General features: G+C 41.3%; 1 protein-coding gene across 1 annotated transcript; it reads right to left on the bottom strand.

Annotated features, from left to right (window-relative positions):
• Positions 1 to 39,525: 39,525 nt before the first annotated feature.
• PID1 (phosphotyrosine interaction domain containing 1) lies at positions 39,526 to 131,808 on the bottom strand. The gene is made up of 3 exons (XM_082224661.1): positions 131,421 to 131,808; positions 99,646 to 99,792; positions 39,526 to 41,533 (listed from the first exon to the last, which is right to left on the bottom strand). Exons 1-3 carry the CDS (start codon positions 131,448 to 131,450, stop codon positions 41,057 to 41,059), a joined length of 654 nt encoding a protein of 217 aa, XP_082080787.1. The 5' UTR covers positions 131,451 to 131,808; the 3' UTR covers positions 39,526 to 41,056.
• Positions 131,809 to 144,179: the final 12,371 nt, after the last annotated feature.

The raw sequence follows: 144,179 nt of genomic DNA, 5'->3' as shown, positions 1-144,179 counted from the left end.
AACAAAAACAAACCCCTGTGTTGCTACACTGGTTAGTGAGCTCTATTATACTTACCTGTATGGATATTCTAAAAAATCATTGCTGATGAAGATTCATCTTCGAAACAAATGATCCAGTCCAGATATACTGTTCTGCTTGTTTGCTGATTTCTATTGAATTTGTTACATTGCAGCACTACAATACTTCTTGGACATTGAAAGGCATCCTGTCTGCATCATGGTGTTCCTCGCCAGTAACTCATTACATTGACTACTCTTTGGTTATGGACTGACATATATATTATTTGGACATTATTTGGAAATTGTAAATTTTGGGTGACATTCTGCTACCAATAATAATACATTTATTACAGTCATTAGCCATGTGTTGCCACTGTATTTGAGCAGAAATCCAATGTAGTAATAGCACTGCCCCAACACAATGAATTGATAAGCTCATGGCAGCAAGCTACAACATTCCATGGACATCAATGTCATTGTTTTCCCAACTTGGCATAGGCTTGGTAGATGTTATGTACTGAGTTGAATAGGATCCAAACTGCAGCAGTCTGATTGGTCCTAGAACAATAGGATTCAGAATGCAGCAGTCTGATTGGTCCTAGAACAATGCAGCAGTATGATTGGTTGGCAGGAACCACCCAATCCTGCTCCAGATAGAAGTGAATCCACAACCTGATTGGCTTACAGTAGAATTCCGGAATTAGCCAATCATGTGCAGCCCATTGTGTAAATAGTGTATATAAAGCAGATACTGTGAGGGGACTTTCATTCATTCCTCCTCACCACTATGAGCTGAATAAAGAGCATGAAATCACTTTGCGACTCTGAGTGTATTTCAGTAAAAATAAAAAAATTCCTTCCAGTAGCACCTTAAAGACCAACTAAGTTAGTTCTTGGTATGAGCTTTCGTGTGCATGCACACTTCTTCAGATACACTCTATATTTTAGTAGATATGCTAACAAAAGGACTCATTCCATTCACAAATGGGACTGAGATCCAGCAGAGGATCCCTCCTGCAGAAATGGGTGGAAATTCCCCCTTCCCCCTGCAGTCCCCATGCTGCTGTGGATCGGGGGCTGTAAGGTGCTGCAAGAGAGAAGGGGAAATTGGTGAAAGTCATCTGCTCCTCTTTCTAATTGTGGAAGTGAAATTGTGAGTGAAACTCCATTCAGGAGAAGCCTAGTTAGGATCCAAGACACTTCATCTTCCCAAAGACCTTGAAGAACAAATTACTAAGGGCGTCTCTGGGCCATTAGGCTGAATTGTGTGTGTATCTGCTGTGGAAAACAACAGCTACATCTCCAGTTCCCCTGACCACACCCTTCATAATGTCTACTGCTACTTGTCCACTGACACCAGCCCATTGTGAGTTTCACCACTATCTGCTAGCTGCAAGCAATAAATATGGAGCAATGCCTGAGAAAACCTAGACAGCATCTTAAAAAGCAGAGACATCACCTTGCCAACAAAGGTCCGTATAGTTAAACCATGGTTGTCCCAGTAGTGATGTATGGAAGTGAGAGCTGGACCATAAAGAAGGCTGATCACCGAAGAATTTGATGCTTTTGAATTATGGTGCTGGAGGAGACTCTTGAGAGTCCCATGGACTGCAAGAAGATCAAACCTATCTATTCTTAAGGAAATCAGCCCTGAGTGCTCATTGGAAGGGCAGATTGTGAAGCTGAGGCTCCAATACTTTGGCCACCACATGAGAAGAGAAGACTCCCTGGAAAAGACCCTGATGTTGGGAAAGATGGAGGGCACAAGGAGAAGGGGACCAACAGAGGATGAGATGGTTGGACAGTGTTCTCGAAGCTACGAACATGAGTTTGACCAAACTGCGGGAGGCAGTGGAAGACAGGAATGCCTGGCGTGCTCTGGTCCATGGGGTCACGAAGAGTCGGACATGACTAAATGACTAAACAACAACAACAAATGCCTGAGAATACATGGTACGTCCTGAGATGAGAACAGAGGCAGGTTGTAACACGTGGTTGCCATTTTCAATGGCAGCCACAGTGCATATCATAACAACCAGCCACTGTTCTGGTTTTCTCAAGCGCTCAGCACTTCATGAAAATAGGATGCTCGTAAAAGAAACATCCTTCAATATTTAATATTTTCAGCATCTGCATTTTAGACACTCTCCAGTTTCAGGATTCGTTTACAAAAGGTTATTCTTGGTTGCACAGCTTCATTCCTTTATTCTTTTCTTTTGTAGTGTTGAACAGAAGAACTGAACTTTTTTTTTGTAGATTAGGAAGGAGCACATTCAGACTGCACTCTTACCCAATCCAAGTTTCTTCTTCTTCTTCTTTCACAAAGAGAGATATTCATGCCTCTGAAACTGCAGATCTAAAATATGCCATTTTATTCTCTCGACTCAGTATGGTGCTTCCTGTCACCAGGGATCTCCTGCTTTGAAAATAAAGATGAAACAGACACCTGCAAACTCCTCTGCAAATGCTTAGCTCTCACTGGCAGGACTTTTAAACACACCCATGGAAAAACTGAGACAGACAAAAGAATATTATTCAGCAGCAAGAATGAGCAGAGACAAATTCCAGACCATGAGATTTTGTTCCAAATGTAAGAAGGAACGAGAGAGAGAGAACGTATCACAGCTTTTCATTTTGAAATGGCTTGTTTTTCTTCCTCCAGTTTCCTTAGCTTGTTTGTCCTTATTAAATATTTTCTTGGTGATGGTCAGGGTGTTGTGTAATGCAGTTTGGCTTGAGAAGGAGATTGTGGCTAGACTGTAAAACTCCCATCTCAGACTGACTAATGGCCATGGTCTCCAATGAATCAAGTCATGGCGTTCCAAGCCACACAGTGGCACATTCACTCTAGTAGAGAATTAAATATTATCCCGACCGCTATAAATCTGTAAAGATTGCAAGTGAACGATCCCAAACATTAACATGTGCGTGAGTAAAGTCAGTTTGTGAATCATTCAAAAATGTTTTTAAGGACTTGTTTGTTCTGCTTTCTTGCCAACTCAATCCTAAAGTTTTAGGGCAAGTAGAAATGAGTTTTAAATCTTATAAATTATCCAATTAATCCCATTAAAACATCTGATCCATAATAGACAAGATATTCCAACAAATTTCTGCTAACAGCTACCAGGAGCCACATTCTTCCATCTATGAATACCCATGCCACAGTTCATCAAAAATGCTCACAATATTTGATAGAACGTCTCTCCTGGCTTGAACCTGCTGAGGCCTTAAGATCAACATTTGGAGCCCTCCTCCAATTGCCACATATGAGAGACGTTCAGAAAGTGGCAACAAAGGAGAGGCCTTTTCAGTTGTGGCCCCTCCATACTGGAATGCTCTTCCCAGTGCCTGAGGTTGACATTAGTATTTTTTTGGTACAGGTTACCATTTTCCTCTGCTCCAAGTCATTTTCTGGTAAGCAATGTTGTGCTAATTATTCATTATCAGTTTCGGGTGACCTTTGATTATCGAATTTATATTGTGCTAGCTTTTTATTATTTCCTTTTTTTATGGGTCAGGGTGTATTTTTTATACTAGATTGATAAATTGGTGCTGTTTTATGTGGGGGTGTTAAAAAAATGTGTGTGTTTCTCTTGACTTTTTAAAAAACAGATAGGCCTCTGAAAAATCATCACCATAAAAAGATAAAGAGAAAAATGAAATTTTACAGCTATGTGTCTTTACTATCTTGATTTGGAATACAAAAGCACTTCCTATTTTCATACTTAGCTTTTCCTTGGGTTTTGTGTTAATGGGAATACATCCCCCAAAAAAACCAAAAAAGATAACAAATGAGGACACAGATTTGGAATTGGAGGTGCCATTTTAGAAATGGTTACTGTGATTTTAATAAAAATACAATGTGTCTCACAGTAGTGGGCAAGACTGTGATCAGGTGACCTGTGTGCCTGCTCAGTCTGCTATCCTGGTCTCCCCTCTTATGACTGTATCATTAAACCGGACTCCAACCAGGCTTCCCTTTAAGTAGATAAAAAGGGGCCCTCCAATGAAAAAGGGTCTGAGCTTATTGTAGACCTGCTTATGACAGTCCTCGCGCCCACCACATTGGAGACCTCCAAGCAAGTGCAGAGAGATCTGGACATAATCTGCTCCAGAATTTTGGTGGAGAGGGGAAACAGAAAGCATGTTAGTGGTTCCACTCATTCCTAATTAAGTCAAGACGTTGCCACAAGAGGCTATTGGATTGCCAAGTGGAACTCCCTAGCAGTTAGAATTTTTCAGAGCAATCCTTCCCACAGTTTTCTTGTAAAAAAAATAGTCACATGTGGATAGTTGTTTGTTTACCGGCCTATGAAAGCAATTCAGCAAATTGAACATGCCGTGCACCAGTCTGGGTCATGCAAATTGATGCATCTTGGGGTGGGAGAGAGGCTAAAACTCCACTGATGCCAGCCGCATTAAAGCACAAATTCCCTGAAATTTTCTCATACGGATCAGAGTACATAAAAATAAAGTATATGAACAATATAATTAGGAGCATGGTGGCGGGGCGAGGGGGAGAGAGAGAGAATGTGATGGTACTAACAGCTGTGCTAACATATGGTATCATTTAGAAAATGGAATCCCCAAACAAAAATGTTACAAATCTTCCAATATGTTTCCATTTGTATTTGACCAAACCATGGATAACTGTTATTACTCTAGCTGGTTAGTCTGTTATGGACATGATAAAGTAACCGATGAAAGCAATAAAGAGGTTATTTACTGAGTGAGAACTGATTCCGTTTAGAATGGGGGGGGGTGGAGGATGTGTTGCAATTATTTTCAATCAAGTGTGATCTGATGTGCATATTTTATATTTAAATTACATGAGGGGGAAGAGTGTGGGTGCTCTGATTGTAAGAACTGTTAGATAGTGCAGCAGACTACTTTGGAAGGGGGTGGACACTCCTTCGCTGGATGTTTTTGAACAGAGATTGGATGGCCATATTTCGGGACACCTCAAAACTTGTTGAGGATCTTGCCTAAGATCCAGAACAAAGCACTGCCTTGTACTGGAAATCCAGGCCCATACAGAGGGGGCGCCATATGGGCCACTTGGCCCTGGCCTCCAATTCCACAGGGGGCCTTGGTCAGCATATTCACAATCGCAGGGGATGCACTGGGGCGAACGCGGAGGCGCAAAGGCGGCGGTGGTGGTGGGTAGATTCCTTGGGGCCATGGCTGGCAGCACTACAGTGGCCTCCAATGAGAGAAGTTTCAATATATTAAAACGAATTAAGTCTTTCTTTCGATCAACAATGGCTCAAGAACGCCTAAATGGTTTAGCAATGATAAACATAAACCACGATAAGGCGAAGTTGCTTGATTTCCCCCGCGTAATTCAAGAATTTGCAGAAAAGAAAGCTAGGAAAGCATTTTTAAATGTAAATACTTAAAATAATCCTTTTCCCTATGTACTTTTTAAAAGCACTGTTGTATATCTATATTTTCCATTTTGTCTTTATATGCAGATACGGTTCAAGCCTTGAAATAAAATTGTCAGCATAACTTTTGTGAGAATTATTTATATACTTACTTATTTATAAGACTTCAGTTATATCTAGGGTAAAAAAGGGGGGGCACATTATCTACCTGGCCTGGGCCTCTGATGGCTCTGCAAGGCCCTGTGGAAATCCCCCCGGACATCAGTTCCGCCTTCAAAATCCTGGTAATATCTGGGAAAATATAAACATATGGCAACCCTATTCTTTAGCTGTGATTTCTGCATTGCAAGGGGTTGGACAAGATAACCCTTGGGGTTCCTTCCAACTCTACAATCATATGATTCTATTATTCTTGCCCCTCCACCATCCACCCATCACTGCTCCCACAGCCCTCCACATGTAAGAATGTAAGAAGACTGACTCAATCAGACACTCACAGTGGCCAGTCAGGGGCTCAAGGGAGACTACGAGTAGAATCTGAGCACAACAGCACTCTCTCCATTTGTGAGTCAACATTGCTTCCAATGGTGGAAGTCTTCTTCTTCTTTGGCCATCACTCGTAGCCAAGTAAGATTGTCTTCCATAAACACGGTTTTAACAATGAGTCTGTAAGTGACTGTGGAGGCCAATTCTGGATCCACACATCCTTCCACAGTGGGGACATTGGTTTCCAGGTGGGAGTTGATCATGGTGTGGATTTGCCAAGCGTGCCTTCCTCTTAGCATGTTTCTCCCTTTCGTCCTGAGTATGAGTGTCTTCAAAGCCCATGACACGTTTGGTAAAGCCCATGACACGTTTGGTTTGGCTCTCCAACTGGAGCGCTCGCAGGTAAGTGGAAGTAGAATGTCAGGGAACTGACATCGGAGACCAGCAGAGAGAGAAGTCGCCCTGATAGTGCAGGAGAGGGAACCAGCAAGGAGAGAGAGAGGGTTTCCGAGGGGGAAGGGAATCAAGGTGACACCAAGAAGGAAGGAGGGGATGAGAGCACTTTGGAGGGAAGGCTCAGGGACTCTTCCAGTGAGATCAGTGGGGAGAGTGCCAGACCACCACTGGGCACGCCTACTCTGCGCAGAAGGCTTCCGCGCAGAGAGGCTAGGCGGAGACTGGCTGTCAAGGAATTCTTATGTTGGAAAAAATTTAGGAAACACCCACTAACGGATTCTACCAGCGACTGAAGCAGACGCACAGGAGTGCGCTTCAGTTAGGGAAAGGTTTAAACAACAAGCAGTTTATGGAAGTCGGTGACTTACACACAAGCAACTACAATTCCCATTACATAGAACTTCTTCAGCAGGGAGCCTCATCTCCTTGTGGAGGCTATCCGTGCAATTTAGAACCTAGGTGACACACACACACATGCACACACACACACATGCACACAGATTCTTTAAAATGAACTTGATGTGGACATCCCTTCAAGCAGAGACCTTCTGCCATATCTGGCGATAAATACAAAAAAGGCTACAGGAAAGACAAGTTGGTAAAACAATAGGAACTAAATGAAGGTAAATGACATTATTATAATTCTTTCTTAAATTTGTATACCGCCCTCCATCCGAAGACCACAGGATGGTTCACAGCATAAAAGTGCAAGAAATGTTATCCAGTTCTTCAAAGCAGGCAAGGGTTTCTGGCTCCAGTCTTGCTCAGGCAACATACTGACAGATTAAATAGAGTTTAAAAAAGCAAGACGTATGTGGTTTCAATATAGAGACTATCCCTTTTCTGGCATTCAATCCTCTATTAGAATCACGTGCAGGAAAGAGTGGCTCATAGTACACTGTAAATACATTCACCCTCCAAGCTTTCCTCCTCCAATTCATGGACACATGAACAAATTTTTAGTTTTCACAGTTTCTCATTTTCCTAATCTTGCAATCAGTTCAAAGCACTTCCCCAGCCTAGTGTCCTCTGTATTTTTTGGACAGAACTTCCATCATTCCTGACTGTGACCCATGCTGATGGGGGATGATGGGAACCGTAGTCCAGAATATTAGTGCCTTTCTCTATCTCTGTCTGTCTCTCTCACACACATTCACACACATCTTAGCTTCAGCCTAATTAAAAATTTCCAGTTTAAAAAAACAAACAACATATAGTGCAAAACTTTTTAATGTGTTTCCATTTAACCTAGCTAGAATGTCAAGTGTTCAAACCTTTCAGAAACTCAGGTCCCACATAATAAGAAGATGTCACCCACAACCAAACTCCAACTGAGTTTTAAAGCTTCCATTTAACTGGAGTCAAATAATATCACTGCAAATAGTAGACCACATAACTGAATTCTCAATGACGTTTAGCCATATGATCTTCATCTTGGTACCCCACAATGAGAATTTAAACATCTTTGGTAAATCTGCCCTTCCTTTCTTCTTTAGATATGATTTAAATGAGTCTATAAATGAACATTGAAACAATTATTTTCATATTAGAGTCATGATTCATACTGGACAGAACCCAAAAGAAAGAATGAGGGAAGGCGTTCAACCACCGACGTTTTCATCAAAAACGTGAATAAACCAACATTTGTGCTCAAAATGGATTATCATGTCCCCCCAAAAAGTTCTTGTGTTTACTCAGCTGCAGTAATTACTGGAAGCCAGCCACGATGCTAAGAAAAATGTGGTGGATATCTATTCCCCCCGCCCCATTTTAATCAGAACCTCTGCTTTACATCTCCTATAAGAGACAGGACCCCCACGAATATAAGACTTTAATGTATATTACAGCCTATTACCACCAGGATGGTTCAATGCAAGGAACAAATTCATTTCTGTCTTATTCACATGCGTAGGGCTCTAATGATGTGGGAAGTGTCACTTCCTGCAGCTGTTAGTTTGTCCCCAGAGTTCTTCAGTCTGTGTGGCTGAATGTTCTTTAACAAATGAGACATGACCCATGATGAAGGCTAGTCTGCCAGTGATGAAGTGAATATATTGGCTGTCCTTATGCATATTTTTCAGATTCTCTCTTATTCTACTTTATATTCTTTCATCTTCAACACCTGTGTAGGGAAGTGGTCTAAACCATCTTTATCTGGCTGCAATCCTATACAAACAGGGGCTGCCTATTCCATTCCACAAGGCTTTGTTGCTGGTCTCTCTCCATCCCTGGGTGTTGGGGAGACCAGCAGCAACACCGCGCACCAGAATGTCTCCTTTTTACTGAGATTCTGCAAGCCTTTGCTGCTGGTCTCTCTCGGCAAGAGCAGGGGTGCTCCAGCAGTGGCAGAAGTGCTGGGGTGGCAGGTCGCCCATGGGGATGTTGCCTCTTGCACTTCCACCACCTGAGGCAGCTGCTTCACCTCACCTCATGAGTGGGCCGGCTCTCTATACAAACTTACCTGGGATAAAGTCTCATTGGACTCAATGCAACTTGCTTCTGAACAGAAATACTTTCCAAGAGGAATGGAGAAGCTGTGGTCCTCCAGCTGTCAGACTGCAACTCCCATCAGCCTATCTAGCATGGCAAGTGGTCGAGGATGATAGGCATTGTAGTCCAGCAGCATCTGGAGGGTGGATTGATTACTACAAGTACTCTGAACATTTCACATTTAGCTGATTTATTTCCTGCTTAGATATTCGGTATAAAGGAGTTTAAAAAAAGTGAAGGAACCTGCTACAGAAGTAGACTGTGGTGCTGAATCATAAGAAGAAAATTATCATTCAATAAAATATTCATAGCGTAAGTTGAATAGAAAATCCCAGCCACCTGTTCCAAGCCTCCTCTGTGGAAAGTGGGAGATCCAGCAAAGTCTCTCCTTTTGTAACTTCTGTACAGTGTTTCTGAAGGATTGCACTAATGCTTCAATTCAGAATGGCTACTAAAGAGTTAAGGTGCAGTCTAAGGTAGCAGCCATATTTTTAAGGCTGCAATAGGCAGAATTTTTGCTCCTTCTTTTCTTTTTTTTTTAAGAGTTAAAGGTGATAGGGCCTTTGCTGCTCATGCCAGTACAAGCATTCGGGGTTCTTTTTTCTTTCTTTCTGTCTTACCTTCATCTTTGGACTAAGAGTTTGAAGTTCTTCTCGTGCCTCAGAAACCTGCAAAATCCATCTGACCCGAATTTTAATGAAAGAAATGATTGTGTACATCATGGGCAATGAGAGTACCACATTAAATTGCCTTAAAATCTACTGTCTCTAGCCAGAGACTAAGAAATTAGAACCTGATGCTCTCTAAACACAGTCTGCTTTTTGACACCCTAGAATGAAAAATGTAACTTGCCACAACAAAGTCTTTTCAGCAGACCTCTTTGGACCATTCCGCTACTCATTGACAGTTGTGTTATGGTCATGATCCTTTATGGGATCATAAAATCATAGAACTGGAAGGGACTCAGAGGATCAAATGGTCCAAACCCCTGCAATGCAGGAACATGCAGCTGTCCCATACAGGGATCAAACCTGCAGCCTTGGTGTTACCAGTTCCATGCTCTAACCAACTGAGCTGTCCAGGCTAACAGTGATGGCCACAATATTCCAGGTGCAATCCATGGCATCTCCAGGTACGGCTAAGGGAGCTGTCTGCCTGAAACCCTGGAGAACCACTGCAAGCCATGGTAGACAATACTGAGAAGGACCAAGGATCTGACATGGTATGAGATCCTATGTTCATATGTTCCTGCCCTTTGGTGAGAGAACTTAATTTGGGATAGTCTGGTCATCTCTATGAGCTCTAGTGGGCCAGATCATAAGAAGAACTCCACTGGATCAGGTCAAAGATCCATGTAGTCCAATGTCCTTTTCTCCATAGTGGCTGACCAGATGCCTAAAGAAAGCCTACAGGTATTATGAGGCATACCACCTCTGACCATAGTCTCTCTGATGTCCTCTTGAACAGTACGCCCACAGAGTTGGGCATGGTACACCATGTCACTTAAGTGATGTCACAGGTGAGTGAAGTTGGCAGGTGAATGGGAAGGGGAAGTTTGCTCATGATGCTCACCTCATGTGGGCAAGCAATTGGAGACAATCTTGCCTGATAGGCAATTTGGAAAAAAGCATTCCTGGAAACATCCAAAGTCTTCTTTGCTACTCTACAGTGACTTCTCTTAAAACGTTTACATTTCCCCCTTCTAAAGTTCATTCCTAATTTCCCTAGAGTGGCTGGAGGCTTTACAACATAACTGTAAGCTAGTCTGAAGCCTATGTTGGGTCCAGAAAATTATTTCTATGTTACATGTATATACATAGCAGTGATTTAGAGTCCCTTATTGGGAAGAAGCTTAAATCTTAAATCTTTTGGATTTATGAAGGAATGCTTTATAGGATACTTAAAATGACTTGTGGTTTACATTTACTATGCATAAAAATTAATAGACTTCTTTAACAGCTTCTTTGCGTGCTTATTCTAACCACAATTCTTATTCTTTTGTGGGAAAATTGGAAATATTTATCTGGAGCTATCTTAATTTAAGGGGAAAAACCTGTTTGCACTAATTGAGGAACTGGTGGCAATAGAATCATGATTCCATTAAGATTCCTATTGAGTTTGTCATATTTGTGGTATTGTCTCATGTTGGCTTGGATTATTTCACTTCCTCTCATCAAATACCATACTCTCTCTTTTTCTTGTTTGGAGTACTGAATGCTGTTCAATTCAAAGTCAATCCATCTCTTTCCAACATTCATGCATAAGTGCTATACCTTGTGTAGCCAAAACGGCACCACTCATGCACAAGTGGCAGGTATTAGCAGGCTTGGAGTACCCCAAGGTTTTAGGAGTCCAAAAAAAATATTTAGGAAAGCGCCCTAAGACAGGGGGATCCCCACAATAAAAACAAAAAAACTAGGCTCTAGAACAGATATGGCCAAACTTGGCCCTCCAGCTGATTTGGGGCAAAAACGCCCATCATCCCTAGCTAACAGGACCAGTGGTCAGGGATGATGGGAACTGTAGTCCCCAAACAGCTGGAGGGACACGTTTGGCCATGCCAGCTCTAGAGTGATGACATAAATCTGCAGAAAACGGAAGGTAGTTGAGAAATGAATGGAATGATCATGTCCACAGAAAGGAAGATGGCAGGATCCTCAAGGACATGCTCAATGGGGAGCTGGCAAGATGTGCACAAACATGACACGAAGGCTGGCAATATTAACCCCGCTGTGTGGAAATCCCTTGCAGACGACCACAGTGCCTGCAGACAGTCAGGTTACGTATCCACAGGAGTGACTAGAGGAGAAATGACTGCTGGGAGGAGTGCAGAGAGAAGAAATGCCACTTATGTCAGCACAACCAGACACCTTCATCTGCCCCAGCAGTAATAAAACACGTCTCTCCCATATCAGACTCTGCAGTAAAGGCAGGTGCTATAACTCTCAGACAGTTTGACTTCACCCCTGAAGGTGCATTCCTCCACCGTCTCCTGAGACAGACATGCCAGCCAATGAACAGAATGGAGTATTCTGGAACAGGGACAGACTGGCTGGCTAGAACAGGGAACAGAAGCACTCCACACTACAGTGATTTAATTGGGGCAGCTGTGAGTTGTACTTTACAGAGGGCTGTCCTCTTTTTAAGTCTGCTCCATTTTAAGTAGGGGTTTGGTTGTCAGTGGAGTTGAAGGAGAAGGAGGGTGGTCAGAAGAGAGAATGTCCCTTGTGTGGCATTTTTCCTTTTTTAAGATTGCAAGCCTTTAAGCAGGGACTTTCTTGTTTCAATTGACCGTATAGAAGGACTATAAGCAGAATATCCTGCCCAAATATAGGTAAATTGGTCTAGGGCTTTTTTTTTCTTCTTTTTTGCTGGGCATCTTTAATTTAATTTTTTTTTTTTTTTGAAAATGCCCAGTTTAGGACATAATTGAATGAAATTTGCAAGCAGAATTGCCCCCTTTTAGAGCATGAATCCTGCCAAATTTTAGAAGGAAGGTTGTTGTGGCTTTCCTACAAATGTGGCCATTATAGCTTTGGGATGAGATGCCCTGGGTAAGAACCTTGCCAAACTGCAGACAACTAGGTTTCGGAGCTTTTGTGCTAGGCATCCTTAACATTGCTTTTGGGATGCTAAAATCCTTTCCTCTTATTACAATATAGACCTGTTGCAGATTGGTGGCCCTATTATAGAGTGTACATGGTGTGTAGCACACTAGGACCCACAGTCTTTCGGGGGCCACCAAATCCAGACATCTTAAATTATCATATGATTGCTGGTGGAGTCTATTCCCCTTCTGGCTGCACATTTGTGAATAAGGCAGATATTACAAAGACAGCATCAATATCTCATCCAAAGGAAACTTTCCTTCACCATTCTGCCACAAGATCTGTCCCTGGAAGTTATCACTGCTCAAGGAAGTGGAGAGTGAGTAACAATATTTATTTGGTTTTCATGTCTTAATCATTGCCAGAGAGTTTTACCCAGAACTATAATGATATATTTGAATAAGTAAAAGTAAATGTGCATGCTCATATACAAAACAAAAACAAATATGTAGACCTTACTGATCAGTTAGCCAGACAGTTTTAAGACAAAAAGCCGAGAAGTCACAGTTCCTGCATCTTGAGACTGATTGTCTACTGCCTAGATAACATTCTTATCAGGAAAAAACACTCCTATCTATCTGTGCTGGCTGCCTTATTTATTACTTTCCTAGCAAACAATTTTCTGTTCTTAAAGAAAATATAGAACGTGCAGAAGGATGCTTTTACTGAAATAATTAGTCATTTCAAATTCAAGCTCACACTCTGATCCAGCTGCATGTGGGAGCATGCACTTGAAAAGGTAAAGGACCCCTGGACGGTTATGTCCAGTCAAATGTGATTATGGGGTTGTGGCGCTCATCTCCCTTTTCAGGCTGAGGGTGCCAGCGTCTGTCCACAGACAGCTTTCTGGGTCATGTGGCCAGCAGGACTAAACTGCTTCTGGCACAAAAAACACCATGACAGAAGCCAGAGTGCACGGAAACACTATTTACCTTCTCACCACAGCAGTACCTATTGATCTACTTGCACTGGCGTGCTTTCAAACTGCTCGGTTGGCAGAAGCTGGGACAGAGCAGTGGGAGCTCACCCCGTCGCAGGGATTTGAACCGCTGACCTTCCAATTGGCAACCCAAGAGGCTCAGTGGTTTAGACCACAGCACCACCCGTGTCCTCATGCACTTGTGCACAGACACATCAAGCAGGTGGCCAAGTGGAAGTGGTCATCCTTTTATCAAGTTTCCTTATACAATACTGGGACGAATGAATCCAGGTTCAACTGCTAGTCCACTCCAGTCCAGTTTCAAATGCAATTTCTCAAACAGCATGAGGTCAGTTGTCTGAAAAAGTAACGATAAATTTTCCTGGGTTGGCATCAGCCTTTTGTATGAATCAAAGTCATGCCTTCGGAGCCAGTGTTTGGTTTCAGCTTCTCTAAGTATCAGTACTTAGTTTTGCAAAATGTATGTTCTACTTGCTACTAGTATCAATTCCATGCTTTTGAGGGGGCGGGGAACCTTTAAGCAGTAAAAATCCTGGCAGCCTAAAGGGCATTTTGTATACATATCTTGGACAGCCACCAAGAGTTATTAGTTATTAAGCGAGCGAGCAAAGGGGGCCAACTTTAAAGCACATTTCTCCACCATATGATATCCATTAAACCTGAATCCTCAAGACTGCAGAGAGCTGACATTACCTCATGCATGTGCTGAACTGAATGCCGTTTCCTGCTTTGATGTGAGTGGTGCCAAATAGCTTGCACATTCCAGCCGGCATCCTTGCAGGAGCTTTTTCTTACGGATACCAGTGATTTATTGTTTGGAAGTAAATAAAATGATTTCCAAGTAACAAATCTGTGACTGGTGGACATTCCGAGTCCATATCTATAGCAGCAACAAATTACACACGGCACCAAGATTAATCTGAATGTATGTTGTTTTTCTTAGCCCAACATTCTCTTCCCTACCCCCACTCCCCTTCGATGGGGAAGGGAAATAGGCCAAATGAATTCCTGGGGGGTTGAAACCAGTGGTTTCTCAAGTGTTTGTCAGGAATTGTATATTTTATTTGAGGATATGAAAGGGGGGAGTTTTTGCATGACTGTGAGCGAGCCTTGGCTGCTGGGTTTTGAAGAGCTGGCGCACTTTCTATACACATTCTGGAAATGAAATTCAAGGAAACTGCCTTGAGTCTTAGCTTGCCCTCTTAGTGCAGGGGGTTGCTAACTTCTGGGGAGCCTGCGGGTACATTTGTGAACTGGACAAACTCTCACGGGCAGCATATACACATCTCAAACCTAATGGGGAGAGAGACCCTGCAGGTGACAGAGAAGGCCTCTCTGGCTGCCCACAGACACCGCAATGGGAACCCTTATCTTACTGCTATTTGCAAAGTCCAGGCTTGATCATTCTTGTACCAGTCAATTCTTGGGCTTTCCTTATTGGAGAGGCATGAAGGTGTCAGAGATGGGCTATAAGCAGACAACTGGAATAAGCCTGGAGCTGGGAACCAGGAGCCATGGGACCAGCTGGTAGCCTAGACCAAAAGTCATATTAGGAGGGAAGGTTGATGAACAAGCCAAAGAAAAGCAAAGACCAAAGGAACATGCCTGAGCTTAGCAAGGTTCAATTGGAAAAGAAAGCCCTACCTAGGGATCAAGAGACACCTGAGGAAATATCCCTATAGCCAGAAACCACATTATCTTGAAGAAGCCAGTAGCTACAGAAGAATGCTCTGGGGAATTAAATAGCCAGGAGGTGGCACTCAGAGGTTAGGGTCTCTGGCCAATGACTACCTAGATAGGTCCTGATATAACAATACTCCTGCATTTTGCTGAGACAACTTGGAGATTTGGCCTCACCTGCAGGGCCACTGTCCATGGTCCTTGTTCTCCCTGCAGGGTGCTGACTTTGTGTCACCTCACTTTGCCTTGCTGTCTTGCCTGCTGCGGAAGGACTTGCTGCCTTCCTCTTGTTTAGGCCATCAACCTCCTTGGTGATGGTCATCCCTGTAGATCACAACAAAATGTGATAGGAGAGATGTGTTTAGAGATGTGTACACGGGTGGCGCTGTGGGTTAAACCACAGAGCCTAGGACTTGCTGATCAGAAGGTCGGCGGTTCGAATCCCTACAACGGGGTGAGCTCCCGTTGCTCGGTCCCTGCTCCTGCCAACCTAGCAGTTCGAAAGCACGTCAAAGTCCAAGTAGATAAATAGGCGGGAAGTTAAATGGCGTTTCTGTGTGCTGCTCTGGTTCACCAGAAGCAGCTTAGTCATGCTGGCCGCATGACCTGGAAGCTGTACGCCGGCTCCCTTGGCCAATAAAGCGAGATGAGCACCGCAACCCCAGAGTCGGCCACGACTGGACCTAATGGTCAGGGGTCCCTTTACCTTTTTACACTGACCTAAAATACATGTTTGAATATGTATGTAAGATTAAGCATGTTTTTTTAATTAACAAAAGAATATTAATGGAGAAATGGAACATAAAAGACTTATAAATGAACACATGCAAGAACACATCCATCCCTACCACAAAAACACAGTGGCTTGTCCCGATGTACTCAGGATAGCACCTATGTTTAGTGAGAAACATACCCCAAGCTCAGGGATAGTGAACATGGTAGACTCCAGCTATTGTTGGACTCCAACTCCCAACAGCCCCTGCCAGCATGGCCAATGGTCATGGGAGTTTTAGTACAGAAACATCCAGAGGGCACAGGTTCCTCATCCTTTCCCTAGTTCAAAAAGCCAGACCTCTCCTTCTTTGTACTATTTTGAAATCACGGGGCTTAGTTCTACTCCATTGAGACCAATACCAGAATCTGGATGCAGCAGCAGTGTAGAGAGCAAATAATGTATTCCATAGCAATCTTTTATTATTAAAGTTTATCCCCAGATTGTTTCTGGCAATTTGATACATTTTAAATCTGCAATTGCTACTTAAGAACGAGGTATTAAGCCGAGAATTTATTTTTATTTTATTTTTTTACAAGAAGCAATAGCGCAACACATTTATCCCCTATGCATCACAGCTATTTGAATTCTTAAAAAGGCCAAATGTGATTTTCTTTCTGTGTGTTTTTTTTTTAAAAAAAGGAAGAATAAGTGCCAAACCGAGTAGAAAATAATATACTCCAGATTAAGTGTTTGCCTGCCAGTGATAGAACAGAAGACTGCTATTCATTATAGTGGATGACTTTTAAAAATACCTTGACACCTTGGACAAAGAAATGGTCTAGTTGGAGAGAGTCCCAGAGTCCAGCCAGGAGACTCCATGAAACTACCCTTGATCTCAAAGCCAGACTCACTTGTGTAGAACAGCAGAGTGTGGATTTGTGCAATGCACGAGGCAAGGTTACCTTAAAATGGTAATAGTTCTGGTTAAAAAGTGTTCAATTCAGGCAGGCATCCTACCCGTTTAGTGAAGATCAGGAAAAGGAAAAGGTAAGAGGGCTGGACCCTTTTAATTAGGGGGGAAAGGCATGCAAGGGGGTGGGGAATGTGAGTGAGATTTCTAAAAAATATGTATGATGTGGTGGAATCAGAGCTGAAAGATGCCATATTATCCAGACCCTGCTTAGTGCAGAATCCACAATGCAGGACACTCACATTATCCATTTAAACCACCACCCATTTATACTACTTGAACAGTCATGGCTTCCTTCAAAGAATTCTAGGAACTGCAGCTTACCACCCACCCACCCCAAACAGCTATAATTCCCAGCACCTTTAACAAACTATGGCTCCTAGGATCTTTGAAGGAAGCCATGACTGTTCAAGTGGTATAAAAGTGTTTTAAATGGATAGTGTGGGTGTCACCTACCACCAGTGCCAGATTTACATACAAGCTAAACAAGCTATAGCTTAGGGACCCACTCTTTTGGGGTCCCCCAAAAAATTTAAAGGGGAAAAAACTGGATTTACATTTCCAAAATATAAGATAAAAAACAAATACAATAAAACCTACATACAGCAACAGTGTTTCGTGTTGTGTAGTCTCCTAAGATGTAAGTAATGGGCCCCACCTGCTAGCCTGCTCCCTAAAATATCACTGGTTTGCTCATTTCTATATATAGGGTGCCTACATTCTGTATGTGCAAATGGCTTTAGGTCCATAAATTACCATATAGCATATATTCAACACAAAAAACAGAGATTTGTTGTTGACGAAGGACACCTGGACATATAAAGAGCCCCATTACCTTCAGTAGCTTAGGGCCTCATCAGACCTAAATCCGGCCCTGCCTACTACAACCCTGACCAATCACCATCCACCTTCTGTGAATGACAGCCCATCACCTTCTGCAGCAGTGGGTAGTGATAAGATTTCCTCCCTCTTTCATAACTTTAGAAGCAGAGGTCATCTAATGAAGCTTACTGGTGGGAGAATCAGGAGAAAAGGAAGCACTGTCATGACCTCACAGTGCTGTGGTGATAGTGCTTGGATTGACAGGCTCTGGTGGATGAAGAAAAAACAGGCAGACGGTGGAAATGAACTGGAGAAGGTGGGGAATCTCCTCTGTCCATCTGGACTTTGGAAGGGGGAGCAAAGATGCTCTTGCCTCTGACCTTCCTACAGAGCCCCCAGTGGAGGCTGGGGAGGGCTGAGGGTGAACCAGAGATGGCAGCGAATGTAGAGGAGCCTGAAGAGAAAGGTGCGATCTCGTTGGCCAGAATCAGAAACCACCTTTGCAGACAGGAGAAAGCCTACCCACACTGACAGAGCAGGCACTTGCAACCCTGATATTCCCACAAGGAAAGTGAGTACATCGTGCCTCATCTTTAGACGCTTGGCAGAAGAAGGAGGAAACTTGTTGGGACATCTTGGGTGCTTCTGTTGAGTTCTGAATTTCTTGCCCTGCGTTTGAACTCCTGAATTGTTACTCCTGTGTCTGCTGCTGAGTCTGTACCGTTAGTTGTCTAAATAAAGAAAACCATTGAAATGATTTCATATGTAAAAATGATGTAAATAATTTCGTATCTGCAGAGTAGGTGCACTCCCCAATTCCCTGAAATGCTTTTGGGGAGCATAATATTTCCTTGTTATTATTCCTTGTTATTATTGTGTTTTCATGCTTCAAGGAATGCCATAGAACCTCGTTCTGCTGTGTTTTACATGAAGGCAAGATTAACGGCTCATTTCCCTGAAACGTTCAAAACCGAACATTTCGCGTTAGGTTTGATATTTTGCTAGAATTATAAAACAATTTGCTTTGGGTATGGAATTATGAAATGGAATTATAAATTATAAAACTAGCAATGTACTGTCTTGTGTGGTAATGGGGAAATCCATGTCAAGGGATTTGTGAGAAGGTGGCAGTCAAAGAGAAGAGCACCGCTCCTCAAATCTGTGGCTAACTGATAAAACTATTTCAGGGGCTGCTGCCTCCAGGCCTCTCAAGCCAATCACCTAGTGAGTTTATTGCTAGTACATTGTTTATGATAATGGCAGCAGTTCAGTGCCTTGGGACTAATGCTTAATGACATAGCTTTTTATTCCATAAATGTGGAAGGCTGTCTCAGGAAGGTAAGGATTCTTTGTGGCAACATAAGGACAAATCTGTAATGGTTGCTTTAGTTGAGATTCCTGCATTTGGGTACCTTCAGAGTTTACAATTCTACGCTTCTTTGAAATCCACAGGACTGAAGTGACTCAGGACTCTCAAATATTTAATAAAGATTGCTGCAAATATCCAAGGAAGAATGCATTGGTCTCTTGTGTGATATCTCTGCACACAGAGTATGCAAAATTTACCCCTATAAATCCACATTTTAGTGGTAATTATAATATGGCAGTTACATGTACCAAGACAATTAATTAAAATTGACACCACAGAAGTAGATGGTGTAGTTATGATGATCATATCAGTTAAGTTTGGGAAGTATTTTGAACGTTTTAAATTGCCATTTAAATAATAATCTATCCAGTGGTACATTTTGAAGTGAAGGAGCTAGGCATGGGATGCCCCAAATGCCAACTTTTTTGCCATTTTTGCAATGGCATCCAATTGTCCTGGGAATAAGCGCCAGGGAGAAGTGCTTATTTCTTACTCTACAGGTTGAACTGGTAAAGCCCATTAACAAAAGATCTTCATCTAGCATAAATGTGACCTTTATCTTTTAACTAAAAACGCAAACAATGTTGCAAAGAAGTGTCACCATTTAAGTTGCCAGCATGAAACAGAAGCCACATCAAACACACACACAAAAGTACCTAGCCTCTGCCTACTGATTTTCCTCATTCTTTCTCTGACTTCTTCTACACTAATCTGTCACAAACAAACTTGAAATACCCATGATCATCTCCTACACTTGCCAAAACAAGGAAGACCCCAGCATGCCAACACCATTGTTGGAGCTCTGAAAGAAAGTTCTGGAACGCCCCCCCCCCCACTAACACTCTTATATTCACTTGGTTTTACTTAGGTTTTTAGATACCATTGTATCTGGGCACCATTAGACACTTATACAGTGAACTCATTTTAATTTCATGGAGACAATTCAGTTAAAAGTGCATTCCTCATTGTATTAATAGGCTATGATGAGGTAGGATTTCAAAGGCGCCAGTTACTGGCTGTGGCAAATAACTGCAAGGGTCTCCTGAGGGGTTGCCAAGTGCTTCAGATACATGGGGTCTCATGTTTCCTTGATGTCTTCATGGTGAATAGAGAGAAAACAGCTCCACCAATTAACTTCCATCCTGATGCGTCGGTTCAATAGTTTAACTTCGCTACTTCATGACCACCTAGGATAAGAAAGACGTGTTATAGGGAAAAGGCTGTTTTCAGCTTTTCAGTGGCAATTAACAGTTCCAAGATATCAGACTGTACAGAAAGAACACTATTAAATCCACAAATCTCTTTGGGAGATTTCAGTTGTTTTATTAGGGATAATTTTCCATGCCCTTGAAGTCCTGAACAGTATTCAAGGTACTAATAAAATTCCTGGATTTACAGGCATTGGGAGACCACAAAAACACAGAGCCAATAAAATTCTTAGAACTCTCTAAAACGTGTCTGATGTATGTTTCCTCTGATGTGGAGAAGTCGCGGTATATAAATAGTTCACTGGGTCCCCTTTAACATGTAGTATTGCTGCTTTGTGCAAGGCACATCTCTCTCATTCATAAATATTTGAGCCCTTTTTGAACTCATGAAATTGCAGCCTCCCACATGGCTGTAAACATATATATACAGTAAGCCTGCAACTAACATTAAATAACTAACATTTAACTTGTGTGCATTCAGCTTTATGCGCTTGGCAAAAAGATCATTTAAAAAGAAATCGAAAAGGGGGCATCCTGGCAGATGTCCAGGAAAAAAGACTTTACCCACAGATATGCCCAATGTATTTTGACTATGCATGATTTTGGTTTTAGTCGCAATCCACAGAATGTAACCTCTGTGTATGTTGTATGTCTGCTGTAATTAAAGATCTAGACTGTAGTTGCCTAAGAATTATCATTGATGCTAATGACCTCAGGTTTTACCAGGTATTAATACAGGAACACACACAAACACACACACAGGCCCTAAACAATTCTGGACCAGGTTACCGGAAAAACCATATTACCCTCCTTGGTAAGAGCATTAAGATCAACAAATAGAACCCAGTTAGTTTTGCCCTGAACTTGAACTTTTCAATTCTAAATGGTTTTTTTTCTGCTTTAATTGCTAAGCTTTTTAATGGGTTTGTTTCATTGTAATTTAATGTCTTGATGGATTGTTTTATCGTGTATTTTAATTATGTGTGGATATTTCACAATTGATTTTATACTTGCAAGCCATTTAGAAGCCGTTTAGGCATGTAAGCAGCTAATTGTGTATGTAGCTATATTTTAATTCTATCTCTAATGTGCATTTTCTTGTTGGTATTCGTTTCTCCATTTGTATTAGTTTAAAGATGGCGGTGCTGTGGAATTGCAAGCCAGGTGTGGGGAACCTGTGGTCCTCCAGCTGCAGTCCCCATCACCCTTGAGCATTGGTCATGATGCCTGAGGCTGATGCGAACTGCAGTCCAACAACATCTGGGTGGCCATAGGTTGCCGGTCCCTGCTGTAGACTAAAGTAAAAATGCATGGAGGGGTCACAACTATGCCCCAGGAAGGAATCTGGCTTTGTTTTGATCAGCACATTACTAATAGCAACTTTGAGTTAGATTTCCATAGAATGCAATGGGAGGTCATTCATGAAAGCTGACCATAGTTATGGTATATGCAAACTGGTTAATGGCTTCCAAGCATACCAGGATTTTTAAGTCACCGTTAAACAGTTGCTTCCTTTACTGGCTTGTTTGAAAGCCATTGACCATGGTTTCCTGATTCACCATGGTTTCCTGATTCACATGTAACAGGAAACCACGGTTAACCATGTAATGTGGCATATTAAGTGAAGAATTGATCATTTAAATGTGGGCAGAATGTCCAGTGGCTAAGTATCCTCAGTGTTCCCAGAAATAATTGCAGTACAGTGGTACCTCAGGTTACATACGCATCAGGTTACATATGCTTCAGGTTACAGATTCCGCTAACCCAGAAATAATGCTTCAGGTTAAGAACTTTGCTTCAGGATGAGAACAGAAATCGTGCTCTGGCGGCGCGGCAGCAGCAGGAGGCCCCATTTGCTAAAGTGGTGCTTCAGGTTAAAAACAGTTTCAGGTTAAGAACAGACCTCCGGAACAAATTAAGTACTTAACCCAAGGTACCACTGTACTGACTTACTCAGTTGGGACAGAGCATGTGGTTAAAGAGGTGCCAAACTAGGTGTGTCATTTAATTTTTGCATATAATGCACTGTTTTAAATGCAAACAACATCAGCTGTAGTCGTGTGGTAATTATCAAGAACACAGGAGATTAGGACTGGGAATGTAACCCTTCCCTCTGTAGCTGCAATCCTCCAGAAAAATCCCTTCTTATGTGAGGTCTCAAAACTAGTCTGCTGGCCATGGGCAAATTGACTCTTTCCCCTGCACCACAGCCCTGCTGACAACCCGCCCCCCCCCCAATACTATTAGCCCCCCAGGAGTGGCAGCAATTGGTGCAAATTTAAACTTTATCCTGGGACTCCTACCACCTTCTGCCAGTGGATTTTCGGTGGACTACATCAAGGGCGACTGGCAGGATTTTTAAAAGCCTCTGACTGCAACGGCACCAGTCTCATTCACTCCCCTCTTTTAATGGCTACTGTTAGAACACACCCACCCACACGTGTTAAACTCCTTCACACATCTAATGTCACCTCTGCTTTGGCTCTGAATGGCAAACATTCATTTATAGAAGAAGAAGAAGAGTTTGGATTTGATATCCCGCTTTATCACTACCCGAAGGAGTCTCAAAGCGGCTAACATTCTCCTTTCCCTTCCTCCCCTACAACAAACACTCTGTGGGGTGAGTGAGGCTGAGAGACTTCAAAGAAGTGTGACTAGCCTAAGGTCACCCAGCAGCTGCATGCAGAGGAGCGGAGACTCAAACCCGGTTCCCCAGATTACGAGACTACCGCTCTTAACCACTACACCACACTGGCACACTTATACAAGCGAGAGTAAAGAGGTGGAGGCCAGCCGAATAGATACAACTGCCTGAGGCATCCCATTAAATGCCATTCACCATTTCCTCCTCCTTCTCCCACTCTGTTGGGTTTACTGTCTCTGTAGCAGTGGCAACTATAAATTCCTGCCCCAAAAATGCCTCACTCTGAAGAAGGACCCTCAGAGGCCTTCCTGAGACCCAGCAATTGGACCAATCAGGCAGAAATGGCCTTGTTGTAGTCCATAGGAGCACTCTTCTGCAACAGCAAATGCTTTCTGATGTTTAAACTGTATTTGCCACTCTGAGTAATCAGTCTCATTCTGAGTAAGGACGCTGTGATACACTGGGGGTGCCAATCCACTGTCTGAGACTAGTGTCTCAGTTGCCTAATTGGAGGGCCAGCTTTTGTGGAGACTCAGGGACAACAGCAAGAGATGGGTGCAGGACCAAACTAGCCCTGAAAAACCACACTAATTCAGAATCAGGCCTGCATCTTTATGGATAGCCCTACTCTTTGATCTGCTTAGGGTCTCATGACCTGTTATAATAAACAGCCTCAGCCCAGTATACCTGAAGGAGTGTCTCCACCCCCATCATTCAGCCCAGACACTGAGGTCCAGTGCCAAGGGCCTTCTGGCGGTTCCCTCACTGTGAGAAGTGAGGTTACAGGGAACCAGGCAGAGGGTCTTCTCGGTAGTGGCGCCTGCCCTGTGGAACGCCCTCCCATAAGACGTCAAGGAAATAAACAACTGTCTGACTTTAAGAAAACATCTGAAGGGAGGTTTTTAATGTTTGATCGTGTTTTTAATATTCTATTGGGAGTCGCCCAGAGTGGGCAGGGTATAAATAAATTATTATTATTATTATTATTATTATTATTATTATTATTATTCGATTAGCAATCACATTGTGGGTTTTAAATTTTTTAATAATACCATGACAGAAGAGCAAAGATTTAAAACTCCCCCCTACATGTTGTGGTGCCAACGGCAATCACTCCCCACCCATGCCTCATATTTAGCTTTCAGAAACCTGTCATCATTTCTAAACACACATCTGGTTTGACCCTTAAATCTATCCATTTGGTTTGTTGGCCACACTAAATTGTGATGGAATGTCAAAAGGCATTGTGAACTCCATTATTACATATAGGCATGCGTCTAGATTTTGTAAAGGTTTTGAATGGAGCTTAAATAGCAAAGGAGTTTATTTTAAATTCTCTGTACAGCAGTAAATTTCACCTCCATTTGCACAGTGGAATGCAGCACGTCCATTGTGTTCCACATAAAGAGGCCAATTCCTTGGTCATTACATGAAGGAAGCAGTAACTTAATTGTGATTCTTTAGAACAGAACCTCCTATGTGTGACAGTATAAGGTTAATAAAAGAGCTTTCCCTTCACCCTCGTATCCCTTTTGCCTCCTAAAAATCTTCTAAGTGAAATAAAAATTAAAGCGAGCACACAAAGGGATAAAAGAAAGAAAGAACACTCAAGAACTCTCATTTGCAAAGATTTAAATGCACAGCCACAGAGCTGAGCTCTCTGCTTGAACTTTCAGTGCAGCCATAAATAAAACTGTGTTTCAGTGCAAGTTGCCGGCCACAGACAAATGGCTTTGGAGTTTTGTCAAGTGCAAAGAAAACTCACTCAGGCTGCAGTGTACAAGGCCCAATGCTTTTTCAATGATGGGGTGGATGCCAGAAGTGGACGTTCAACATCTGTCCCATTTTGTTACATAATCAGAAAGCTATGCAGACTAGAAATGCAGGCAGATAAAATAGGACGACAAGCTCTCCACAATACCACTGGGCTGGATTAGTTGGACTAAACCAATTTATATCGTCAACACAATTTGGATTTGTGCTGGAGATTCCAAAGATGGCATTTACAAGGAGAGAACTCTGAGTTTGGATTGCGGCTGGCAAAGTTGCCTTGGGTAGCCAGAATGCCCAACTCTAGTATGTTATTATCTGTACCAGCTGCCAGTTAATGTCCCATTCTTTCTCCCAGGGCTCCTTAGTGTTCAATGGCTGTCTCTTGTGTTGCTCCACATCAAATATTTCATTGTGCTGATTATCCATAAGTCTTGGGCCCAGAATTTCTTACTGGATGGCCGAGATGGGTGGGGACACCAACAAGGGCTTTTCTAATGACACTGCAGCTTCAGATAGTTAGTCAAATCCTGACAAAGACCAGTAATGCAAAGTTTTTAGTGTTGGTGCAACACACACACACACAAACACACAAACACACACACAAACAATTTCTGGGATGCCAAGATCCAGTTTTGGGGCAAGTACTCTTTGGTGAGAGAAATCTAGCAGAGATTTTAGGTCACTAAAATATGCAGCAATGTAAAGCTTGCAAATATAGGCTGTTAGACCTTGAAAATCCTCCCTTCCAAGTGAGTTCCAAAGATTCCCACTTCCCCTAGCATAGAAAAAGATCACAGGTTTGGTAAGTTAAAAAAATGGTTTACTTGCAAACTCTTCAAAGGCCTGGTTCATGTGCTTTTCCATACGTCAGTCGTAAAAGTTGCACAAGCAGTAAAACTTGGCTTAGTTACAAAGTGGTAAAAGTTCCTAAATTGTTGGTATAGGAACACAAGAATGGCTTGTGAAAGCCATGTGGCTAAGCTCAAACTTCTTCACACGCAGAGCTTTTCAGGTAAACATGGGGTGTACAATAGGCTTGATTATGTATTCCCCCATCAACATAAGGGGAAATGCTGTAGCTAAGCCTGGCAGGACAGCATAAAGGTAAAGGTAAAGGTACCCCTGCCCGTACGGGCCAGTCTTGACAGACTCCAGGGTTGTGCGCCCATCTCACTCAAGAGGCCGGGGGCCAGCGCTGTCCGGAGACACTTCCGGGTCACGTGGCCAGCGTGACATCGCTGCTCTGGCGAGCCAGAGCCGCACACGGAAACACCGTTTACCTTCCCGCTAGTAAGCGGTCCCTATTTATCTACTTGCACCCGGGGGTGCTTTCGAACTGCTAGGTTGGCAGGCACTGGGACTGAACAACGGGAGCACACCCCGCCGGGGGGATTCGAACCGCCGACCTTCTGATCGGCAAGCCCTAAGCGCTGAGGCTTTTACCCACAGCACCACCCGCGTCCCAGGCAGGACAGCATACTCTGCATTAATTAGACTTAAGAATATTTGTTATGTGAAGCTGGTTTCCCACATTTAAAAGGAAAGCAACAAGATGCTCATTTCAGCAAGCTTTTGACTGTATAGAAATTAATATATTAGTGAAAATAACATACAAAAATACAGTACATTATATTAGGAAGACTGCTTTGCAGAAAGTGTATATTAGGCATTATTGCATATTTGTTGTTGTTTAGTCGTTTAGTCGTGTCCGACTCTTCGTGACCCCATGGACCAGAGCACGCCAGGCACTCCTGTCTTCCACTGCCTCCGGCAGTTTGGTCAAACTCATGCTGGTAGCTTTGAGAACACTGTCCAGCCATCTCGTCCTTTGTCGTCCCCTTCTCCTTGTGCCCTCCATCTTTCCCACCATCAGGGTCTTTTCCAGGGAGTCTTCTCTTCTCATGAGGTGGCCAAAGTATTGAAGTCTCAGCTTCACGATCTGTCCTTCCAGTGAGCACTCAGGGCTGATTTCCTTAAGAATGGATATTATAAATGTGTGTATCTTAGGAGGAATTCACACTAAAATGCCGATAGATTTTCATAGACCTTTTTTTTAAAAAAAAAAAAAAAGCAGACTGGTGTGGCAATGTGAAGAAGTGGACTTAATGATTGGGGAAATCTTGGTATTTGTGGAACAAAAGGTCTGGAATCAGAGGTGCCAGGTTAGTCATATTTGATTTCCTCTGGCATAAAATTTTCTAACACCCAGTATGTTTGAACATCGCTTTGTCTACTAGATTGGCATAAATTGCCTATTTTGCTTAATTAACTTCATTGCACTTTCCAAACTTATTTTTCGTTCTTGCTAAGATGCATGCAGCTCTATTCAGAGAATTCAAATGATCTTGTACTGATTTAAAAAATAGAATTCCAACAATGCTGCTCAAGAAGGAAATAGATATTACATTTTAAAAGGTTACTCTTGGCATATATAGCAACTGAAAATTAAAACGGCCCTAGAAAGAGGCTGTCAGGTTCCCATGCCCCAAACTCACAACAGCAGCTCTTATTCAAGAGCGAAGAAGATACTTTTATTCAGGCTAATAGGGGTACTGGTTCAGCATACCTTCCATATTCCAAGGTATGTGAGCAATCATAGAATCATAAAAATATCGAGTTGGAAGGGACCCTGGGGACATCTAGTCCCTGTGATGCAGGGATCTCAACTAAAGCATCCATGACAGATGGCCATCCAACATCTGCTTAGAAACTTCCAAGGAAGGAGAGTCCACAACCTCCTGAGGGAGTCTGTTCCACTGTCGTACAACTCTTACTGTCAGAAAGTTCTTCCTGATGTTTAGTTGGAATCTCCTTTCTTGCAGCTTGAAGCCATTGGTACAGGTCTTACCCTCTGGAGCAGGAGAAAGCAAGCTTGCTCCATCCTCCATGTGACAGCCCTTTAGATATTTTAAGATGGCTATCATATCTCCTCACAGTCTCCTCTTTCCCAGGATAAACATACCCAACTCCCTCAACCATTCCTCATAAGGCTTGGTTTCCAGATCCTTGGTTGCCCTCCTCTGCACACATTCCAGCTTGTCAATATCCTTCTTAAATTGGGGCATCCAGAACTGGAAGCAGATAATCATAATCACAATGTTACTATTTATACCCTACCCATCTGTAGTTGAACAGATTCCTATTATCTAAATATACTCAGGTAAACTAAGAAAGAGAAACACTTTATTGTCGAGCATGACACCACTTTGGAAGCACCTTCTTGTCTCCATTCAACATTTTTGTTTGAAATGATGGTTAACAAACCTCTCCGGTGAGACCCAGATTTCAAATAGAAGTGTTCACAATGGTGACGCATTTGCACAAGTATCTAAGCATGGTCGCACAACAACTTACTGTTGTTGAACATTTCTGCTTCAAATTAATGAGGAAGGAACATCAAGATACCCCAGAGTAAGGATGTTACACATAAATAAGTTATTCTCCTCCCATTTGTACAGCTGTTAATAAAATCAAGGCTAACCCGTCAAGCTTCACACTGAATCTCCTTTCCTTTGTACCCAAGGTTTTAAGTGTGCCTCATTCATATTCAATAGCTGTCATTCTCAGTATATTAATTGAGCTTTACTGTGCTACAGTTCTCAGGTTTCACTAGTTCATACTTTTGAGATGGTTTTGCATCTTTGATGATTATAAAAATAGACAGCAGTTAATCAGTTCAGCTTTTTAAAAGGAAAACTTTGATGTTTTCCCCAGATTCTTATTATTCTCCTGGGTTTGTTTGTTTGAAGTGCCATAGAAGCTAGAATCTATTAAATGCATGATCACTCTGGCAACTACACTAATGGAAGCATTTAAAGGACCCAGTGCACATCCACCCAAATTTTAAAGGTGAATCAGCTATTTAAAAAGTAAACCTGGTATCAAAGGCTACAGGTAAATAACAAACGATGGACCAGAAATATAAGCCACAACTTTAATGAAACAAATGAAGTAACGCTGACATGCAGAAGTCATGATACAGAAGTCATGAGAACATAAGAAGTGTCATGCTGAAAAGACAAAATAGGCATCTTCTCCAGCAACTTGCGTTCCACAATCGCCAATGAGATAATTCTGGGAATTTCACAAAAAAGGGGCACAAGTTCAATTTGTTTGTTTTATGACATTTGTGTGCTGCACCCTGTTCTCTGGGTGGTTTGCAGGACATAAGAGTAAAAACTAACTAAATGCAAAATAAAATATAGTTATTTCAAAACTGCTGGCTTTATTTATATTTTGATAATTTTATGTTAATTCGTTTTTAATGTTTGCTATATTTTAATGAATATGTTGTTGTTATTTAGCTTTTCACACACACATCCCAAGGGAATGTACAAAATGCAGGAAAAACAGCAAAAAAAACCCAGCTAAACACAACACAAAAAACAGAAGCCAAAAATATTTAAAAATAATACAAAGTACACCCAAGGCAGAGACCTATTCATCTTGTTGGGTGTACTTTGTATTGTTTTTTAATTTTTTGGCTTCTCTTTTTTGTGTTGTGTTTAGCTGTTTTTTGGCTGTTTTTACTGCATTTTGTACATTGCCTATGGGATGTGTGTGTGGAAATCAGAAGAAGAAGAAGAAGAAGAAGAATAAGAAGAAGAAGAAGAAGAAGAAGAAGAAGGCGGCAGAGACCTATTCATCTTGTTGTGATAGCTTGTCAGAACAAAAATGTCTTCAGTTGTGTCTGGAAAGTGTAGATAGTGGATGCCTGCTGTAACTCAACAAGACTGCTGTTTCACAGAACAGGAATGGTCATACTAGATTGTACTGTGCTCCAAGTTACTTTGGAGTGGGCTTCACGAATCTAAATTTGAATGTAAAGTGCTTAGCTGTTGTCAATCAAGTGGTATATCAATTTTCTAATGTAAAGAAAAATAAATAAATGATGGGGAAGGGTCACGTAGACCTGCCCCTGAGCTGATCAATAGATGCCTCTTTACATCTATGCAAATTGCTCAGGGAGTTTACAATTCTTCAGTTATTTCTGTATCACAGAGGAGTATGATAATGTCTGTCACCAGAGGCAATGTGTTCAAAGAAAATCCTAGGGGTGTGATCATAAACAGAATAGGACTTAGGAGACACTTAATAATAGCAAGCAGAGTAGAACCATCAAACAACCCCCCACCCCACCCCTTTTCCATCCAGTGCTAAATTAATGTTTAAAAGATGTAGTATTAAGGGGGAAATGCCCAAAAGGTCAAATGTTGAAATACATACAAATATTGATAGATCTGGTATCTGGAGAATATGGGAAGATTATTAGGGAATGTGGCATGCAATTATATTCAGAGAGTGTCCTTCAGTCCAATCTATAGGTGTAGTCAGTGAATTTATAGTATTTCTTTCAGTAAACGTGTTAAAGCAGTGGGGTTCATGTGATTCAAAATTACTGACTAATCCATTATATCTGATCAACACAAAACTTGCTAGCATACTTCAGTAACATACCATTTTGTCAAAGCAAAGTCAGCACACAAAGCTGCTCATCTTAAACCTGCTCATCTTCGTTTGGATAAGTCAGCATTAAGATATCAGAATATCCCAGAATGGGAAAAAGAGAACTAGGGGTAGGGGTGAGATAGGAAAAAGGATTATAAATAGTTACAATGCCAGAAAACTGTATCAGAAAATGACATTATAGATGCTTTGGGAATATTGCATCGTCGAGTGAGCTACACAATTGGTTAACTATGAAAACAAAGACACATGCAGATGTACACATAACATTATTAATAAAACTACCCACAAACTAATGTGGAAAGGTAGAGAATTAAACTTAAGATTGGAAGAAGAAGAAACTGAGCGAAACTGAAATCGACAAATTTGCCTATCTCTGATTAGGATACAACCCATGCAACTCATAGAATGGGGATGCTTCAGGGAACTCAGAAATATAAAGAACACTCTCTGAAATCCATGAATGGAGCATGTGGCTCACAATCAAATATACTGTAGTCTTCTCAACAAGGACAACAGGCCTACCATGAATTCATACGAAGGCAGGAACAAACCCAGCTGATTCCAAAATATCGGATCTAATGGATTGCCAAGCAAAAGCACTCAAGGAGGGTGCAAAGCAGGCCCAGTTAAGGGCATGGCATATGGGAAATTGTGTGGTAGTGGGGAGAGTCCTGCAGGCCAGATAGAGTGACTTGGACCCCTGCAATAGAAAGGATACAGAAATAATGTTCGTATTGTGCACATGCCTCTCTACATACCACTTATTTAGGTAGCTATGATTTCATCTGCCGTTGATTTCTTCTGTCCAGTATAATGCTGCGATATTGGTGAGACTATCTGAGAAAGATGAAAATAAAGAAAACATTTAAAAGGAGGAAATGAAAAGATAAAAGGGAGCTTGTGTGTGTTTGTGTTTTGTTTCCATTGCGCCCCTTATTCCATGGGCCTCCTGCAGGCAAGTCAACAAATGCAGAGCAGCTGGTCAACAGGAAACCATACCATCTATGTGATGCATCATTCTGAGGAAAGAAAACAAGGAAGAGAAGGCGGGAGGGTTCAGTTTGAGACCAGAACTCTGTGGTGAGCTCAGTGTGTTGTCTGCGAGAAGCCTGTTTCACTGTGAAAAGGTTTAGCTCAGGGATGGCTGACCTGTAGCCCTCCTTATGTAGTTGAATTACAGCTCCCATCATCCCTGACTATTTATTGACCATGCTGGCTGGGGCTGATGTTGGATTCCAACAACATCTAGAGGGCCACAGAGGTTAGTCACTCTCCTCTTAACAGAACTCAAGGCAGTTTAAAATTTAGGGATGGGGGGGATCACTACAATAAAACACAAGATCATTGTTGAAAGACAGCAGATAAAACCTTAAAACAAGACAGCAATTTTCTCAGATTAAAATCTGTTTAAATGCCTGGCTCAACAAAAATGTTTTTGTGTCATATCTAAAGGTTAGTTTTGTGGGTGCCATGCAAAGCTCTTTGAGAATGGCATTCAGCAAGTGGGGTTTCCCTGCTGAGAGAGCCCTCTCACATGTAGATGAAATCCAAGTCATTGGGGGCTAGCAAGGGGACTTAATGGAGTAGGGAAGCCACCACTACTTCTGAAGGTCCACCACTCATGTTGGCAAGGGTGGAAAGCAGAGGGGCAAGGAAATTCTGTATTTTTGCTACATCAGTTCTGAGTTAGCACAGCAAAGGATCACGCTGAGCCCATTGTCAGTAGTGAGACAGATCCAGAGGATACTTGGCTGGCTTTGCTGTGCCCACATCCAGTTTTTGACTTGACACTGAGACAAACCAGCTTTAGTTTTTGCTCCCCAGCAGATTAGATGAATGCAGTCATGATGTCATTATGCAAACATATGAGAAAGCCTGTTCAAAGAAAGCTTCAGCAAACCATGTCCTGTGCTAGGCCTGGGGTTTCTTCTTAGGGTATTGTCCAAGAAAATGGTCTGAAGGCATATGAGACCACCATGTTGCTGCAGCTAAGCAGGTCTGGGTCTGGCCGGTACCTGGATGGTTGACAAGTATGATGCCTTGGATTCCATGATCAATCTATCAATCTATCATTTTTATTTGTACGCTGCCTTTCCAAAGTTAAAACCATGCTCAAGGCAGCTTATAACATATAAATGAAAATACATATCTACAAACATAGCAAAGGTAGTCATAAACAATAAACAAACCATCCAAAAGTACACAACCAAACTGAACAATTTCCATGTAAATCATAAGCTACAAAAAAACAGCAACAACCGTGTCCTCTCTGCTGCCCAAACAAAACCCCCTAAATCATACCCCAGCCCTAGATTCTGTTCAGCAGCCTCAGCTTTTGTAGCTGGAGTCCGTCAGGGCCCTGCCCTCCCAGGCCAGGTGGAAAAGGCCTGCAAGGTCTTCCAGGACTCACGGCCAAGCAGATGAAAGAAAGATGGGGGAAATTTAAGACAATAAATTCTTGTTAATGGTCATGGACTGTCTCTGGCTATCACTCCCTCCTCCCTCTAAGAGCAGACTCATGTGTTGATGACGAGAGCTAAAAACAGGACCCCTGAGAAACAGGAGTGAGTTGTCAGCATGGGCAGAAGAATCCAAAATGTTTGCAGAAGTACAAAAGAAAAAACCTAATTGAGCAACTCCTTAGATAACACAGCCCAAAGAGAACTGAACATGCTCACAAGCCAAGGGATAATGAGTTTCATAAACAGATAATCAGAAAACTGGATGAGGAGGTGGAATGGAGTATTTTGGAGAAAGGTAGTCCCTGAACAGGAGCACTGCTGTTGAAAGAGGCAATGCAACAATTTGTTCCAGGTCCATTTATACTACCTTACTAGGAAACCTGAATTACTCTAATTGAGGATAGTCAACTATGTGCCCTCCTGATGTGTTTGGACCACAGCTCCCATTATCCTTGACCAATGGCTATGCTGGTTGGGGCTTATGAGATTTGAACTCCATGAGCATCTGCAAGGTGCCATTTTGGCTGCTCCTCCTCTAGATGGTGATGGATAAATCATCCCAACTGTTGGTTTCAGAATATATTCTAGCAGTTTTCTAATCTCAGAGAGGCACACAGAAGCCACTATAAATGCAAAGAATCTAGCTAAGCATTTTCATTTCAAAAATTGAAGAGCGTGTTTTGGTAATTTACTTACCTAGACAACTTTATAAAGCAAACTTTCTCAAATGAAGTGTGGGAAAGAAAGCCTTTTGGGCTGGGTTCTTGCAGGGTAGAGTGGGGTGGGAGAAAAGAATAAACTGATAAGGAAAATTAGAAGTGATTAATTGTAACCAGTGCATCAAAGGGAAAAAATATCTTCTAATTAACTTAGTAAAAAGACTGACCTTTATGAAAACAAGATGAGTTACGGCAGTGTGGAAAATTTCGTTTGTAAATTATTTTTATATCTGCATAGCTTCTCAGCTCTAGGGGTATGCTCTTATCTGAATGCCCAGGGTCCTGAAGTCATAAATCTGCTACATGAAACAACAGGCAGACACTTGAGAAGCTTCTTAAATTTATGCAGAAAATGAAAGACAATTATGACCCAGTCTTGATCTTTATGCAAATACAAGGCCATATCCTAGATTGATCAAAGAAGAAACGTTGGAACTTCGAAAGGAGGGGGGAAGGAACAGGGACACATCTGATATAGTGGATGTGCTATTTTGTAAATTGAAAAAGGAAGTAGTTTAAACAGGCAAACTACTTTCCTTCTCCTTTTAAGGTAAAAACTTGCTCTTTCCCCCATCTTGCATGGCTGTATGCATGCTCTGCCTTACTGAAATATTGACCCAGTTCACACATAATGCTAAACCAAACCATACCAAAGTAACAGGGAAAATTTTGGAGAGAAGACTTTTTTGCTCCCCCTCCGGTTCTGTGCTCCTTCTGAGATAAGCCATGATTTGGCTTAGAGTTACAATTGAACCCATGCCCATGGTTTGTCTCCCCAAAACAAACTGCAGGCAGTAAGCCATAGAACAAACTATGGCTACAGCTTTTGGCTTGTCTAGAGTGAGAAAAACCACAAGCCTGGGTTCGGACATAACAAAAAAACCAAACATCCATGCAGCACCAGCAAGACAGGAGGACGGCAAAGATCTTCCCTCTGGGACCTCACGTGTTTGGTCATTTGCACTATATCATAGTGTGAAGTGAGTTGTTGTGGGCACATACCCCTTAAGAATAGTTAGGAATTGGGCCGGCCAACTGTTTGGGAGGAAGAAGGGAACAGAACTCACATCCTTCCTCTCGTATCTGTTGTTGGCCACAGGGACTTCAGCTCCGTTAAAGGTTATGCATGTGTACCTGATGTTGTTGGAGTCAGCTAGGGACTCACGCATGGGGCATTTACGTTTGCCTGCAAATCCATTATTAAGCTAGGCATATCTATCCTGAAATCTGCCTTTCACATAATTTGAAGTTTGGAGTGAGGTGGACGACTCATAATGGCAAACTAGTGTTCTTCTACCCTTCCAAAGTCAAATCAAAGTCCCAACTCCACTGGTTTCACTTCCAACTCATAGTGGGCTCACAGCTCTCCTAGTTGGTGCCTGACACATATTTATTCCTCCATGAAAAAACAGCCAGAAAAGTCTGGCTAATAATGATAGACATCTTCAAGGCTGAAATGCATTGTCTGCTGGCCCAGTTCACTGAAGCACAAAGGGAAACTACAATTCTCGTACTGCAAAGCAGCAGTGAATGCTCAAGAGTATCCAGGCATTAGTACCCAGGCATTCAGGATGAAATGTAGAAAGCATCTGTGGCCACATCTTGCTTTTCCTGCTATGGGTTAAACCTTCAGATGGATCAATCAGTTGATTGAATTTGTATCCCATCCTCCATCTCAAAGGATCCCATTGGGAAAAGTTGGCAGTGAGGACAACATTCCAAGCTTCCTTGGAAAATTCTTGGTTAAAAATCAACAACAGCCACCACCACTTGATGGTTTCCAAGAGCTTTCTGAGAAAGTTAGGGAAAGCCAAGCTCATTAAGAGGTGAGCCAGGAGAGGGAACCCGTCACAAATCTGCACACATTTTGCAACCCAGAAAGTACCTCAGCATATTTAACTTCAAAGTCCAATTGTTTCCATGCTAAGGACAACGTCTTAAGGAAAAAATGTGGTGGCCATGCCAGCATATTGTCATCCTAAAGCTCAGGAGAATGTGATAAATGGAGGTTGGTCTCTCTCTGATGAAAAAAATCAATTTATTCACTGGCACAGGATTTGGTTCAGGTACTTGCTGTGAAGTATAATTTGTGATTCATTATGGTGGTGGGTTGTTTTTTTTTACAGGAAAGTAAATGACCCAGAAAAGATGTATAATCCAGAAGGCAGAAAAACAGAAGTGGTGCTCGAGCAACTACAATGGTATTCTTTCAGTATCTCAATGGCTTGATAATATTTTGCCCACTAGAATTAAATCTGTAGGGTCCTTGAAAAGGCACACAGTCCTTATTAATTGCAATCTCTTTTGATATCAGAAAGTGCAGCACTGGAAGTACCTGTGGTCAAAACACAGCCTTGTTTCATGCTGATCAAAGGGTTTCCCCTCTTAAACCCTGCCTTGCCCTTTTATGGAACCACTTGATAGCTTAGCAAGGAAATGTTGAAGCAGCTTCCATGGGATAACTTCTGGGGGGTTTTAGTGATAAATATTTACAAAGGAAGCTAGTATAAAATTGAGTGCAATTCATTTTATTTGCCTGCAAGATTGCTATACAGTTACACGTTGCTGCCCTAATCCAGTTATTTGCAGTGGCCTCAGAAGGGCCTCTTCTTCCTTTTTACTTAGGTGGAAACTCTATACAGACATCTTGCACCTGGAACTATCCCACCACTGAATTGCAAATAAGTAAGCTCCATTTTCACCTTAAAAGTACACAGGGCCCCGGAAAGCAGATTTACTGCAAACTGGATTGCTGGTTTCTTTATGATACTCCATTTAAGGAATGAGAACACAAACCAAACCCCAAAAACTTGGAGGCAATTCGAATGTTTTCAGCCCTGGGTGGATACCTTTATATTCTTCCCAGACTTTCAAAAGGCCTCAATCGGTTTTTTATTTTTATTTTTTGGTGGAATGCTACTTATATATTTTTGCTATTTTTCTATTCCGTGATTTTTGTGTCTGCAGGTACTCACTAGGTTCTCCCCCTATTGCACACTGACACTCACAGCACTCTTTTTAAAAAAGTGCAGGTAATAGTGACCATTATATTTACAAACTGCACTGGAAGCTGATGTTGAAGAGCAGTATACGGTAGATCTTTCCTAAGAAATACAATATACCAACAAATGAGGAACAAGCAGATTCCATATGAATATGCCTATAACAAGTTTTCTTTTTTCTTTTTTTACACACAGACTCATTTAATCCACGGGTAGGGCTCAGGCAAATCCCAACAAGGCCTGTGAGCATCTTTTGTAGCCATGAGACAGGCAGGGGTCAGGATACACAAACATGTGCAACACAAACACAAACATGTGCAACATAGAGCTATTTAAAGCCCAGGCAGCCCCCTCTCGTGTCTCTTTGGATTATCAGGGACTGCCGACCCCACCCTCGTTCACCCTGTACTCGATGTCAGAGGACGTTAAGGGCCCAATGGGGCAGTGTCTTTAAACAGATGAATTAATCACATTTGGCAGGAAGGTGTAGGAAACAGGTGCACCCTGAGGCAGATTCTGATGGGTTTCCCCAGAGACCAACTGCTAGGAGCTGTGCGGCCCTTCGCCTGCATATGGAACATATTTGAGGCTAATCTGCCTCACCTGCCTGGAGTTGTAGGGCCCTGGTTGGGGTCAGAATTAGCTCTCCATGAACCCTAATAGTCCGGGTAAAGGGATCATTGTCCCTTGCTTGGGGACACAATTTGGCATCATATAGTTTAGTTGTCCACACTGTTTATCATCAACGTAGCTGTTTAAATAAAATGTGGCCCATGTTCTACTGTGTGTCTTGCCTCTTATTTCCTGGTTCCTGGTTCCTGTCACAAGAGCTTTACTCCATGTAAATTTACACCATGTGGATTTTTCATAAACATTTCCTTCTATCAGCAGTGACAGATTGTAGATGAAGCAACTTCAATCTAATTTGTGTCACTGTTTGTTTTTTCTTGTGAGCATGCATTGCTTTAGATGGCAATAGATGTATCTCATACTAGGAATGAGTCTGTCAGTGGTGTTTATTTTCTCCATTCTTGTTCACCTTCAATATTAAATGGTACCATCTCTGAATAGCGAGATGAGGACTTGTTTGAATTCAGAGGACTGTCACAGCAGTCTTAAGTTGACAGGAATTCAAGAGGTGGCCACTTAACCTTATTTGAATGGAGTGAGAAACTGGATCTCAAGACTAACAATCAAATTCATTAAAAGGAATTGTACAGTTTATGGATATAGCTTTGTGAGGAAGTAGGTTGACTTGCAGCTCAAGCGGCCTTGGTGTGAGACCAAGTATGTATTCTGAGTTAAAATAAGAAAACAATTTTCTCTGTGTTGATAATTTCAGAGTTCCCCCCTGCACTCCATACTAATGAGCTAGAGACGAAGGATGAAAAGCAGTCCAACTGGAAACAGGACTGACATAGTTTGTAGTTTGTAGTTTGTAGTTTGCTGTGAACTTTCTGAAATATTAGTTGTTTTCACATTTCAGATTATACATGGTGCCTTTTAGTGAACAAAGATAATGAGGTCTTAATTTGTCAAAAGCTGATCCACATTTAATTGCTGATGTTAGTTTTAGGGGTGTTTCTGAGTTTTACCATCACAGCTACTTAAGGGCACTGGCTTTGCACATATAAAGGCCTCAAGTTCAATGTGTGACATTTTGGGTAGTGGACTAGGAAAGGCCCCAATTTGGAAAATTGCTACCAGTCAGACTACTGATCGAATGGGATGGGATTCTAAATATATCATCGGAAACAATGTCAGGCTTAAAAAGAATTAAAAGGCATAGGAAAGCCTTGGTTTTCATCTGGACTGTAGAATATGAGGAAGGTTTAACCCCTTCCTCCCAGCCACTATCCAACAGGTAGATCGCGATCCACTGGTAGATCGCGGGACCCTTCCTACCACCCAAATGTTGACTTCCCCAAAAAAGCTCAACAACTTTGGTAGATCACTGCCAGTTTTTTTTATAGTGGGAGTAGATCTCAGTCTCTTGAAAGTTGGACATACCTGATCTAGATCATAGCTAAGGAGGGAAAGGTTAACCCCCTACATGCTGTCATCCTAGTGAAAAATAACCCATGCTCCTACGTTTACAATTATGATTATTAAACTCATTTTAGCTTCTAAAGACACATTTCTAATGACACAGTTGGCTCCAAGTATAACTGTGCTACAAGTACAAATGGTCTCTCATGCCAGAGAAATTTATTTTGGAAACGAATAATTCAAAAGTTATATTCACTAGAAACTCCATCCTCCCTTCCCCCCAAAAAAGAAAGAAAAAGAAATATTGAACACCAAGAAGAAATGACAGTTATCTTCATTATCCCCTTTCCAGAGAAATCTGGGTGGCTAGATTCCACTGCTGGAGTCAAGGGGGCTGAGAGGCTGAGCTAGCCAGACCTTTGTTCTGCTTTAGCAAGCCATTAAAAATATATACTCAAGTTCTGAAGCACAATCCATAGAGAATTAAAGCGGGGGGAGCAGTATTGGTCAGAAACGAGAGGCATTTTTCTTCAAGAAATATATCGTTACTATTCAACAAAGTGGATTTTTTAAATAAAAAGAACCATTATGAATCCAACTTCTTTCTAGGCCAAGAAAACACACATCCATTTTAGCAATGTGATTCATGCAAAAAGACCTTCACAAGCAGCTTAAGCAATTGGCACTCCGACAATTATGTACACAAATGTGGGCACTATGGCAAAGGGTGAATTTGCAAAGCTGGTTTCTCAGAAAGCTTCTTGGGGACTGGTTGGCTACATTGCCATTAAACCATAGCTTAAAATTGAACTATGGTTTAACGTGACATGTAAAGTACCTCTGTGTTTGAGCACGCATCTTCAGATACCTTGCCCTCCTAGTCAGCAGCAGACCGTTTGAGAAGGATGGTGGTAGGAAAGATAGGCTGCTGTCCTTCCACAGAAATGAGGTGGAGAAAAAGGAGCAAGGGAACTCTTAGAGTTCTGCAAATCAGAAAGAGCATCTCACTACCACCAGTTCCGACAAACTTTACAGCTCTGGCTCTGAATGCCAAATTAGGGACTTGGGAAGGAGGGTCCACACATACCAAAATAAAAGTATATGCTCATTTTAAAATGCAATAATTTGAGATTTAATGTTCAGTGGAAAATGATAAAATAACTATTGCAATTAATTAGAGGGTAAGATGGTTATTTTAGTCATATTAAGCTTCCATTCATATGCTGCAGCAGAACTTTGAATTAGTTAAATTACCGTTGTAAAATGGCATATTAAAAGTGAGACATGGTATTTGAAATAAAACAGGAATGTACACATAAAATCAAAGAGCCTGATATTATTTATCTTTGATTCAAACCTTTTTTTTTATTAAAGTATGAATGCCTTTACATTGCAGAATAGTTTACATACATTGGAAAGCAATAAGCATATTATTTTCAAGAGGTGCAAGTCCTCCTCAGTATGTTCCCATGATCAATCTACATGCTGTGACACTGATCGCACACGCAGACACGCAGACACACACTCACACAAACATACAAAGTATACATATTCACACACAATGGAACAGACCGCTAGAGCTATCTGCTTTGATTAGCTTTCTTTTAAGGCTTCTGTAAGGTGCCCTCGTGCCCCTAACATTACCACGATTTATGAACAAGACTATATGTATAAAGGAGCAGCATTATCTGCAACCTATTAATCAGCACTTGGCCTTTAAACATTATTTTTTTTTAAAAAAAAGAAACAAATAAACAACTTTCTCAAGTTATGAACCCTTTCATCTGTGACCAGAAAAGGGTTCTGGAAATATTAGTATGAGGTTTTGAATCACAACATATAATCTGCTTCCAAACCTGATCCCTTTCCACTGTAAGACACCCTGTGATCAAACTGGACATAGGAAATGATACCCAAGGAAGTGGGGGCAATATGGACATAGCTGCTGGCAAGACTGCTGTGTATAAGGTTCTCATACCATGCCAGAACTGAGGGAAAGCATGTGAGGCAGCTTAACTATTAACTATCCAGGATCTTTAATTTGAAGCTATTTATATACTGCTTAATTACCAAAGTTTATCATTAATTACCAAATTACAATCTCTCACAATCTTCAGCAGTGGTTCGATTGTCCCAGGCACTCAAAAACAGTTCACAATCAGGTCCCCCAGCTCCCCAGCCTGCCTTCTGGTATCCCTGCAAGTTTGTATTTAAAAACTATAGGGCTAAAGTGGAAAATGAGTGGCTGCAGGTACATTAAAAAGGTAAAATAAAATAAAATATAGCATATGATTATAGTGTGTAAATATAAGCATCTTTGAATATTCAAACTGTGAAATGTGAGTTTATGTAGATTTTCAGGCTGTTAATCTAAAAGACTGCAGGTAGCTACTTCAATCTGGAGACGGTCAACAGGATTAGGCCACCAAATTGTATTTTCTTCTCTAGAAATGGTTCCCATTTGCAACTGTATTAAGACTCTAGCAACAAATCCTAGAGGATTCTATCATGAGAATTGTTCACTTGTTTCAACAAGCAAACTGAAATAATTTATTATCTTTATGAGACGAGCCTGAACTGTGAGGGCCAAAATGGGGCTGGAAGCTGTGGTTGAAGGTAAAATGGAAACACAAGTAAAAATGTTTTGTCACATTTTTAAACAGCAGCAGCAGATTTCAATGTGGTGCAGTTACTATAAAGATGCATATATTTTAGGGAATTTACTGAATTGCTTCTTTATTTTGAAAAGCTGATCAGTCACATGTTGGGTGCCCCATCACTCCCACATTGAACTGTTGCTTATTCATCTATATGCTTCTATTCCCAGGGCCATTTTCTGCTTTTGCTTAACCAGTAATGAGTTCAAGTCAGCCGTCGTCAGATTCCAATTCTTGAGACATTTCTTCAGATGAGCTATTCCTGTGGATCCGTCCATCGCTCTTCATGCTATGGAAAGTCTTCTTAAAGGCCTCCATCATGGCATGAGCCAACTTCTTGGCCTCTAACTTGCTCTCGCACTCTACGGCATGGCAGTCCATTTGGTAGGACAAATCATCATTGATCTCCCGATAAACCCAAGCAAAAATGTTTGGGCTGACATTGTGGTCGGCAGTGCAGTAAGCAATACGTGCAACTTGAAAGGTATCCATGTGGACAGTGGCCTCTCCTTTGCGGTCCAGATGATGAAGCCAAACTTGGAAGGGGCGGATTTCCAGAAGGGCATTAGCTGAGAAGATGTCCTCTCTGGCAAGCGTGTGCTTCTTCCACAACTCAATGACTGGTTTCTCCGTGCAACCTGACAAAAACTGCATCCCTGTTGTGGAAACTTTACCCAAATATGTAACCTAAGAAAAGGAAAAGAAGGGAAAAGAAAGTTTGTCAGCGGAAGTCTTTGGAATTTCAATTTCAACATGTTGTGATCTTTACACAGAACACCATTAGCATCACTTGAAAACTGTAGACCTATCTCAGCTCAAGCAATTTTTAGCTTGGGATTTTCAAAGTCTAGGTGACGTTGAATTAGAACTACTGAATTCACAGTACATCCAAATATTGAATCGCCTGACACTTCTATTAAAAAGCTGAAGATTCAGCTACTGAGTACACCCATATTAGTTTTGCAATGATAAAAATGTGCCTATTTTGTCTTCCAATTAGACTTATGTACGTATCACACAAGAATACAAATATCTTAAGCAGCATTTTCAAGTCTGAACTTATGTCTGCCTATCTTCCAATGATTGCTTCTAAATGTAGAAGTACAACAGAAGATAAGCACTCTCTTTCTACCAGCTCTCAAATTTTATTCCTGTAATAGTGCTAAAATAATACATTCCAAGTGAACTGGTGTAACACAGTGAGTTAATTATACAATGTTGTGTATGTTTAATCAGAAGCAAGGCTCAATGAGTTCAAGAGGGCTTGCACTTACTTGGGAAGTGTTTTAGGACTGCAGCCTAAGACATGCTTAGTTAGGCATTATGCTTGAACAGGGAATCCTAATCAAAGTATGAGGCACTGAGTGGGAAGGTTTGAAGATAGTCAAACACACATAGAGACCCCCTTCAAAGCTTCTCACTCAACGTGGGAAGGTCAGAGCAAGCAGAAATGGCATACACAGCTCTATGTTTCCTATTCATGCTGGTATTCTGTGTTCAGAGGTAATGCCTAAACAAGCTACAAAGAGCTGCAAATCTGAACGCTCATGGTTCGGTTCTTGTTTCTACCACCAGGCAGAAACCCATTAGGCGGGTCTCTGGCAAACTGCTCTCTTTCAGTCTCAACAATACAGTGGTACCTCGGGTTACATAGGCTTCAGGTTACATACGCTTCAGGTTACAAACTCCGCTAACCCAGAAATAGTGCTTCAGGTTAAGAACTTTGCTTCAGGATGAGAACAGAAATCATGCTCCGGCGGCGTGGCAGCTGCAGGAGGCCCCATTAGCTAAAGTGGTGCTTCAGGTTAAGTACAGTTTCAGGTTAAGAACAGACCTCCGGAATGAATTAAGTACTTAACCCGAGGTACCACTGTATGGGGATAATACTCATCCACTTCACAGAGTTGTTATAAAAACCACAGAATGATGTTAAAAGTGCTCTACAGATGCTAATAATTATTATTATGTACATTGTGTTGTCTTTTTCAACATCTCAAATTAAAATATGATCCGTAAAAATAACCAGATGGGCAGGGTAGAAATAAATTATTCTCACTACTACTACTACTACTACTACTACTACTACTACTACAACGGCCCAGTTCACAACTCTAAAATATATAGTTTGGATCTAGTTAGTTACAAAGTCGACCTAAGCAATTGCCTTAGAGTACCAGAATCTTAGGGGAAGCAGTGAAGTAGCAGTAGATGCTGCATATGACAGAGTTCACTGGGAGTTTTGAAAGCAAAGTGGAAAGGAAATAGAGCCATAGCTAGTGCTGGAGGAGAGAGGGTCAAAAAGGGTGAAAGAGAATGGTATAGATAGAACAGGATCTGGGCACAGAGATACATGCATGGCCAAGAGTTCTGCTTCATCTCTGAAAGAGGTTTGTGCTGGTGGGAAGCGGTTGGCATCATTTACCTATCCAGTCTTGGCCAAATTTTGAAATCGTGTTCTTTAACAATGAGTTACAAATAACATTTTTGTGCAAAGTGAGGGTGACAAAAAGCTATTTAAGTCTAACATTGTGCCTCCAAATACGATTTGCCAGGCCATATAGCTTTGAACCAAACATGACACTATAATTGTGCAAGTACAGTTAATGTGTTTTTTTGGGTTAAGTAAACAGCAGCCTTTGTGATGCTGGAGTAGTTTTAGGATCATTAGGGGAGAGGAGGGGGATTTTTCTGTCCCTGAAAAAATCCCCTGAAATGCAAACAACATTTTTGGAGAAGCTATTTTTGTCAGACCACAGCAGAAGCAGAAAGAGGCTACTATATTAAACATGTGCTCATTAATTGCATTCATGTAATTAGAATAATGTTTTGTTTGGTCCATAGATGTACTGCTACTCTTTTTTTATGAGGTCTACTCTTTCCACATCCCAAGCAACTAACTGCTGTAAGAGTTCACTATAAATTTTCCTTTTCTATTTTTTGGCTTTAAAAAGTTCCTCATTATAAAAATAGCTTTGAACAGCAATGTGTTTACATTGTGCAAAATCATTAAATACTAATGTAACATACAAGGACTCATGAAAACAACTCTCAGAGTTTCTGCGGGAGTTGTTTGTGTCACACTCAGAGACCCAAATAATTAAGAATAAGCTTACAAAATATTATTGGAAATTCATCCTGGTTCATTCCCTCTCTGCCAAAATGCAAGGAAATCACAAAATGAAAAGCCTTAAAAAGTCTTCTGTAACATCACACCTATAAGCATCTTACATTTGGGGCAACACAGGGAATTGCAACAGCTAAAATTGTTGACAAGGCTCTAGATCTTTAGTTCCTATCGCTACTCTAATCAATTAAGCTTCCATAGCCTTATGGTGTTACTAAGAGTTCAAGCGGTCCCCTTCCTGTCCCCTCTGAACAGTCTCACAGATGCTGAAGTTGTTGTAGGTTTTCGAATCTATAGTTTAGAAAATAAGATAAATCTATAAACTGCCATGTTTGTAACCTTCAGCTTATTCTCTGCAGGGCCAATCCAATACATTTCATTCTTGCACGAGTTACCCAAAAGAAGTTTGATACTACAAACAGCAGTGTGCATTGGAAGCCTTCTCTGAAGTCCATGACAATTGTTGACCATGGAGGACTCAGCCCTCAGAGGCAAGGCCAGATTAAGGTGGTGGGGCTCGCTGGTCCAATCGCCAAAATAAGGCAGCTTCTCCCCAAAAGGAGCACATGAAATACAGTACCACAGAATTAGTCTTGAGGTATCTTAACAGACTAAAATATTTATTAAGGCATAAGGTTTTGTGGGCTACAAAAAAAATTACTTTTGAGACTGAAGAGTTTAAAAATTCTGAAACATAAACAAGAAACATTTTGGCTATCTTATGCAGCATACGGCTCTTACACTGAACATAAAGGTAAAGGTAAAGGGACCCCTGACCATTAGGTCCAGTCATGGCCGACTCTGGGGTTGCAGCGCTCATCTCGCTTTATTGGCTGAGGGAGCCGGCGTACAGCTTCTGGGTCATCCGGCCAGCATGACTAAGCCGCTTCTGGCAAACCAGAGCTGCGCACGGAAACGCCGTTTACCTTCCCACCGGAGCGGTACCTATTTATCTACTTGCACTTGGCGTGCTTTCGAACTGCTAGGTGGGCAGGAACAGGGACCGAGCAATGGGAGCTCACCCCGTCACGGGGATTCAAACCACCAACCTTCTGATTGGCAAGTCCTAGGCTCTGTGGTTTAACCCACAGCACCACCTACGTCCCATACACTGAACATAGTGGGACTTAATTCTGAGTAAGCATACAAGGGGTGGCACGACACAGATTGAGTACATAAGAAATTACAAGTTGCAAATGTTTGCATGTTACCACAGATTTTTCTCATTTCTGTAACATCAGAAATATGGATCTTCCAGTGAAATTGAAATGGAGCAGTAGGTTCAAAAGTGAAATAATTTCTTCACACAGCACATCATGTGGTGCTGGCCACTGGCTTGCACACCCTTTTAAATGTGTTTAAGCAAAGCAGGGTTTGAGACCCAAAGCCCTTTCCTGTTGTAGCCTCCACATTTAGAGGGAGACTGTCTCTGAACCTGGAGGTTCTATATACAGTTCTGGCTATATACTTGTATATTCCATATACAGTCATGCCTTGGAAGTCGAACGGAATCCGTTCTGGAAGTCCATTCGACTTGCAAAACATTCAGAAACCAAGGTGTGGTTCCTGCAGCCAATCAGAAGCCGCGTCGGATGTTCAGGTTCCAAAGAGCATTCACAAACCGGAACACACACTCCCGGGTTTGTAGTGTTTGGGAGCCAAAATGTCCGATTCACAAGGCGTTCGGGATCCAAGGTACGACTGTACGAGCTTTCCATCTCCAGATTTGGATGACGTCTACCTTTGATTATACTGAAGGAAGAGAGAAGAACAACAGAACAGGGGTTTTGGACTCATACCCTGTGTATAAGCTTCTTGATGCATCTGGTGACATTGTGGAAAGCAGGATAATGGACTAGATGACCTTTGGATTGATCCAGTCTGGTTACTCTTATATTCAAAGGAACTCCCCCATCACCACTATTTAAAATAAAATATTTGTTTTTATTTATGGTTTGCCAGTTTTTTACTAACCCAACCTCATTGCTTCAAGAACCCAAGCAAACTCCACTGTCCTGAAGTAGCAATATTTTTATTTTGTATACTATACAACAGACAGAAAAATAAAGCTTTTTACCCCACTTGTCATTGTTATTTTGTACACAAACACAAGCCTTAATATGTGAAGTCTATCCCCGTTCAGATTGTACTTAGTCAAATGAGAGGCACATTACCTCTGTAAAGGGAAGTCCAGGACTGTTTGCAAGAAGGCATTCAAACAGATCCATGCTGCTCTCTGACTGCATGCACCTGTTCCCAAGAGCAGGTGTTGGTCTATGTTTACCTGCAACTGGAAGCCATTTTGAATCCATGTGGACAGAACCTTCCAAAATTTCACTGATTTCTATGTTTTATTTTGTTTTCCAAGCAGTGCCAAGTATGAGGCTGCTAGCATTTTATAAACCACCATTGCTGATTTCTGTAATGCTTTGTTCTTACAACTCATGAATTTCATATAGCGAGGGAATACTTTTTTAAAAGCACAAAACACATAAAATATCCATGTGTTATACATATATTCTATCAACACACCATAAAATAATATTGAGAGCTGCGTTTTAGCAAGATTAATTCTTCAAAACCAGTAAAAACGACAGAAACCTGCACAATTTAATAGTCACCAGGTAGAAGAATCATCCGAAGTGTATGATATCCATTTCCCCAACACCCACAGGTGTTTGGTTCAGTACGACAAGCAATTGCACAAGGCAATCCATTTGCGGGTAAGCTATACATATATATATATAAAATCAGAGCCCTTGCAATACACTTTGCTGCCAGAGAAGAAGGAAAATAAGTTGTTTCCCTTCTCCATCCCACATACAATAACCACTCAGTCTGGTAGCTGAATCTGCTTTTGCTTTGGGTAACCAGATAGCACCCTCATCCACACTCAAATGCAGCATATGAGCTGGGGAGCATAGGGCAGATTGCATGGCACAAACAGCTCTGCTTTCCAACACCTTGCCATCAGTGACTTCCCGCTCCTCCTGACCCCTGCTCCCTCCAACAAATGCTGCAATGCAGACATGATGGCTGTGTGTGTCACATGAGCCAAGCAAGACAGGGCATGCCAGCTGGAGTGGGTGGCCTGTGCTGGATGCATCTGCCTGCCCACTCAGCCAAGATTTCTCCTCTGCAACAGTGCTGATTGCGATGCATTGGGAGAAAACTCGCTGAGCCAGCTAGCACAAGCCAGCAACAAGCCATTAGTGTTGATGCTGGGGCAGCAGCTCAAGAGAATGGGAATATCTAGATGATCCCATTGCTGCCCTCCCCAGCGATCTCTCTGCATAATGGTACTGTTGGAACCACAAGTCATAATTCAACGGAGTAGGATAGTCAGTGGAGGGTGGCAATGGTGGACTGCTTTGTTTTGTATCACACTTCTCAGAAAGAGATCCAGTATAAAGTCCTAGTCATCAGCCTTGGTGTATAACCAATGTCAATTTCATGTGGGCGAACAGCCAAACCTCTCACTGACTTCTTTGAGACTCTGAGAGATTATTTGTCTGTTATACCATCTCTTAGTAGGTTTAGTAAATGATAGGAAACTGACGGGGCACACCTAAAGAGCATTTTATTAAATTTCAGTAATAAAGAGCTTTTTATTATCTCACTAGTCTCCGCATATAAAAATATTGCTTTATTATATCCTGTAGTAGTTTGAGATCTCCATATAGTTTTTCAAAGGGTGTGTAAAAAGAAGGCATCCCACGCAACTTTCCTGGCATACTAAAGTTGTCTATATTCTTTCTGCCCTTTCTCCTGTCAAATGGGATTTTCTATCCAAGTCTTTTCCCTACTGGCAAGCTTCTACAATGATCTCAAACACAGCTGCACTTTCAACTATTAATAGTTATTAGGTGCATGTGAATATGCTAACCTTTAGGGAAAAAGCAAAATCTATGTCAAGGAAGATTTCATTCTCATGTAAACCTTGTAACAGAGTATGAATATTTGACTCAAGGTGCAATCTGCAAAAAGACTGCAGTATCTAGAGCTTTTGTTGCTGTTCTTTTCCAGCAGGACTGGTGAAAAGGCTATTTGGCTTACAGAGACTTAGGGTAGAATTTCAACCTAAATGAAATTAATGAGAATTTGCTATTAATTTAAACAATAACATGATTTATGCATCAAAATCAACCTGTTTGCAATACGTTTGACAAACAGAGGATGACCGTAACTCACACTACAATACCTATGTAGCATCTCAGTGGCCTCCTTTTTGCATTACACATGTGAAAAGGCAAAGGGTGTGGAAAGGGACTGTGAAGCTGCACCCTTGGCCCTGCCACCACTCATACACAGGTCAGAACTTGGGGGGCAGAGGGGGCTCATAGGCAAAGGCCTACAATTTTGAGGGTGCCTACCCCAAGTCCCACTGGGAGAGGCGAAGGGGGATCCTTTGGTAAAGATTATTACTCATGCATGGCTCTCCACCCTCGCTGCCCCACCCCACCATCTGAGAAAGAGGGAAAGACTTTGAGCAGACTGCATGACTGAGTTCCAGGCTGTGGGAAGCCTACATCTCTAGGCCTTCCTGCTTTTGTCATCCATGCTAATATGTGGACAACAGAGGCAGAGGCAGTCACACACCATTGGGGATGAAGGCAGAGGTATAGCCCAGAAGATGCATTCTATGTGCTTTGCATGTCCATGCGAGTAATATGTGAAGAGTTTGTGGCTTCGTGTGGTTTCGCTTCCACACTGCTGAGCTCTCAGCAGAACATAACTAAGAGATGCTAGAAGACAGACCTGTCTGTGAATCATGCCTCTTTATTCTAATCTTTGACAGAGAGTCTCTTGTATGTCCCCAAAATGCCACAGATACCTTTTCAGAAGCTGTGACTAGGCTTTAGGCACACCTAATAATAATAATAATAATAATAATAATAATAATAATAATAATAATAATAATAATTTATTTAAACCCCACCCATCTGGCTGGGTTTCCCCAGCCACTCTGGGCAGCTTCCAACAGAATATTAAAATACAATAAATATTAAAAGCTTCCCTAAACAGGGCTGCCTTCAGATGCCTTCTAAAAGTCTTCTAAAAGTCCTAAGAGAAGCCTGCCTTGCTGACCACTCTATTGGCCTCTAACCACAATATAAGACTTTCCTTTTTGAGCAGGATTTTGGTGAAATGGTTTCAAGTTCTTGGAAGCTGTCTTAAGTGTTTTCTCTGCTGCTTTTCGACTATTGCTTTAAACTCTGCTTTTCTGTAGTTTTTAATTCCCACGATACCCAGTGAGTCTTTCCTACAGTTCTGATTAAAATTTTAAATAATCTGGCCCATAGACCCTCCTGTTCTGTATGCGGCTGCCACAGATTCCCCCTGTTTGTGCCAGTGGTTTCCACCTATTATTTGCAACACCTGCATAACTTTTTCCATGAAATCATCAGTTTAAAAAACCCCCAAACAAAACTCCCAAAGGCAATCACTACATATAGGCTCGATCTAGACACATCAAAGAAGCGTTTAAAGTGTTGTAAATTTAAACAGGGAAAATAGTTAGAGAAAGACAGGACTCCATGTCACCATCTGGTGGCACAATGTTGTATCGCAATACAACACATATAAATCGCTTTTTCTTTACCAGTGTAGCTGAGTCCATAGAAAGAGGCGCTGAACCACTAGTCTCTTATGAGTAACAGAGACTTAATGCACACACTAAGGGTCAAACTGGATGCAACAGCAGGAGATCCAGTATTTTCATTTCCCCAGGCTTTATAATAAAAAATAGCAATTAGAATATTTTAATAGGGGGCATATCTGATCAGGATCACAGTGTTGGGGTAAAAAGCTAGCCCTTTGTTCTCCAGGGCAGTTTCCCTATGAAAAGCACTTTCCCAAAGCTGATATTTGCCAGTGGAGGAAGATGTTCCTGCTGTAGGGAAAATAATAATAATAATAATAATAATAATAATAATAATAATAATAATACCCCCACCCTCCCCGGTCAGAGCCGGGCTCAGGGTGGCTAATACCAGTAAAATTACAATAAAAACATAATAGGGAAAATACAGGTTAAAATGCAATTTAAAATGCAGCCTCATTTTTTAAAAAAATAGCAGATTGGGGAACAATTTCCACTGTGGAAATAGCAGGGAGTGGAAGGTTTAACCCCTTCCTGATTAAATTCATCTCCCAGCAGCTGTTCAAGTCTTAAAAACAGAAGGATATCTGATATAGCTCTTCCATGTCACCTTGAGAGACTTAAATGAATCACAATGCACAAGGGACTCTGGATTGAAACAAATGCATTTTTAGTTCAACTGAACAGTTTCATAATCTATACTTCTTTTTAGTACCCCTGCTTGCTACTTGACTTTCATTTTGTCTATGTTATTTAGGCAAAACAGTTTTAGGTTATTTTCAGTAGCTTCTAGTTTTTAACAATGTCAGAAGTGTGAATTCCTTAGCCTACTGCAAGATTAATGACTGGTTGACTTTTTTTTTTACATTACCCAGTTCAATGTGGCTCGCCCTATAATCATTTGGGGGCAGAATTAAAATGTGGAACAAAAATATATAATTTATTTAGCCAAACATTTGTTTATTCTACTCCTCTAAACATTGGTTGCCTTTGCAGACTAATTAGCTAAGCTGTCATTAGAGGAAATAATGCTCACTTTCGACCAAGACGAGATTCAGAAATAGCAATCACCAAGAGAAGGGCTTATTACATTACACTAGAGTAGCTGGGGAATGACGTAGCTCAGTGGTGGAGCACAGGCTTTGCATTAAAATGATCACAGCTTCAAATCTAGGCATTTTCAGGTAAGGCTGGGAAAGACCTTGGAGAGTAGTTAATACTGAGCTAGATAGATCAATAGTCTGACTTGGTATAGGGTAAATTTGTATGCTTCAGTGAGTCTGGAACAAATAGCTCCCTGGCAGGGCATCTGCTGTGCCTGCAGACGGTCTCAGCATCTTCAGGTAGAGCTGGAAAAAAACACTCCTGTCTAAAACCCTGGAGAGCTGCTACCAGCCTGTACACACAACAATGAGCTAGATGGACCTATTGTCTGATTCAGTATAAGACAGCTTCCTATGTGCTTTCATAGTCACACTTACACTGGAACTTAATCTGTACTACGCCATTATTTTGTATGATTGCACAAGGCCAAATTACTAATACAGAGCTTCTGAATGCAAGGTTTTGGTGAAGAGTGGGCCGATGGGGAACTGAGGGGTCACTGTGCAGTGCATCAGAGATCTCAGACAGAGAGGAACCTCAGGAAAGGCTTTCCAGCAATATTAGAGTTCTGCGAGACCACAGAAAGGCAAGAGGATACTTGGCATGGAATGGGGGAGATGATCCCTTAGCACTCCCTCTGCATGCCAGAGGCCTCCAGACAAGTAATAGGTGCAATCTATGTTGCACATGAGGGACGCAGGTGGTGCTGTGGGTTAAACCACAAAGCCTAGGACTTGCCGATCAGAAGGTCAGTGGTTCGAATCCCCGCAACCCATTGCTCCCATTGCTCGGTCCCTGCTCCTGCCAACCTAGCAGTTCAAAAGCACGTCAAAGTTCAAGTAGATAAATAGGTACTGCTCCGGCGGGAAGGTAAACGGCGTTTCCATGTGCTGCTCTGGTTCGCCAGAAGTGGCTTAGTCATGCTGGCCACATGACCCGGAAGCTGTACGCCGGCTCCCTTGGCCAATAAAGCGAGATGAGCGCCGCAACCCCAGAGTCGGTCACGACTGGACCTAATGGTCAGGGGTCCCTTTACCTTTACCTATGTTGCACATACCTGCCCCATAAATTTCCAGAATAAAAGTGCAACTTCAAGGAAAGTAGTGGTACCTGTGGCCAGTACAGATTCTGGTAGGAGCATAAGTTGCCTCATTTGTACATCATGATACATGCTTTCGTTCTGTGTTCCCAAAAGCATACATACAAGTGCACTAAAACTTCTCTCTGAAAATCTAATGAACTTCACATTTAAAACAGAAATGTGTAAAAATATGTTCGAAATTAGGAGGGGGGGACAATGACAACAAAGTAACACAGCCTGCTTTTAACAGTACCAATGACATCACATAATGCATCGGAAGTGGGTTACCAAGGAGATATGGTTCAGTCTAGCAAGCAATTCTGAACACCTTCTTCATGGTTCAATGAGAGTTGACAGCATTCAGTTTTTGGAGTGCTTTTTTAAGAAAGAAAGAAAGAAAGAAAGAAAGAAAGAAAGAAAGAAAGAAAGAAAGAAAGAAAATGACATGAATTGGGGAAATGGCCTAATTTAAATTATTTTTCTATATGTCTAGAAGCTGAAATCTTATTCAAGTCAAAGGTTTTAGCTGATCCTTGATATTTTAACATGGTAAAATGCTACCAATTCATGTACTATTTAATTTCATGTTGCTGCTTTGAGGCCATTCTGTTGTAATTGGGTATTTTACTATTTGTTGTAGAGAGGACAAAACCAGACATACACAATGCTAGACACACTTGGTTTTTTAAAGACATGAATGGGCAGAAGGTAGAATATGTACCACAGCTGGACTATGAGCCACTGTCTGCTGAGTTACTTAGTGAAAATAGGAGGCTGCCTTATAAAGAAGCTCAATATTGTCTCCAATTCTACACCAACTAGCAGTGGCTCATCAAAGGACGTTCCCAGCACTACTTGAAGATGCTGGACCCTGGACCTGAGACTCGCTGCATGCAAAGCACTGACTTTTAGCCCTTCCTTTAGTGCCTGCTGGCTGTGGAATTCTTGCAAAGTGTTTCAAGAATACAAGTATCATTTTGGATCAAAACTCCTTGCAGAATCAGGATCACTTACTACACATTGGAAGAAGAAATAGAAAATATAGTACTAGAGCATGTGCTGGCAGCTCAGCTCCAGAGGTTTCTGGAGGAGACTGATTATCTAGATCCATTTCAATTTGGTTCTAGGCCTGGTTATGGGACAGAGATAGCTTTGGTCACCTTGGTGGATGACTTAACGCCAAGAACTGGACAGGTGGGAGTGTGTTCCTGCTGGTTCTGCTGGGTTCTGGTGGCTTTCAATACCATTGCCTATGGTATCCTTCCAGGCCACCTTGCTGGGACAGGACTTGGAGGCACTGTTTTACAGTGGTTTCATTCTTTCCTGGAGAAGCAAATTCAGAAGATGGTGCTGGGGACGACGACTCCTGTTCAATGCCTTGGTCACTGGCTTGCAGAGTCCCTTAGGGTTTACAAACCTGATATTTGGGGGAGGCCCTTCTCCTCCCTTGGAGGTTTTTCAGCAGAGGTTGAATGGCCATCTGTCATGGATGCTTTAGTTGAGATTCCTGCATTGCAAGGCGTTGGGCTAGATTACCCTCAAGGTCTCTACATTCTATTATTCTCTCTAGAAGCTGCTAGAGCAATGGCACTAATGGAAGCAATATGCTGTGGTGCAGTAACAAGTGTAGTTAAAACAACACAGCAATTAAAACATGAGACATGGATAAAGAGGTCAGGGGAATACCTGTTCAAACAGGTGTGTCTTCAAGAGCTAACAGAATGCCCACACAGCAGGGAATGCATCACATTCAGTGCCATCACTGAAAAAGCCCACCTCCATGTCAGCAGCCTTATCTCACGGGAAGGAGGACAGCATACAAATTGAATAGGGAGGCAAACCAAGAAATAAACATATTCACTCATAGTTTGGGCCCAGCTCTTTGTCATAGGTACTGTGTCACAGTCCTTAGAAGAAAATTTAAATGAATGCAACTTTAATTTCAGGTTCAACATGGAGATGTAAGTTGACAAAAAACACTTAAAGGGGTTAAGGAGATTAAACTTCTTTCCCTTTCTGACAGCCAAATTAATTCCTACTGCTTTCATTGTGGCTTGGTCATTATTACTAATTTTGCTTGGACTGGGGTCACAAGGTTAGCTCCCACACATTTGATTCTGGCACCTAGAAGTTGAAACTCAGGCTTCCGGGTTTAATTTATTGCTTTAATCTGTATATGTGAATGCTTACATTTGTCTTTTCAGTTGCTTAGAGTGCCTTGCCAAATGGGTAAACTATAAATTGTTGAAACAAATCAAATTTGGTTCCCAGCTGACACAAAGCTTAATTAAGTACACGTAGCTTATTTGCTCACATGCAGCCCTTGTTATTTCCCCTTCCTATCTCCTCCACTGCTGAAGCGTAGGTTGTAAGCTCCTCATGGCAGGGACCCATCTTTTTGATTTTCTTACTCCGTGAATCACTAATTGCATTGCCAGTATTAAAGGGTTTGGCTGCTTTAACACAATATAGTACAAGAAACCCACGGTGCTCCTGTTCCCTCTCCACTCGCAGCTTTGCACTGGGCATTCAGTTCTACACTCAACTGTTATGCTGGACTGGACAATTGTAATTGAAGAACAGCAATAATAGGTTTTCATAGAATCATAGAATCATAGAATCATAGAGTTGGAAGAGACCACAAGGGCCATCGAGTCCAACCCCCTGCCAAGCAGGAAACACCATCAGAGCACTCCTGACATATGGTTGTCAAGCCTCTGCTTAAAGACCTCCAAAGTAGGAGACTCCACCACACTCCTTGGCAGCAAATTCCACTGTCGAACAGCTCTTACTGTCAGGAAGTTCTTCCTAATGTTTAGGTGGAATCTTCTTTCTTGTAGTTTGGATCCATTGCTCCGTGTCCGCTTCTCCGGAGCAGCAGAAAACAACCTTTCTCCCTCCTCTATCTGACATCCTTTTATATATTTGAACATGGCTATCATATCACCCCTTAACCTCCTCTTCTCCAGGCTAAACATGCCCAGCTCCCTTAGCCGTTCCTCACAAGGCATCGTTTCCAGGCCTTTGACCATTTTGGTTGCCCTCCTCTGGACACGTTCCAGTTTGTCAGTGTCCTTCTTGAATTGTGGTGCCCAGAACTGGACACAGTACTCCAGGTGTGGTCTGACCAGAGCAGAATACAGTGGCACTATTACTTCCCTTGATCTAGATGCTATACTCCTATTGATGCAGCCCAGAATTGCATTGGCTTTTTTAGCTGCCGCGTCACACTGTTGGCTCATGTCAAGTTTGTGGTCAACCAAGACTCCTAGATCCTTTTCACATGTACTGCTCTCAAGCCAGGTGTCACCCATCTTGTATTTGTGCCTCTCATTTTTTTTGCCCAAGTGCAATACTTTACATTTCTCCCTGTTAAAATTCATCTTGTTTATTTTTGCCCAGTTCTCTAATCTGTCAAGGTCGTTTTGAAGTGTGATCCTGTCCTCTGGGGTGTTAGCCACCCCTCCCAGTTTGGTGTCATCTGCAAATTTGGTCAGGATGCCCTTGAGTCCATCATCCAAGTCGTTGATAAAGATGTTGAATAAGACCGGGCCCAAGACAGAACCCTGTGGCAGCCCACTAGTCACTCTTCTCCAGGATGAAGAGGAACCATTGATGAGCACCCTTTGGGTTCGGTCAGTCAGCCAGTTACAAATCCACTGAGTGGTAGCATAGTCAAGACCGCATTTTACCAGCTTCTTTACAAGAATATCATGGGGCACCTTGTCAAATGCCTTGCTGAAATCAAGGTAGGCTACATCCACTGCGTTCCCTTCATCTACCAGGCTTGTAATTCTGTCAAAAAACGAGATCAGGTTAGTCTGACATGACTTATTTTTCAGAAATCCATGCTGACTATTGGTGATCACAGCATTCCTTTCTAGGTGCTCACAGACTGTTTGCTTAATGATCTGCTCCAGAATCTTCCCTGCTATTGATGTCAGACTGACTGGGCGGTAATTATTTGGGTCCTCTCTTTTCCCCTTTTTGAAAATAGGGACAACATTTGCCCTCCTCCAGTCTGCCGGGACTTCGCCTGTTCTCCAGGAATTCTCAAAGATGACTGCCAGTGGTTCTGAGATCACATCTGCCAGTTCTTTTAATACTCTTGGATGCAGTTCATCTGGCCCTGGAGACTTGAATACATCTAAACTAGCCAAATATTCTTGTACTATCTCCTTAGTTATTCTGGGCTGTGTTTCCTTTGCTGAATCATTTGCTCCAAATTCTTCAGGTCGGGCATTGTTTTCTTTATCGGAGAAGACTGAGGCAAAGAAGGCATTGAGGAGTTCAGCCCTTTCTGTGTCCCCTGTTTGCATTTCACCATCTTCTCCTCTGAGTGACCCCATTGTTTCTTTGTTCTTCCTTTTGCTACGAACATACCCATAAAAGCCTTTTTTGTTACTTTTAACCTCTCTAGCAAGCCTGAGTTCATTCTGTGCTTTAGCTTTTCTGACTTTGTGTCTACACGTGCTGGCTATTTGTTTGAATTCCTCTTTGGTGGTTTCCCCCCTTTTCCATTTTTTGTACACATCCTTTTTTAATCTTAATTCAGTTAAAAGTTCTTTAGATAGCCACCCTGGCTTCTTTAGGCACCTTCCATGTTTCCGTCTCATTGGTATTGCCTGACGTTGTGCTTTTAGTATCTCCCTCTTAACAAACTCCCAGCCATCATGAGCTCCCTTTCCTTTTAGTATTGTTGTCCATGGGATCTCACCCAGCACTTCCCTAAGTTTTATGAAGTCGGCTTTCTTAAAGTCAAGAAATTGAGTCCTAGTATGCTTGGCTGCTCCTTTCCGCTGTATAGTAAACTTCAGAAGAGCATGATCACTCGCGCCTAATGATCCTTCCACTTCTACCCCACTAACCAGGTCATCAACATTGGTTAGGACCAGATCTAAAATGGCTGTTCCTCTTGTTGCTTCTCCCACTTTCTGGACAATGAAGTTGTCTGCAAGGCCAGTGAGGAATCTGTTTGACCTTATGCTCTTGGCTGAGTTTGACGTCCAACAAATATCCGGGTAATTGAAGTCCCCCATTACTACTATCTCCCTTCCTTTTGCATGCTTGGCCATCTGTTCCAGGAAGGCATCATCTATGTCCTCCGTTTGGCTTGGGGATCTATAGTAAACTCCCACAATGAGGTCTCTCTTATTCTTCTCTCCCTTAATTTTGACCCAAATGCTCTCACTTTGGCTTTGAGGATCTAAATCTTGGATCTCTTCACAGGTATACACATCCCTGACATATAACGCCACTCCTCCTCCTTTCTTGTCTGGTCTGTTTCTCTGAAATAGATTGTATCCCCCCATTATTACATTCCAATCGTGGGACTTATCCCACCAGGTTTCAGTGATGCCTATTATGTCATATTTAGTTTGCTGTACCAAGAGCTCAAGCTCATCTTGTTTATTTCCCATGCTTTGCGCATTAGTGTACAGACATTGAAGTCCATTAATCATTCCCCCGTGTCTCTTATTTAAGGATTTTTTCCTCCCACCACTAGGTCCGCGTGCTGTTTGCTCCATTTGGTCTATGACATTTGGATGATCATCTTCATTAATTGATAGACTCCTACCTTCAGGAGCACTGTCTCCCTCCCCCACATTAGTCAGTTTAAAGCCCTCCTGATGAGGTTTCTGAGATTTTTGGCAAAAACATTTCTCCCAACCGTTGTGAGGTGCAGCCCATCACTTGCCAAAAGTCCATCTTCAAGAAACTGCAGTCCGTGATCTAAGAATCCAAACCGTTCCTGTTTACACCATTTGCGAAGCCAGCTGTTCACTTCCACTATTTTCCCCTCTCTCCCTGGGCCACGTCGTTCAACTGGGAGGACAGATGAGATGACAATTTGTGCATTTAGTTGCTTCAATTTCCTGCCGAGAGTCTCGTAGTCTCTTTTGATCTTCTGGAGGCTATTGCTTGCAGTGTCATTGGTTCCCACATGAACCAAGAGGAAGGGGTATTTGTCAGTGGGTTTTATGATTCCTTGCAGTCGTTCAGTTACATCTTGGATCTTAGCCCCGGGGAGACAGCACTCTTCCCGAGACATCTTGTCTCTTAGCAGAGACATCTTTTAGCAGAATCTATGTGAACACAAACCTATAATAGCTACATCATAAACTTTTTAAAAAATGGATCTATTGACAAAGTGTTTGAACTAGAAATTATGTGCAGAGGGAGTCTTCAGCTGGTGTGCTGTGTCTGGAGCTAAGATGGAGCGCATCAGTGGCACCACTTCTGCTTTGTTAAAGGAAAGAGGGAGGGAGGGAGGCAGAGGCAGAGGGATGCTCAAAACTGATCTTTAGTTCCTGATTGCTGTTTTTAAATTTTCATAGGTTCAATCTACCTTGCTTTGGGCAAGTCAGTTGGAGACTTTGGGAACTTTTACTAAACTGTATGCAGTCAAAGACTTACACATTTCTTTGTCCATTGTGGAATGTATCTGCACTGTAACTGCAATGCAGCTGCAGCTTTTAGCCAGCCTGTGCCTACTTTTATTGCTGGGCTGAACTGGTTTTGTTCATGTCAATATGTTCTGATCTGCCTGGACTGGCTTGATCAAACAGTTGCAACCACAGAATTTCAAGTGGTTGCAACAAATTCTAATTCCAGAACTCCGTCACTGCTGGGTTTTGGTTGTCTGTAGTTACCCAGCTGGCTCACCCCATACAACCTTCCCATACCTCTAGGACATGTTGGTTTATAAATGAAGACTTTGAAAGTGGACTTCGAGGTAACTTCATTTTTCTTGACTTGTAGTGATTAACATTCAGTGTGACACTATTCTGCACATCAAGCAAGCACTTATGAAGCGTTCAATGAAATCATAAGAATAGCTGGTATATGTGCATCGCTTGAACATGTGCATCTCTCTACACAGTGAGAATAAGAGCTGCTTATTTATTGGGTAGCAAAGTCCCTTGCTTCCCACAGGCAGTAATTATTTATTGTCAATTCAGCTTTTTTTCATAACTGTGCAACACATTCAAACTTGATTTTAGTTCCTGTTGCAAGTTCTTGAAATTACTGTAGTTTTAATCTACTGCTTTCTTTAACCATATCATATTTTATAGTCTTGCAGTAATTGCATATGGATGAAAGTCTATCCACTTTGCATATAAAGTACTATAGCAAAGAAAGAAAGTGAGCCATATTGCCTGAAATTCCAGATCCAGTGTATTAATAATCATCTGCAGTAGTGTCACAAGGTCTGAAGACAGTAAAACAGTAAAACCAAGCACTTTGGAAAGTTTTATGCTGTGTAAGGCAAGCCCACTGGTCTCTGGTTTCTTTGAAACTATATTGAAGCCCAGCACCTAAGCAATTTTTCTAAGGCAGCTGGTGAGATCTCCAGCATAGGACATTAATTGTATCAGCTCAAGTCTTTTCCTCCCTCATTTATCTGAATCATGAGCTTAACACAATTCCAGTGAGATTTTTTAAACAAAATATTTATTTTATTCTCAGATTTGGATGAGAAAGAGGTGGAGGCACTGCCACTCGAAAAGACACAAGAAAACAAACTCAAAAGAGGAAACAACTCCTATCTTATAAACAGAGGAAGGCAAAGTGATTACTTTACTCAAGGAGTTATCTGGATATGCACTTCCGCAGCCTAGGCAAAGGGATTTTGGAGACTGCTGGTGAAATAAGTAGCATACTCATCATGCAAGTTCTGCATCATCTTTTTAAAAACGGGACACAACTACTGCAGATCAACACTTATATGTGCACATTGGTAATGAGATTTGTTGCACAAATGCAGATGTGTTTTAAGTAATGGCAAGCGATTCTCCAACAATGAATCAGGTGCCTAGATTATTTTTCTTAGTCCCATCACATCCTCTCCCCAGCTTGTTATTCCACTTATTTTTCAAATTATACTACCAAACACAATTAAGCGTTCAAACACCCCCTCTGTATCCAGAATACACGTTACTACTTTGCACTGATATACAGCAAGGAAGCTCAGCCCCTCTCTTCATTTTGCTCTTGTCAAATGGCACCAGCACATAATTTGCCATGTCAGCCAGGCTCCTGATGTGTGAAGACTGTAGATATTGTGGCTGTCAGTGATGAAGTCTGAAGTGATTTATTTCTGAGGCATTAAGAGGGTGGCGCGGGAGACAAAGGCACTTTATAAAAATGACACCTCAGTAATACAAAGGTATTCTCCTTTTGTCTCTGTTGCCAAATTTGTCTAGCTTTGAGTCAAAACAAAGGGCTGCTACTCTCACAGCACATAAATGACTCAACTTGTGACACCCACAGCATCCTCTTGGTACTTTGCATGCTGAACGATGTCAGGAAGGATCAACAAATTTGTGAAACATTTTCAGTCCATAGACTTTTGGGAAACAACACTAATGACAAGAAAATAATGCTGAGAAAGAGAACACATACAAACCAAGAAGTATAATCAGCTCATTTCCCCTTACGTTAATGTGAACAAAGATACCAGAAATAATCACACATTAAAACTTCAGTAGGTAGATTTCTAAAATGCAGAACTGTGTGTGATCTTTATAATAAGAAAGGAAATAATCATCTAAATTTCATTCCGCACCTTCCTGATTTCATTCCTTTAAACTTTCACCTGAAGGTACAAAGCATCCTGATTCACATGTTAAATTAAAATACTATATTCCCCAATATTTTTGTTGGGACTTCATGTGCTCAAAAGAATGGAGATATTTGGGGAAAGAACTTGATCATCGAGTTGACATTGAGTTTATCTTAGAACCAGCAATATTGCACCACACAGGCAAGCTGTACATTAGAAACCCAGCTTCAGTTTGTAATATATTGAGGGGGTGGGGGCAATTTACATACAGTGTGCCAGACCCAGGAAATCCTGCTGGAATCCTTTGATGATAGAGAAGAGAAGCAACATACCCCTCCTGCTGCCTTCCCATCTCTTTTCAAACCCTCCCACAGTCCCAACAGCTTCCATCATGATGGTTGCCGCCTCATCACAAAACAGCAGGTTCCATATTTGAAGCAATAGGAAAGCTTAATTTAATACTAGGAACCTGGCCTGTGAAAGCAGCATATGTTCTGAACTACAGAAGATTTTAGGAACGTTACAGGACAGGGTAGAGAAGCCTGGGCAGCAGGTTGTACCTTTGTGCAAAACCATCTTTCTACAGGGAACAGAAAATGCTATTTATGAGCAACGACCTGCAATACGTGATCTCAGAATACGGTTCAGCCGAGGCCTCATCTTTGGCCTTCTAACTTCACTCCCAGGACCTTTGGTGGTTGGTGCCCCTGGGGACTTGTAGGGCAGAAGGCAGGGAGACCCGTGCCAACTAATTCTAGTTGTATCCCCATCCTCCTCCATGCTGTGTTCTACAAAAGCAACACTGAGACTTTCTGATTTCACCCTAATGGACCAGCCTCATTGCCCCAAACACCTCTCACGCAAATATTTTACAAAGTAAAGGGCGGTCAGTCATAGTTAAAACACAGGATAAATGGAGCAAATGGAGCTGCTTATTATTTTTAAGTAACATAACTCAGGAAAGAAGAAATGAATTCATTATCTTATGGGTTTAACAAAATCTGAACCATCTGGAAAAACAGCTAACTGTCCCAGTTCCTGTGTTTTGCTACTAATAGTGCATTTAGTCCAATTCAGTTGTTCACACCAATTAAGAGAGAAATTATGAGAGTTTCCTGTGTTAAGGTTTGAAACAAAATGAACTACAAAAGAACACCAAGCTCACCCCTAAAATAGAAGGGCTGACCAGGAAAATATATTCATCTTTAATCTGTTCCAGAGATAACAATACCTAGCACAGCTGTACGTCTATGGAACCGGGTCATCTGTTATAGTAACATTCCCACAGCATAAGTCAGGACTCTGCCATTCAGATTTAATCATCATCCTCTCTAACCCCACAGCATGTTCTGAACACTCTTTTCATACTCAAATAAACTAATCTCTGTGGTATTGTGGAGGTCACTAGCTTTACAAGAGACTGAAAACTCATTTTCATGTTTTGTCTGATCCCAATTTCAACTGCAGGGCAGTTCACCGGTCGATTCTGCATCTGATCAACACTACATGCATCAAGAGTTATGGAAGCAAACATATTAGAGATTTTGGACATAGAGGAAAATTAATAACATACATCACATGTGCATATATTAAAGATTTCACACAACCAGATTCATTAAGTTGATACTTGGCTTACGAGGGGGTGGGGATGGTGATCTTTATTTCTTGGATTTTAGTCAAAAACAAACCAACTGAAGTTTAGAGCTGGATTGTGCTGGCCAATCAAAGAAATTTGAGGGCATCTGTACCTTTGATACATGAGAAAGACAAGGTGCAAGGATTCACATTACATGTTACAAACACAGAATGATTTCTTTTAAGGTTTCCCATGCCTGACCATTAGATAAACATTATAATGATCAGCTTTGTTTATTACTATGATAATAGCTTCCAGCACATTATGACCATTTTATAGAAGATCTATGATGGCAGGGAAAATAAAAGAAAGCTCAAAACCTTCTGCATTGATTTAGAACTAAAGTGAAATGCAGCTCTGCAAATTATGAGTGCACACATTAATTTAAGCATCTCCCTTATTATACCTATTTGCTCCATATAATGATTACTTCTGTTGCAACTGGGCACAAAGCCCTAATTTAAAAAGAGACAATCTATTTATATAGAACAATCTATATAGAACAATCAAACTTATTCTAGGTACTTTAATGCAGAGTTTACATTAAAAACCCCACAAAACAACAAATACACTTTTTTTGGCCCACATCAGTAAGAATAGATTGGATTTAGCTAGCCCTAATAATCTGCACAGCATTTTCCTGCATAAATATTCTGGGCATAATGCCTTGGCATTTCAAATGAACTTCTGTAGGAGATGTTCCCATTAGATGGTGCCTTATGTTTTCATTTTGCTGTTCCAAAGTGTAAAGGCCAAGAAACTGGACAGTAATTACATGACAAACAACACTCATTTGAAATTCATTATTGCAAACAGCTTAGGCAGATCACTCTAGAATGATTAGTCATTAACAGAATCTTTATAGCTGTAAAACTATTCAGTATTAACCTTCATACATTAAGGGAGAAACAAACACTTGCAGCAACTTCTATATAAGAAATACAGTGGTGCCCCGCAAAACGAATGCGCCGCAAGACGAAAAACTCGCTGGATGAAAGGGTTTTTCGGTTTTGCATTGCTTTGCTAGACGAATTTCCCTATGGGCTTGCTTCGCAAGACAAAAACGTCTTGCGCTTTTTTCTTAAAGCCGCTTGAAGAGGCGCAGTTGCGACGGACCGTGCTTCGCAAGACGAAAAACATCACAAGACGAAAAGACTCGCGGAACGAATTATTTTCGTCTTGCGAGGCACCACTGTAGACTAAAAATGGGCTGCTCCTATCAGTGGCCTCTGCCACTAATGCCATAATGGTATCAGTGATGTCATGCTGTGATGTCATAACAGCACAGTGAAAGGATGGTATAGGAACACTGGCAATTTCTATGAACAGTAAAAATGTCCTGCTTTGAACATTAAAAGGAACTGAACTCAACTGTGTGTAAAAAAACAACATTCAGTTGTACAGATATTACCGTATTTTTCGCTCTATAACACGCAGATTTTTTCTCCTAAAAAGGAAGGGGAAATGTCTGTGCGTGTTATGCAGCGAATGTATGGTCGCTGGAGCCGAAAAATAAGGCAAAAATCAAACCGCGCTTCAGGGAGAAGGGAGCTCCGTGAGACAGGAAGTTACTGCTTTCCTGCATTCTGCCTCAGGGTCTTACTGCCCGCCCTCTCTGTTTCCTTGCTGTGTTTGCTCAAACGGAACAAAGAGCAGGGGAAGCCCCTCCCCTCCAGGCAAGTAGAGAGGAAAGCAGAGCGTCGCTCTATCCTGTCCCTGCTCCGGAGGAACAATGTTTGTGAAGGGAAGAGAGATTACAGGTTCGGCTTAAAATTCTGATTTGACTTCCTGCTTTTTGTTTTTGGAGACACACAGCATTCAAATATGCTTTCTTCCATTTAAAAGGATGAAATCCTTAAACAGTGGCTGGCTTGTGTGGGTGGGGGGGGGGAACTTTTGCCTTCCTTTCCTCACGTTATAGCCCTCTCCTGCATTCTTAGCCTTCTGTGTTTTTCCTTCCCTCCCCACTTAAAATGTGGTTACAAAGCATGGATCCACATGGATCCTCAGGATCTTTGCATTGGGTCACCCCAAATTCACCATCAGAGCACACAGCATGTCCATGGCTACAGCCTGCCCCCCCAAAATCACACACCCATTGTTGCCTGGGGCTGCAATGGTGCAAAAACGTGGTTACAAAGCATGGATCCACATGGATCCTCAGGATCTTTGCATTGGGTCAGCCAAAATTCACCATCAGAGCACACAGCATGTCCATGGCTACAGCCTGCCCCCCCCCAAAAAAAAAAATCACGCACCCACTGTTGCCTGGGGCTGCAATGGTGCAAAAACGTGGTTACAAAGCATGGATCCACATGGATCCTCAGGATCTTTGCATTGGGTCACCCCAAATTCACCATCAGAGCACACAGCATGTCCATGGCTACAGCCTGCCCCACCAAAATCACACACCCATTGTTGCCTGGGGCTGCAATGGTGCAAAAACGTGGTTACAAAGCATGGATCCACAGGGATTCTCAGGATTTTTGCATTGGGTCACCCCAAATTCACCATCAGATCACATGTCTGTGGCCACAGCATGAAGCACAAAAATGATACGTCCACTGTTTCATTCAGAATATTTTTTCCCTTGTTTTCCTCCTCTAAAAACGATGTGCGTGTTATGGTCAGGTGCGTGTTATAGAGCGAAAAATACGGTAAATGTTTCAAATTGCAGGCCACTGGATTTGGCTCTTTTCAATACTAAGATATGTTTGGAACAAAGGTTTTGGAAAAGACAGGAATTCAATCTACTGAAGCATAACTCTCTGCATTTATTTTAGTCTGCTGTCATGTGGACTGTTAATAAACTCTCTGGCAAATGATTAGGAAATGGTAGTTTTAGCTTCTTTGATATTCCACATGTTCTGCAGAAGAACATAATAGTTTTGATTCAGATCCTTGCCACAAAAGACAACGCAATGTCTTTTTCACTTCACCATGATTCCTGGAGAATTACATCGCATAATGTACTGGCTATAGCAGCCAAGTTTACACATTCAAACTAATTAAATCAAAGCTTCAAAATGCTTAAATCAGGTTTGGCGGAGCTGCACTTTTTATCCAATACAGGGCAGTGGAAGAAAAGAAATAGCAAAACCAACTGTTTAGTCACAATGGCTAGAAAATTAGAGTCAACAAGGCACCATGAAATCAGCCAATTACTTCAAAGAGTAGCCAGTTTGGCTACTAAAGGTGTAACTTATTGACTCAATTGGTTCTTTAGGTCACTAACAACAAAAGGCTGACATTGCCCATATGGAATTTATATTTTCATGCATGATTAGAAATGGCTTCCTCCTCATCTTTAAAATAATATGCCTTCTCTGTTATCACAACCACAGAAGAGCGATCAAATCAAGTCTCTTTGATAACGCAGGATTTCTTCTCCATTATTAGCAGAAGGTAATAGTCACTATTGAATATTTCAGTTATGTTAGCAATTAATTGTCCATTCCAGTCATTAAGTACATTTATAGCTAGTTAAATATACTTATTGTTTTTGGTAGATGATTTGACCATGTGGTTCTCATCAGGTTCCAATTCAATGAAAGAAAATCTATTTAGAAAGAAACCTGCACAGTAATGGTACTTAGAATTTATATAGAATCAAGAATTCAAAGCATTTTACATATATTATATTCATCTCAGTAAACCTTTCAATAGCAGTACAAAATGTACAAACATTATAGAGCTGAAAGTATTTGGTTCACTTTAAGAGAAATTAGCAAAATTTGAAAATCATGCTTAGGCAAAACCTACAGGAATGAATTAAATGCATGATTTATTTTTAAAAGGGGAAATGTTTGACTGATAAATAGCAATCAAACTTTTAACTAAGCAAACTTTAAACAAGTTTTTAGATGTGCAAACTTACATAGCTGAATGGCATTATTAACGGCATAAGTAAGATGACCTAAATTATATGAAAAATATAAGAAACTCAAGAAGCTGGCTGCAATTCTGTGAAACATCCAACATATTGCCAGCTCAGGTTACATCTGAAATATGTCATATTCTATGCTTCACTTAACTGGGTCATTTCTAAAAGGAGATCTGTACTGGGCCACCAGTGGCTTCTAGGCAGAAAGCAAAGGAAACAATTACCACTTTAACCTCTGGCACAAAAGACAGACAGTAACAATCTAAGTCAGTTGATTCAATCGTGATGTATGTTTTTTGCAGCAGCCCCACAACTTTTAATGGAGGGGTCTTTTTTGGAACCCAGTTCCTTCCATCTTTTGCTGCAGCTGCAGAATTTCTGTGGTTCCAGAAAAGCTAAAGGAAAACTTACTAAAACAGGAAGCTCAGGACACTACATGCATTTTAAAGTTAGAAAACAGAAATCGTAAAATATTGCCCACAACCATGATTCGAGGATTCTACATACAAAGAAAACTACTCTGAGGTGTGTCCAATGGCGGCTTTGCCTAAGTGGAAAGTGCTCCTAGTCTCACAAGTTGGAGAACCTGGTTTTTGCTGCTTTTCCCTACCATCTTCAGCCCCACCATATCTCCCCCCCCCAAAAAAAAAAAAAACTGTTGCCAATGGCTGGGAGACCCCTGGAACAGAATGGGATTTGGAGCAGAGGAGTGCAGCAAACAGCAGCAACAGCAACACAGGTGCTATAGCAAAAAAGAAAAAGGGTGTCTCAACCTCTGTGATCAGAAGCACTTTTTGCTAGGCAAAGCCACAATCTGTCCAACATTATGGGCTGAAAAACCAAAGAACATGGATAGCTTTTTCTTTCATATAATATATAGAGTAGAGGTTGTAATGCCATATGGCAAAGAATAAGCTGAGCCAAGATAAATAACTTTTGCTTGTCATTAACAAAGTTGAAGCTCAGCTGTAACAGCTGCATCATAACGTATCTCTAAAAGGGGGTGTCAAAATCTTGTTCAGTTGGCTTCTGAAGCATTCCGGCATGATAAAAGCCTAGTTAAGAACACTGTTGATCATAAAAAGGCTCTCTTTCTTCAGATGAGTCAGGCAGCGTTTTTGACCTTTATGGTGAGTTATCTTTCAAGGACTGTGGAAGGAGAATACTTTTGTATCCAACAGATGAGTTATCGGGCTATAGATCTCAAAATATATACAGCTTTAAAAACAGCCAGAGCATTTCATAGTATAGTACTGAATCTCACATGCTTAGTATAAGTAAGGAATATGTAGCTGCTGTAGGCCAGGCATAAATACCATTTCCACAGCTGGAATAAAGCAAAGGGGATTTCATTTTGAAAGATGCTTCATGTGATATGAGCCAGGTTCAAGTTTAAGGCTTGCCCAATATTTAAAATCTTTTCACTCACATATGCTCAAAATCTGCCTCTGATGAAGATTTGTATACTATCCATCGCTACATATGTTAACTATTTTGAATCTGTTAAGTGAAGGTCTTGCAGTTCTACAATTACCAGCTATGTCCCCCCACCTTGATTTAACATGCTCTCTGCCTAAAAAGAACAGAGAGATTTGTGGAACCTTTGTGGACTACATAAAATATCCACAAAATGTTAACCTGAGGGATAGATAGATGATAGATATTATACCTACAAATTATAGCACTGAACCTCTTGATGTCTTGTGGTTCAGCTGTTTCATGTCACAGTCTCCCTTTGTAGGATGGCCTGTTTATCACAATTTGTTTGTTTGTTTTAATATTGCCATATTTGTGTTATTTGTTTGCACAGATACAAGCCTATTTGTCACAAATAGAATGCAGAAGAGCCTGGTTGGCAGATAATGGCATACATCACACTGGAAAATGGGCAGGTGAATAACTTGAAGTTTTGGATTACCGTACATTATTCAGTTCTGTAGTATTGCCCATCACTTTACTTGTTTCTCTGCTATGTGATCTGTTGTTGTGGAACTCTTTGGGGGGGGGGTGAGAGAGAGAGGTATCTTTAAGCAACTACAGGCCTGTCATTCAAGGAATGTGAAAGGGAAATGTCAATGCCCAGGATGGGCTACAAATGGCTGATACACACACATACCTGCAGCTCAGGATAACCCTTCATGCATCTGGTAACATCGACTGTAGTCCACAAAAGCTTGTCCATAACAAATGTGTTAGCCTTTAAGGTACCAGAAGACTGCTGCCTTTGCTACAAGAAACTGCTATCCCTTTTGAAACGTCAGATCATGCACCATATGGCTTTGCTCTAATACACCTACCAAAAGATGCTTCCTAGCAGAAGTTTAACTCTCAGCTCTTTCAGTTATTACAAAATCATTATCCTGAAATAGCACTGAAGATTGTCTTTCAAGTCCATAATGGCCACATTAGAGCCCTGCTGGATCAAACTAAAAGTTCGCCTAGCCCAGCATCCTGTTTTCCACTGTGGCCAATGGGAAGCCAACAAGGAGGACAGGAAGGATGCTCCCGTGGTTCCTTTCATTTCCTGTGTATTACATGTTCACTTTCATCTGTCCATTGCCCTGTTCACTACAGAGGAGAAGGCGTAGATTTTGATTTTCAAAAAAAAAAGCAAAAAAAAGTGTGTCCTCCTGGTGAAAGACTGGGTCATTTTCAAATTCTGACTTCACTAGGAGGTGTTTCCCATGTACATCACCTACCCAACAGATAAGTGAAACAGGGTCTGAAGCTTCTTTGATTTCTCTCTGTCTTGCTCCACTGCTATTTCTCTCTCTTCTCCTTGTCATAATTTGGCCTGGTGACAAGGGAACAGGGCTTTGGAGAAGCAGGGGGCCCTTGGCAGGGTCCTGATGATGAGCTCTCTCTCCCCTGCCAACCAGAGTGGGGGAGGGGAGCCCAGCTGTGGTGGTCCAAACAGCAGTTGTCATTGCTGCTGTGGTAGTGGCAGCCACTGCCCTCCACCATGCTTCTGTGCATGCTTCATCAGTGGATGGATGGTGGTCCTTCTGAATGGGAGCTAAGGTCAGTTCCCATCCAAAGCGGGTGCAATGCTCAGGCTCATAGATTTATCACCCTACCTGCTTGACAGAGCTACGAAATAATAAATTTCATAAATCTAGGGGCTAGGGCATTACATTTTTTGTAACAAAACAGCAGATGTCCACAATGTTTATATTGGGCTTGCTTAATATTTAATGGGAACTGCTATGAGAAATTTGGCGAGGAACGAGCATACATACAAATATAAGACATCAAGGCTGTTGAACTTAATTGCCTCTACCTCCTTTATCCAGAAATTGATTTTATATGAACAGTGCTTTATGACCTCTAGACTCCAAAGAGAAGCCATTTCTTAGCTGTGCCCTATGAATACAGGTTTTGCACACACAAGTATTTTGTTGTGGAACTTTTCAGTTTAACTCGTAATGCAAAGACATCAAAGCCATCCATCAACTGGGCAAAAAAGGGCAAAATAACATTTGATTGATGGCATTAGCTGTCAACAACAATTATACTATGAGCTAAAATAAATTTTGTAATGAAAAAGCTGTTGTAAATAATTTGATCCATAGAGTCTAATGGATGATACATGGCAGCATTGCATTACTGTTTAATCATTTGTGGGCCAAAATGAAGCGTGGTGTAAATCTTGATTAGAACTATTCAACAGAACAGAGTGTATGCCTTCCATCTAAATCCTGGCTTCTGTCAAACTAAACTTTGGGGGAAAGGGAACAGATTTATATATGGGTCGAACTTATGTGTGTTACATTCCCTACATGGAGTGATTCTACAGCAACAGATGTGGAAGGAATGCATGCACTGATGGAAATGTGCATTTTCCTAATTGCACGGGAACTAAAAAAGGATGAACTACAGCTGATAGTACCCCTACAAAATCCTAATTAATGTGATCATACTGGCATGGAAATAATAATGAAACAATATGGAATTCACTTATCTCTTTAGCACTTCACATCTAAATAACAATACTGGACATAAAATTTGGGGACTTCTATTTTATGTTCCATTTCTCCTTGTGCCCTCCATCTTTCCCAACATCAGGGTCTTTTCCAGGGAGTCTTCTCTTCTCATGAGGTGGCCAAAATATTGGAGCCTCAGCTTCACAATCTGTCCTTCCAGTGAGCACTCAGGGCTGATTCCTTCAGAATGGATAGGTTTGATCTTCTTGCAGTCCATGGGACTCTCAAGAGTCTCCTCCAGCACCATAATACAAAAGCATTGATTCTTCGGCGATCCGCTTTCTTTATGGTCCAGTAGTTTAAATGTTGTGTTTATAAAGAATGCATTTTAAAGGTGCTAACCGAGTAAAAGATTGTGGTAAGAAGTGAAGGCAACATGATTTAAGTGATATGTTTATTTCTGCTTGCTTAGCTTTGACTTTTTTTAGTTGCCACTTAGTCCAGTTCTCATCCTTCAGACTCTCTGCATCTTCATCCCATCCCTTCCATTGCTCACCTTACCTCTAGCTACTGTTTCATTTCCTCAGTTTCCCTCCCCTGGGCACTCAACCCTCAAACCTTCCTTTGCCTCTTCCTTCTTCCTGTTTCCCAAATCAGCCCAAGCTTCACTTCCCTTTAGGCTTTTTGACCCATTTATTTCACATTTCCCTTGTTTCTGTTTGGGTTCTGCTTCAGGAAACTGCTCAAGAATTTAAGGGCAGAGGACTGGGTTCCTAACTGTCAGAAATAATTTGTGCCCATATCAAAGGAGATGGTAGACTTTTATGATAGAGTCTAGATAGCGATTTTATGGTAGAGTCTAGATAGCGATGGCCCTGTTCCAAAGTTCAGACTGTAGTTTGAGCTACCTTTGCAAGCCAGTGATATACATTTTTTCCAAATCAGTATGACAGAATTTGCTAATATAGAAAGCAAGAGAGACTCATCTACATGGGAGGATGACAATGTGCTCAAAGAACTGCACATGACTTCAGCTTTTCAGCCAAGCTTTTAAGTGCAGAAACCTACCACAGCTCCATGTATAATAAGAAACGTTTACTTTAACGAATGATTACAAACAGAAGGCTCTTAAACAACTCTCTGTCCAACGGGGACCTTTAAATATTTACATTGTGCTGGTGGACACGTAACAAGACTTTATGCTCCAACCAAGCTCAGTATAGTGCCCACACAGAATATGCTGCTTTATTTTTCTGTCATCTCCTGGTCAAACATTAGATTAAAGATTGACGCAGGCAAGCTTCCACCTACAGCAGTCTTGCCACTCATCTACAACTAATTCCATCTGTATTTCCCCCCACAATCCATATGGCAGCTATTTTAAATGTGACTAGTGACTACAAGTTAAATCTTCAATGTGACTATGACTGCTGCACTAAAAAAGGAGTGAGTTTGTCTTTCATTATTAACTATACCTGCAAGTATTATTAGTTGGGGTTTTGAAGAGGAATGGAAATTACTGCATTTGCAGGGATTACTGGTTTGGAAGAGACTGGTAGCCTTCGTTTACTTCATAGGACTTAGATCTTAAATCAAACACTACAGGAAACTTTGGGGCATCAATGGAACCATTTCCAAGAAGGTCTTTCAGTAGTTCATTAGCCGTCAGAAACTGCATGGTTAAGTAAAGTTGGCCACCTCTTCTGTTTCAGAGATATAACTAGAATCAATGGGCTCGATCCAGCCAAATTAAATTGAGCACAAACCAAGATGTTTGCTGTTACTTGAAGTAAATTTTACTTAGAAGATGCAGAACCCTCCTTTATCAAGAATTTTTTTTTTTTTTTTTTGAGATTTTAAAGTACCGTACTTCAACTTTGCCTAATCAAGAAGCGATCCTAAATTTGTGCTGGTTGCTTTTCACTTCTTGGAATTTATAAACTTTTTGTGTCTGTTTTGTTAACACAGCACAGACCTAAGGTCTTGGCAGGACAGAATTATGTTTCACATCTAAGAAGCATAAATAAGAAGGAATAAGAGCCATATGTATGCTCATCAGTAAGAGCAACATGATTGCACAGTGCAGCAAATGAAGATTCCTGTGGATTTCCCAGCACTAATGGCTCAGAATGGGGGGGGGGAGGACTACAAAAAACATGCAATTTCCAAAGCATGTTCTGTCAATCAGTGCAAATGTGAAACCTAATTCCTGTGTGTCAATAAAACTGATGAAATGGAAATTCTGTGATCTCCTTCCTGCATGGTGCAGGGATTTGGAAGTTAGCGTAAATACAAGTTCATGAGACAAATGCTGCTGTATGAAAGTCCAGCATTCTGTTTCCCACAATGGGCAGTCAGATGCCAATGGAAATCCCACAAAGCTGCTGCTTGTCCTCACCCTAGGGCCCAGATGACACTGATTATTACATTTAATGAATCTATATTTGCTTCATATATATTGGTTTATTATTTTTTTTAAGAAAATGTGGCAGGAATATAGCTGTAAATTTCTGCTTCTGCATCTTTTTTATTAAGACTAATTAATTTGGGGGTTTTTTCATTTTTTTCATGTTGTGTTTTTTTTTTTGCTAGCCAGTTATAGACTATAACTTAAACCTTGCCTTGAATTATGTTTCTATATTAATAAAACTAAAATTAAATGTGAATGGGTCAAGTCTGCTATATTAGATTTTTTAATATAATTGGTTTTAACTATAGCCAGCTTCTGAATACCAGCTGAAGAGGAGAGGGCTGTTGCATTAGGATTCTGCTTGCAGGCTTTGCATAGGCACTTGGTTGGTGCATGTTAGACTCATGCAGATCTCTGGGAAGTGTTTTAAATACTTCTAACAATTTATCCTTGTGATTTTCAGATTACTTCATAACCTAGTAAATATCCTTCACATGGAACATGATTTATATATTGACAAAAATTTCATATTAAAAAGAAAACTGTCTGAATTAGAATACCTTGAAGGTGGGGAGGAAATACACCACTTCCTACTGTGTGTCTTATAAAGATTTTATTTATTCATCACTCTTCCTCCAAGGTGATGTACAAAAAGAATACCTAGTTTATGTCATCAATAAAGTTATGGGTAGCCCTTATCCTTTTCCCCAGAAATCCTGCCTTTTAATATAAATTTTATATAGCTTGATATAAAATTTGAATTTTATGTGAATTTTACATTATTGGGGGGAGTTTGTTTCAATGATAGTTTGTGACCTACACAACGTCACCATCGCATTGTTCTTGATCTGATGAAGCAGGTTTTATGACACACACAACCCAAGCTACAGGGTAGGTGTTGTAATTCAAAATGTTTGGGGGTTGTGCCCCTGTACATAGTGACTCAGTAAATGTATTCCCTTCAATGTACAGGCTAGTGTTTGCTCCTATTTGTCAAAGCATCCATCATCCCATGGAATGGTGATGGTGGGTCATCAACATCCCTTATTCCTATTGGTTAGGAAAGTGGTGGGCCACCTCTAAAGGAGTAGATACACTGGAGAAATTTCAAACACTAACCTGTATATTGAAGGGACTACTGTACAGAGGGACTCATCACCAAGTTGGAGGCAAACATTCTCAACTTTGGTTTCTGATGCTGGTTTGCAGAGTAAACAGAACTACTCTTTGCCTCAAACTACAATCAGATTCAGGGAATCAACACACATAAGGGAACAGGGGGTTGGTATCTCAGGAGCCCCATAGCCTCCTGCTTTTTTTCAATTGCCAAATCATGGTTTGAAATTACACTAGAATCACCCTTGTGAATAGCACAGTTTCCCAAAACAGTTGTCCTTCTTATTTTCAGAATAATTCATAGCATTCCAAGGGTTGTTCAGCTTGATTTAATTACCCGGAACCAATGCAAGACCATTTTATTTGGGCTAGCCGTTGTTGTGGTTAAATTGGCATGGAATTACTTGGGAGTAGGTTTTCATATTTTACCTTTGTTTTCAAAACATGCCACTTGTTTTGAACATGAATAACATAGGTTGTAGTATTTTTATAAATCAACATTATATATGCACAATACTTTACATAAAAGGGGACACTTTGTGAAAGAGAACGAGAGCATCCGGACTTATACCATGTGAATCAGAGACACCCCACCCTCTCTAACTAGAATAGCTGCACACTTTCACTTTGTGAAAGAAACAAGCATGCATTTCATTGAAATGGAAACAGTTTCAGAACCTTGACTGCAAGTGCATTTTAAGTCCCCTTCAGGACAGCTTCTATTTTGAAATGCAAGATGTGTTGCTCTCCATCAAAAACCCATTTGGCTGAATGGTTATGAATAAATAAATACATAAGTATCATATGGACAAAGAAAGAATATATGAAACACTCCATAAAGCTACAGAACTCCCACCTCTGCTCTACTTGAATGAACCACAAACATGTCTTCAAAACAGGCCCCAAAGCAGTAAAAGCAAATACATTGGGGGAGAAATTCTCTTCTGGAAGAAATAACAGTAACCACGCATGGGAACTCTCTGCAAGATTTCTACAACTTACCCAAACAACTAGGCTGTAATGAAACACCCATAAAGCATGATTATCCATATTAGATTACCCATAATCATACTTGGGTAACTAATCTCTCTTGATTCCAAATCCGTGCTTTCCCTCAATTTCTTCCCTTATATTTGGAACTGCTTCCTCTTATCTAGCTCCAATCTCAAAATGGACTTCTCATCTCTTTACTGGGTAATCACAAATGTTTGCACTTTCTGCTAATTCAGATTTTGTTCTTTCACTTCACCTTTCTCCTGTCTGAATCAACCAGACAATAAAGCCCAAAGTGGTTGTGTGTCTCTTTGGTATTGTGAACAGCATGTAGCACACTGTTTTGCAATAGGCATGTTTTAATTTTTACTCATCACTATAATACTCAAAGGCTGCACAAAATTGCATTTAACACAGCTTGGAATTGGATCACATTTTCAAAACAAAGCAGCAACCCAGTGCTAGTATAATAACATTTAGAAACCACAATTTCTTTTGACAGTGTTCGGGGGGCAGGGGCCAGGGGACAACATGAATCTGAAAAAGACCTAGAATAGGTATATCTGTATCAGTGAAACTGGACGCCTTCATCTGCCCCAGCTGCAATAAAACATGTCTCTCCCATTTTGGTCTCTACAGCTACAGCAGATACTGTTACTCTTCAACAGTTTGAATTTATTCCCGATGGCATACTCTTGCATTGTCCCTTGAGATGGATGGATGCCAACAAGAATAGGTAATATCTATTTTATTGACAAAAACAAAAGTAGAGAATTCAGAGCTAATCTTGGTCATATTGCAACATTATTCAGAGAGCTGTTACTGGGAAAGATACACACCTTAGCATAAGAAATCTTTAAAGATTCATTTCCTTTTTTACTCTATCATACCCACACCTACTCGGGAGCTGTTGATTTCAACTGATCTTAACTCTACATGAATTCACTTTGACTTGCATTCTAAATCAAGGAAAGGAAAGAGAGCCCTGTGCAAGAATTACAAATATCAGGAAAAGGCTGCTTCACACATCTAAGATGTTTTAAATATACATGAAATCAAACATGCATCATACAGGTATACTGATCAGACAGCCAATTGGTTGCAGCCTCCAGTTAAGTGTATACTCACTGGCAAACACAAGTTTGCGTCTACACAATGTGCAAGGTGCTAAGACAGTGCTCCAAAGGGTGACTTCCCGTAGCTCACTGTAAGCTCACTTTCTCAGAAGAAGATGTTGCAAGATGAACCTCTGAGCCTTCTCAAGTGGGCAGGTTCTAATTCCATATTCCATGTGTGTAACAATATGAATATCAATGCCTGTCACACACACAAACAACAACCCCCTAAAAACAGAAAAGTATTTTCTTTTTATCATATTTTAGACTAGAAAAGCATCAAAACAGGAACAAACACAAACGCAACACTGTGCAAAAGCTTATCTAAACTATAAAAAAACAACCCTCAGTATTTTGGATAAAAGAACTAAAAGAAAGATTAACTGAATAATGCCAGACTCTGTCATAAAAATATGGAGCATGCTGAGAAGCTGTGTAATAAAGATTTTAATACCCACAGAGCAGAGTTCCAGCAGTGTAAGAGTTCAGCAGGTCTTGGATAATAACATTCTACTGTTTTGTTCTTTGGGGGGGAAATCATAACAAGAAAAGAAACACGTGTGAAAAATGATCTATGGGACACTACTAATGCAAACTACTGAGTAGCTAGCCATTGGTTAGTGTTAACATTTTCAACAATGTTTTCAGTGACAAAGTTCCCCACTGCCCTCTGTTAGGCAGTGTGCCGGTCATGAAAAGCTCGTACAATAATTATAGTAGAAGTCTCCATTCATTGCTTCCCATCATTAATCACCTTGTTACTTGCAAAACCTTTTGCCATCTTTTGATCATTCACGTAAACACTGAGGTTTTTAAAATCTATTTTCTTTTCCTTCTCTGGTTTTTTACATATAAACCGCATGCATGGGAGGTTCAAAATATTGCTTTTCTTGGCCGGTTTTCCTGCTGTGCTGCTAGAATGTCATACATTTCTAATAGTGTTTCTCCCCACCCCCCTTCTCTTCCCCCTACCCAACTCATTTTACCTTCTCGCTGCCTTTGCACTTCGTTGCATTCTGGTTATTGGGGGGTAGGTTAGAGGAGAGGAGACAACTTTGCCGTGTGCTGCCTGTACTGGAGCACACTGCATAATGATAGGGAATATTCCCATCCATTATATGACAATTTATGCTACCTGATGCTCTGGAACTCTTTGGAATATAAATACATCATAGACATGATCAGCAAACCCTGACATTCTTTCAGTTTGATCAAGCCCATGTGACAGCCTTGAAACAAGATGCTTTTATTTTAAGAAAAGCATCAGTGTGTGAATAATCAGAGTTAACATGGTATTTATATTTGGCTTGGCTCCCTTTTCAATGTTCTATCTTTTAACTCTCCAGCCTAAAATGTTTCACAGTGCTTTAGCAACTGTAAGGAAAACAATTGATCAAAGATGCACACATGTTTTGTGTGCTATACAGTGCACCTCTTCTTTTTTCAACTCACTGTCATATTGGCCACACAGAGATTTTAAATATGCCCACCAAATTCACTGTGCTCACTTCTCAGGAGAACAGCCAGCATCCAATTCAAATTCTCTTACAAAACACTGCAGCTAAGGGCCAAATTAAGATGAGATGCTATTTGTGAAATAAGCAAATAGAAATTAGCAAATCATCAGGACTGTTGAATTGGCTCTACCAATGTGTTACCGAGCCAGGTTCAAAGTTCTTTACTAATTCAAAACATTCATGAGCAAGCCAGGCATTTCAACCAGGCTCCTTTTCACTGCCACTTACAATGAGGAGGCCCAATCCAGAGGCCACTGGCAGCATGAAATCTGCCCAGTGCCACCCCAGTCATTTCCATCTTAATGGAGCACCCACTTATGCTCAGTACTGTATATACAGTGCAAAATTAAAATAACAAAAAATGGACATTCAGCAATGAGTCAGGTCTGATATCTCCCAAACCAGGCTGTCTAGTAGTTTTCCAAATTAATTTGGAGCCCTAACCTGAAGAAAATTATTGCCCTTTTAGTTTTAAGGTTTGGTGTATATTATTTCAAGGCAGCTCTACGAGCTTTTCCTATGATGAGATATTCACTTGAACATTGCACAACAGTCATATGATACAGTGAATGTTTTATGAGACAGACATGACAGATTAAAATTAAAAACAGGTTCCCTGTCTGGACTCAGAAGAATAATGACAGGGGAAGAGACACACACAGAGAGACTGGGGATTAGGGATAAAAACAGGCTGAGACAAAGAGTTACAGCATCCTCTCCAGAATAAAAGCAGCTTTTACCAATAAGGATCTCCAACATTTGTGGATGCAGTTGAATGCACATTGGTATTGGCATGTGTATGCCTTGTGCTATTTTTCTTTATTACTGCAGTACAAATAGTCAGTTTTCTTTATTAGTCTAAATGCTATTCTTTTACCTCATTGTATTTAAATATTTCCTAAAATTCTGGCTATCGTACAAAAACAGACTAATAGATCAACACACACCTAATCAACTGGTCCTCTTTATCTATAGCATATTTTTATTTAACAACAATTTTCTTTGAACTTCTGCTTATCAAGTAGTGTCAGAAAAATGGCCTGAAGTAATATTAAAAGGGTTACTGGCTCCCAGCTAAGCACTTCAATGTAGACCATTTTCAAATCCCCCCCCCCCACATCACCTATATTCTGACCTCATATTCTGTTTCTTAATTAGGACTGGAATAACCTGAAACGACAACATCCACAAATTGTTCCCATTTGCCTATTTGACTCTCCCCTCCTTTGGTGGTCATCACTGTATACTGTGGCAGTCATTTACATAGCTTGACTATGAGCTGTATGAAGGAACATTTCTTTCATGCACTGGTGGAGGAAGAGGGGGGCGGGGAGAGCACACTGCCCCTGGCACCATGATCCCGGTAGGGTGCCATCGCGGTCCCTCCCTCACTGTGCACCACACCCCCACAGGCGCATCACGCCCCCAGGACATGCGTCACACCCCTGCGGGCAGCATGCCACGCCCCCAGGACTCTGCTTTCATGTGTCCTGAAACTTCCAGCATTCATTTTCAATGGAGTCCCATGACTGCTAGTGCTATGAGAGAGGAAGCACAATCTTGTCTGAAATCGGCACTAACGGTGACTTCCTGCAAGTCACCTAACATTCATACTTGCACCCTAATAAGCTGACTTGCTGCCTTCACATGTGGTTCTCTATTCTTAAGATCAGAGAGATCTGTAGTCCAACTTGCACATTGGTGCCCTGCCTACCCCGCCACCTCCGCCAGTGGCAGAGAAGTGCCACTGCCAACAGTGCTGATTTTGGGCATGATCAAGATCATTTTGGGTGAGATCTCACCCCAAATCAGCTCAGTCTTGTCAGCACTAATAGTGGTGGTGCTTCACCAACAGCAGCAGTTGCAGCAGAGAATGTGGCGGTGTCAGAGCAGGCAGTGTCAGTGGAAGCTGCAGGGGCAGGTATGTTGGTGGTGGGAACAGGGGCAGTGGCAGGGCAGGGCAGGGTAGGGCAGCACTTCGTTTCACCTCAAGCAGTGAAAAGTGCCATGTCACTCCTGAGAAAGACAACACAAAAAGCATATTCATTTTGTGCATGCTCTCACCAAGCATAATAAAAAAGAAACACAAGAAAGTTGGGGTTTTGTTTTGTTTTTTGTTATTGTATTCTTTCCCACTCCATTTTTTGAACCCATTAGACACCTCAGGTGAAGATATGTAGTTGGCTGGCACTCTCTATATATTTGGAATCCATATTACAGTGGTGCCCCGCAAGACGAATGCCTCGCAAGACGGAAAACCCGCTAGACGAAGAGACTCGCAGAACGGATTAATTTCGTCTTGCGAGGCACCACTGTATTCTAGCACTAAAACACAAATGTAGACTTCATTCAGCATTGGGTAAACAGAAAAGAGATGCAATCTTTTTTCAGTAGTCTCAAACCACACTTAAATAAAGCCATCTCACTTATGAAAGATATCACACTTGATGTTTTGCATCATATATGCACAAACTGAGAAATCCTTCGGCTGTCTTTCCATGTGTATGAACAACTAATTTAATTAAAAAATCAATTTACAAAAGAAACCAGCCCAATCTAGAGAACAACAGTGAGAGTGCCCTTGTTTCCTGCTTGTGAGCGTTCCATAAGCATCTCTTTCAGCACTGTGGCAAAAACAGGAAGTTGGACCAGATGGACTTTTGTGTTTTAATGTACTATCCTACCAGGAACTTGTAATGCAATCACAACATATTTCACTTTTCAGATTCTGGAGATTAGTTGTAAGATTTAAACTAATTCCAAATAATCCCTATCTTAAAATTAAACCCAAAAGAAGTAATATAGAGAGGCTGTAGTGTTTCATTTTAGAAGTTGTCATGGTAAAAGTTGAAAGATTTAAGGCCAGTCAAGAACATGTAGCCCTCAGTAGACAAGCAAATTCTTTAGCATTAGACTGAACCATGCAGGCATAGATTTTTCCTCAGTGTAGCCTAAGAGGCAGAAATGAAGTGAAACACCTGATGTAAAAAAATATTTGTACATGAACACTTGTACTGCAATAAAATAATTAAGTATTTTAATGTATCAAATGGGGTTTTTTTTGGGGGGGTAACATGGGTACTCTTCCAGAACCTTTATGAATTATTTCAATTTCTACTGCCTATTTCATAGAGCTGTAACCATAAATATTAGATATATACCTCCAAACATCAGGTCCAGGTCAATGTTCATAAACATCAACATGTTCCTTTGAAAAATAAGAACAAAAGAATTATGAAGTATTGCTAAAAGGCATACATTGACTGCAAGTACTTTTGACCTTTAGGTTTAGCAGAGATCTGAATAGCAGTGACTTGACCCAGCTTCAGTATAAGCAAATATGTTTAGATTGCACAGTTAAAAACTAGTTCCACAACTGCAAGCAAATGCTTTTCCTAAAGCCATTTAGCTGCAGAGGTTCAAATCCTGCCCTGCTTAGGATACTAAGGAACGTAAGGCTCCAGTGAGTTGCTCAACACTTGGAATAGTTCCCTTTGCTTGTGTTTGTCATTAGGAGCTGGAAACAGTCTCATTTCCATCTGCTTAACAGATGCACAGATCAGCATCTTGCAAGACAACATTTCATACCAAAACATTTTCAAAATAGCAGGCATCTAAGTCAGTAAAAGTTTGGGAAGGCTACAAGTTGGAAGAAAAATATATCAGACTGTGCAGGGGGAAAAGCTTGAAGAAAACTGGATAACATATGGGGCTTCTTTTTCAACTGCATTCTTTCAAATATCCCTGCTTCACATCAATCATTATCCAGGCATTATCCGGGCAATTGAAATGCTTGCAGGCTGTTATGCTGATACATTCTACAACCTCAGAGAATATGCAGCCATATGACCTGCCATATTCTTACACATGTTTTAATTATTTGAACATAGAAAAGAAAACTAAACTTCTGCACTTTGCATTTTGATGTAACTATAAGCCAGCCTCTGCCAATCTGGTTTCTTCCAGATGTTTTGGACTACTACTCCAATAAGCCCCAGCCAGTGTAGCTGGGAGGAGATCAAAATCTTTCATTTCCAATTTCAGTTCACCACAGTTTAGTGTTGCACCCAAACTTAAACAGTGGGTTTTTTAAACTATGGTTAGATGGCTTGTTGGTTGAAACAAATCAAGTTGTCTATAGCATGAAGCTGGTTTGTTCCAACTAACCTTACTTAACACAAACCACAGTTTGCTTAGGTTCAGACATAATGCTAAGCTGTAGTTAGTCTGAAACAGAAACGAAAACATTCAGAACTCTCCTCCCAATCATGCTGGGGATGGGTGAAGCGAAGCAACCTGAATCTTTCCTAGATATGTTTCCATAATGATATACCATTGACTCTTTCTTCCCAAGACAAAACTGCTTAACTCTAACATGGCTTGTGTAGACATAACAGTCAGTCTCTTAACAATGATTGATTTTTTTAAAAAAAGAAAATATTTAAAAGATGACAACTGGGCTACATAATAGCATGTTCATATTAATTCAGCCCTCCACCTTCAAATTTCAGTTAAGCGCTACATTGGTATCACAGTTAAGTGATGTTAAGGGCAATCGGAGTTCCTTCTTAGCCCAGGATTTGAAATGATCCCATTTCCCAGTCCCAGCCTCTTAATCACTGTTAAGGAATGACATTATGCCTGCAGCAGTCCATCATCTCACTGAGAATGAACATTATGCTTGAATACTTTGTAGTAATCTCACTGCAGAGCTGAAAAGATTCTTTCCTGTCTTTTCACCTTTTAAGTACATCACGAAACGCTTTGAGCCTCATAGGTTCAAGCCCAGCTTGTTGTACACCACACAATTCAATATATCGAAGGTTGTCCGTCTTGCCCTCCTGGCTTGACTGACGGCTGATTGTTTTCAAGCAATTTAAAGAGCAAGAGCAGATCACAGAATGGTCTTACTATGTTATGTTCATTTTATAGAACACTTGCATAAAATTCCTCTCATTGATTTGTAACCTTTCAGAAATACCAAATTGGCATGAGTGTGGTATGTAGCGGTCATGTGTGTGGTATGTAGTGGCCACATGGATAACTTTTCACTGCCAACACATGACATCATGAGAGGCATGCAGAGAAGACTCAAATTCCCAGTCTATTTTGAAATACAAAACTGCAGGCTTTGCTTGCAAATGGCAACAGGGAGGATACAAACTTGATTTGGTTATTACTACCCAAAAGCACAGAATTTTGAAGGGAATTGAAAAACAGAACTTTGAAAACTATCCTCTTTAATGTATATGTAGAGCAATAGGAAATATGTGTTCCAATAGGTAGACTGAACTTGCAGAGAGGAACAGACAGCTGCCGTCCAGCTGCTATAGATAGTCGTTCAGGGTGCCTCAAGTACATATTTCTCAAAAATGTTTTCCAAAATATTTCAAGAAGAAAAGGCTGGGAGTACTGAAACTAAACAAAGGTTTCACATCTACCTTATAGCAAAACTGGCCAGAGTTCTTTTTCCCGCAGTAAATTATAGGTTCTCTTTTTACATAAAAACACAGATATAACAAAGTTATTCTGATCCCCTCAGGACAGTCTCCCTGCCCAAGTCTGCATTTTTGGAAAATATTCTGGAAAACAGTTTTTCTGAAACCATTCCTAAGTTCTGACAATGCTGGCAGTGGGAAAATGTTCAGTTTAACCCCCTCCCCCAAGCTACTCCATTTCTCACCCTATAGATAACATAAAATTGCTAGTCCCTAGGAAAATACTCTTCGTCCATGGGGTCACGAAGAGTCGGACACAACTAAACTAAACAACAACAACAACAACAGGAAAATACTGTCAGAAACTCGCAAAATGTTCCAGTAGTCTAATTTATGGTGTTTGTAGGGTTATCTATCAGGTATGTGAGCACTGTTAGAGAAGACAATCAACACTATTCTTATGCTGCATGGGGTGATTGGGAGTAGAATCATTGTAATCAGCTCCCCATCCCCACCCCCCAAAAAGCTGCTGATTTAATCAAAATTCTATACAATGGGGAAGTCAGCTGTTACACCAAATCAAGTGGTAAATGCATGGAACAACAAGTGGTGTTGTGGTTTTACATTTCCTATTTCTCATTCATGGTCTTCATGCTATCACAATGGGTTGAGCTCTGAGTGAAATCTGACAAACTTGTTTCAGCAAGAATGGAAAGAGGAACTGCAAAACTTCAGCCCATGCCACCAAATTACAAAGCAGATTGCAATCCCAAGCCACTATCAGCCAGCACTTGTTCCCCATTTAAGTAGGATGAAAAAAGGAGAGTCAGAGAACTAGTTTAACTAGCCTAAGCATATTCTGAAGGAAGTCTGCTGCTGTGTACAGATGGAGGGACCTAGAGCAAATCCTCAGCATTGATGGTACTTCCTAATGTTTTACAGCAATCCCCTTAGCCAGTGGCAAGCACATTCTCCTTATTATCTGACTCCTGCTACTTCCCTGCTTTGTACCAACAGAATTCCTCCCTTGCCCATGGTTCAGTTTCATTTTTGTAGAAACAACATGTTAGTGCACAGAATTAAGGCCTTGTTTCCATGTTCTATTGCTTGCCTCTTTAGAATTTTGAAACAAGTGCTGAAGTTGATATTTGAACTCATGTCTCTAAACATCAATCTACAGCCAGGCATAAGAAGCCAGCATTGTTTTAAACTGTTTTTAATATTGTGTTTTAATGTTGTGACCCACCATGGAACCTTGTGACGCGTAGGTAATAAACAAGCAAATAATACCTGTTTTCTTCATATACCTAGAAGCAAATGCATTGTCTATTTCTAGCAAGTCTCCAGTCTGCACTGGAAACGAAAAGCATTATTACTTTGCCAAAAATTGCTCAAAGACACTAGCATTCAAATTCTAAGATTGGCCCCTCTATGACATCAAAGTAGCCAAGCCCTCTAGATGTTGACTACAATTCCCATCAGCCTCAGCAATCATGGCAAATGGTCAGGGATGATGGAAGTTGTAGTCCAACAATATATTGAGGGCACTATGATGGCTACCCCAAGCTAAGCCAATTCCTACTAAGATAACTCTGAACCCCCTGCACAAAAAACCTCCAGAATATCAAAAGAAGTGGTGTAATTAAAAAACATGGATTTCAAAAAGGAAATAATACAAAAAATAAGACAATCAGAACATGATGATCATGCAAGATGTATTTCTTGTTGTTGTGAAAGGTATTATAGCAGTTTACTATTATACTTTATTTCAGAATTCTCACATTGCAGGGGGGAATAGGATACACATTTTCCTCTAATCGTCGTTATCTAAAAATGCTAGCATTAATGTGTTGAAAGCTTCATGGTTTGTGGAAGTTGGCACAAAGTGTCACAGCATAATTCTCTATTCATTTTTATTAATGTTAAGTCTGGGTTTAACAACTCTCTAAAAATTCAACGCTTCATAAAAAATGACAGACATAAGAAAATGGCACACAGTTTCACTCTATTTCTGCTCAGCAAAGGAACTGATAATATTGTCAAAATACTATTGTCAGGGAACTGACATCAGAGCGAGAGGCGAAGGGGAGGCTCCCAGATGATGCTGGCAAAGGACCCAGCAGCAGGGGGAGAAACAGCTCAGTAGAGGAGGAAGCCAATCAGCGCAACACCAGGGATAAAGGGGGGCAGACGGGGGAATTGGAGAGAGGGCTCCAGGACTCTTCACTGGACATCAGTGAGGAGAGCCCAGGTCCTTCGCTACCCACGCCTTCCCTGCGCAGAAGACTCCCGCGCAGTGAGAGGAGGAGGAGACTGGGTGTCAAACAACTTTTATGTTGGAAGAGGTTCAAGAAACGCCCACTGACGGATTCTGCCAGCGACTGAGGCAGCCACGATGAGAAGGGGCTGTGCAGTCGGAAAGGTTTAACAAGGCAAATTAACCGAGAAAGGCACCAGTTTACGCACGAGTAACTCATACCTATTACAACTATGATTCCCAGAGAGTGAGAACATGGAGTTTCCCTCAAGGCAAGAGTTTTGAGAAGTTCCTAGTTCTGATTTTGTACCAATCCCACCACCAAATATAGGAAACAATGACAATACTGGTAGTATTGTATTTTCAGGTAGACATATACATCCTTTGATGCACACCAGTCACAGAATATACAAGCAATGGCAAAACAATGCACAGGAAATGAAGCCTTCAAAGGGGTAGCTACCGAGAAGTTGTCAGGAACTGATTTTGCTGCATTGACTCACTTCTGGGCATTTCCTAGATGATGACTGGTAATTGTGCCAAACTGTGTTAAATTATGTATACACTGATGTCTGCCTGGGACAGAATTGAAGTCATCTTTCCTATTTAGGACTTCAAACAGTCCTAGAAGCACAGCTTGGGGATGAAGAGAGAGAGAAAGAAAGAAAGGGCAGGTTCTGTGGTCTTCGATTCTCTGTCAAGCTGAATTATGCTATAAAACTTACTGCATGGTTTATTTAATATTTTTAGTGATATATGGTAAGCAAAAGATTTGCTCTCATCAGCTGCATTCTAGCACTTCCAAGTAATTGAGAGCAAGTGCTTAATTAAATGAAATTCCTTAAGATTTATGCTTTGTGGTCTGAATGCTGAACTAATTTTATGGTGATGAAGTTCCACTGATATCAAAGTCAGCAATATATAAAATACCAATAGCATTGTATGTGTTACATAATTATATGATATATTATACCTTAACCTAGAACATAACTTCTATGTTGGCTCAACCATGAGCAAGCTGTTACAATGGTTTCTTAGGCAAGTGGTTTCTTATACAAGAAGAGATCCAGGATATACAATGCTAGCACTAGGCATATCCTGGAAAAAAACTGCATTAATCTCACCAGCAATTATCACTGCTGAAAATCCCATGATACATCCACAAGGCTTACATACAAGGAGATGAACTAGATGACCCTTAGGGTCCCTTGCAATTCTACAATTCTATGATTCTAATTACTGTTCTACTTGCCAAATGGTATTTCTATGTTGACCGTTAATCACTGAATAAGTACCTGCAAAGTATTTTACAGATATTTTAGAAGACATTAGAAACAATAGACATGACATCATCTAAGATGTTAGCAGACAGACACAAGCAAATAGCTGGGTATCTTCCTCTGTGATCTCAAGCAAGATATATAGTTTACTACACCATAACATATTCACAGAATAATAATGGTACTCTGTCGCTAGCTAGTCACATCTGAAAATGCCTTTCTCTTTTGTTTGATCCTTGTGTTCTTCTTAAAAAACTGAAACTCATTATTCATCACTTCAATACGTTGGGCAAAATCTAGATTTAAATAAAAACTGGATGGCTTCTTATCTGAGAAGGCAGGTATACAGTTATTCAATGAAAATGTTTCAACAACATAGACATCAGACAACAGATGTGTCACTAACACTGAGTTTATACATTATTGAATTCTTTAACATCCAAACAAGAGCCAGTCTATGCCTTTTCAGTTCCAAATACAGACCCTGGCTAAGGAATGCTTTCCTGGCCTTGACAGCATGCTTACTGATCATACCCCAAACCTAAGAACTATAGTAATTATCAAATGCTACTGAGATGGCATGCTCCATTAATCTCAAGAACAGTGCAACATTTAGGGATACCCATTACCATAAATTAAAAAAACTCTGCGGGTGAATAAATGAGAACTAGATAATTAAGCAAGCTTGTTATCACATTTATTACCCCAGTTAGTTTAGCCTACTAGCAGTTCCACAATCAATGAAGGAATATATCTCAAACAGGAAACACAGAAACACAGGTCACAAGGTCAGACTATACATCTATCTAGCACTGTACAGTATTCTGTACTATGAATGGCAGTTCTCCTGGGTTTGCAGCACAGTGAAGTATTCCATATTAGCTGCACCCTAATCCTTGAAGCTGCTAATGCAAGAGACTGAACCTGGGCCCTTAAAAAAAACAAAAAACCCCAAAACACTTAATTACTGAAGTAATGAGTTATGTCTCTCCCCAAACACTTATAATAATACTATTAACTGAATCTAGGGCCACTAAAAACCCCTGGGTGTGTACTAGCCCTTAGGTCAACAAAATCCCAAACCTTTCTCTTTTGAGGTTTCCCATAGTTTTGGAATCTTGTGGGTAAGAAAAGACTTAGAAGGAACAAAGCTGTTACAGGAAGAGAACCAATAAACCCTGCTGTGTAAACCCAGTACAGTGGGATTGCAACTTATGTAAGGGTTATGTTCCAGAGGATAGTGTATAAAGCCAAAATTGTTTTAACTTTGGAATTGCCCCCATGTGACCATCCCTACCTTTCCAAAGCCATTGTGCCAAGCAGGCCTTGGCCTCTGCCCCAACACACATGGTGGAGAGCTTTTAAGCTTTTTGTCTTGCTTACTGGGCTCTGGAAGGCTCTCACAAGATCTCATGGGATCCTCCCAGAGTTAGAGCCTGGTAAGCAAGATTGAGACCTTAAAAGTGCTTTCCCCCCCAGGAAAGAGCTTTTAAGCTCTGCACCTTGCATGCGTTTAACTTCTGTGATATCAGCTGGTCAGCTGCCAAGCACATAAAGCTGCAATCATGCAAGTTAAATGTGTGCGCGTTGCAAGGCGACTGTATTTATACACAACCCTTTGTCCACATATTTACTGCTCCCATAAACAGGCCCAAGTGCTGCTGAAGGCAAGAGAGCTACATCAATTCATATGACATTTATGTGCTTTAACAGATGATTCACCTTTCTCGTTTTTCAAGAATTAGAATTTCATTAATGCCACTTGAATTATCTCACAATCACGGGGCAAATATGATATGCTCATCACTGCACATTTTGGCCAAAATTCAAAAACAGGCAGTGCAGGACCATGGGAAATTGGAAACTCACCAAAACTATCCCCACCAAGCACAGCCTCACCCTGCCATTGTGTAGCAGCTCACTTGTGGACATGTCATTCCAGAAAAGCAAAGGGAAGCTTTTCTAGGAGGGAAAGTCTTAGCAAGTTAGATTCAGTTCTCAGGCCCTACGTCCTCGGCCCAAACTGTCAAAACTGCTGTAACTCATCAAAAATAGCACAGTCCCATCCCATCAAGAGGTAGCTCCAGTTATGTGAAAAGCATGTGAACACATTCACCTTCACTCTACAATTATCCTGGTATGCTGAGAAATGAGAAAAAGAAGGGCTGTCAGTCTGTTGGGGATTACCACCTCGTGTAAGGTAAGAACTTGAAAGCTGACTTGGTTGACACACCAGAAGACATGGAACCTAAAAATCCAGGGAGCCCAGGAGCAAAGTAGCTTAATGGGTGAGAACAGAGTTGACAGTAAGCAGCAGTCTCCCACCCACAGGCCCCCTTGGCTCGCAAGGCCATTTTCCCCAATCCATGCCCACCTGTACCATCCCTGATGACATATGTGATATCAGGTGATTGGCAGGTAAAGACGTAGTTGCAAAGGAACAATCAGGAGCTTAAAGTGCAAGACTTGCTGCCAGGACCCTACAGCTAATTGGTGCTGCCGGAAAGCCCCACTGAGATCAGCTGAACTAACTCCCTAGTACACTCAATGAGACTCATTCTGTTGGTGCTTAGAGTGAGCCCTTTGAAGACCTGCTGTTAACACCAATCAGTTCATCAGCACTAGAGTGAGACCTTTTGAGATTGCCCCATCCACCAGTCATGGTTTGCCCAACATCTGGCCTGATGCTTGGATCCAGTGCCTCGCCCATGAGATATAGGAACTTAATCCATGGGCAATTAAAAGAGACTGAGACTAGAGGAAAAGACCCTGGCATTGAGGGCTAAGAACCTAAGGGGTTCAGGATTGCCATTCAAGACTCTGGAACTTTCTTGGTCATTATGAGTTGCATATAAGGAAGAAATCTGCAAGGAACAGTGTAATTTGGAAAAGCTAAGCAGACAGTGGGGTGGTATAATATGCTGAATTTTACATATTGATTTGAACTCGCCAGCTACAGACTTCCTTTCACAATATTAAGAGCTATAAAAATAAGGAATTATTGGAGGCGTAACTTTATTACCCCTTTTAATTAATGTTAGTTGATCTAAGAGTCCCAGGGCTAAACAACAGGGTAAGAACTCTGCTGAGTAGTGAGATGTTTGCCCCCAAATCAACTTATTGAAAATCCCCCAAACTCTCCACGTAGTCTATCTTAATACTGTAGGTGTAATGGCTGCACAGCCCCCGCTCCCCTTCTCCAAGAAGAAATAAAAACAACTTTAGGTGGAGGTTCCCAGTGGAGGCCCATCAGGCCTCTCCAGAGGAAATGATGTTCCAGGATCACTGCTGCTCTTATGAATAATTTCCTGTCACAGAATAAGCTCACTGGGCCTCTCTCCTCTCTGCTGGAGCCTTCCATCAGTCGCCACTCCTCCCAATAGATAAGGCTGTTTTTTTCCTAGGGAAAGCAATAGACTGTGGTATACGGAAGGTTGGATGTGAACAGAATTAAGACACTATGCCCACCTTGAGTCTGTGTACTTCAGTCCAAACAGCGTTGATCCCATAACTGAGTGGCCCCGCACTGAATGTTTGCCCCCATCCTTAATGGAAACTTCTTCTTTTTTAACGTTGGAATTCAAAGATGCATATAAACTTGCAATGCTTATCTACAGCAGGGATTTCCCTCCCTTTTCTCCCTTCATGTCGCCCCCCCCCCCCGGACTGGTTTGAGTGGGGATTAGGAGAACCTGCAGAATAGTACATGGGGGAAGGAAGGGAGATCATTCTGTCTAACAAGCTAATATGCTTGTGCAGATGGAACATTTGTAATTGTGTGATGTTGAATTCCACTCTATGGAACTAATTTCAGCTGCTCCCATTTCAGGAGTTTCAATTCTAGTACGAGGTACTAGCAACTGTAATCAGTTGCTGATTACTCATTCTCAGACTTGCGTTGGTCCAAAATCATTCCCATTCTCATCTGTAAAATCAAGAGTATCAATGCACCTTATATAATATATAACACCATTTTTGGGGGGGTGGGAGCATTTCATTCAGTTGTAACAGAAAGAATAATACATATACACTATTTTATTTTATTTTATTTCACAAGGGGTTCTTAATATGTTAGATGTGATTCAAGAGTTAGAAATAAAGAGCTCTTCCATCTACTGTAGCCAATTCAAGTCAAAGATGCAGTGTCTGCACTAATTATCACAAAGAGCCAACTGGCTGTTGGATAGACAAGTAACCATAGCAACCCAGCCTAGATATCACTCATACAAATTACACCAGAGACGTTTCTAGTGGATCCATCCTGAAGCCAAAGTGGCCACATAAAGGTGAGGACATTTTTCAAGGACGTTTCATAGCAAGCCGATTGGCAATGACAGCAGAATCTGCTCACAGTAACCACCACAATAAATTTCAATTTTGCTTTATCATAGTGTCATGAGGTATCCAGTGAACCCTGTTTATTGTATCTATAGAACTGATTATCTCTAGTAATAGAACTGCCCAGTATGTGCTGCACACAAAGAGATGGAAAAAACTGAGAAATTTTATATCATGCGCTGTGTGAATAGTTGCACAAAAGTCTTTAAAGCTGTGAATCCCTAACAGTCCATGTAAACAAGGGAAACATTGTTTTCGTTTACCAAGTGGCTGGCATAAAAGTGATTTCAACTGTTCAGATTAGAAAAGTTGTGTGTGTCTATATGTGTATGTATGCACAAGTTGCTGTTTTAATCCCTGCATTTTAAACAGAATATTCAAAACATTATATGATAGTAATTTATTTGGGTATTTGTATACTACAATTTCAGCCCCCTCAATGTGATTCAGTTTTATTAAACTGTCCTGGGTTTACACTGAAAATCATATTAATGTGCAAGACATTAAATACCTCTGTCGTGAAGAAGTTGGTCTGTATAGATACATTTTTATGCTCAAATACATTCCTTCTAAGTATAGAACAGACAATCAGCGGAAGTGGTCAACATAATTGTTGGACCACAGTTCCTATCATCTTTGATCAATTCAGCTATGCTGGATTGAATCTAATAACAGCTGGAGGACACCATGTTAGCTACCCTTAATCTATGGTGTCTAATATCCTTCCATCACATACCACTTGGTATAATCAAATTTTGCAGGATGTAACACACCACACTCAGTAAGGTTAATGATGCAGAACTCAAATATGGGGTCTGTCAATCGGGGTCTGACCTATCATTATGTAAAGTGATGCAACCACCAAAAGCAGCCAATTCTGGATGGTGGCAGCAGTCCTCCGGCTGTTCCTCCTGGCCATGCCCTTCTGCTGGAGGGCACAACTGTATGTGTCATGCACTCCAATAAAATAGCTTGCTGCCCTCAGGTGCAGTAAAGAACACTATTCTGTTGGCTATACTGAAATAAATTTCAGCAGCCAGTCCATTCATCTTCTCTACATGGACCATCTCGTCCTCTACTTCAGGTAGCTAAATGTCATGGGCTCTCAGAGAATGAGATCAGGTTCAGATCCCCACATACAAATGAGACCCTGCAAATGAAAGTGGAGCAAGTAGAAATGTTGTGTGCAATGTTGGACCTAAATGTACAATGCCAAGCTCAGTTCTTAGCAGATATTTTTCTTCTTGTAGTGATTATATTGCAATACGTTTAAGATCTGGGTTACCAAATCCCTTCACACAAATATACCAGAACTCTACACTAGGTAGCACCCAGTTGTTGAAACAGTAATGTTGGATTACAAGAGAAACAGAATCTCTCTGGATTTTAGAGGACACTGTAAGGATAAAGTGGCTCTAAATTCCCTTTACTATGATGCTGACAACATACCAGGAACATCAATATACCTGAATATCAGCCACAACAATGTCACCTGGCTACTAAATTGCTTAATACCCTTGGGCCACTCACTATTTCACATTTGCAAAGGAACTTTGGAAGTTCCTTTCTTCCTAACTTCAACTGCTGCTCCCATGAAGTAAAATGCTCTTGTATTCAAACCATCTAGCCATTTGCACTTACAGTGATCAAAAACATTTTACCAATAAATATTTAGTTCAAAAGTTATAGATTTGGTTTTCCTTCTGTAGCTGTTGGAATGACAGTCTGTTGCACATGGAGAACAACAGCACTGAATTATCAGCAACTGCAGACTAAAGGGCTAACCTGCTGTAAAGATGCATCTATAATGGTACATATTGATGTATGGTGTATATGCAGCCTGATACGCACCCTGTGGTCTCCTTACTATGAATTCAGCTGGCTCAGTTAAACTTTTCCAACATTGTAGTTCAGTACTGAAAAGCTGAGATTTCTTCCCTGAAGACTAATTATCTTATCGTGGTGTCCTAATCCAATAATGTTCTCCTCTTTTCATTCTTATTGTATGTATCTATTTTTACATCCATTCACAGAACAAGCTTCTTTTGGTTTCACGGATCATCCTAAGCATGAAATAAGTAAATTGGCATATGACACAGCTGTCTCCAAGATTTGGAGATGGTAAACTAGCTATTCTGTTGAGTGAGACATGGATGCTTGTTGACTTGGCAGCTGCTCTCCATTCAATGATTCATTTTCATTTCAGGACAATCACATATGTATTGTTCATTCCAATTTTTGGAGACTATTATCTTTTCTAAAGCTATGTAGACACAGATATACCGGTCACCTGTCTCTCTGACATGACTGAAAATGTCTTCCCATTTCTCAACACCATTGATGCCAGCTTGACATATGATTACAGTGCACATCATTTGAAGTGTAGGTGGGATACATAACAGTATTCACCCCTATACTCATGCCATCATGGTACACATCACTGGGTGTTCCACAGCCAAACTCTGACCTAATTTCTCCACTTAGTTGGATCCAGGGAGTTTCTGCCTCTAACCTTTCACTTGCCTTTTTCATTCCTTTTGCTGTTCTTCAGGTGACCAAACATCATTGTGTTGAGGACTGCTGATGTAGTCCCAGGGTAGCTGACCTGGTGCCCTTCATATATTAGACTACAATTCCCATCAGCCCCAGCCAGTGAGGCTAACTGACGTGGATGATGGGAGTATTAATCCAGAAATATCTGGAGGGCAGCATGTTGACTACATCTGAAGTGATCAGGTACCTCTTCTTACCAGGACTTTGCAGTCACTATCTGTGCAAAGGTCTTTTGGTTAATGAAGTAATCACTGGCGAACAGTGAGTATCCACATTCCGCTTGCCTTCTTTGTAAGCACTTAATACCATTCGTGTTCTTAATCTGCTTGGATATGCTACTGTATAAAAGCTTTTTCTGTATTATAAACTGTTGGAATTTTGCAATAGCTCATCTTCTGAAATCCATACCTCCCTTCACATCCTAGTCAAAGAAATATTATTCATGGCAAAGCTAAGGCAATGTTTGGAACAAGTCTATTATGCAGGCTGAAATTGTGCAGCTATGCCAAAGGCACATTCTGTTGGGTATCTCCCTGTGATGAGCCTATCTTTAAAACAGTTTGGGGATTTCAAGGTGTCTGCAAATTTCTCTTTTAGCACACACAAACATCGAAAGAGAAAGCCAAGCAATGCAATTTGGGAATTTGGGATTTTAGACCTGCTTACGTTTAGCAAAATTGCTGCATCATCTTCCTTTAAACCACTCCATTTGAGAATTTAGGCCTTGTTTGTTTAGGAATCTGCATTTACCCTTTTTGAAAAGGGAAGTGGTTGTGGTCAGCTTACTGCCATACCACTTACCAACTTGGCAAAGAACCTTGAAAGAATTTGCTAACTGCTTTCCATATTTTATGAAATGCAGTTGTACTGGCGAGAATGGGTTGCTACCGCACAATAGTCACAAAAGGAAGTGGCTTTAGCAATGCATGCATCAGCTAACCAACTGTGGCTGAAACAGACAAGGTCATCTATGAATGTCAAATGATTGCGTTGGCAGTTTTACCATGTGAGGATGTGTAATTAAAGGAGAAGTCTTGAGATGGTAAGAACTTGAGATGTTGAGTAAACACGCAAACACAGTAATGTATTAATGCAACTGCCTGGTCCAAGTGAATGTGGATATAGTTCACAACAAGACTGTACTTGATTCTAGGAAGTCAAGCTCCATATAAAGTGGAGTGTTCCATGTGCAGTGATTAATTCATTTTATTTATAATGTGGGCTTGATTTTCTTAAAAGCTATGACACACTTAAGGTAAATCCTAAGCAATGTAGATATGTAAGTGCAGCTAAAGGTACACTCCAGGTTCAGAGTTAACTTCTTCTGTAGGCACTGAATATGTCCAATTTTTTATTAACTCATGCTTTTTGCTGGTGGAGGTGACCTAGCAATTAAAGTAATGGTTGGGTGGGGTTTTTTTTCCTCCAAGGGTAATATTGTAATTCCTGCTACAGAAATAATATTCCACATCCAAAACTTCAATTGTAATAATAGTAAAATAAGGTGCTTCCCAAAATTAGTCAATATGACATGTCGAGCTGAGAGGAAATAAAAACTTGAAGTTTGCAATCTTCCAATTTAAGAAGACACACCACCATACAATTGCAAATACCATTTTGCAAAACTATATGCTAGCGTGATTGTCACCTGAACCATGCAAGCACCATTCATCATAAGCTTAAGACAGAAGGGTCAGTCCAAGTTAAATGAAGATGTCAGGTAGTGTGGTGGAAACAAGACAAACAACACTTGCTTTTCAAAAAGGACGACTAAACATCTGACTGAAATAAGAACTGACTCTGATCACTGACTGTACTGAAGTGGTTTCACGTTGAAGAATTTAAGAAAAGTATTAAACTTGCGACACAACCCCACAAGTTACAGGCAACCTTTTTAACCTCTGTCATTTTGCATTTGAGTAATGAGTGGTTTGAAAATAACAATTCACAAGAATCATTCCTACAAGTTCCTGACTTCAGAGAGGGAAGGGGGAGAAAGCAAGATATCTTGATGTGTGTTTGAACTGTGGAGAAATGGCAAAGTACTTACTTGTCTTATTTGCAATGCACCCTTCACTAAGGAGCTTATGGCAGCATACTTGGGGCTGTTTTCACCCTCTCAACCACTGTTGAAGTAGGTTAGCTTGAAAGACTATAACCTGTATAAGCCTGCCCAATGAACTCTTAGTGGCAGATCAGCGATTTCAAGACAAACATTCACTATAGTAGTGTCTTTAACCGTGGGTTTCCAGATATTGTTGGACAACAACTCCCATAATCCCCAACCACTGGCTAAGCTGACTGAGGATGATAGGAGTAGTAACGCAATAACATCTGGGAATTCAAGCTTGAAGAAGGCTACTCTGAAGCAAAGGAAATTAAATGTAGTGCCGTCAATATGTTTTCTAGATTCTAGATCCCATCAGGCCCAGCCAGCATGATGAATGATCAAGGAAAATGAAGGGTAACACATTGACTTTCCCTGCTCTACAGAATGTCAACACTATTTACACTACATCACCTGAGCTTTCAGAGTAGCACAGGGCTAGCATATCCTGACAATGTCTGTTGCTGGTAATTCTAGAAGTCTCCCAAGAGGATTAACTATTTGGAAACATTCCAAACAGTTTGGAGTATTGTGGAAAGAGACCAGTATAGAAGTGCTAATGGAAAATGCCAACAGCTTTGTGAATTGCCAGACCTGGCGCAATGGGACACAATGCAAAACCACTCTCTCACCTGTAAGCTGCACTTTTGAGGTGGCAGCTCAGAGTCAAACCATAATTTATTCACTGCTATTTATAGTAAATATGTGCTAGTTCTTGTCTAATGTAAAGAAACTGCTAGAAACTAGCATGAACACTATAAGTGGAGCATGCCACCTTTAATGTCAAGAAATTCAAACGTCAAATTTAAATATAATTGTGCGCCTCTGAAGTAGAAGGAAAGTGTTTTCTAATGAAAATTAACAAACTGTGCCAGCAATTTTCACACAATATATTCTGACACTTTGGAAATCAATAAATAATTAGGATGCTGGTCAAAGCCAAATAGGCACACCAAAACACCTGTTCTCTCCTTGGCCTTTTCCCCAATCAGAATATTGTGCATGGAGATTTGTTATTTATAGGGGCATGAGGAATTGGCATATTCTGTTTCACTGTTCAGGTTTTGCCATTTTTGTCTTCATAGCAACCTGTGCTGTTCTTCTACTAGTGTCAAAAAACAGAGTTTAAAACTTCAGTTGGAAACAACTGCAGACAAGGGGAAAGGGCCAAGCTTGTTGACTTAGCTACATGATAAAAAGGAGATACAGTACCAAAAACAGAAAGAGTATAGCATGGTTAGTGCTTAATCTTATGATGCAAACCATCCCATACATAAAATGCATCTAAACTCGAGCAACATAGGTTTTGACTGCTTTTGAATAAAATGCTAAGCCTTAATCTGTTTTAACAAGCCAGGACATAGCTCAAAGACTATGATTTGTTTCACTTAAATGATGGTTTGCTTCTCTTCCCAACCACCCCAAATCTCTTCTGTTGGTGGCTATCACAAATGCTCCCTCTTTGAGACTGGAGTGATCTCTGTGGCCATACCATATGGCTTAAAGTTTGCTTTGAAACAAGAGCCAACCCATCCCATGTCAAGCACCAACAGCCAAACTGTTTTGGGGAGGGCTCATCTCTTTGTAGCTGTGATAGTTCCATAGTTCACCTGCAATCCCATAGTGATGGGTAACCACAAGAGTATAAGGACTTTCAACAAAAGGTGACTAAGTGTGGACTGAAGCATTGGGCAACTAGCTAATCCATATGTACCTACAGAGAAAACTCAGCTACTCTGACAGACACACAGAAGCATTCTGCCATAATGGGCACCATTTTGGACCTCCTTCTTTATTATGTATCCATAAATGTATCCTTCTTTATGATGTATCCACTAGCCACTTTGTTGCCACCACAATAGCTCAAAGTGATTTTATTGCTTGGTGCAGTCCAGTGAATATGTTATGTCTACCGTTTTGAGCTTGAGAAATCCTTCAAGACCTCCCCCCATGGAAAAAGATAACCCCAACTTGGTAGCTGATTTCAAGGTCAACATATTTTGCTATGAAAACACCTATTGTGTTATCTTTTACTATTTATATGTTCAGTTCCTCTGACATTTTCTTCTGGAAATGCTCATTCCTAAGAACCCCATGAACATCAAAGCTCAGCAAGACCCAACCATACAATAAATATAACTCTCCTTAGAAATGAGCAGTTCACAAACTGCAGAATTCAAGGACCCAGAAGGAAAGGTTAATAATCCAAGACTTCCTAGGGGCAGAAGTGGCTAACTTTTTGGGTCTGTGGGCTGCTTTCAGCCTTGGACAACTTCCTACGGGCCATATGCCAGGAAGTGGGTGTGGTCAGCTGAAGTGGGTGTGGATTATGAAGAATGCTAATGTGGAATTCAAGTTCAGTAGAAGAAGATACAATACATTTTACGGTATGTTTGACTCTGCAAACATGCTAATATGTAAGAGCCCTTTTTTGCTAAGACGGTACAAGTCTCAACAAATTCTTGATCCTATTCCCACAGCTACATTGTCTCCGGAGAGTTAAATATTATAAACAGAGCTGACTGTATAAACACATAAATTGTTTTTCCCATTAATACGTGAGATTTTTAAATTATTTTTGACAGAGAAAGTAAAGACACAGTAATAAAACGGTGACTCAAGTTAGTGGCTTATATCCAATACACTTCTTCACAAAGAAAAGAGAGCTTTCCCGTCACCCTGCAATTTTTGTGCCCCCTCCCATTCTGTTCTGGAGGGTCCCCAGTTCTCCAGAGCAGATGTTTATGGAGGAAGAGGCTACAGGGGCAAGTGGTAAAAATTGCCTCTCATAGGATATAAGATGCCTTGTACATAGCCAGACCATTGGTCTGACTGCCAACAGTTCACCAAGGTTTCAGACAGAAGTTTTTTCGCAGCCCTGCCTGGAGATGCTGTGAACTGAATTTGGGGTTATTTGCATGCAAAGCATGTACTCTACCACAGAGCTACAAACAGACTCACCTACTGAGCTAAAGATTCCTCTCCATTCCATGAGTGAACCCTCAAATGTAAGGATCCAACCAAATGAAATTTGTTAGGATAAAAATTGGGGCAAGAAACTGGCTTATACAGCTAAGGGTTGTAGCCAAACATGTCACTCAGCTGACAATAAGGCTTGCATCAACAGAACTAAGAGAGAAGAATTATTTGACCATTTCCCATATAAACCTCTGAATCTGGTCCAAAGGGTTCAAGGGCCCGCCAGAACAGATTTACAGGGGGTGCAGAGAGAGGAGGAATCATTGCATATTGCTTCCCTCCCCATTCTACTGATGGAAACCTCACTCTTACCTGTGTCCACATAACCCAGCACTTTCTACTTGATTAGCAACTTCCCTGGTATTGAGGTAGAGATATCTTCTGCAGCCCATCTGACCTTAAACATGCTAAGTTTCTGCCAATTTTTTATCATTATTATTCATAAGAGTGTATTTCTTAAAATGTTTCAACCTCTAAGAATTGATTCTGTGTGGTTTTTAATCTAACATTTTAAAATAAGAATCATTCAAGGCCTGGATGGGGAACCTCTGGCCCACAGGCCCAATTAGGCCTGGAATGGGTCCTAATTTGGCTTGTGAAGCTGTTCCTCACAAACAGCCCCTCCTGCCATACACCTGACATCCTATGGGACTCAGTGTCTGCCCCAGGGAGCCCCAATGGGATCAGCTGCACTGCAATGGGAAATGGAGGTTTCAAAGGTGTTTGTTGTAACTGGCAAATGGCTGTTTGGTAGAGACAACAAACTGATTTGAAGGTGTGTTCCTGTGGCCGATCACGCACCTTCAAAGGAAATTGCTGTATGAACGGTGGTTTCAGCAATCTCATTAGAACACTGACATGTGTCAACTGCTTGACATCATTGCAATGTTGCGTGACTGACCGGAAAGTGATCCCACACACTGTAAAAGTTGACCTGAAGGGAGTAGGGGAAGTTAGAATCCAGCCCACTGACTGGATCTACTTTCCTACCTCTGATTCAAGGGGTCAAAAGTTTTTAGGTTCCAGCTTCCTCATCTGTCAGTGAGGAATCTGCCCAAATTAAAAGAAAGAAAAATAAAAACCTAACCTAACAGAGGATATGATTATGGTTTGTACCAGTCTAGGGATCATGCAGAGTGAATTCGCTTCACGGTAAAATTTTCTGAGATTTAATAACATTCTGTTTTAAATTTTGTGGAACTTAATTGGTCGGACTAAGACCCATAACATGCTTAGAGCAGACCCAATGAAATCAGCAAGACTTAGGCTACTCAATGGGCCTATTCGAAGCATAACTTTAGCCTGGATCTAACACCCTGAACAGTATTTGAATATAATGGTGCCCCGCAAGACGAATGCCTCGCAAGACAGAAAACTCGCTAGACGAAAGAGTTTTCCGTTTTGGAGGTGCTTCGCAAAACGAATTCCCTATGGGCTTGCTTCGCAAGACGAAAATGTCTTGCGAGTTCCTGTGGGGGGGTTTTCCTCCCCCCCTTTTTCTAAGCCGCTAAGCCGCTTATCAGCTGATCCGATAAGCCGCTAAAAGCCGCTAATAGCGCTAATCCACTAATCCGTCAATGGGCTTGCTTCGCAAGACGAAAAAACCGCTAGACGAAGAGAATCACAGAACGGATTCTTTTCGTCTTGTGAGGCACCACTGTATTGCTGTTTAAATACTATAGGTGTTTAAATTTCTCACCCCTTTTCAACTGTCTCTCTATTGGTGCAGAATATTTCCACAACAGGCATGTTGCCTGGATTTTGAATTATTAGATACCTTGCATCCAGCATGTGACCGGGTTTTCATTAATGGAGTTGTGGTGCACAGCTCAATGGCTTCTGGCTCATGGAAGATCACTGTGGGGAGAGGTTCCTTCCGAAGGGTTAAGACATTTAGCTTAGTCTTCAACATGGTCTGAAAGTGCTAAATGAAAACAGAATAAAAAAAAAGACAGAAGAATTTATTTTATTTTGCAGAATTTATGTGTTTAAATTCAAGACAACGAACGTGAAGGTCAATATTTCTACCTGACTTGTTCTAATGATCTGCGCAGTGACATGGAAACAATGCTGGAGGGAATAAAAACTGCTTTAAGTTCATGTAAAAATCAAAGATAGGGAGGTTTGAAATATATGCTTTTCTTTTTCATTTTTCAAATTACAAATGAAGAGAGAGAGAAAGAGAGAAAATACATAACACAGGACATTGAAAAGATTGGTTTGGATCCAAACCTGCTCTTGTGAAATGCTCTTGAGCTCATGGAAGGTAGCCCTCTGATTTCCATCAATTCCCCCCTTTCCTCTGTAGTCCTCTATGCCATATCTTACATTGTTATGGATCAGGAGCAGCCTTCTGGGGCCACAGAAAGCTTTAGTGAGGAAGAAGGGACAGGAAAACCAGACTAACTCCATTGGTAGCTCTGCAAAGAGACTCTGCCATTTCCTTGTTTCCTTCCTTCTGAGGTGATTCCACTAAGCAGCTGAGCAGCCCTTCCAATGACCTGCCCCATCCCTACCCCACCCCACTCCTCTGATCAGCGGGAAATAGTTCACTAGCGGAGGAAATGGGCCTGAGAAGATGGGGGACTAGGGAGAGGCTAGCAAGTCAAACAAGAAAGCCCTGTAAGGCTGCACCTGGTCCCAAAACTGGGAGCTTCCCACCTCTCTCTATGGTCTATATGTACTGTATATTTGTAGATAAATCAAATATTTCAAAATACCATATGTCTCCAGCAATCACTCTTCCAAAAGGAAGTCAAGCTCCAGATTTTCACCACTCATGGTAGTGGGCAAGGCCAGATTTAGGTTTGATGAGGCCCTAAGCTACTGAAGGTAATGGGTCCAGCTGTCCTTTGTCAACAACAAATTGTCGCTGCTTTTTGTGTTGAATATATGCTACATGGTAATTTATGGACCTTACAGGTATCTAAAGCCATTTGCACATAACAAAATATGTATTTTATCAAAGTAATTGTTGAACTGAAATACAATTAAGAAGAAATATCCAGATTTTTTTCCTTTAGTTTTTTGGGGGGAGGCCCCAAGAGAGTAGGGCCCTAAGCTATAGCTTGTTTAGCTTATACGTAAATCCGGCACTGGTGGTGGTAAGCACATAACACTATGCATTCTCAGGTTCACTTTCTCCAAGAACTTCCCACCATTCAAAAGGGAATTTAAACTATCAATCCATCACCAATCAACACTTTATTACAGTCGCAGACCAGCATAAGGAGGGAAGGGTACGGTCATTTAAAATCTATTTTTTAAAAACCACTAAAATGAGTTAAAACAGAAAAAATATATGAAAGTCCATAAGAATCCAAAAGAAGCAAAGAAATTCTAAAAGAAGGGTTAGGAACATCAGACAAGAGTGAAAGAGAGCAAAAGGCTAGTATATATAAGACCACAGCTATCAGTCTACAGAGCACTCCAATATGAGTGCTCATTATATCTAGTTTGTGGCACAGGGCATCAAAGGCATGCTGCGTGTCTGAGTGCCCATGCAATCTACCTGCACTGAATAACTTTCCACAGAATATGCACTTCAATGTGCAATGTGTGCATTTCACCAAAAGCAATGCAGCTCCAGCAGGCAGCATCCACACTTTGGTATGTCTTCAAGTTTAAGTCTACAAACTACACGGTTATATATTTTTTTTCAGTGTCCCCCATCTATTTTTGTTTTATGTAATCACAGATGTCCCATGGATGCTTTATTTACAAAAGCTATGTAATAAGAATTCTTTATACAAATTCCATGAGAAGTTCTCAGCAACAAACAATTAGCATACTTTACATAAAGACAATATTGGTGACCCCGACAAAACAGTATGAAAAGTTCTTGAATGAAAAGTTAACCACAAAGCAAAACAAATAAAGCTATCATAATGGTAAGTGGTTGCACACTTGAAAAACCATAAACATGAAAAGTGCGCATAAGTAATAGCTGCTTTGCCATCCTACTCATGTATCATGCTACAATAGATGCACCAATTTTTCCTTACTGTTTGTGCAAGCAGTTCAGTTTCCAAAAAACTTCTGCAACAGTAAGGAAATGATTACGGTTGCTGTTAATTCAATACACTGAAATTAGTTCAAAGATATTTCCCATCAAACATTCAAGTCAGCAGTTGGTACTAAATTCTTTCCTTGTCACACATTTTGCTTGCCATCCTTTTCTCATACACTTGGCTCGTTCTGAACTTAACTTAAGTGTCCATACCAGGCCTACTTTTGGTAGTGATTCATAAGACTGAGAGCAGCCATTGCCAGAGCTAGGCTGCATAACTGCTAATATAATCTTCTCTCATCTTCCCAATTTTAAACTAGAAAAATTATATGGAAGAAGATTCGGAAGCAAACAAGCACATTTATATTATCAGTTAGTCCCTTGTTGAATTTCATGTGCTTGACAAAAACATTTCTATTTCAGCAGGCATTTTTAAGCAAGCTTTCTGTTTTATTATGATTTTAATTGATTTTGCCCATTGAATGATTTTTGTAATCTTATGAACACTGCTTAAAAACTTCAGTGATCAAGCGGTATAAAAAGAGTTGTTGATGATTCCTTCTAGCAGTGGTGAAAGCGGATGTGCACCTTAGACATTGTATGGTGAGAGCATATGCACCTATGACCAGTGCCAGTACCAGGCTATTTTGCACCCTGGGCAAGCCACACACCCAGTTTTCAAAAACATTTTCTGTGGGGAGTAAATTGTGCAGATGGGACACTGTCACAGTACACATGATGCACATGCTTTATATGCTACCTGAAATACATAGTTGAGAAAATAATTACTACTACTACTAATAATAATAATATTTATACCCCACCCATCTGGCTGTGTTTCCCCAGTCACTCAAGGCAGCTTACAGCACATAAAAATTGTACAACATTAGACACTGAAAATTTCCCGATACAGGGTTGCCTTCAGATGTCTTCTAAATGTCAGATAGTTGGTTTATTTCCTTGACATCTGATGGGACGACGTTCCACAGGGCGGGCGCCACTACCGAGAAGGCCCTCTGCCTGGTCCCCTGTAACCTAACTTCTCGCAGTGAGAAAACTGCCAGAAGACCCTTGGAGCTGGACCTCAGTGTCCGGGCTGAAAGATGAGGGTGGAAACGCTCCTTCAGGTATACTGGACCAAGCTCATTTAGGGCTTTAAAGGTCAGCACCAGAACTTTGAATTGTGCTTGGAAATGTACTGGGAGCCAATGTAGGTCTTTCAGGACATGTGTTATATGGCCTCAGTGGCCACTCCCAATCACCAGGATGGGCAAGGATCAAGGAGACAGGTAGTCAGTTTCACTCATCCAAGCAGCCTGTCCACATCCTCGGAGATAACAGATTGGAACTGATCCCATGCAACTTGACTAGACAGGACTCTAGTACTCTCCTGCCCTGGCCCTGCTAGCACAGTGGAGTCTACCTCTTTCCGAATCTGAGTGACTTTATCTGGAAAAAAAACTGCAAAATCATTGCAGGAGATCTTGGGGTTCTCACCAGGCCCCAGTGGTGGAGGTGGTTCCATTATTAGACTGCCACCTAAAAGAGTCTCCTGCTGCTGCTTTCTGCAGATGCAATAGAGGTGGTGAAGAAGATCCTCTTCACCATCACTATCACCAATTGCTAGCTTGATGTTCAGCTCTAACCCATGTTTGGTCCGATTCAGAGTGAGTTTTCTACCACCAGAAACGGGCATACACCTGCTCCTCCAATCCAGCAGCAGCTGCTCAGCATTAGTATAAACCAGGCAGATGTCTGGGATTTGAAACATGAATATTAACTTATTTTGTAGGTTACTACCCACAGCAAATGTGTTGACTTTAATTCTGACTTTGAAAAATTGTCCATTTACCTTGATAATCAATGATAAAGTAATCACCAGTTCAACAGAATGTTTACATAATAATATGTACATTTTTAAAATTATGTAGCGTTTCATCTTCCCCACGTTAACTACTCAGCCAGATCACATTTCACATACTTTGGTGTTTTGCTACTACTTTGATATGTAACTATTAGCCCCACTATCGCAGCCGAAGATATTTAGAAGGCAAACTGTTCTAACCAATACAGTCTTTCACAATGTTATAAAGCCACAAATGAAGACAGGTAATATGTTGTACAGATAAGTGCAGCCAATTAGAGAAGAGAGCTATTTATATAGCTATGCTTACTTTTCAGCTATATAGCTTCATCTTGGCAGACTGGAGTATGGCCAAGGTAGCCATGGCACAACTTTAGTTAGAGAGGGGAAAGGAAGAGGGAGATGCTTTCTGAGGAGATTAGGGAGACAGAGCTGCCAAGTTACTCCATATAAACACTAAAATGGAGTCTGAGGTGTCTTCCAGCTTCCACAGAAAAAGAGACACCAGCTTCTTAAGAAAACTAGCTGTTTATTCAGGATGTAAAATTACTGAAACCCAGCCTCTCATCAAAGTTAAAGCCATCTCCCCACCCCCCATACTCCCATTAGAAGGTAGATTTCCTTTATGGTCTTTATGGATTTTAGATGCATCATCCATATTATCTTGGATGCCTTAATTTTATTCCCTCAGATCACCATCAGAATTTGGGTCAGGGGGGTAGAAGCAGGTTTCTACTTCTGTATTACTTTTCTATAGATTTTGGCAATAATCTAAAATAGTGAGTTAATCTTAAACAAGCCCAAGACCTGGTGCAGCACATGTTGCAAGATACATATGCTTTCGCATCACTCAGGAACAATAACTACAACTCTATCAAATTCAATGAAATGTTGGAGTGTAAAGTTGCCCAGAAAAGTCTGATTGTCTTGAAATATACATGCTTTTCCAAAGTGTTTCTGTAAATCCTCTAAACATGCATATAGAAAGATTACTGGATCAGATCTTTTACCATACAGAGTATGAATCCTTCTGAACTACTGAGCAAAAAGTTGGGGGGGGGGGGAGATAGAATAATGCAAAATAAATTTCATGTTATGTGGAGTTCTGTTCCATATGGCCCAGGGAGAATATCAATTTCATATTTTCTCAGCTACAAGCATTACTTAACATTGATTTAATTTTCAACTATTTTATTTCAGCATTTATAGTATCAGCTGAGAACAACCACATCTGGTTATCAGGGCGGGGGGAAATTATTATCAATGAAGTTGCTATTGGAAACAAATGCAGAGGGACTGTTTTCGTCAAAGCTTCTTCGTGCATCTCTTACTAGTCATCACAAAGTAAAACCATCACTTTTTCAAGCATGGGGAAATGAAATTATATTGACTATCTAGGTTCAAAGAAGAACAGACTTCATTTGTTTTAAAGCCCCATGTTTCTAAAATGGTCTAATATTTGCCTGATGTAATATAACACTTCATCATTTTGCAGAACAGCAAAGGTCCAAAGGCTCTTCAGCTTAAATAAGTATGTGAAACTTTGGGTAAATAATATAAAATAAAAATAATGCATGCCCAACTATGTTTTACTTCTTGTGCCATACAAGTTTCAATTGCACAGCATACGTACAGCACTGGCATTGGTACTTATTGGAACTGGGATGTGGGAATAATGCATGAAGATGAAAAGGTCCTTATTTAAAGCGATGGCTTAAACCTTAAGCATGGAGAATTATTAGCAGCTCTGGAAGACAGACCACCTCAGCTCCAGAAAAAAAATTGTGGAATTTTGAAAAACCATCTGAAAATGGAGGTAGCATTGTGAAGCATAGAGAGATAAAGAAAATGTTAACAGGCTAGTCAAGATTACAGTTTCTCAGAAGCCTCCCAAAGAAGCCAAATTAAGAAATCACACAGAGATCAAATAACTCTAGCTAACATAAGGCTACATTGGTGTTACGTCTAGGGACAAGTTGTGCTACATGATGCTACAAGATATGCTTAGGTGTCTGAAAACCTGCTGAGGGGAGAGTAGTTCCTAACAGTTGGGGCTGTATTGTATTATATTAGGAGGGTCTTTTTCTATAAAGAAATTCACTGGCTAGGATCCAGAGTCAGAGCACAGATAAAACAAGAGAAAGAAACTGACAGCACAAGAAGTTGAGCATTCTCAAAGTCATCTGCTCTCCAAGCCACTGAGAAAAATCAAATAACAACATCCTGGTAAAGGTTATGAGCTTATGGTACTGCGTGTGGCAGATAAGTGTTTAATAGTTATTGTACTTGTTTCAAAATCATTAAAAATGTGTTAAAAAATAATGTTTTATGTTCCTGTACTTCAAAGAAACTAACAGTTTGGGTGGAGGAGTGGTGTAACTTGTATTTTTCCCTGTCACCAAGTGTCCCAACTTCTCCTTTTCAAGGAATGATGCATTAACTTGAAGAATAAAAGGATTAGAGGAAATTGCACCAGGAGCTCCTGCACAGAAGACCATTCTGCCAACCCCTCCCTGACCTGAGGTCACATTGCCACTCACTTACTCTAGTCCCAAAACACTGATGGGACCAATGTCTTCCCCATGCCTTAAGAGTATCAAACTGCTGAAACAAGCAAGGCCTAATTAACCAGAAGCACCTCATCCACTGGGGTGGAGGATTGAACTAACCTCCCAGACTGAGCTGTAGACTTATTTAAATCTTAGTCTGAGTTTATCTATTTCTGAAGTGTGACTAGTGAAAGGTCCACTCCAAGTTCAAACTCTGAGAGAGGAGTTTGGAAGCCCATAGAAACACCTTTGTTAAATCAATTATTATGAATGCCCTTACAAGGCTGTATCTCAGCCAACACAGCACACCTTGGAGAACCAGTGTGCAGTAGTGATTACAGTGTCAAACTAGGACGTAGGAGACTAGGGTACAAATCCCCACTCAGCCATGAAGGTCACACCTTGGACCAGTCACTGTCTCTCAGCCTAACCTAACCCATAGGGTTGTTGTAGGGATTAAATGAGGGCAGGGAGACCCATGTACACCAGGTCCTTGAGCTCCTGGAGAATTGGTGGGATATAGGTGCAATAAATAAATAATAAGGTCATTTCTAGTTAAATGAACCAACGTTGCAACTCTTTTTCTCAGTTGAGTCTCTTAAAATGCTGCAAAATTCAGTTGCTCCAGGGAGGTGACACTCTTGCCGCTCCATGGTGTCAGATTCCACCTTGCAACCCTTCTGTCCCCCTAGCAGTTGTAGCACTTTAAGCAGACACAGCAAAGTCTTTTAACACAAACCTTGAAAAGTTTGTGGCAAGTACCATGACAGAAGTGCCAGAAAACATGGACCATTCATTGCTGTGAATGCACAAACAAAACATGGTGGCATTTATTGAGTTATGTGATAAATACAATCTGCCTTCAACCTGCATACCTCTGATCACCTACTGCCATTTCTGGATATTCAAGAGACAGCTAATAGGAAGATAGAACAAAAGCATCTTAAAGTGGGTTTTTAAAAAATGCTGTCTTAACTGTATTTTGTTGACTTTTCCAAACACCACAAACCATCAACTCTCCAGAATACTACGACCTGTCCACATTTGTCTCTTCACCAGGTACTTGTGGGAAGGAACTTGCTGCTAAAAGCAAACAATGCTAGGCAACTCTCTGGAAATAATTTCACTTATTTTGGGAAGGGGGTATCAAAAGAAAGATACACAAGTAACAGCCAAAATTGGAGCAGGTGAAGGGAAATGAAATAGAGTGGCTAGAACACTGAACATCAGCAAGCCATGCTGCTACATTCTGTTACAGGTTCCACTCATTTTGTGAATTTGTATACCATTCTTCAGCAAAATGGGTCTTGGGGGAGTGGAGAGGAGTTTCACTGCTGTACTTGAATGAATCATATACAGTGGACCCTCCAGATACGAATTAAATTCGTTCTGGGGATCCGTCCGCAACCCAAAAAGTCCATAGGCAGAGGCGCCGCTTCTGCGCATGTGTGCGCAGTGAAACCCGGAAGTACACACTTCCGGGTTTGCCGCGCTCATAACCCAAAAGTTACATATCCAGAGCGGTACGTAACTAGAGGGTCCACTGTACAGGAAATGAGTCCCAATACCTATAGCAATGGAAATGGCCAACATGACATGAACATTTAAGAAAGGATTGCAGGGCCTGGGAAGCTGTATACCTGTGAGCCTCACTTAATTGATGGAAACCATTTTAAAGGCCTGAATGCTAAATATAGAATGTGATCTGCTTCCAGGTTTCCCATGGGCATCTTTCAGGCTGGGAGAAAACAGGCATGCCTGAATAGACCTTTGCTCTGATGCAGCAGAGCAGCTCTTATACACTTTGAAATGAAAGTTTTTTATAAGAAGTTGTTTCTGGTAAGTGACCCACTAACAGCCTCTAGAAATTACTGCAGCAATAACCTCAAACATTATTATTTTTATTTTATCCATAAGTACCATTAATGAGTCCAGTTCAAAGGTCCAAATCAATGGACAGGCTTCCATTCATTTCAGCATGTTTTAAAATTAAGCTCTCAATACTATGAGCAGAATCTAGACTAGAAGGGACAGTCTGATGCCTCTGGATGCTGGCCTGCTCAAATATAGTGGATGTATTAAAACTGGCTCCAGAATGTCTCGTCTTTGGCACTGAAAGAAGAAAGTATTTCATAGTTAGCCAATTTACTTCAGAGCACTGCCTGTGCATCTAATATCCTTACCCCCTGTCCTCATCTAGGCTACGGAAATGTTGTCTAGATGGTTTGCCAAAGTTATACATATTTGAAAACCATTCAAATCTCGACATACTCCAGGAACCATCAGCTTAGTAAGTGTGGAAACAGTATTTACAGGACAGCCATATAGGAAAAAACAATCTGTACATAGCTGTTCCAATCAGTAAAGCACGTCTCTGATGTAACCATTTACTGGCAAGTGAGCTGCAAAACTCTGCAAAATCCTCGCTGAGAAGGACTTTACATATAGAGCTACAACTGCATCAGGGTTTCATGATTATGCCAACCACATAAGGGGTTTTCTACATATATTCCCGAAATAACCAATTTCCTGGAATGTGCTGGCCCCATTGCTTACTGGCTCACATAGCCATAGCTCCTGGATATAGAAGAAAATATTTCTGCCCTGGAAGACTTCCAAGTTGCTTTAATGAAATTTTCAGTTCATAATCTTTTTAAAAGTTTATGATAATTTATTAGTTAATAAACTTCAAAGTTGATATCTTCACTGTGGTTCTGGGATACTGCTTTAGTAGCCAAATCCATACTGGGCTTTCTAAAATGCTAGGATTCTTAACAGCTAGATTTTAAAATGCAGCTTTAATCATCTACAATATGCAAGGGTACATGTTCATAATTATTCCTTATGGGCTGAGAAACAAAAAGATAGAAAACCCATGTTTATATGTGAGCAGCAGCAACTTATAATTTGGACAGACTGAGTAAAAGAAAGTGCTGTTTATTAAAACCATAAACTTAGCTGCAACCAGTTCTTTCACACACACAACCAATACAGCTTATTTAGCTCAGGAATTGTCTCAGTTCAGTTTAAACTGTCCATTCAGCAATTCTGAGAATGTTTCACAATACTATGGGCCCACTTATTCATAAACAAATCATTAACATTCTTGACATAAATCCATAGTTTGCAGCAATTCCCAGCTATGATCATGTTTTACTACATTTGCTTGGCCCTTTATGAATGGCAGTTTTGTTTGATATAAACCATCTTCAAGGAACAAGACCACAAATTATGTATTGTGAGAAAGTGGTCGGTGTGAACAGCTTGCACACAAACAACGGCCTCATTATCAAGGGTGGAAGATGCCAGGAAGTTCTCCTGCTCAAGTTACCTCTTCTATGCACTTCACACTTCCCCACTCAATCCAAATGGGGTCATATAAGAGAACATCCCTGTAGCAGTCCTTACAGTTCAACTGCTAAAACCCCGAGTATGCTCTGTGATATTATCATGGCAAACCTTCTGAATTGAGTTATACTTTGGATTAAAAGATCAGTGAACACAATTTCCATGTGTGCTCTTTCTTCTTAAATTTTACTACCTAAAGATCTCTCACAAGAAAAAATGGCAAAGATCTCAAAAACCAAGTAGCATGCTGCCATAATATCAAAACTTCCCACATCTTTAAACAGAGGAGATCCTGTTCTTTTCTCTACTTCTAGGCATCTCTGGGACTTCCCCTTTGCTGCCTGTCCTTTTTCTGTGTTTTGGTCATGAGTGGGGCATTTTCCAGGAAGTGTGGGAACTGATGTAATGTGCTTTTTCATAGATTAGAATGCAAAACAAACAAACAAACAAACAAACGAAACCCTTTAAAATAAAAAGTTACTTTACCTATTGTACAGAAAGGTAGTTTGAACCCAGTCATAGTAACTCCAAGTTTCACTGTTCAGTTTAAAAGGCCATTTCTCAACTACTTAAAAATAAAAGAGTGTTGAACAATACTGTTTGTAAATGAAAAACATACATATCTAGTAGACTGATTAGATGGTTTGAGATAGAACCTATCCAGCAAAGAAATATTTATCTCAGTAAAATAATAAATTCAGGGTCTTTGAGAAAAGCACTTGCCTAAACAAATGTTATACTATTAAGACTTCTTCCTGAAAAAGCACTCTTGTGTATCTTCTGATTTTAATAGCGTCTCCATTAGGGATATAAGAAGGCATCATTTTCCTTTCCACCATGTATTCATCGCATGCAGCACTGTTTTGTTCCACCCAAAACTGCATAATTCATCTTACTGCCTGCTGTGGCGAAATTACTAACTTACATAATTTACGTAACTAATTATGTAAACTACATAAGTTACGCTGTCATTACATTACGTTATTCCACCCCATTCATTTCAACGCAAAGGAAACACAATGCAAATTGGGAGGTGGATAGAAATGGAATCAATTGCGAATCATTTACAGACTGCAAACAACAGCAGCAGCAAATACCAATCATATTCACTGGATTGATTTCTGTTCTGGACATGGAACAAACAAACAAACATGGCCATTTCTGTTTCCATTTCAGTTTTTGTTGGAATTCTCCAATCTCCATAGTCAGCACTGGTGTAGCAAGGCTACTTACAAACTGTTGGGGGAAATTGTTTTTTGAGCACCCCTTTCAAAAGTGTTATAAATGTTATAAAGTCTAGTTCCACCCCAACACAAACCTCCTCCCAGTCTAGCCACAAATTTGTGTGGAGGTCTGAGGTGGGAGAGTATTCGCCCATAGATCTCTACAAGTAGTGCCTCCCTCCAGTTTTAGAAAGATGTCACTAGACTACAATGCCCATCATCCCTGATCACTTACCATGCTGACTAGGGCTGATGGGAGTTGGAGTCCAACAACATTTGGAGGGCCAGTGGCTCCCCATCCTTGTTGTACAACCCTGCACAAACACCTCCACACCTCAAGGGTGGATGACAGGGATGGGGCTACAGCTGCCGTCTTTAAGCTCCTTTCTTCACTTGTTACCCCTTCACGTAAATAAAGAGTGAAAGGGATCAGTGTGCGCACATTTCTAAATGCAAATCTACAGTGGCGAAAGGAAGTCTGCCTTTTCCCTTTCATTCTTTTAGCATGTAATTAAAAAGGAGGCACAACAGAGCTTGGCTGCTCCATTTTCTCTCCCAGCTTCTGTTTAAGAAGCGGTCTACATATGAAGTTAAGATGCCCATAATGCTTCCTTCCATCCTATCCCTATGTTCTAATAAAGGCTGAAGGGAAATACACTGTAAATATTTATTTTTCTCACAGATGTACTGAATACAAGCAGAGTCTTTAAAAGGAGAGGATGTGATCCAGTGCCAGCTCAAGCCAGTACAAAGACACTGATTGACTTCAACAGACTCAAATTAAACTTTAGAAGCACCATGACTTCCTCCAACAGAAGCCATTTTCACATTTTCTATTCATTGAGTTCTGCGGTGCCTTTCTGCATTCCTAAGGTCTCTACCACCCTCAAAGCAAATAAATAGCAGACATCAGGGGGGGGACATGTACTTATTGATATGAATTTACTAATTACAATGGAATGCCAAAGTTTACCATATTTCATAGTAGTCCACTGCATGTGTGCACGCGCACGCACACATGTTGGGCAAATTGAGGAGTCTTGCCAGATGTCGCGTAAGACTCATTTTGGTTTCAATATGCACATGAGCAGCAGTTTTTCCAAATCTTTTATGGGTGTGGCAGAAGGTCCATATGTACTCAGCCCAGAAAATCCTGTAGGCATCCCATATTCAGAGCACACCCTGGTAGCATCAGCCAAATGTTTTTCCCCCTCTTAAAGTTAGCCTAATTTTTCATCTTTACATATAAATTAACACATGCAAGTTTGTGCCATTGACTCATGCCCCAAGTTTTTTTTACCTTCCTAGCCACACCCCTGCATGCAATCTTTTTGTTCTTCCATTCACATAAGCCACAATTAAGCCAGGAGGTCTCTAACTGTAGTCTCCCACTTTGTTCAAATCAGGAAGAGCTTCATAACAAGCCAGGATACTAAGCCAATTTCAAACCATGGTTCTAGGTCTAGCAATACTGTGCATGCCCAACACTGTACTGCACTCCACAGAATATATGATAAGCTGCTGAGAATTCATGTTCCAATGCCTTTAAGATCTGTTTCAGTTGCTATAAAGATTCATCACCAGCAAAATTAAATCACTTCATATCCAGCTGGGGGCAGTTCTCCAGGGGAACTTGCACATCTCCTCCTGTGCTTAGATGTGCAAGATCAAATCAAATTCTGTGCAACTTTTGAAAGCATAGGAGCTCTCTCAGTGTCTGGATTTGCCATCTTTTTGCACTTCAGGCTTTCAATAAACTGTCTTTAACCTTTTCTGCTTGATGGGATTGAAGTTTGTTCCTTAGTTTAAGATCAAGTCATCTCTAAGGCTTTTCTTAAGATAGACCTCTAGATGTTTAGTTATATCCCACTTTTCCTTGAATGAGCTTTGTTCTTTCCCAACCATTTTATATCCTCAACCACTCTGTGAAATAGACTAGGGTGAAATAGAATGTCTAAGCCAAAGTCCCACAGTGAGTTCTGCAGCTGAGCAGTGATCTTAAGCTTGCTCCTAGTCCAACATCAACTGCTATGCTGCACTGGCTCTCATTATTTTTTTCTTGTTCAGCTTTCAGACAGCCGTCTTCTCCTGTGCCTTCAGTAAGATAGGTTCATTTCAGACATCACCTGGTTTGGAGGACCAAGAGCATGCCTCAAACTTATATGCTTTCTCCTTGTCTCTCATTTGCCAATTTTCTGCTTTGCCAGCATCTTAAATTGTTGTGACATCTTAATCAGAATCTGCATCTGATCTAAGTCTGCATCTATATTTGAACTGTTTTTAGAAGTTTTATCATTTGGTACAACTTTTATCAGGCATTCTAGGGATGGCACTAACCAGTGCTGTTCCCAAACCAAGGCCTGTAAATCCATTCCAAACATTAAAAATAGAATAGGATGTAATAAAATGAGAAAGAGACAGAAAGAGGGAAGTCAAAAGAAAAGTAATAGATAAGGATTCTGTGCCTGCTAACATCCCCCCCCCCAATTCTACTGTACAACAATGTTTTTTCCCCAAAACCTGTCGTATTTTATTACTTTCCTGACTGATGTTATAAGAGAGCTCTTCAGAAATTTTGAAGAGAGAACATTACTATATTATACTTGGACAAAATTCACCATGCCATGTAACTGCAAAGACTATATCTTAGCTTTCCTTAGAAGCTGGTTATTTCTTGAGCGGCAGAGCTATTGTGTTCTGCTTCAATCCTCTCCATAGACATGTGGTACCTATTACAGATTTTATAAGAAAATAAGAGCATGCAGAGGGAAACGCCAATCCTGCTCAGGCTTTTGTGCTAGAGAATAGCCATTCCAAACCATTGGTGCAGCAGACATTCCTTGGTAATTTTCATTTTCTGATTATATGGTTCTCTGTCGATGCACAGTAATAAGCACTTAGGCTACCCTCTGGATAAAACTTCATCCATTAAAAACTAGGCAGGAGCTCCTGCTATGTCCTTGAAAGTCAGGGAGTACTCATTTCAAATAAATGTATTAATTGGAAGCTTTAGTGGCTGTAGCTGCACTGTACTAGATGTTATAGTATCAGCTAATGGGCTATTCCAGCAAATGAGAAAAAACAAAAAGAAATCTCAGAAACCAAATGGTTGCCTGTGCTGCTAAAGAAATTTGTAATGGTGGTTTGTTTTTAACTTGCCTTCTTTTCTAGGGCATTTCCAGTATAGCTCAACCGGGAGATGCTGTGTTGAGTTATTGATGCAGCCAGGGCCAGTGTTCTGTGTCATCAAAGAGAACTTTGCACATTGCCTCAAAGACTGCTAGGGTTGGACCCAGGCTTACTCAACTTTAGAACAGAACCAGTAAAATCAACATAAGTTAGTCCAATTGCCTTCAATGGGTCTACCCTAAGCATTAGTAAGTCTGGATCGAACCTCTAATATTTGGGAAAGAATACAAGACCTACTAGAATTCTACCTGCAGAGCCAGAACAAGTGTTATAATTCTGCAAGAGAGTTTCTCCACATGGAGCAATTAATCCCCTAAGATTTAGAGTTCTGAAAACCTAGGAGAGGAGCAAAGAGCATTCATTAATACAGTGGTACCTCGGGTTACATATGCTTCAGGTTACAGACTCCGCTAACCCAGAAATAGTACCTCTGGTTAAGAACTTTGCTTCAGGATGAGAACAGAAATCATGCTCCGGCAGCACGGCAGCAGGAGGCCCCATTAGCTAAAGTGGTGCTTCAGGTTAAGAACAGTTTCAGGTTAAGAACGAACCTCCAGAACAAACTAAGTACTTAACGCGAGGTACCACTGTAATGCAATATTGCAAATTCCAGCTACATCTCTCAGCCACATATCTAGTTACCATATAATATATTGACAAGCAATGACAATATGCAAGACCAGCATGTAGTACATACTATTATAATATATTCCATTCTTCAGATAGGCATGTGCATATTCCAGCAGGGACTCCAGGGAATCTGAACATCACAAGAGAAGAGTGGAGAAACTAGTGTAAGCTCCTTTTCTGAAATATTTTATATGCATTTTCCCTTGGAAAATGTATCCATATTGTGTGATGTGAAAGGATTGGTCACCTATTTTAACCTATTTCAGTACTTTTTAACACAATGAATAACTCTTAAGTTTGTGTAATCTTCTGGAGGAGCAAATTCTGGATAACAGCCATTTATTTCAGTGGGATTGATTTTGCTCTAGCAAAACCAACATTAACATTTGAACTATTCATATACAATAGGCCAGGGTTTATCCCACAACCACATCCATAACTCAGTTGATAACATTTTAATTCAGTCAGTAATTGCTGCCGAAACTTTAGTTTCATTCAACATAAGCTTTTCCAATGCCAAGCCACAGTCGCTTAGTTTATCTTGGAAAGCTTCAGATATGCCAGAAGCCTCAAACCATAACAGAGAAACAAAAGGTCAGTCTATTACTCTCCAGACAAACAGAAGGAACTCTAGAGCAAGAAAAGTTGGAGATACCATGTCTTTTATTGCCTATGGTGCACACATGCATGCACACACAATACACCCACTTAAGCTGAAGCTTGATGTAAGCAAGCTGTCTTATCAAATATAAAATTCTCTATTACATCCCTACCTGAGAACATAACTTTGTTTATTCAGTAATGCAACCACGTCCTCTCAGCCAAACTTTCTGCAAGGAAGGCCTCTGATGCTATACCAAGAATATAATGCACAGACATTCCAACATTAAATGTAGAATTACTTAAAAATAAGGCCCAGTCCATTCAATCGAACCTATTTGCAACTAACTATGCACAGGATTGCAGTCCTTGGTGTATTTAATGTAATGTCCATTGGTCATTTCCTCAATTTTCATCAGATGTTTGACTCCACTAGTTCCCCATAGACCAGCATCCCAAATCTGCAAACTATTTTGCCAGCTTGAGTAGCAAAAAGACCCATTTTCATTTGGGAATAAGTTTCCAACTCAGTTTCAGCAAACAATGGTGAAGAACTCCTGGTGGAATGGGCAGCACTCCAACTTTCTTGGAGGACTGATGAAGAAACAGATGTACTATAAGGCCACTCTAGGAATAGCTCAGGCTTCTTCAAGATCCCAGTAGTTTTTTTCAACAATTTGGTGGGTCTTCCTAGAGAAACAAGAATTTCCCCCATGACTGAATACACTATCCCTATGAGTTAAAATGTTTTTCAAAAACGAAAATTATGAAGTAAACAAGCATTCTGGTATGAACAACCTATATTTAACACTTGACAAGATCGTGACCAACAGCAAAGGTAACAACCCCTTAATTACTCCTGTATCCCAGTAACTTGGTAAGAAAAAGAAAATTGTACAGCCGTTGTTGATTCCCCCAGACCCTGACAACATAGGAAACAGTTCAAGAGTCAGTACAGAACAAGACTTTTTACAGAAGCAACACCCTACAAGATACAGCAAGTTTCCACACCCATAGTAGGAACTGGCATGAATCTAGAAAAAGAGCACAGAACAGTGGTAGAGCACATATTTGCATGCAAAACATCCCAGGTTCAGTCCCTGGATCTCCAGACAAGGCTGGGAAAGACCCCTGTCTTAAACCCTGGGGACTGCCACCACTCACCTGTGTGCCTGTCTATGGAAATCAAAGGTTAATTATACTCACTTCTGTAAAATCAGGCCAGTACCTGATAATTGAAAAGACTTTTTTTAAAAAAAGACATCATCTATGGCCGCTCCCACCCCATTTATTGTTGAGGGCGGAGCTGAGCAAGAGTTACACACTATCCAAATGTTTGTATATTTAAACTATGTACCTCTATCTATGAAATGTATCTACTTCTGGAGCTCATCATCTGACAAATACATTTGGCTGGTACACTATATTATTGCTTAAGTACTAGATCCAACAATAACCTTGTAGTATAGCCCAAGTTTTGAAATTCTGGAACTGCTAGCAGCTATCTGTGTATATTTACTGTTATTTATATTAACCCGTCAAAGTAGATGAGTTGTTTTTATAATGTAACAAAGACAGTAGAGATAGATAAGTACTCAGAGACACCTAAGATCCAAGTTTTGGACATTTGAGAGGGAGGGAGGGAAGGGGAAAAAGGAGGGAGAGGCAAGCACTGTGACTTTTTTTGGAGCTAAAGACTAAATGATAGACTAAAAAATTATAGGATACTGGTTTGAATTTTTTTAAAAAAACAGGTATAATTTCCAGGTACTATTTTTCTGTGTTTAACTTTTCAAAATTACTTAATAAATGCTGCTTGCTTGAGCCTTTTAAGACAACCAGCATGTGTACCTGTTTTAATCCTATAAAATACTGGATAATATGTCAACATGATCAAGCTGTATAGCAGCAAGCATTTCAAAATGTCCATTGACTGCTTCCATGTTATTCCTTTGCCCGTTGGAAGGGAGAAGGAAAGGAACGGAGATGACCTTCTGATATTTGGAAATGTCATGTTTAATGCTAAGATTAAAGAGCCCTTGCTGAATCTCAGTTATAAAAAAGCCAAAAAGACTAAACAAGAGAAACTATTTACAGTGAAACCTCTCAGCCATTCACACTGTAGATGATCTGAACCATCTGATGCAGACGCTTGCAAAGAAAGACAGCCTGACAGTTGCAGTACCATGGAAAGCTCCAAGTGAACAACTTGCTCTGAGAAAGGCTAGAGGTAGCCAGGACCCTGTGAATCCTTCTATCCTATCAACTCCACTTAAGCTCCACCCTCTTGTATAAAAAATGCTAACTCTTATGAGTGCCATGCTCTTGGCCTTAAATAAAGCACTTTTCCATTAGAAGGCTTACCATGCTGTTGGGTAGGGTGTGAAGGAGGTATTTGACCCATCAAGTGACTTGGACTCAGGGAAGGGCATCCATAAAAGTCTGGGCTTAGGTTCTACTGGCTCCTAAACACCAGTCCTAGGGCTTAGAATCAGGAAGCCAGGTCATCCCCCAACCACAGCTGCAGCAGCATCAACTCAGCTATATCTTGAGGTCAAGGCTGGAACCGTGATAATTGAGGGCCACCATTTCTATTATAAAATGGAATATAATATTCTCTGGACGCACATCTTCTCATGCATAGAGACAAGTTCAACATACATCATCATAAAAATTGGTTAGTTTTATAGAGAATGCCACTCAACATCTGAAACTGGCATTCCATCAATAGGTAAAGGTAAAGGTACCCCTGCCCGTACAGGCCAGTCGTGTCCGACTCTAGGGTTGCATGCTCATCTCGCTCTAGAGGTCGTGAGCCGGCGCCGTCCGAAGACACTTCCGGGTCACGTGGTGAGCGTGACGAAGCTGCAGCTGGCGAGCCAGCACCAGCGCAGCACACGGAAACGCTGTTTACCTTCCCACTATAAAGCGGTACCTGTTTATCTACTTGCACTTAAGAGTGCTTTCGAACTGGTAGGTGGGCAGGAGCTGGGACCGAACGATGGGAGCTCACCCTGCCGTGGGGATTCGAACTGCCGACCATACAATCAGCAAGTCCTAGGCCCTGAGGTTTTACCCACAGCGCCACCCGCGTCCCGATTCCATCAATAAACATGCCAAAAACCCTCACAAAATATTTTTTCTTTCAAAATAAAAACCACATTTATTAGAAAACTTTAACAGATTCAGATAATTAATCTCAAGGCCACACATGAATTTTTTATATATATAAAAAATGAAAGGCAATGTATCACTGAAGACATTCTCCACAAAAAGAAGTCAAGGACTTCTTAATTAACAAACACCATTATTTCACACACAATTGTAGCATTGACTTCAAATGACCTCTTTCTGAATTCAGTGCATTGCAGCGCAGTGGACTACATGACCCTCAGTGTCCCTTTCAACCTTACAATTCTACGATTCTATGTGAAGCTCAATTAGGGCTTTAAGAGCTAATTAAAACTGGCATACAAACAAATATTCTAGGAATGTGAAACTATTGTCTGAGAAAGGGGGGAAAGAATACAAGCTTTCCTCCTACCTTCTTCATATAAACCAGATACTATAGTGAAATGAAGAAAGCAAGATAGCCCTGTGTCCGTATGTGTGAAGGCAAAGATGCACTTTTATCACAATTCTTTACAATCCACAATTACGTAATGAGTCTGTTTACTGAAAGGAAAATGAGGGTGTTAACAGAGTTGCTCAATCCTTGTTATTTTCTTTGTACATAGGACTAGGCTTGCAAGGACCACACTTATGAAGATTAAAGAGGTATAACCACTGGCAGACATACAATGCCAACTAGTAATTACCAGATTAAATACTCAAAGTTATTTTGAAATGTATGTTTAAAGTAGGCTAAAGAAGTGCTTAAAGGAATTCAGTTTGAGCATTATCAAATTCTGGATAGAAAATAAAAGCCTGCATAAGATAACTAGAGTAAGAGCCCACAAATTGCCCACAGGAGGAATGATCAGTTACCAACTCAATTTAAAGAGCTAGTGGAAGATAACTCAAGAATGAGACAGATGTTGGTTGGTTCTATTTATATTCTTCACTCAACTGTCCAAATCTTTGTCATCAGCATTTGTTAGCTGCCTTTCTAGCACTTAAGGCAATATACAATGAATCAAACTGAACAAATCTAAGGGGGGGGGAGCCCAGAAGGAATAGCACCAATAAAAAGAAAAAATAGCCAGAACTAAAGACCAAACAGAAAAGATGTGTTTTGCACCACCTCCTGAGAGACAATACAGAAGAAGAACTAAAGTCCTCAGGGCCTTTAAAAAACTTATCAAAAGCCTAGCTTCTCACCATGATCAGACATGGTGTGGAACTGGGAACTCAAAGAAGGGCAATGGTGACAACACAAGGAAAGGCATTTGGGATCAAGCTGCAGAAGACTTTATTCATGCATCAAGTGAAGCAAGTTCTTGCACACAGAAGCTTGAGGGATAAAATTGCTAGTCTTTAAGGTACTATGATTCTGTTGTATTTGCTGCATGAGACTTTAGAATGTAAGGTAATTATGAACTTTTACAAGCTGGCTCTTTCAAACACTGAGCCCAGGTGGAAATCAACATCCTACCTTTGTTCAAAAGCACAGAGAATTGTTTAGCAGTTCCTCTTTACACGAAGTACTGTGGTAACTCTTAAAAATACTTAGATATTGCAACCAAATTGTTCCTATGGTTTCAAAGTATTTGCCATTCGATATTCAAATAAACAAACCAAAACTTTAAACTGCTACAAACTGACAGTCCAAGTCTCTCCATGCCTACAACTTAAAGAAAGGTCTACTCCCATGTGAAAGCTTGCAGCCTTAGACAATAAATTATTCAGAACTTTAATTAGCTACTTTCAAAGAAGCCATTGATTTAAATCATTAGATGAACTGTTAACTTCATAAGGCAACATGCTTTAAATGAATCTCTTAAGATCTGCTTCTCAAAAATCTTTCTACAAAGGACCCACAGACTTTCATTTTCTTTGGTCACACAGCATTTCCCAAATTTAGCACTTTTGCAGAGCTGTTCATTTTCTGCAAAGTATAAACAACACAGAAAAAGGGAACTGCCCAAACCTAAGTGGTGCCAGATGAGCTGCTCTGAATTCACAGAGCTTTGTTTTCAAGTTTCCTAACCCAATACTAACTCAAATAGCAAGAACAGTCTAGGAAATAAAGTCCTTTGAACTTGTGAGAGTAGTCAAACAAAGAATCAACTTCCCTCACGTCCCACACACAAAAATCAATGTTAAAGAGCTGTTTGCTTTCATCTTTTAGCTACAAATTGTAGCAACACTTAAGTTTTCATTGCAGTATCAGTAACGAAGGTGCATTCCATGTTAGGGATCATTAAGAAAGCGTCCAAAAGAAATTGTCAAGATTCAACTTCTCTTCGAAAACTGTGTACAGTTCTCCTTCTGGACCCTGTGTGAGAGACCGGGAAGTGGAGATCTCGCCGTGTGAGAGGCTGGGAGAAGCCTGGGGTGCTTTCAGGTGAAAACTGGGAGGACAAACCTTTCTATGTATGGGACAAAAGTTAAGACTTGCGAGAGAGGATTCTGAATTATTCTCTCTTCTCTCTTTTTCCTTTCCTTTCTTTTTACTAGAAGAAGAAGAAGAAGAGTTTGGATTTGATATCCCGCCTTTCATCCCCTTCAGGAGTCTCAAAGCGGCTAACATTCTCCTTTCCCTTCCTCCCCCACAACAAACACTCTGTGAGGTGAGTGGGGCTGAGAGACTTCAGAGAAGTGTGACTGGCCCAAGGTCACCCAGCAGCTGCATATGGAGGAGCGGAGACGCGAACCTGGTTCCCCAGATTACGAGACTACCGCTCTTAACCACTACACCACACTGGCTCTCACTATTCTTTGTGTAGACTGTATTGTGAAAAGCGTTAATAAAACTTTATCCAAAAGAAAGAAAGAAAACTGTACAGTTCAAGTCACTGCACCTCAAAAAAGTGTATTGCAGAGCTCTAAAAGCTGAGGAAAAGCCAAACAACATGATTAGGTTGCTGAAGGAACTCCCCTGTGAAGAAAGGCTACAACATTTGGAATCTCTTAATTTAGACAATGGGACATGGGTGGCGCTGTGGTCTAAACCACAGAGCCTAGGGCTTGCTGATCAGAAGGTCGGCGGTTTGAATCCCCGTGGCGGGGTGAGCTCCCGTTGTTCGTTCCCTGCTCCTGCCAACCTAGCAGTTCGAAAGCACGTCAAAGTGCAAGTAGATAAATAGGTACCGCTCCGGAGGGAAGGTAAACGGTGTTTCCGTGCACTGCTCTGGTTCGCCAGAAGTGGCTTAGTCATGCTGGCCACATGACCCGGAAGCTGTCTGCGGACAAACGCCGGCTCCCTCGGCCTATAGAGCGAGATGAGCGCGCAACCCCAGAGTCATCCACGACTGGACCTAACAGTCAGGGGTACCTTCACCTTTGATTTAGACAAAAAGGTGATGTGACTGAGAGGTATATAGGGCCAACGCAAGACATGCTGCTACCTAAAGCAAGACCAAAATCTCCCCCTACTCCAAGTCAACACTTGGGATTCCACAGAACTGGTACTTGAATCTTACTTCAACACTGGTTACTGAACAGCATCCTCCAACACACCTGAGGACAAGAGTTGGCTCAGAGTGGGAAAGGCAGGTCACACTGCACGCACAGTGCTGTCCTCCAGTATTCTGCTGCTGCTCCTTGTCTCACAGCAAGGTAGGGCTGCCGTAAGACCAAGTTTTCCTGGACACATCCGGTAATCAGGCTGCAAAAGTGGCGTCCGGGTTCATTTTTGCTGAATCGGCAAAATGTCTGGGTAGGGCGGGGTTTTGCTTTTATTTAAAAATCCTTTACAAAACCCAAGAAGAGCCTCCAATCTTTTTTGGGGGGGTGTTCCCCCAAAAAGCTCAAGAACTCTGTCTGGATTTTCACTTTTGAGACTATAGCAACCCTAACCCCAAGGGGACTGTCTCTTTCTACCTAATGGTAGAACTGAGCCTGGGTATACAAAATAATACATGGTATAGAGAAAGTGAATACAGGGAATCTGTTCTCCCCCTTTCCATAGTAATAGAATTCAGAGTCCTCCAATGAAACTAAATGGTGGGGAATTCAGGGCAGCAAGAAGGAAGCAAAGTTAAAACTATTAAATTTTCTACCGCAAAATGTGGTAATGGGAATGAATTCAGTTGAATTTAAAAGTTTGAATTATGGCAAAGTCATGTTGGATAAAGTTTATCAGTGACTATGACAAACCTAGACAGCATCTTAAAAAGCAAAGACATCACCTTGCCAACAAAGGTCCGTATAGTTAAAGCTATGGTTTTCCCAGTAGTAATGTATGGAAGTGAGAGCTGGACCATAAAGAAGGCTGATCACCAAAGAATTGATGCTTTTGAATTATGGTGCTGGAGGAGACTCTTGAGAGTCCCATGGATTGCGGGAAGATCAAACCTATCCATTCTTAAGGAAATCAGCCCTGAGTGCTCACTGGAAGGACAGATCCTGAAGCTGAGGCTGCAATACTTTGTTTTTTTATATATAATAATATTTTATTAACATTTTCCAAAAAGTTAACATCAACAAAAATCAACAATAATCAGAAAAAACAAACAACAAACATCGAGAATTCAAACAAAGAAACAAAAAAAAGAAGAAAAATACAAAAGAAAAAATTTAGCATAAAAGAAGAACACTCTTATGAGGCTGCAATACTTTGGCCACCTCATGAGAAGAGAAGACTCCCTGGAAAAGACCCTGATGTTGGAAACGATGGAGGGCACAAGGAGAAGGGGACGACAGAGGACGAGATGGTTGGACAGTGTTCTCGAAGCTACCAGCATGAGTTTGACCAAACTGCAGGAGGCAGTGGAAGACAGAAGTGCCTGGCGTGCTCTGGTCCATGGGGTCACGACGAGTCGGACACGACTACACAATTAAACAACACCATCTAGCATGATGATTGCATAGTAACTCCAGGTTCAGAGGAAGTATGACTCTGAATGCCAGTTGCTGTGGAACAACAGCAGGAGAGAGCTACTGTGTTCATGTCCTGTGTGAGAGCTTCCTCTAGGCATCTAATTGGACACTGTAGAAAACAGGGTGCTGGATTGGATAGATGTTGGTCTGATCTACTTGTGGTCTTAGAAGATAGCTTGGAAATGGAAATTTAGATACAAACATATCTTTCTCATTTGAATGGTAACAAGCAAGTCTAATGGGAAAGATGGTAAATCACAGAACTGTAGACTTGGAAGGGAGCCTGAGGATCATCTAGTCCAGGGGTAGTCAACCTTTTTATACCTACCACCCACTAATGCATCTTTCTTGATGGTAGAACTTCCTTATCGCCCACCAGTGCTCGATGGAAGGAGGATTCAGCTTGTGCCGTAGAACCCCCTACCGCCCACCTAGAATCCTGAAATGCCCACTAGTGGGCGGTAGGGACCCGGTTGACAACCCCCTGCAATGCAGGAATAAATGATGTGGAGACCACAGGTTTGCCACCTTTAAAATGTATGGCTGCATTCTAATTCATTATAATGTGCTTTAAATATAATGGTTTTAAATTGTAGGTATTGTCTAAGATGCTATATAAAAACATGTAAAATGAATGTTAAGAACGTGGATTGCCTGTGCCCAGAGAAGGGCAGAAACGAATTTTATATGTGCTTGTGACAGACTTCTCACATTAATAATACTGATGAATTTGCATTGGATGAGCAAAATCTGAAGATCAGTATGCAGTTAATTGATTTCAGATGACAGTTTTGCCATGGCTGGGTGGATCCGATAAGTAACTCTGGAATAATCCTCTTGAAGCCAATTAGGGTGTTCTGCAGTAAATAGAGGATTGTATCATACAAATCCCATTTTACCTGAGAAGATTAGTAAGTATTGCTTATTTATCATCAAATGTAATGTAGTGCTGAGAGACACAGAAAACATAGCTTGGTAATGAAGTTAATTCTCCAATTAAAAAAATGGTATTTTTTGCTAGTATGTCAACAACTCATCACTAAGCTGTCACCACAATAACAGATACAATTCTAACATCTGCTAGCTTTGAACACGGAGCCATCTGTTTCAAAAGCCATGAAAACCAACCTAACATTTAGAGTAACTAGTCTTATTACATGCAACCTCCAGAGCAGTGAGATACTATCTGTCTAAGGCCTTTGACACAGACAGGGCTATACATTTAAAAACTCATGTTTTGAGAACAAAATCAATAAGAATCCTGTAAAATTCTGAAACATCTTTTTTGTAAGATTATTCAATCCACTGCACACACCCCCATTCCAAGTTGTATGTTTGAGCCACAAGAAAGAAAAAGGTTTTTCCTCAAAACATTCCTCCACTCTTCACATCATCTCAATTAAGAACAAATGCAACCTTAAGAGAGAGAAAAACTGTGTGGGACTTAAGATCTAATTAAGGGTGAGAGGCAGACATGTTCAATTTCATCTTTTGTCTTACTCTGTTGACATCACACCATAAATATATAATGTACTTCAATCCATACACTGCCATAGTTAGCTAATTCACACATGCGAAAGTTCAAGATTAAATGCAAAGCTACTGGTATTTTCTAAGTAAGGATGTTTCTGCATGTGTCTCTGTATCCCATCAATGGGTATTCCTTCATACTACCAATATTAACACGATAACCTCTAACAGGCATCTGCACATTGTTTATTTCTTTTAACAGATTAATAAAAGAGAGATGAAAATACAAGCTTAGAGAAAGGAAACCCTCACCTTTAACATCCATGCACAAATACAAAATCATCCAAGTTATCAAAAACTTCATTTTAGGCACTCAAGATCCAAATAAGTCTAAACTTAATGCAAGAATATGGCAAACTCTCAAGCAGTGGTATCAATTATAATATCTTTATTATTTTTCTCAAAAATAAAAAGTCCCTGCCATTCCAGACAAGCATTTGAAGCCCCCTATATCAGTCAGCAAGGGCTGAATTGTTATTATTTTTCAAAATTCACTGCTTCCATCCTGGTTATGGGAAGCCCATTCTCTGAGCTATAACTGTTCCAGCAACTATAATTTTATACTACAATTACTACACTGTTCTGTACATTGTTTTCATCACCTGTTTTGCTCTAGTAAAATATTTTCTCATTCCAAACCAAGTGCCAGATTTTTAAAAAGATACAAACACATATACCATCAACTAATTTGTTCTAATGCAATATTTACTATGTTCCAATGAAGGCTACAGCACTTATGTCCATTTTAACACTACCATTGTAGCAAAGCACTGCAAACACAATCACTCCTTCTGGGACTAGGAACTGGCTAGCTGCCAGTATCACAGCTGGCTGCAAAGTTAGAAATGAAGCTGTGGCTCATCAGAATACCTCAGTTTTCAATGACAGAGCCACCATGTGGTTCGTGCCCTGGCAACACTACAAAGTTCGGTGTAGATGGACCCTGGATATTATGATGTTTCTAGAACTGTTGTCCAGACATTATGGCATCCCAAGCAGTAGTGAAACTGAAGCGGCACTTTGCTTTTTCCACTACAATGACTGACAGCTGAATGTGAGAACTGAATCCAGAGAAAAATATTGCAGCTGAGTTGGCACTGGTCACTGTCTGAGGTCATCCATGAAGAGCTTTTCACAAATGCGAGTGTTTAAAGTGATGGATATGCATATCTCAACTAGTTCTATAAATAATTTGCAAAGATGGTTTGTGTCAGGAGTTCAGCCTACACTCGAATAGGACCCTGGCAGAGACACATGCCTGACTGGCATGTTCTCTCCCTCCTGGTCTTTCCTTCGGGAGCTTCAAAAGCTTTCTTCAGCCTGAACATCACAGCGACCGATGCCACCTGACACCGGCACACTTAGGGATCTGCAGAGTTTGCACAGCATGCGCGTGACAGACCTCAGCAACTCAGCATTTTGGCTAATCTACTTTATTTACATATAAACACACATGGAGCACTGCAACATGGCTCCTTCTCTCTCTAATATCAGACAGCAAAGAGAAAAATAACAAAGGACAATAGTCCCACTTCACAGAACACAGTAACACAAACATCCTGTCTCCGTCACTTCCCACTCTGTGGAGTCAAAACATATACCGTCATGTGAAAGACAAAAACCACATGACTGCAATCATGGAGCAGGAATTCTAACAGTTTGTTGTCCTGTATCCTTCTCATTGTTCAATTATGTCATGATCCTTGAAAGAGGCTGCAAGGGCACAAGATAGGGAGACCATTGCACTAGGGGCTGAGGGACAGGAATAGCTTGTGGAACCTCTCAGACCACCAGGGCCTATAGGGACAGAACTCACGACCGTCACAGGCACAGTCTCCCAAGTCTCAAGAATCAGATGGTGCCCACTGCACAGTCCAGAGAAGCAGGTAATGCACCAGGAAAAAGACTGTGGAATGGAGGTGAAGTTCCTGTCCTCAGGACAGAGGGTTGGTCCTTTAAGGCTCCAGAGTTCTCTACTTGGTGGTGGAAGCAAAGTCTTCAAAGGCCTAGAGTGTGAGCGTATGAAGTAGGAGGTCCAATTTTTAGAACACCCCCCCCCATACACAGTCTTGGTCAAACTTATTTCCAGTATCATAGCCTGGCTGGGCGGGGTATGCATTTGGATGTAAACAGCAGACAGTAGAAATGAACACCCCACAACAATGTGCTCCTTTGCTCTGAAAATCTGGTCTCCAACCCACATTTTGGACATGATGATAGTAAGTCAATCTGCCCCAGTTGGGTATACTTTGCCTTTACATCAGTGGCATCAGGGGTCCATAGGCTATCATGTATTAGAATGAAGAAATTGTGTCTGAAAATAGGACAGGTGATCAGTAAACTGAAAATATTGAAATTCAGAGAGACCAAATCGGACTTGGCTAAACTGCATCAGTTCAAGTCTCCAAATTTTCTGCTCTTTTCTTTGAAATCAATCCCTCAGTTCCAGCTGCAGAAATAATATAACCTCCAAGGCACAATATCTGCCAGAGACCAATACCTGTGTTTAATATGTTCAGATATTTCTTTCTAGGTATTTGTTTTAGAAACTTTATGAAGTTGATATAGTGAAAGGGCACAGCAAGCTTTGTTTTGCCTTAGTTTCTGTGGGTCTCATGTTCCCATGTATATTTATTATCTTAAAATGTGAAGTACGTGAAAGGCAGGGGGAAAACTTCTGCCAACTCAGAACAGCAGGCTTTAAATTAGATACAGTCACTATGAGTATGGTTTGCAGAAGCATTTGACAATTTTCACCTTCTAAAAAAAAGCTTTTTCCATTTTTCTGTTAACAAAAAATCCTTAAAACATCCTTTTCTATATTTTATCATCTTCAGATGAGAGAGCATCTATAGATTTGAAGCAATTTAATTTAGCCAATTTTAATCTGACTGTTCATCCAGATCAACGGTTCTTATTTCCTTTTATTGTTAGTGTATGGCTTGTAAAAATTGGAAGGCATTCAGCTATGTTTTATCAGTGCCGACCCACTAAAAGTAATAAGCATGGCTAAGTTAGAGTCATTAATTTCAATATTTTACTCTGAGTAAAATATTCAGCAAACCATGCTTAGGATATTTAAAGTTTCCAGGTTTAACTTCTGCCTACTCCAGTTAAAGGAGCAGCTAGGAAGAACTTTGCCTTGGAGGCCAGTGCTAGTCAGATTAAGCTAGACTTTGCCAAACTGGTGCCCTCTAAATATTATGGATCACAACTCCTATCAGGCAGTTGCAGTTCAAACCATCTGGAGGCACTAATGTTGGCAAAGGCTAGATTACAGAACACTGCAGCACGTAGACCAACCATAGGCAAACTCGGGCCTCCAGATGTTTTGGGACTACAACTTCCATCATCCCTAGCTAACAGGACCAGTGGTCAGGGATGATGGGAGTTGTAGTCCCAAAACATCTGGAGGCCTGAGTTTGCCTATGCCTGACCTAGACCAATAGCCTAATTCAATTCAACTGCATGCCACCCCACCCCAAAAAATGTGATTCCATATGGTAAAATGAAAAATGAAACTGGGTCTACAAATGCAAGTTTTGGTTACAGGTTTGAAAAGTTGAAGACTACTGTACTAGAAAAGCTTGGATGTAGGCAAGGGTCTGCAGTGGGGAGAGAAAGGGAAGGGGAAGATTGGGAGACACCCCAGACCAAAATCCTAGGAAGTGTAAACAATACTAAACTAGATGGATGAGAAGAAAATGTGGAAAATAGGGCAGCTTCCTATGTTCACTCTCCAGTTTATCAAGCTGTGGTGTTCCTGCACTATAAAAATGAACTTTGGGGATATTTTTTTTAAAATACTCCTAGCTCATTGACCAAGAGAAATGGTATGCGTTTATGTGCCTTGAACACTTAGGTCTTAAGAAGAAACTTATTATGTTAATGTGGTCCTGAGCAAGGCAGTGTTTTTGAAAGGGATCAATGAGACCTTGGCCATGTTGCCCAGTCTTTCCCACAGCATTAAAGCAACAGTCCATTTCATGTACTGAAGCTCTCTTTGGAGGCTCTTTGCTCTGCTGATGAATGGCCACAACACCCTCACTTTGACTGGGAGTGGATGGGCTGGGATCTCTGAACTTTTTTTGTAGCATTCTTACAAAGACATGGGAGAGAGAGGAGCATCAGCTCTCTGTAGTGAGGACATTAGAGCATACTCATATCTTCTACGGCTCATTGGAACTCTGGGAGTTGTAGCTCTCTAAATCTATTTTCAGAAACTATGCAAAGTACTCAGCAGGAGATTAAGATGACACATCCCAATAATCCAAGACCCCAGTCAATTAAACACACATACCACTTGCACCATAAAAACTCTACTATGTTTGCCTGATTTGGGGGGGGGGGGACTTAAGAAATACTAGTATTTTCTTTTACTCAAGTTTTTTTTCTCTTAACATGAAAGTGTCTCAAAGCAACAGGTTTTACTGAAGCATTCAGAAATGTACTTTGCTTCTATCTAGGAAGGCCAATACTGTACTCTTGTTCTGCAAATACAAAGTTGCAATTCACAAGTAGTTTTAAGGCAAGATCCCTTAAGAAGTTTCAAGGACATGAATTGTCACACGTACAATTTTCCGTTTTAAAAGGAAATAATCATAACTGTTAGATACCTTTGACATGTCAGTATTCTTTGGAACATCAGTATTTTTTTAAGAGTGCTTGAACCATAACACCTATCTAGAAGAGCAACACAAATATAGTCAGTTGTACTACAACTCAGCAAAATATAATGGCATCTTTACATTTTAAGATCCTGGTGCCAGGCCTAGATCTACACCTATTATCTACTCCAGATAATTACATGCACAAACAAATGGCTTGAGGACTTCAGCTTGGAGAGCAGAAGAACCTTATTTTAAGAGGGTGTTTCATAATGGTAGATGATGGACTTCTTTTATAAAAGTCTGCTGAACTATTGCTCATTTCTTTAGTTTGCCAGCAGATTTACATAACAGCCCAATTTTAGAAAACAACACTGCTAAAATGACAATGTAAAACATTAAGCCAATGTTATTATAGCCAAATATTCCCTGAACAAAAAGCTGATATTTCTAGTGTGGAAAAATCACAACGCAGAAAGCAAGCCAGAACCGTTTGCTTTCCAAGAGACATGTGCTTTGGAACCCGCACATACTACCTTAAGTAAAGCATACAGCATCTGAACAGCTTCAATGGGATTTTAATTATTGTGCATTCAGGAGCAATAATACTCAACGGGGGGGGGGGCACACTAAAGAGTTACTGCAACTACCAGTGCATGATCTTCAGAGGGATACAACAGGCTTTTATTCCCAAATATCTGCAGGGAGAAGTCAATAACTCCTCATATTACGGCTGGATGAATCATAGTAAAACCACAGAAGCAACTTTCAAAAGTTGTCCCCGTATCAACTCAGCATCATCAAGACTGCAATATTATGTACTCTAAACTCACACTCCAAACCCACCGCTGTAAAACAGATCATACTTGCAGCAAGAAAACACCAGCATGTGTCTCCCATGCAGTATACAGGTCCTTACACATGCCTGCCAACCTCTGGCCCTTCCCTTACAAATAAATATTCTGCATTAGTGTATTTTCTTCCACTCATGCCTTCAAAACCATTCGGCCTCCAATACTGTTTTGTTTTGCCACTTTAGAATTTCTTCAAAGTTTACTCTGAGATTTAATGCAGTTTCGGTCTGCCAAAAAGTTTGTCTGTGGGATTCTGTAAATTTATCTGGCAGTCTTTCTGGCTGACCATCTGGAGAATATTTTAGAGCAGAAAAAGAAAAAGAAAAAAAGACAGAGCAAGAGAGAGGAGGAGGAGAGAGAGACCTGCAAGCAAGAACACCCCTGCTCTACCACTCTCCCCCCCCTCCCGCGCGCGCGCACGAACGCACACTCACTAGGGACCTCGATTCGTTTTTTGTTAATGACTCCTCTACAAAAAAAAGCACCACGTTCAGCCAACACGGGGGGTGGGAGGAGAGGGAGCGGGTTGAGCAATAACAGTCTACTCTTCTATATTCCAAACCAGATCCCATCCACTCGTCGTTTGCAAGCAGATGTCAATGAAAATTCTTGCGCGCCCTACAAAACGTCAGTCCCTCGTTTCCCCGGCCAAACACACACACACACAGAGTATGTTTCTTTATTAAAAAAAAAAAACCTTTTAGAAGTGGAATTCAACGATTTGGAGCAGAGGACTCTTTATAAAGAGTCAGGAAGGATTCTTCCTACACATCTCACTCAAGAGAAGCTCCTTTCGGAGCCAGAGACGGATCCCCCCCCCCCCCGCCGCCGCCAGAATCCACGATCTGCAAGTCATCTGCGCTTTTTGCAAAAAGGAGCACATCTGGAGTCAAGATTCCCCATCGCAGCCCCGTCCAGTCCGTTGTGGAATGCGCCTGGCGAAGGAGGAAAGTTGCGAGAGAAGGATCTGCCAGGCAGGATCAGGCGGAGGAGGGCGCCAAGTTGTTGTTTTCGCTGCCCCTTACTCACTCCGCCACAAATATTGCAATCACATGACAAGAAGAGTGAGTCTCCCCGTCTCACCCCCCCACCCCACCCCCCACTTTCCCCGTCCTAATAACCGCCGCCTCCGGCACCGGCGGCAGCAGCCGCTTCCCCTCGCTTACCTGCAGTCTCTCGCTTGCCGGCTGCCACATATTTCTCCCGCTGGGACCTGGCGGGACACTGTTGCTAACGAGCTGGCTGTTGCGGAGCGGCTGCGGGGCTCTGGCCAGGCTCGCTCACATCTGCTCGGCGTGTGTCAGCTTGGGGCGAGCCGCCAGCGGGCGACGGGGGCGAAGGGCAAGCGCCGCCCAGGCGAGAGGCGAGGGAGCCGGGCAGGGAGAGCGCTCCGGAGCCCCGGGAGCCCCGGCTACGAACTTGAGTCGCGACCAAGATGTCGAGCTTTGGCGCCGGCTTCCTCAGCGAGGCGAGCTCCGCCGTCCTATTGCGCTAGTCGCCGCCGGAGGCCCCTCAGCGCAGCAGAGGCGAGGTGGGGAGGGGGGCGACCAGCCTCTCCAGGCCCCGCCCCGCCGCCCGCCGCCCGCCTCCTCGCTCCGCCAGCGCCGCCCACCCTTCGCTCCGGAGCCCGGCCGCGCTTGGGCGCTGCTGACTGGATTTGCTCGTCGCCTGCAAGAGGCGGCGGCGGCGGCTTCTGCGCGCGGCGTGTGACGCGCGAGTTGCTTTGGCGCGCGGCGGCCGGTTGCTTTGCCCACAGGCGCGCAGGGACCAAAAGCGGGTTGAGGGGAGGGAGGCGTTCATTTGTTGTTTAGTCGTGTCCGACTCTTCGTGACCCCATGGACCAGAGCACGCCAGGCACTCCTGTCTTCCACTGCCTCCCGCAGTTTGGTCAGACTCATGCTGGTAGCTTCGAGAACACTGTCCAACCATCTCGTCCTCTGTCGTCCCCTTCTCCTTGTGCCCTCACTCTTTCCCAACATCAAGGTCTTTTCCAGGGAGTCTTCTCTTCTCATGAGGTGGCCAAGGTATTGGAGCCTCAGCTTCACGATCTGTCCTTGGTATCTGAAGAAGTGTGCATACACACGAAAGCTCATACCAAGAACTAACTTAGTTGGTCTTTAAGGTGCTACTGGAAGGATTTTTTTTGGTTTGTGTTTTTTTTTTTTACTATGGCAGACCAACACAGCTACCTATCTGTAACTGTCCTTCCAGTGAGCACTCAGGGCTGATTTCCTTCAGAATGGATTGGTTTGATCTTCTTGCAGTCCATGGGACTCTCAAGAGTCTCCTCCAGCACCATAATTCAAAAGCATCCATTCTTTGGTGATCAGCCTTCTTTATGGTCCAGCTTTCACTTCCATACATCACTACTGGGAAAACCATGGCTTTAACTATACGGACCTTTGTTGGCAAGGTGATGTCTCTGCTTTTTAAGATGCTGTCTAGGTTTGCCATCGCTTTCCTCCCAAGAAGCAGGGTTCTTTATTTCCTCCTCACTTTCTGCCATCAAGTTTGTGTCATCTGCATATCTGAGGTTGTTGATATTTCTTCCGGCAATCTTAATTCCGGCTAGGGATTCATCCAGCCCAGCCTTTCGCATGATGAATTCTGCATATAAGTTAAATAAGCAGGGAGACAATATACAGCCTTGTCGTACTCCTTTCCCAATTTTGAACCAATCAGTTGTTCCATATCCATATTAGGGTCCTCAATAGGCAAAGGCCACACGTGTCTGGTAGCAGAGAGACATCTCTTTTTTTGCACGCTGATGGCACCAGAGCCCAACGCAGGCAGAGCGGTGGCTTCTCGGTCTCGCCTCTGGGTTGCAGCCACGGTTACGCTCCTTTCATCTTGTAATTTTGGCTTTTCCGGTTGGTGGTACAGTAGTACCTCGGGTTAAGTACTTAATTCGTTCTGGGGGTCCGTTCTGGAGGTCCGTTCTTAACCTGAAACTGTTCTTAACCTGAAGTACTAATGGGGCCTCCTGCTGCTGCTGCGCCGCTGGAGCAAGATTTCTGTTCTCATCCTGAAGCAAAGTTCTTAACCCGAGGTACTATTTCTGGGTTAACAGAGTCTGTAACCTGAAGCATCTGTAACCTGAAGCATATGTAACCTGAGGTACCACTGTACAGTACTCTATTCCAAACTTAAAAATGGAAAGCGTAATGCTGGTGGTCAACAAAAGAGGTTTAAAGACTGTCTCAAGGGAAATTTTTAAAAATGTAGTACAAACACCAACAACTGGGAAATGCTGGCCTGCGAGCCCCCCAGCTGGAGAATAGCCTTCACCAAAAGTGTCATGGGCTTTGAAGACACTCGATCTCAGGATGCAAGGGGGAAACGTGCTAAGAGGAAGGCACATTTCGCTAACCCTCACCATGATCAACTGCTGCCTGGAAACCAATGTCCCCACTGTGGAAGGACGTGTGAATCCAGAATTGGCCTCCACAGTCACCTACGGACTCATTGTTAAAATTGTGTTTATGGACGACAATCTTATTCGGCTTTGAGTGATTGCCAAAGAAGAGAATGCAGTTAAGTATTGGAACTTGACCCTACAGGATAAGTGAAAGGCACCGGCTGAGGGATGTAGGGGACAGGATTCTTCTCAACCTTTAATAGTATGTGAGCGAAGGATATTTGGTTGGCAACAACTCACCTCTCTTATCCCAACTTTTCAAATCCAGATCCTTTATATTTCTGAGCATGTCCAAACATTCCCACTATTTTTTATTATTATTATTATCTCACACTGTGGCGTTGAGAATTGTATAAAGTTCCTTTATTTTTCCTCTCTCCACAGTACAGTAAGCCTGCCAGTTATGTGGGGGTTTAATTCCAGGCACCCTGCCTAAAGCCAGAATTGTGTATAATCAAAACACATTGTGTTCAATGGCGGGTCGGATTCCTCAAGTCATTTTTTTCAAGAACCCTGCCCCCCATTTTTTAAATAAAAAAAGCCATGCATGTAAAGTTGAATGTGCACAAGTTAATTGCACATACATTGCAGGTTGTACGGGATGAGTCTTTTAAAAGAGGCCCCGTGGAACATGTGTACTCTATATCCACGGGGCCTCTTTTAAAGGACTCACCCTGTATATTGCGGAGGGATTCCAAATCACTCACTTCTTGGTTCAGTTACTGCCAGCCCAAGTGTCCTGAACCTCTGGTCTACCTGGCAACAAGTCAGTATGTCATGTCCCCAGTCCAGGGTCTATCCCCATGCCCAAAGTCCTAACCGAAGCACAGTCCCGCAGAGATCCTGCAGCATCCAAACTGAGGTCCCTCAACATAGGCAGTTGAGCAGACACAGCACCTCACCTCTGCTGCCCTTTTGTACTTTGCATTCTGATTGCAACATCTGGGCTTGATGATGGATGTGACCCTCACCTGTTCCAAGCCTACTCCAGCCGAGGAGTCGCACACCTCTTCCCAAAGCTAGCAAGCCCCACCTGGCCAGCTAGGGAGCTGGGCTGTGGGCCCTTGCCTGCCTCAGCTTCCTGGAGCACCCCTCCCACTGCTCCATTTGCCTCAGAGCCTGCCATGTTCACGCAGACACGACTCTGGTGATGGTGATGGTCTGGTTCCTGTGCACTGACCCCATTCCTGTTCCTGTCCCCATTCCTTTGTCCCCATTCCTGTCCCCATTCCTTTGTCATCTTCCATCACCCCGTACTTCCTACACCAACCTCTCCTTGCCCATCCTCAGCTTGCCCCAGTGTGTCCCAGTCCCAGCTACAACCCTCACCAGGCTCCTCTTCCTTCTCCCCATTGTCCAGCCAGTTCATGACACCAAGCGTCTAGAAAAGTGTGGGGTGGAGACAAGTAATACTCTGCTTTGAGATATCACCATCCTCTTCACTTTAACACCAATATTTGGAGTTGTATTCAACTGAATTGCATTCATAGTAGACCTATTAAAATGAATGGATCTAAGTAATGTCTATTAGTTTCAGCATATTTACTCAGAGTATGCTTTAGTTGGACACAACCCTTCATTTCTGATTTGCTGGCACATGTTAAAGTGGGTATAACATATACCCAGATATATGTTGAGATCATTTGACTGATTTGATTTATTGTATTTATATGCCAATTTTCATTCAAATGAATCTCAAAAGTGGCTTACAGAGAATAAATAGTAATAACATAATGAAACAATCACAAATACAGTGTAAGTCATAAAATAATTAACAAATAATAAAAGAATTGCGATCTATAAAACATGATTAACAAAACAGCAACTAAAAAATAAAGATCACCGTTATGACAAAAGTCATATGATTGACAAGTCAATACAGTGTTTAGAGATCATGTCTGGTTTACTCGTCAGTTTTTATTTTGAGAGTTGCTGTGTCCTTTCCTCTTTTAAAACAAGGGACCCCCTTCGGGCAGTTAAAATCCACTCAAAAATGTATTTTGAATTCCACTTTGCAGATTGCAGGTTTTTCCCCTTACATCTTATTTTCCTTAGGGAAGCTGCTGTACACAGGCATAAGAGCATCTATATATACAAGTACACATTTAAAAATCATGCCCCTGGATTCAACAAGATTTACGTGCAAGAATAGCAATGTGCATCAATTACATCTGGCCTTCCTTTTTATTTCAGAAACTTTGTGGACAGAAGAACAAAGGCAGAGAGAAAACTAGGAGCTTTCTGATAGCCATCTGCAACAAAAACTCCCATCTCTCTCCTTCATTATGCAATCTGCACTAGTAGGTGAGAGTAACAGAGACATCTGCTGGTAAGCGATGCAGCAATTTCCCTTATTTGGCAGGACTTAGTTCAGGGCCCAAAATTCATTGTTTCCCCCCTAGACCACACTTCAGACCACACATGGAAATAAGCAGCAATCTGGCACAGGAAACCTCGTCTGGTGTTGATTGTGGCAACTGTTCTCTTAATTATTAATTCTCTTCATATTTATTTTTTGAGGGGGGCAGTGGGGAGGCCAAGTTCAGCTTTTAGGTTTTAATACAGTGAAAAGAACAAGACTTTTTGCTTAATGCCAAAATTGCTTTGTTTGGTTTGCAATGAATTGACAAAATTGTAAAACTTCTATTATACATTAAACTTAAGACATGTTGTGACAAATTAGTTTTTTTAATCATTGATGTTAATAACTGCAGCAACATCTGCAACAACAACGAAATTAAACCATTTCTGATCTTTCGATTTAGTACCAGTTTGAAGTCACCTTTCCTGCTTCTTTAGCCAAAGCACAACAACATTTGTGGGACCATAGCTTTGTGGGATTAATGCTTGCACAAATGTTAAGGTACTTCTTTAGCACGTCTCCACTAGTGCCTGCCCCATGTAAAAGCTTTTCCGTGTTACACTGACTAATAAACCAGTCAACATCTGCAGAGAAGGGGGTTTTCCCATGATCTGGAGAGAACTGTGTGGTTGCTCTCTGATTTTGGAACATCACCCCTGTTGAGATACAATGGACCCTCGCCATTTGCAGTTCCCAGAAACGATCAAAAACATTCTTATTTTGACAAGCAACAGCGACAACTTCCAGGCCAAAAAAAAAAAAAAAAACCAAACACCACCCCAAACCACCATTATACCCCTTTAACCATCATGAAGAATCATGGAAACCATAGTTTGTTAAGGGGATGACCTCGCAGAGCTGCAATTCCCAGGACCCTTAACAAATGACGGCTCCCAGGATTATCCATGATGGTTAAGTGGTATAATAGTGCTTTAAATGTACAGTGCAGGTGTGACTCCGGTGAGGTTCTCCACTTTCTCCCTTCCTAGACCAAGGGAGTAAGGTGATGGAAAGCCTCACCAGCACTGCCATTGCTAAAGCAATGGCAAAAGGGAAAATGTTAAACGGGGGGGGGGGCTAAAGCAGTAGCAAGTCAATGACAAGTAAGCCAGGAAAGGGGCCTCTGCTGCCACCATCACAGGAGGGTGGGCAACAGAAGAGGGAGGCGAAGGCAGCAGGGAAGCTAATACAGTGACCTTGATAGGGGCAATCCTGCTGCCTTGGGGTTTTGTTTGTGTTTGAAAACCTATTTCTAGTTGCTTTATCGTATGGTGGTAAACCGCCTTGAAATTTGCATGATTATACATATACATAAATAAATGTATAATAACTTTTTCAGAGCAGTGTAAATAATCTTGTTATCAGCACCTTCAGCAACTTTGTTAAAGTTTTCGTTACCTCTTTTCCTTTCGTTACTTTACTGAAAGCAACACACATATCTTGTCACCTTGCGTTTATTTTACTTATGCAATCATTGTTTTGGATAGGCGGGGCGGGGGGGATAAATAAATGGGAGTGGAGGAAACACACTTTCCAAAACTTCCCAAAGCCAAGTAAGGCAGAATGTTAAAGCCCTTTCGCTTTCTTCCCAAAGCTCGGCAAACACTTACTGGAAGAGGGAGGTCTCTAGGACTCTGCTTAGAGCCTTTATTCCACCTTTCCAAAGCTGGGCAATCAGCCCTCCACCTTGCAGGAGGTCCAGTTCAAGGGGCTCCTGGCTTTACACAATGCACAATGGCCAGGAACATAACCCCCATTTTCCTATGTATTTGTAGGAATTTTGAACCACAGCTACAATGGAGGAGACAACACTTAGAACCTGAGTTTTCAATATTATTAGTGTGGCAATTTTGCCTGCATCTCTCTTTTTCCTGTTGCTTCAATTTCATTCATGTCCTAATCACTGAGTAGAGTCACAAACATTTTTTTTTTTAAATCCTGTTGGCTTGGGGAGGGAAACCCCATTGCTATTTCATACTTTCAGCCAATAAGAAACTGTCCATTTCTTCCCTTTTTTTCAATGAATTGCATCGTTTCACATTTCCTGCCTGTAGTTTTCCAGACAATTACTCGTAATAAGAAGTGCTCATAGTCTATAATTCATTCTTTGGAGTGCCTTTCTAGTGAGATCCTTCATCCTGCCACTATCACACTCCACACATTTCCGCTTCAGTTCCATCAGCAAATCAAGGTCCTATAGACAACAGACCAAATTATTACTATGATTACTTCTAATGCGCCATCAGAATTCATGACAAGAATGAAAGTAAATCTCTTCTCTGCGTAGCTTTGAGTCCAGAGGTGGACAAGTGAAAAGGATGGAAAGAGACAGGAGGGGGACATGATGCAAAGAAAGACAGAAAGGCAAATACACTGTACTGTACTAAAATTAAGTCATTCTGAACCAAATTTAACCCATCTTTTTTCCACCAAGGAAAACTGGCTTTTGTTTAGCTGGGTATCGGTTTATGCAAATAATGTACTTGATTATCTTTTTGTGTGAGATGCAACCAAGCCCACTTTGCTTCAGAAGAAACTGCCCTGACCACTACACTGGTTGGGTACCAAATTCCTTTTCTAGTGGCTAAAACACTCCAAGGTTAGAAGGGTCCACCTCATAATTGATGGGGGGAGGTAGTTCCAAGGCTGTGACTGTCCTGGCTGCAATGGGTGGATGTATACCTGGTTCCTTAATGATGCCTTGCATTTGGAGCTTTTTGTCTGTCCGTGTGTCCTGCCTACCCCATTCTACATAAGAGTGCCTTCAGAGCATGCCGATGGAGAGCTGCCATCTCCCATTGCAGCAGTCTTCTTGTCCTTGGTCACTGGCTCTCTGTTACTTGCTTACTCTTCTCCCTGGGATCAGTTTTGTCTTCCATGCATCCCTGAGGATTTTGTGCATCTATCAAAGCAGAGAAGTAAGTGGGCCACTAAATCAGGCATGTCCAACAGGTAGATCGTGGTCTACTGGGAGATTGCAGGGTGTTCCTGGTAGATCCTTGTTGATCTCTGGCCCCCTCCGATATCTCCTTACAAAAAAGCAAACAAAAACAAAACAAAACCCAACTTTTTACGACAATGGGTAGATCACTGCCAGTTTTTTTAATACTGTGAGTAGATCGCAGTCTATTGGGAGTAGGACGTCCCTGCACTAAATGATGCCATGCAGTTCAAGAAGAGCAGGTGTTCTCAGTGTTTAATTCCCAAAAGTGAGGTGCCTTACTGATTTCCAAAGAGGAGCACTTCCACTACATCCTATAATCAAGTCATTCAGTTCCTTGTCTATTAATCACACTTGACTGCAGTGAAGCACAAGCTATTCAATAGCTGGCGGTATTGGTTCCTCTGATCAGAATAGTTATGAATAAAACCTGAAAGGTGAAGAAGAGAGATATAACTCTACAGCAGTGAAGCCACAGTAGTGGAATAGCTCAGCTCTAGTTTACGGAGGAAGGGTTTAAAAGAAAAGAATAATAAAAAGAGCAAGCACATGGTGAATGTATTTGAATGGATTTAAATAGATTCCACAAGTGCTAGAAGCAAATTCAACTTTGCAGTTACTTTGAAACAGGTCCAGTTTAGAAGTGACATTGAGACTGCGTGAGACACCCATGTGGTGTTACTAGGGATAGAGTGTGGGCAACTCTGTCTGTTTCCCAGATCTGGAGGGAGGCAACATGAGAATGGGCCTTTTCTGCAGTGGTTCCCCATTTGCGGAATGCTCTCCCCAGAGAGGCTCACCTGGCTCCTTCATTACATATAAAAAGGTAAAAGAGGGCCTGGCGTGCTCTGGTCCATGGGGTCATGAAGAGTCAGATATGACTAAATGACTAAACAACAACAAAGGACCCCTGGACGGTCAAAGGCGACTATGGGGTTGCGGCACTCATCTCGCTCTCAGGCCGAGGGAGCTGGTGTTTGTCCACTGACAGCTTTCCAGGTTATGTGGCAAGCAGGACTAAACCGCTTCTGGTGCAACAGAACACCATGACGGAAACCAGAGTGCCTTCTATAGATTACCCATTTATCTACTTGCACTGGTGTGTTTTCAAACTGCTAGGACAGAGCAATGGGAGCTCACCCCTTCGCGGGGATTCGAACCGCCGAGCTTCTGATTGGCAAGCCCAAGAGGCTCAGTGGTTTAGACCACAGTGCCACTCGTCATTACATATATTTAGGTGCCAGGTGAAAGCATTCCTCTTCACCCAGGCCTTGGGCCAATTAAGCAAGCTACAGACTTTTAAACTGGGTTGGGTATGAGGGGAGTTATGGTTTGTTATGTTATGTATCTTTGTGCTTTTGAAACATGTTAAAAGCTTCTAGTACTTGGAGATGGTGTTCTATACTCTACATCACAGATTTTTTGCTTCCCAGAAATCTCAAGCTAAGCAGTTTGCTTATGCTGTGCTCCCTCTTTTTTTTTTTTACACCAAAGGGGGTCAGTAGATCTCTGGAGCTATTAAACTTTTTAAATGCTAGGATAACTTCCCAGTTTCTTTATGGAGCTGCTATTTCAATTGGTTCAAACAAAGCCCTTCTGCAGATCCCAGGATGGGCTCCTGACGCAGCTCTATTTTTGGAAATGGGGCAGTGCCCTTTTGAGATAAGAGCTTGGTGGGCAGCCATTACTAAAGAGCTTTATGTTCAAAATGGAAACAGGGCTGTGAACACATTTATTGCATTGTTGGGACAAAGCTTGTTACCCAAAAGCTGCCTATATTAGACATCGTATTTTTGTTTTCTTTGAATGGGACATGTTAATGCAACTACCCTGGTAAAGCAAAGAACTTCAAACTTCTCTTTTCAAGTTATTCTGGATTGTTCACGTGCAACTTGTTCATCTTGCTTCTTCAGTATCTTCTACCAGTGCTCTTTTTCTAGGGGGAAAAAGGTACTGGAACTTGCCCTGAACATGTTTCTTGTTCTCTTAAAAAAGGTAAAGGGACCCCTGACCATTAGGTCCAGTCGTGGCTGAACCACCGACCTTCTGATCGGCAATTCCTAGGCTCTGTGGTTTAACTCACAGCACCACCCATGTCCCTTCTTGTTCTCTTAGAACGTGCCAAAACTGAGTTCCAGCTGCCTTCTACAACGATCCTTTCCAGTTAGCTACTTCCTTCTGGAATCTGCATGTTATTATTACCTATTGCACAGAGCTTGAACTCTGGCCAAATTCAATGTTCTTCCCTCCCAGATGTTTTGTAGCAGATATGCTGCCCCCCCCTCTTTCCTCAAAAGTAGGTAGAATCTATAGAAGGCATTCTTTTGTTTTGTAATTTTTATGCTGGAGTTTGACAGCATTTGATTGGTCCTTTATTGACCAAATTACCAGGAATAGCAACTCTATTTCCACTGGATGGAAAATAAAATGCTAAGGATGCCGCTGATAATGACTGCATTTTGTCAGGAGTGAAAATGGGAGAAAAACTTGTCATGTAAATCTGGAAGGGCTCTCTCCACGGGACTGTCTAGAGGTGACTATACCTCTGTGTAGCTGTCATTAAGTCACACTTTTGAATCCGTTTCATTCTGAAATTCAGGGGAACAGTATGTATTTGTTTTATTTCTAGTCCATTGAGTGTATTAAATTGAATGGGTGAAATTTCATTATGTCCCACAACTACTGGTGAAATATGTAAGACATTTCAGTGTTGTGAGCCATCTTGAGCATAGCTTAGTATGGAAAGAAAGCATGCAGATAAATGATGGTGATGATGAGTGTACTGTTTAAATTGGGTCAGAGTCCTTAAAATGGAAAAGTAGCTTTCTCATGCATGAAGAACACATTGCTAAGGACTTGTGAAACGGAAGCAGAGGTGCAGCTCTCAAAACACCTAGACGCTCAGCCTTCTGTGTAGTTTGTACAGCACTTACATTAGGGCTGTGGAATATAACTCACAGAACCCTTGTGCTCTCTTATTTCCCATGATCATAGGCTGAGTTGCTATGGCAACCAGGTATCCCTCAGTGACCCATCTTTGTGCCAAAAGAGTTTATGTTTCAAGTATCCATTCAGCTGGAATCCTGTTTTATTCAGGAATGCCACAGGGCCTACTAATTTCTATCTTTCCCTGTGAAGTATCCTTCAGAAGCGTGAATTTGAAAGCTGACCAGAGATGCAAAATAAGCCAATTATGGTTGTAGTCCTATTCACACTTAGGAACCAATGTCATAGAAGTTGATGCATGCATACACACACACAGAGAGAGAGAGAGAGAGAGAGAGAGAGAGAGAGAGCGCTGTGGCAGTGATTTTTTAAAAAACAAAATTTTGCATGTTTGATATTCTGTTTATCTCCATGCTTGTGAAGGATCCCAATCTGTATTTACAAAACGTCAAAAGAGCCCTGTCCTTTGCTGGTGTGGGGAAGGGCGAGAACCCAGGATTGTGTAAGTAAAGCAAATGAGTATTAACACAGTGCTGAGATAGAGACTCTCTCTACGGGCAATGTCCAGCATGTACCTGAGTCAACAGTAGATACACAATTTGGTAACATGAAACAATGGAAATTATCCAACTATTTCCTTTCAAAGCATGAAAAATAGACAAGTGCATATTATTTGATTCTGTTTTAGTTTGTTATGTGATGCTTCTTTAAAGCTACTACCGTATTCTGGAGGGGCTTTAGCACAACAAAAGTGGGGCAAAAACAAACGTTTTGTGCTATAAGCAAGTTATGGGATTTCAGCAGGATATGCACTGATTGGAAATGAAGCGGTGTGATCTCTCCCAAACTTTTGCAGGCACAAACAGTATTGAAAGTGGAATCACGTATCACCATCCTTTGGCATCATGAACACAAATAATTGTGAACATACAATAAAAAGGGCAGCTGGAAGGGTCCTCAGAGTCAGTTGTATACAGAAGTTGTTTGCTTGATGCAAAATAATTTTGCGCTTAATCTTTGACACTTTAATACTTTGCACCTTTTCTAATTTGCAGCAAGAAATTGCAAAGCCTTCAAAACGATGCACTATTTATGGGGACTATTTCTAAGGAAACCTTTCCAAAATAAATGACGTGGAGTTCTCAGTGCAAGTAATTTAGCTGCAGCGAGCTGCTGGAAGACATTTTGATTGAAAGCTCAATCAACAACTAGCTCATCACAAAATTTAAATCCTGCACATGCCAAAAAGAAAAACAAACAAAAACCTTCAAAACATCAGGGGTGTGTCATCTCAGTGCATGCATTAAGTATTCTGTGTGTGAAAATTAAACAAATGCTTTTGAATGGTGAAGGCAAAGCTGATAAACAGCACAGTTATTGTCGCCTTTGAAAACATCTCATCCAAGCTTTCTCTTTCTCTAATAATTCATATATCTTGTTTGGTAGGAAAGCTAAGATGTGAAAGGCTAAGACATATTTGCTAACCACCACGATTTCAGTGCTCTAACAATTTAAATAAAGAATACCGGACGAGAAGAAACCAGAAAGTCAGCCTACTGTAGTCTCAGAGTTGTGTTCCTAATTTGTAAGATGTTTTCAATTGTTTGTGCCAGATTTATTTCACGGCATGCAGCCCACAAGGTAGAGTAATCAGGACCTTGCATGTACATGCTTAAATCATTCCAGTTCTAAAAATATATCTGTGTGTGCGTGTGTGTAAATAAAGACAGCTGAAGACAAATAGCACTGGGGATACTACACCATCTGGGGGAAAGTCTTAAGAGGTTATGATTTTGCAACATGATTCGTGCTTGCTGGCTGAATCCTGCAGATGACAGAAGGCAACAAAGTTGAAAAGCTGCCATGTGTTATAAATGTTGGTGGCATACAGATGGCTGTGTCAAAAGGCGCACAGGCTTGGCTTCATTAGTAATGCCTCCGATTCCTAAAGAGTACTTTGAGATATTCCACTTGGTACTAACCATTAGCCCCAACCTATGCATAACCAAGGGTTAGAGTAGGATGGGCAAATCAGTGAGTTTCTGACCTGTCTCTCTTTCCATCCCGCATCTGTTTTGAATGTTTTTGCCACAATTCCGATTCATTTGCCCATTAATCTGTGTTGTTGGCATCTGTCTGTCTCGTGACAATGGAGTGTGCCTCTGGGGGTGAAGCCAAACCATGGCACTAGCACCACCAAATGACCTTCCATGGTGTGCAAGCCAGGGCAGTGTGTATGAAGGTCCTGGGTTGTCCAG

Source organism: Podarcis vaucheri, assembly GCF_965113315.1.
Source record: "Podarcis vaucheri genome assembly, chromosome: 5".
Classification (NCBI taxonomy): domain Eukaryota; kingdom Metazoa; phylum Chordata; class Lepidosauria; order Squamata; family Lacertidae; genus Podarcis; species Podarcis vaucheri.
The sequence above is the reverse complement of the archived record's forward strand: the minus strand, read 5'-3'. Positions and strand labels throughout refer to the sequence as shown.

Excerpts from the sequence above, each read along its gene's own strand:
- PID1 (XM_082224661.1), bottom strand. The coding sequence starts at position 131,450 with ATGTGGCAGCCGGCAAGCGAGAGACTGCAG. Across the intron at positions 99,793-131,420 it reads CGGCAAGCGAGAGACTGCAG|CACTTTCAGACCATGTTGAA; the intron begins GTAAGCGAGGGG and ends GTTTTCATTTAG. Across the intron at positions 41,534-99,645 it reads GGTCACATGCTGGATGCAAG|GTTACATATTTGGGTAAAGT; the intron begins GTATCTAATAAT and ends TCCTTTTCTTAG.